The sequence below is a fragment of the Schistocerca serialis genome, chromosome 2 (genome assembly GCF_023864345.2).
Source record: "Schistocerca serialis cubense isolate TAMUIC-IGC-003099 chromosome 2, iqSchSeri2.2, whole genome shotgun sequence".
Taxonomy (NCBI): domain Eukaryota; kingdom Metazoa; phylum Arthropoda; class Insecta; order Orthoptera; family Acrididae; genus Schistocerca; species Schistocerca serialis.
The window spans coordinates 907,650,220-907,794,398 of NC_064639.1; the positions used below are offsets into that span (position 1 = coordinate 907,650,220).

At 39.8% G+C, this 144,179-nt stretch overlaps 1 protein-coding gene across 1 annotated transcript; it reads right to left on the reverse strand.

Annotated features, from left to right (window-relative positions):
- Nucleotides 1–1,807: 1,807 nt before the first annotated feature.
- Nucleotides 1,808–110,489, reverse strand: LOC126458261 (esterase E4-like). Its single transcript, XM_050095186.1, has 10 exons — nucleotides 110,207–110,489; nucleotides 103,486–103,614; nucleotides 100,968–101,127; nucleotides 87,299–87,484; nucleotides 52,851–53,035; nucleotides 44,561–44,735; nucleotides 38,214–38,389; nucleotides 34,171–34,318; nucleotides 22,691–22,823; nucleotides 1,808–2,571 (listed from the first exon to the last, which is right to left on the reverse strand). The coding sequence occupies exons 1-10, from the start codon at nucleotides 110,462–110,464 to the stop codon at nucleotides 2,376–2,378; spliced, it is 1,746 nt and encodes a 581-aa protein (XP_049951143.1). The 5' UTR covers nucleotides 110,465–110,489; the 3' UTR covers nucleotides 1,808–2,375.
- Between the last annotated feature and the right edge of the window lie 33,690 nt (nucleotides 110,490–144,179).

Consider the following 144,179-nt stretch of genomic DNA (forward strand, 5'->3'; position numbering starts at 1 on the left):
CTGTGCATCTGTCATCTGCATTATTTACGGTAGTCAGTGTCCAAATTACAAACCCCATTTTTCAGCCAGTATAGCAACGCAGTACATTGACACTGAGGACAATAAACAAAATAAATAAAGCATGTGAACTGCTACAAGTGGTTTCTTCTTCTGGCAGAAGAGCTGAAGGGGAAGGAAGAGGCATGAAGGAAAAGGACTGCAGAGCTTTAGGGAAAGGGATACAGTTCACTTACAAATCTGTGAAGGTTCTACTTCAGCCCCAAGTACAACATAATTTTAGATGCAGGAACATATATCCTGTAGCTTTGATCACTGCTGTGAAAATTAATTTTCTAACTTTTTTGTAGCGATGGTTAAACTGTCATGTAGCTGATACGAAAGATATATAATTAAGGTGAGGCTGGCCAACAATCCCTTCAGAGCAGATGCTCATTACATTCGAACTCTTGCAGTAATCAGTGTAATGTCATGAGTAATGAGAATAATGGGCAGGGGTACTACATCAGTAATGTGTGGATAAGTTGAGAATTTCTAGAGCAGTCCATTGCAGTTGCGATGACCACTGTGTTTGGATGGCTTAGTGGTTAGAGGATCTGCCTAGTGAGCAGGAGACCTGGGTTTGAATCCGAGTCCGGCAAAAATTTTCAACTTTTCCCATTGATGCAAATCAATGCCCACTAGCAGCTAAATGTCTTGATATGAAAGAGAATGTATAAAGTTGATATACTTTACTACAAGAGATGATGGGGTAAACTGGACTGAGATGGTGAAATCAGTGACACAACCATTTGAAGTGTGAAAGGTAATGGGCCTTGCAACAATGAAGTTTACCAAATAATGGACTATCGAATTTGTCAAAAAATTACAAATTAACTTTTCACATTTTCGCCAGAAATACAGGTTGACACAGAATAATGTGAGTGTTTGAAATGAGTAGTGGCAGCCACGGGCAGGTTGCAGCACTCCAGGTTTGTGTCACTTAGTGAGTAAACAGTTTGCCATTTCAGTAATCATGGATCAGTGGAACAGACAACAGTGTGCATTAGCCATAAAAATGTTTTATAAAAACATTGATAGTTTAGTAGCATCGCAGAGGGAGTTTTGATGTTTTTATAATTCAGGACATCATGATGCCATTCTGTCAAAACACGTGATAAAATATTGGATTAATAACTTTGCAGAGACTGGATCTGCCCTCAAGAAGAAACCAGCAGGATGACCAAGAAGTGTGCGTTCTCCAGTGAACATTGATGTATGCGAGTCTGTCTTATGGAGTCAACGGCGTTCAACTCATAAGCAAGCAGCAGGGATTGGAATTGTCCCGGGAGAGTGTCCGCAAAGTTTGGGATGTAATTCACGGTGTCCCAGCTGAGATGTTGCAGCATTCAATGAGGAATCTCAACAGCAGATTTCACGAATGTATTCGTACAGCAGGACGCCATCTAAAGGACATAATTTTTAAAAATGATAAATGCTATCAATGTTTCGTAAATGGCAAAGTTGTAAGGTTTCAATAACTATGAATGCAATTTCTTTCCATCATCACTTCTAGTTTTATTGGATTGTGGAAATGTGCCCATTTTTCTGTGTCACCCTGTAGGTGATTAAATTCAAATAATTGTGTAGATGTTCTGAAATTTTGTTAATGCAATGTGATAATGATAGATTTAAAGAATTTAAAAATCCTATGGTAGATAAGAATGAAATATTTCACTAACTGTGCAATTTTGCATTAGTTAAATATTATTGGATCACACACACACACACACACACAAACACAAACACAAACAAACACTGAAAAACAGTATTTGCAAGTAGAAATAATTTATTTCAGAAAAACATTTTATCATTTATTCCAAATGAAACATTGGTTGTTCCATTATGTTGATGTCAGAATTTTGCTCACATTTCATGCATGCAAAATTCTTAGGGGGTTGTTGCAAAGGAAATGGTTGCTGTTACATTTTCATTTACTAGTAAAGAACGTAATAAAAGTAAGAAAAGGCCTGTAACTTTTCATTTACAAGCATACATGTCACAAAACTGAATCCTTGAATCATGCCTTCTATCAACTGTGCCAACTAAGAGAATGTCAAGTAATTATTCCCCCTCCCCCCCCCCCCCCTCAAGGTGTAGACAAACATTTGCATCAACCAGTTTACTCTTCAAGCTAGGTTTTCTGAACAGTATTGTAATTATGTTAACATTGTGTTAATTATGCAGTACCTTAGTAGGTACAGGCAGAATTAAATTATTACATCTCTTTCAAATTAAAGTGTGAATTATGTTCTAGTAAATTTCTGGCTTCATTCTAGAATCCTGCAATTTCTAAATCAACAGTAATCTTCATTGTGATGATCGTAGTGAAGATAGTCTTATCCAGCCCTGCGCGTAGTCCATGATGAAATGTTTGTCACTGGAAAGAGCCTCTCCAGCAGCTGCATGCGGTCTTTCTGGTAGAAGCCTTGCCTCATAGCCAACTGTGAGCCTATCTCTAAGTACCGTGGGGTGCGGGGCTTAAGGGCCTGCCAGTCGACATTAAGCAGATCTGTCTTCTCTGATGTAGGATTCCTGCAACAATAAAAAGAACAGATTAATGACCTACAGTGCATTCTGTGCTTTGTTTGTTTACAATAAAAGTGGAATTCACTCTTCCCAGCTCATATTTATCAAAACTTTCCTGATTGTGATCAGTCCTGCAGGACTGGAAAAAGAGCACAGGTCACTCTTGTTTACAAAAAAGATAAAAGAACAGATACAGAAAATTATACAAACATCACCGTTGCCCATCTGTCAGCATATGCCAAACTCAAACATTATGATAGTCCTAGAGGCAAACCAACTTTTCCCAAAAACCCAACATGAATTTTCAGGAAGAACCACTTGTGTGAAACACAGCTTGCCGATATCTCATTAACAGTAGATGTGAGTGAACACTTAGATACCATATCCCTACCATATTCCTAGATTTTGATACTGTTCTACAGCATTGACGATAAACAAAGACATGATCATACGTATCTTCACATATAGTGACTGGCATAATGAATATTTGACTAATAGCAACCTATACATTATACTGGGAAGTAATAGTTCAACAGAAAGTGTAATAAAGCGTCAAATGCACTTAATATCCATGAAAAATTTGTCACATATGATCAGTTGCACAGTAAAATTTTTCCCCGTTGATGATGTTGTGGTAGCCATACCACAGAATCATAAGGAGGGCAGCACACCATGTTTTGCCCGAGAGCACCAATTTAGTGTTAAGCCTTGGAAATGGTGCAGTCCCCAAAGCAAAAACCAGTGCAAGGCAGACCTCTGTGCCTTGTGAATGTTTACAGTGACCCTGATTTTGTCAGCAGTGACCCACGTAGGTCAAGTACAACACACGCTCTTCACTGATCCATCTGCAAGTTTAAACACGTGTTAATCATTCGCTCCATCCCGTCATGTCCACAAATTAAATGGTGGCCCATGAGACTAGAGGTAATTTGCAAGTTTGGCCAGACACACATCCTTTCTCCTTCTGCAGCTGCGAGACCACACTATGCGCTCGATCACTGAGGAGTGTGCGCCCTCCAGGATCAGTGGTCAGGCTATTAACTGCAGTCACGTGACTGCACATTGTGAACATTTCAGACAATATTTCTGCAAGTTTTCTAGTATACCAACTGTTGTCAATAAATATGTTATTATGTAATCATGTCTCTGATCAATTACTGTCGCCTGAGCCTGCAGCCTGAACTTAATGCATGGGTGTGGCAGTAAAAGCTGGCTCACAGCACGATGGACTTGAAAGCAGTAAAAACGACCAGTTACCTACTTCACTGGTCAGCCTGACATTATTTGTGGACAAAACAAATGGTGAAGGACATGATCAGTGGAAGTGATATGGAACTGCAAGTGGACTCCTCGACAAATGTTTATGTGGTTTCTCCTAAATGTGTACGTATGTGTTTGAATACTGAACATTAATTTTTTTGTGTGTGCATGTTTTCTTCATGTGTGTCAAGTTACCATAAGTATGTGTTTTACCCTGTGTGTGAATACTTAGCTATTGCATTATGATGACTATGGATGAACTCCAATAGACAATAGAAGAATTACAGCATGCATTAGGTTCCTGGAGAGCAAGCTACAGACATGGCCCACACGCATGGCATCAGCTCACCGGAAGCCAACTCATGAAAATTTGCACAAGCAAAACAGCACCACACCAATGCCACTCGCTATTGCTGGGACAACAGCTAGCACAGGATGCATGTCGATTAGTCTACCCCCCTTTTGGCCCGGCGAACCATTCATGTGGTTTAGCCAAGTGGAAACGGTTTTTCTAAGTAACAAGATTACTTGCAGGCTCACCAAATTTAGACAAATCATGAGCCAGCTCAATCAAAACTATGTGGCCAAAATGCAGGTCATAATCACTGCGCCACCGATGCAGTCCTCGTATAAACAGATGAAGGAGGAATTTATCCAATGGATTTCGTCATCCAAAGAGCAACAGATGCACCAATTGATGCATCATGAGGTATGCATCCTGTGACACCTGCACAGCCTCGCACAGCCAGACATTGTGCTGAATTCACTGTTGCACATTATCTGGTCACGCAGCCTCCCTACACAGGTGCAAGTGGTAATAGCCATGCAGACAGATATGCATCTGGATGCCACTGCAAACTTGGCCAATTGAGTACACGAAGTACTGGCAACAGTGCTTAGTACCATGGCTGCGGCAGCCTACAACACGATACACTGCAGCAACAGCCATTTTAACAGTTCCCTCTTGATAGTGGAACCACCTCCGAGCAGTTACTGTTGGTACCCTGCCCATTTTGGTAACAAAGTGACCAAATGTTATTCACCATGCTCACACTCAAATGCCATCTGCGATCAGTCCTGGACACACCCATCTGCAGTGCAGTATCAAAGCATCTGTTTGTAGTGGAGGCCGTTCAAATGGCTCTGAGCACTATGGGACTTAACATCTGAGGTCATCAGTCCCCAGTGGAGGCCACAGGTACCTGGTTGACACTGATTCAGATTTATCCATTTTCCCTTGGCCAATGCTAAGAGACTGTAGGAAGGCTAAAATTCTGATTCTCATGGCAGCAAACAATTCTGCCACAAAACATACAGTGTTCATCACTGGAATGTGGACCTTGGACTGCACTGCACATTTGTGTGGAGATTCACTATGACTGGTGTCAGCAAGCTGATCCTGGGTGTTCCTAGCCACTACAAGATGCTTACTGACATCACAAATGCACAACGAAGCAAAGACTGAGTTTGAGGCCATGCTTCAAGTGTCAAGCAGTCCGTGGTCTTCTGCTGTAAATTTCTTACCAAAAAAGGAAAATTCTTGGCTCTCATGTGACTACTGTGCACTGAATTCAGATTCCTGTTGCACTGGAAGACGTACAAAAAATGGTGACCATCATCCCATTTGAGCTTTTCAAGAACATTTATACAATGATCAGCCTTTGGAGTGCTGCCCAGACTTAGCAGCATTTCCTGTGGGAGGAGGGGGGGGGGATTTGCAAGGCCTCCCATGATGTTTTGCATACCTTGATGACATCCTCATGTTCTCACATTTGCCTCAGCTCCACCACAGCCACCTAATGACCATCTTTCAGCACTTTAGTGAGGCTGGCATTGTTATAAACCTGTTGAAATGCGTATTCAGGATAATGGAGATTGAAATGGGCATCTAATCACCCCTAGCAGATTCAAGCCTCTACTGTAGAAGATACAGGCAATCCTGAATATGCCACATCCACAGACGCACAAAAGTATCCGCCAGTACCTCAGTGTGATCAACTTTTACTGGCACCATTTGCATAACTGCTGAGGTGCTGGAATGCCTGAGTGCAGAACTATGTTTGTGGCCCCATTGCTAAAGGAAGGGTTCTCATTACCTGGACAGACGCAATGGAACAAAGCTTTGCCGAGTCCAAATGGAGCCTCACTGGACGATGCTGCTTGCCGCCCCCCCCCCCCCCCCTCCCCCCCCAAAAAAAACACAATGCACAGTTAGTTGCAGTTAAAGATGCCAGCCAGACTGCTGTGGGTGCAGCACTCCCCAACAGTGCACCGGCTGCAGTTGGCAGCCACTTTGTTTCTTTTCATGCAAGTTATCAGCATCACAGTGCTCATGGAGTGTGTACGTTCATCAGAAGACACCCGCCCTTTCATTACTTTCATCAGCCACAAGCTGTTGTTATCATCTGTTCACCACACTAACTATAATAGCTAGAGTACATGCTGCAGTTCACCAAGGACATTTGCCACATTTCTGGGGTGGAAAATGTCGTTGCTGACTGCTTGTCTGTGATTGTGCTGTTATCTCCTCTCCTGTGATCTTGCAGGATATCACCCAAAAACAGGAGAGTGGTGAACAATTGGACAGTGGTTTTCAACTGGATATATTTAATGCTGTGTTACATGCACATACACTGAGTGATAATGCGAGATGACAGCTTTATAGGCACATTTAACTTGGACAGCACCGGCTAGCCAGTGGTTCCAACTAACCTGCAATGACGTAAACATTTTCCTGAAACACCAACATTCAAGGACAAACTGAAAGAATAGCTAATACAAAAGTCATTCTATTCAGTTAATGCATTTTTTGTGCATAGGAACAAATTTTTATTATACAACTGAGTTAGCATTTCAATGTAAACTATTTGTTGCTGTAGTGTTATATTGTTGCTCAAATACTTTGATACTGTTAATCTGAATGTGAACACATAATATTAATTATCATGTATGTTATATGTTTTTATTTCTGCTAGTGTTCCATGTTGTTACTATGAATCTTGTCATGAATTAACCACACTGTGCTCTGCTGTATTGTTAATGTTGCAAAAATACTGACTAGTTCCATATCCTTGCAATCCATTGCTATCAGGATCAACAGAACTCACAATAAAATAAATAAGTAATAAATAAATAGAGATGAGCAGAGAAACAATATAGCTTCAAATGTCATTTAATTTTTAAAGAGAATGAAAGAATATTCAGCAAAACTCCAGCACTACGACATGCTTCTTGGGTGACCAAAAGCATAAAATGATCTCATTCTCCAACTTAACATAGTATTCTAATTACAAATAAGAGGGATCACAATTTCCTAACTTAAATACAGAGATGTGCAAAAGCATACTGGACAGATTTCACCATATTCTTGAATAATGAAGCCACTGAAGGTATTGAATACAGTCAGTCATCTGGTAATCTCATGGCTCCTTCCTTATCTCAGAGAAATACATTTCATTTCAGGAACTGTCATCTGCTATGCTGATAACAAGTCAGTCAACAACAGAATCCATGGAACCACTCAGGCAACACATTTTCTCCTCTTCTTTTATGATGTGCCATTCTATACTCTGTCAGCAATCAGCAGTGACATGTGAAAAAGCTGCCTGGTTTAGTACCAGTATGTCTGACAGCTTAACAGTGTTGTTATTTCTTGTGACAAATCCCATAACTTGGCTCCAGAATCAGTTCTGTTTGGTTCATATTGTAATGGTACAGTGGCAAATATAAAAATGAAGCATTTGTAAGGTGTGCTCGATGCTAGGAAAATGATTGTTTTTCATGTTTCTATGACACTTATCACTGTGGTTTGTGTGAGACTACATCTGTCGTATAAAACAATGGACATAGTTCAAATACAGTGTGTGTTGTTTTACATTTTTGTCTTAAAAATTAAATTGTTATGTTTTCTTAATTTAAGCAACCTTTAATTATAATCTTTCATAAAATATTGACAGTTAAGAATTTATATTTGAAACGAAAACAAGAATTTTGTGCGCACTATGTAATTAGAAACAAGAAGATGTGCATTATTCATAAAAAAATGATGATGAATTTTACGATTTCAAGATATAGGTATTTCAAATTGAATGAAAAGAAAAAGGATGACAAAGGTGAGCCTTGCAGCTGTGATCCATGAACTGCACCAGATTACCAATCTACTACACTACCAATTCCACTATATGTCCAGTGTGTATTTCTATCTCAACTGTATCAAAGACAGTTCCTTGGAAAATTGCAAAGCCAATTTTTTCTGTAAATTTATGAAAAACATTGAGAACTACCTATTTCTCAGCACTTTTGAACAATGTCCCACACATGTATTTCACTACAGAGCAGGGAGCAGGTTCATCTGTTTTCATACTGCATATTAACAGTGTGTCAGAGCACAACAGTACAGAAACTGTAATTGTAAATGAGTTTTGCAATATAAACGACATAGCTAAAGCATGATTAAGAAAAACATTCATGGAAGTTAATACATTAGAATATCTTAAAGTTTCATTTAATGTAACTTAGTAATAAGATATCTAATGCATAAGTAGGATCTACTTTCAAGAGCGTAACACCACCAGTGTACGTGTGCTATGGCTTCTGACAGATCATCATGTTTGTGTTTGTTTACATCAGATTTATTCTTATGATGAACAGAGTATAATGCCCATTCCCACTTCCTCCTGCAAAATTTTGTGCAAAGTTTTGACAGGCGCACATTGCCCATTCCTCCCATGGAAATTCCAGTGTAATGCAGTCAACTGCATCCAAGGCAAAAGGTTTCTACTGAAAACAGTGTGCGCTGTTTATGCACATTGCCAGACTGTGTGGTGTGAGGATACTTCAAACAGCAAGCTACCCCTCAGCATCTAAAGACATGGTCAACTAGCTCCAGCAGGCATTGCCTGAATGCAGGCACTTCTGCTTGTACTCCTCAGCCTGTGATTAACACTAAAGTTCGAGATCGACGTTTCATCAGCAGACCTAATCTATTGTCAATATATTGCCATCCCTGGTAAATTCATGGAGGAGGCACTACCACAGGATGCCTTGGTCTCACAACTGGCAGAACATCTGTGCAGTCACACAGACAGTCTGTGACAGCATGCACTGATGTGCCATGGCCAGTGGCGAAGCATGAGGGGAGACTTTGAGACTTAGCCTCCCCTGTTTTCATGTTCAAAAAAAATGCAATAGTAAGTCGCAACAAAAATATAAAAAACTTTTTGCTAAGAGCCCTAAATGCGAGAAGACATCGGTTTTGTAGTCCGCGCCGCACCCTGAGTATTGGTGTATTTGCCTGCTTGAGACTCGACTGCTCTTGGTCTCTGCCTCCCTACCCTTACCTGGCTGTGTTAGTGGCATTCTCGGCTCCCCTCCACTTTCCCTCTTCCACGAAGGCTGGGGCCTTGCACTTGCTAGCAGGTATCGAGACTAGTCTCTGCCACTTCTATGCTGGCTTTTAATATGGAAGTGAACAGTCGCGCGGTTTTTGTTCTTAGCCATTCTTGTGGGATTTTAGTGCATGTTTTCATTGTGTCACCACCATGAGTGAGCCAGCAACTGAACATCTTGTAGAATTTTTATTAAAGACACCTTTTTCTACATTAATGCACCGTACGAAAAAAAGTGCGAATTGAAGGACAAATGACCTACTCCTATACTCAGTGTAGTTTTAAGTGAAGCCACACGAAAACGCACTTTTCAGACAGCCTGGTATGAAAAGTTACTTGGCTGACAGCGAATGCAGGTAATAACAGATTACATTGTTATATCTGTCTTCTGTTTGGTGGTGAAAACGAATGGTGCAATAAGGACATTTATACAATAAGGAACTTTGACAGGAAAGCACCAAAGCATCAGATATCAAAACGTCACCGGCAGAACAACGAATCATTTCAGTTATTGGACAAAAGTAGAATTGAGCATGCCCATTCTGAAGCCGCTCGTCTGACAGCAACAAAATACAACAAACAAGTTGCATCCAACAGGACAGAATTGGCTTGTCTTACTCAGGCAATTGTATTTCTTTGTAAACAAGAACTAGCCTTTCGCGGCCATCGAGAGGACAAATCCTCTAGCTTCAAAGGTAACTATCTGGAATTGTTAGATTTACTAGCTCAAGGAGAGCAGTTAATCCGAGACCATCTGTCATCATCTTCAACCTTTAAAGGAACTTCTCCAGATATACAGAATGATTTAATAGAAATGATAACGCTGGCAGTTAATGAGAAAATAAAATCTGAAATTCAGAACTGCGATTTCATTTCAATTCAGGCTGATGAAACATTAGACGTGTCATGCAAGAGTCAAATGAGTGTAGTACTCAGATACTGTATTGCAGACAAAATTGAGGAAAGATTCGTTGAATCTTATGATGTTTCTGGAGATAAAACTGCTGCAGGTTTGTCAAACATTATTCATGCAGTATTGAAGGAATGGAATGTGGAAACAAAAGTGGTTAGTCAAACATATGATGGTGCTTCAGTAATGGCGGGCAGAGAAAGAGGACTACAACAATTGGTGAAGCAGTTCTCTCCCTATGCGGTGTTTACGCATTGTTACGCACACCAACTGAATTTGTTACTCTTACATGCTTCCAAAATCATACGAGAAGTATGCATGTTTGTAAGTGATCTTACTGCATTCCATTCGTTTTTCAGCAAATCATAAAAATGAACAGTATTGCTAACTGAGAAAGGATTTAAACTGCCACATGCAAGCAACACTCGGTGAAACTTTCGTTCCAGGGCAGTTTCAAAAATATCTAGTGATTTCTCAGAGCTATATAGTGTTTTTAATTATATAATTGATGATTCAGACTCTCAGTGGGACCAGAATCTTTGAGCTGTGCTGTGGGAATGAAACGACGGACGGATGATCCTATGTTTGTCTACTTGCTTCATTTCTACCGAGGGTACTTTGTTTATGTTGATCATTTCTTTAATGTTCTTCAATCAAAATCTGTCAGTATAACTGCTTGCCACGATGAAATAAGAACTGTTTGAGAAACTTACGACAGTTAAGAACGGAAACATTCGTTCATGAATGCATTAAATGCAGCTTGTGTTTGAATGGCAACTTATCATTTTGTAACAGTCAAAAGACATCTCTCAGGGCACTAACTTACGAGATACTGGATTTGCAAATTGTTCAGATGGAAAGAAGATTTCAAGGCTTTCCCCAAATTAATTTTGTTGAACTTTTGAACGAAAAGTGTTTCTCGAACTATCAAAAAGAATGCCAAAGTTGAAACTGCATCAGTTATTAGAACAATACCCTTTTCTTTTTTTTTTTTAACAAGAACAACTTGAAAATGAACTGTGTAACATGTATGCTGATGAGAAAAAACACTTATCTCCAAGAATCCTCTTAAAGTACATTGTCAACAATGATTTAGACTCTGTTTATGAAGAAACAACAAAGTTCCTGCTTTTGGTTTTGACCCTACCTGCAACTACAGCAAGCAGTGAATGAAGTATGAGTACTCTTAAAGGAGTGAAGAATTATTTAAGGAATTCCATGTCCAACACCCAGCTGTCGTGTTTGAGCACATTATCAATAGAAAAGACACTACTTGGAGAGCTATCCAGTGATCAGATCTTTGTAGACCGAGTTGTAGACTTCTTCATGGAAAGAAAAGACAGGCGCAATGCACTTGTGTACAAGAAAATATAAGTGCTTCTTCTCTTGCTGCTGGAGTTCTACAAATGTGTCATCGTTTCTTGAACAAATTAGTTATTATTATTTCTTTCCTTTCTCACACTTTATGTCTGGTTAAAAATGGAAAGTGACACAGACCTTGATCAAGCGTGACTTCCTTTTAACTGTACGGTATATGTTACATAGCATTTAGGAACTTTTGGGTAATTTAACATGTATCAATAATTACAGATTTCCAAGTTGTGTATATACGTTTGGGTGTAGCTGTATTGCGTTGATGTACTGGTGGATATTGTGTGGTATGACTCCTGTCGTTGATAGTATAAATGCTATGATGTCAAATTTATCCTGATGCCACATGTCCTTGACTTCCTCAGCCAGTTGGATGTATTTTTCAATTTTTTCTCCTGTTTTCTTCTGTATATTTGTTGTTTTGGGTATGGATATTTCGATTAGTTGTGTTAATCTCTTCTTTTTATTGGTGAGTATTATGTCAGGTTTGTTATGTGGTGATGTTTTATCTGTTATAATGATTCTGTTCCAGTATAATTTGTATTCATCATTCTCCAGTACATTTTGTGGTGCATACTTGTATGTGGGAATGTGTTGTTTTATTAGTTTATGTCATATGGCAATTTTGTTGATGTATTATTTTTGCTACATTGTCATGTCTTCTGGTGTATTCTGTATTTGCTAGTATTGTACATCCGCTTGTGATGTGATCTACTGTTTCTATTTGTTATTTGCAAAGTCTGCATTTATCTGTTGTGGTACTGGGATCTTTAATAATATGCTTGCTGTAATATCTGGTGTTTATTGTTTGATCCTGTATTACAATCATAAATCCTTCCATCTCACTGTATATATTGCCTTTTCTTAGCCATGTGTTGGATGCGTCTTGATCGATGTGTAGTTGTGTTAGATGATACCGGTGCTTGCCATGTAGTGTTTTCTTTTTCCAATTTACTTTCTTCATATCTGTTGATGTTATGTGATCTAAAGGGTTGTAGAAGTGGTTATGAAATTGCAGTGGTGTAGCCGATGTATGAGGGCTATCCACAAAGTACATTACGTTTTGGAATTAAAAATAAATAAATTATTGGAAATTTTTTTTATTATATACAGATGAAAGCCACACTTAAATACTACTTTTCTACATAGTTGCCATTTAAAGTAAGGCACTTATCGTAGCGATGGACGAGCTTGGAAATTCCTTCATCGTAAAATTCGGCCGCCTGTGCCTCCAACCACGTGGTTACCTCTTCTTGAAGCTGTGCATCGTCATCAAAACGCTGCATAGCCAACCACTTCTTCATTGCTGGGAATAAGTGGAAGTCGCTCGGTGCCAGGTCGGGACTGTACGGCGGATGAGGAAACAACTCCCACTTAAAAGATTCGAGAACTTCACAAGTGGCATTTGCCATGTGGGCCCGGGCATTTGTATTGCTCTTCTGAGGTTGTGCAGATTTTGGCAATACCTTTGAGAGTTTATTGTAGTGCCTCTTTCCGGGAAATCCACAAAAATCACACCTTTTCTGTCCCAAAAGACAGTCGCCACGTGGTTGAAGGCGCAGGCGGCCGAATTTTACGACGAAGGAATTTCCAAGCTCGTCCATCACTATGATAAGTGCCTTAATTTAAATGGCAACTATGTAGAAAAGTAGTATTTAAGTGTGGCTTTCATCTGTATATAATAAAAAAAAATTCCAATACTTTATTTATTTTTAATTCCAAAACGTAATGTACTTTGTGGATAGCCCTCGTATTTATACGAATGATTGCTTTGTGTATTTTGCTAGTTTCTGCTCATTCTATAAAGAATTTTCTTAAATTGCCTACCTGTCCATAATGTAGGTTTTTTTATGTCGATAAATCCCCTTCCTCCTTCCTTTCTGCTTAATGTGAATCTTTCTGTTGCTGAATGTATGTGATGTATTCTATATTTGTGGCATTGTGATCGTGTAAGTGTATTGAGTGCTTCTAGGTCTGTGTTACTCCATTTCACTACTCCAAATGAGTCGGTCAATACTGGTATAGCATAAGTATTTATAGATTTTCTCTTGTTTCTTGCTGTCAATTCTGTTTTCAGTATTTTTGTTAATCTTTGTCTATATTTTTCTTTTAGTTCTTCTTTAATATTTGTATTATCTATTCCTATTTTTGTACATATTCTAGATATTTATAGGCATCTGTTTTTTCCATCACTTCTATGCAGTCGCTGTGGTTATCCAATATGTAATCTTCTTGATTAGTGTGTTTTCCCTTGATATGCTATTTTTCTTACATATGTCTGTTCCATACGCCATATTTATATCATTGCTGAATACTTCTGTTATCTTTAGTAATTGGTTGAGTTGTTGATTTGTTGCTGCCAGTAGTTTTAGATCATCCATGTATAGCAAATGTGTGATTTTGTGTTGGTATGTTCCAGTAATATTATATCCATAATTTGTATTATTTAGCATGTTGGATAGTGGGTTCAGAGCAAGGCAGAACCAGAAAGGTCTTAATGAGTCTCCTTGGTATATTCCACGCTTAGTCTGTCTTGGCTGTGATATGATATTATTTGAATTTGTTTGGATATTAAGTGTGGTTTTCCAATGTTTCATTACTATGTTTAGGAACTGTATCAATTTAGGATCTACTTTGTATATTTCCAATATTTGTAGTAACCATGAGTGGGGTACGCTATCAAAAGCTTTTTGGTAATCAATGTATGCAGAGTGTAGCGACCTTTGTTTAGTTTTAGCTTGATATGTCACCTCTGCGTCTATTATCAGTTGCTCTTTACTTCCTCATGCTCCTTTGCAACAGCCTTTTTGTTCTTCATTTATAATTTTGTTCTGTGTTGTATGTGTCATTAATTGAAGTTAATATTTTGTATATTGTTGGTAGGCATGTTATGGGGCAATATTTTGCTGGGTTTGCTGTGTCTGCTCGATCTTTAGGTTTCAGGTAAGTTATTCCTTGTGTAAGTGTATCAGGGACTGTGAATGGGTCTGCAATGTAACTGTTAAATATTTATATCTAAAAACAAAGATGATGTGACTTACCAAACGAAAGCGCTGGCAGGTCGATAGACACACAAACAAACACAAACAAATACAAACATACACACAAAATTCAAGCTTTCGCAACCAACGGTTGCTTCATCAGGAAAGAGGGAAGGAGAGGGAAAGACGAAAGGATGTGGGTTTTAAGGGAGTGGGTAAGGAGTCATTCCAATCCCGGGAGCGAAAAGACTTACCTTGGGGGGGGGGCAAAAAAGGACAGGTATACACACGCACACACACCCATATCCAACAGAACATACACAGACACAAGCAGACATTTGTAAAGGCAAAGAGTTTCAGCAGAGATGTCAGTCGAGGCAGAAGTTCAGAGGCAAAGATGTTGTTCAAAGACAGGTGAGGTATGAGCAAGGGCAACTTGAAATTAGCGGAGGTTGAGGCCTGGCAGATAATGAGAAGAGAGGATATACTGATGGGCAAGTTCCCATCTCCGGAGTTCTGACAGGTTGGTGTTAGTGGGAAGTATCCAGATAACCCAGATGGTGTAACACTGTGCCAAGATGTGCTGGCCGTGCACCAAGGCATGTTTAGCCACAGGGTGATCCTCATTACCAACAAACACTGTCTGCCTGTGTCCATTCATGCAAATGGACAGTTTGTTGCTGGTCATTCCCACATAGAAAGCTTCACAGTGCAGTCAGGTCAGTTGGTAAATCACATGGGTGCTTTCACACGTGGCTCTGCCTTTGATCGTGTACACCTTCCGGCTTACAGGACTGGAGTAGGTGGTGGTGGGAGGGTGCATGGGACAGGTTTTACACCGGGGGTGGTTACAAGGGTAGGAGCCAGAGGGTAGGGAAGGTGGTTTGGGGATTTCATAGGGATGAACTAAGAAGTTACGAAGGTTAGGTGGACGGCGGAAAGACACTCTTGGTGGAGTGGGGAGGATTTCATGAAGGATGGATCTCATTTCAGTGCAGGATTTGAGGAAGTCGTATCCCTGCTGGAGAGCCACATTCAGAGTCTGATCCAGTCCCGGAAAGTATCCTGTCACAAGTGGGGCACTTTTGTGGTTCTTCTGTGGGAGGTTCTTGGTTTGAGGGGATGAGGAAGTGGCTCTGGTTATTTGCTTCTGTACCAGGTCAGGAGGTAGTTGCGGGATGCGAAAGCTGTTTTCAGATTGTTGGTGTAATGGTTCAGGGATTCCGGACTGGAGCAGATTCGTTTGCCACGAAGACCTAGGCTGTAGGGAAGGGATGTGGAATGGGTGGCAGCTGTCAGTGGCAGCTGTCATAATGGAGGTACTGTTGCTTGTTGGTGGGTTTGATGTGGACAGACGTGTGAAGCTGGCCATTGGACAGATGGAGGTCAACGTCAAGGAAAGTGGCATGGGATTTGGAGTAGGAGCAGGTGAATCTCATGGAACCAAAGGAGTTGAGGTTGGAGAGGAAATTCTGGAGTTCTTCTTCACTGTGAGTCCAGATCATGAAGATGTCATCAATAAATCTGTACCAAACTTTGGGTTGGCAGGCCTGGGTAACCAAGAAGGCTTCCTCTAAGCAACCCATGAATAGGTTGGTGTACGAGGGGCCCATCCTGGTACCCATGGCTGTTCCCTTTAATTGTTGGTATGTCTGGCCTTCAAAAGTGAAGAAGTTGTGGGTCAGGATGAAGCTGGCTAAGGTAATGAGGAAAGAGGTTTTAGGTAGGGTGGCAGGTGATCGGCGTGAAAGGAAGTGCTCCATTGTAGCGAGGCCCTGGACTTGCGGAATATTTGTGTATAAGGAAGTGGCATCAATGGTTACAAGGATGGTTTCCGGGGGTAACAGATTGGGTAAGGTTTCCAGGTGTTCGAGAAAGTGGTTGGTGTCTTTGATGAAGGATGGGAGACTGCATGTAATGGGTTGAAGGTGTTGATCTACATAGGCAGAGATATGTTCTGTGGGGGCTTGGTAACCAGCTACAATGGGACGGCTGGGACAATTGGGTTTGTGAATTTTAGGAAGAAGGTAGAAGGTAGGGGTGTGGGGTGTCAGTGGGGTCAGGAGGTTGATGGAGTCAGGTGAAAGGTTTTGTAGGGGGCCTAAGGTTCTGAGGATTCCTTGAAGCTCCGCCTGGACATCAGAAATGGGATTGTGGCTAAACATGCCTTGGTGCACGGCCAGCACATCTTGGCACAGTGTTACACCGTCCGGGTTATCTGGATACTTCCCACTAACACCAACCTGTCAGAACTCCAGAGATGAGAACTTGCCCTTCAGTATATCCTCTCTTCTCATTATCCGCCAGGCTTCAACCTCCGCTAATTTCAAGTTGCCGCCGCTCATACCTCACCTGTCTTTGAACAACATCTTTGCCTCTGAACTTCTGCCTCAACTGACATCTCTGCCGAAACTCTTTGCCTTTACAAATGTCTGCTTGTGTCTGTGTATGTGCGGTTTGATATGGGTGTGTGTGCGAGTGTATACCCGTCCTTTTTTCCCTCTAAGGTAAGTCTTTCCGCTCCCGGGATTGGAATGACTCCTTACCCTCTCCCTTAAAACCCACATCCTTTCGTCTTTCCCTCTCCTTCCCTCTTTCCTGATGAAGCAACCGTTGGTTGCGAAAGCTTGAATTTTGTGTGTATGTTTGTGTTTCTTTGTGTGTCTATCGACCTGCCAGTGCTTTCGTTTGGTAAGTCACATCATCATTGTTTTTAGATATATTTTTCCCACGTGGAATGTTTCCCTGTATTATATCCATATTGTTAAATAATTTAGTTAGATGTGAATGTGTTGAGGTGAACTTCTTTAGCCAGAAATTTGCTATTTTATCTTTTCCAGGGGCTTTCCAATTGTGCATAGAATTAATTGCTCGGGTGACTTCATGTTGCAAAATTATCACTTCAGGCATTTGCGGTATCATCTCATATGTGTCTGTTTCTGCTTGTATTCACCATGCATGTCTGTTATGTTGAGCCGGGTTTGACCATATGTTGCTCCAGAAGTGTTCCATGTCTGTTATGTTTGGTGGATTGTCTATTTTAATGTGTGTGTTATCTATTGTCTGGTAAAATTTCTTTTGGTTTGTGTTGAATGTTTGGTATTATTATTAGTGGTAGTGGTAGTAGTAGTAGCAGTAGTAGTAGTAGTGGTGGTAATAGTAGTTGTTGTTGTTTTTGTTGTTTTATTTGATGCATTTTGCTTCACTTGTTTAAATTAATGTTTATTGTACTATTTTGTCTCCCTATAATAAATGTAGAGTCTCCCCAACCTTTAAAACCACACTACGCCACTGGCCATGGCACTGGCTGTGTATATGTTCATGCTAATTTTTGAGTGCAGCATGCATGTTGTGCATAGACATCGTACATCCAACACCTAGGGCACCCTACTTGGGACCGCACATTTCCAGCCACACATCATCACCTACCACTCCCAGACAGTGGTGCCTGTCACTGCTGTCATTAGTGGGCTCCACGTGGACACACCCACTGCACACCCAGCCAGCCACATGTGACATCACTCATTGCCGCCCTATCACTGCTGACCGGCGCAATGACAATGCACTCATGCTGACATCAGCACGAAACATGGGAGGCCCAAACTTATACTGGCCACAGATGGATCACTTTTGCTTTTTGCAGCTACAGAGCTCCACTCTCCGAGGGGGAATCCATGTGGCAGCTGTACCACAGAAATCACGTCAACCATGGAGCTCCAGTGTTCACACACAAGATTAGATTTCCCTGTTAGGCCAACCTTTGGCAGTGGTGCAGCGTCCATGGGTGCAGAGAAGACAAAAGTGAAAGACAGTGTGAGCTAGACCTCCATGCCCTGTGTATGTTTATGCCGATTGCAGATTCTGTCAGCCACAGAACACATGGGCTGAGTGGAATGCATGCTCCCTAGTGATGCATTTTCAAATCTGAACAGCTGCCAATTATTTGCCCCATCCCATTATGTCAGCAAATTAAACAGGCCTCACGAGTTGAGATGTAATTTGCATGTTCAGCTGGACACACATCCTTTGTCTCCCCACAATTGCCAGACCACGTAAGGCTCAATCACTGAGGAGTGTACATCCTTCAGGATCAATAGTTGAACATTTCAGACAATACCTCTGTGAGTTTTTTATTGTAGCAACTGTTGTCCATAAATATATTATCATGTAATCATGTGTTTGATTAATTACCATTGTCTGAGCTAGCTACCTGATCTTAGTGCATGGGTGCAGCATTAAAAGCCAGCTCACCACACGACAGCAGTTGAAATCAGTAGAAACCACCCGTTTCGTACTTCAACATTGCCTGCAGGAAAGTAGCATCACTAGGTGAGTGCAAGAAAAGGCAGAAAGACTAACAAATTTTCTGCTTGGTGTAATGAATGCAGCTCTCATTAAATGTGCAAAATACAAGATAATGCCTGTAACAAAAACGAAAAGGAAATGGAACCTGATAGTATCCAATACCAAGACTGGTGGTGACCATCTTGAGCAAGTCACGTGGTATGTGTTAAGGGTAATAATAAGAAACAGTACAAAATGGCTTGGTTACTTAAAATCAGTAGTAAAGATGTCAAATGGAAGTTACATTTCTTGGGAAGGTTCTGTAGATGTGCAGTTTGTATGAAATTGCATGCAAGACACTAGTGTGACAAATTGTAGATTGTTGTTATAGCATCTGGAGGTCTTATGATGTAGGCATGAAAATAGACATGTAATGATTTCAGAAATGAACTGATAAGTTAGTCGTACAATGGTATATCCCATATGGAAGTGTAACATAACTTGACTGGAAATCGTCGGAAAAAATGCGACATAGCTCTTGCGAAACCCTGTTTTGTAAATTTAGAGAACCTGTGTTCAAAGAATGTTGTGTGACCATTCTATTGCCCCCCTGCATAAATCATGTATGGATCACGAGAATAAGATTAGAGAGATACGGGCACATACAGAGGCATACAGACAGTCATTTTTTCCGTCAACCAATGTACAAATGGCAAAGGGCAGGGAATCCCTAACATTGGTTCAATGTACCCTCCAATATGCACTGTGGAGGATATAAGGATATACATATGCAAATTTACACTCAGGAGATAACTGAAAAATAGCCTCACATGCTAGTGTCAGTGCAGTTGCTACTTCGGAAATATGGAAGAGTTGGAGTTTAAAAATGGAAGTTCAATGGAATCAACTGGAAATATCTCGAATATTTCAAAAGTTGTATACAAAGCCCAGTGTTAAGGAAATTATTCAGCAAGTATTATTTATTTATACATTACACAGTACTCCCAAGAATTCTTGTTGTTTAAGAAAACAGAAATTCTTGGTATGTAAGGAAACATTATGTTCATGAGCTATTATGAAATTTATTTCTGTATTCAGAGTGCAAGGCACATAGCCTCTTAGATGTTTTGCTTAACTGACTGATTTTGAACCAGATTCAACTTATCATTGGCACAATATTTGTTTACTAAAACTTTTTAATCAGTGCTGCAGTCATTGTTATATTTATTTTTTCTGTACCTATTTAATATATATGTGTAAGACTTTGACTAAACTATCTTTTATTTCGTATATTTGAACTGCACAAATCAAACAGAAAAATCCACAGCCGGCCGGAATGGCCCTGCGGTTCTAGGCGCTACAGTCTGGAACCGAGCGACCGCTACGGTTGCAGGTTCGAATCCTGCCTCGGGCATGGATGTGTGTGATGTCCTTAGGTTAGTTAGGTTTAATTAGTTCTAAGTTCTAGGCAACTGATGACTCAAAAGTTAAGTCGCATAGTGCTCAGAGCCAAAAATCCACACATTGCAGGCTTTCATGGCCAATATTTGAGTAGTAACTGAGAATGGTGGAACCATTCACTTGTTTTAGGTTAATATTAAAAACATAATAACCAATTTTGAGTTTTACCCTTATGCTCATTTATAAAATTTTGCAGATGCTGTGATGGAATATTGCACTGTGTACAAATGTGTTATTTTACGTATACACCCAACCACAGCAAGGGTTTGTTTTTCTCCCTTATGCGATAACACATCGGAGCTCCATCTGAAACTCACATCTTGTTTGGTTTGTGTTGATCATGTAAACACAATTAAAACTGCTAATAAATGATGCCATCTGCATGCTGGACAGTGCTGCCAATGTCTGCATATCTTCGATATTTGCTGCCTCCTTGTGTGAGACATATCTCGTTACATACTTTTGACAAATGTTACCCTGCTTTGAAATTCCTTGCCGAAGATATTCATGGAGCAAGAATAAAATCCATGTTGGTCATATACTGAAGTGCTGCACCTCCCGTTGAGGGAGGGGGCATACAAGTAACCTGCCAAATATGAACCTAATCAGTTGGCCAAGTTGAGACCTTCCTGTTTATGTAAGGCTAGACTTTCTCAGCCTGAAATGTAGTGGAGCAATTGTTTTCTTGTTTTGGAGGCTGCTTGAAATGTATCAGGGAGTAGGCAGTGCCATTGGATAAGAAGGTGATCTACATTTTCTAATATACTTTGCTATACAGTTTTGTAATTTATTGTTGGTTATGACTAACAAAAGTATTCTATTTGGTTTTTTGTCAAGCAAAACACATAAGTATAATATTTTCCAATGAAGATTCATTGCTGTATTACTCATTTTCAAATAAAGAAAGATAAAAAGACAACATTATGAAAGACTGCTACTCACCATATAGAGGAAATGTTGAGTCACAGACAGGCCAACAAAAAGACTGCTATACATGTGAACATTTGGTCAAATGGCATTGCTCCAACACAGGAAACACAAACACATTCATGCAAACACAACTCATACACACATAACCACTATCTCTGGCCACTGAGGCAGACTGTGAGGACTGATGGGAGAAACAATCTGGGTTATGTGGGTGAGGAGTAGGTTGGAACAGGGAAGGGAGAGGTAGTGTTGGTGGCCATTCAGCCTGTTGGTTGTCATGTCTATGTAGAATGCAGCTGATGCTTGTGACTGGACTGGAGTAGGTGGTGGGAGGATGTAGGGGACAGGTCTCACCTTTAGTTCTATTGCAGGAATATGACACATGAGGCAAGGGGTTGGGAGCAGTGGTGGAGTAGGGATGGACAAGGATATTGTGTAGGCCAGTGGGCATCAGAATACCACTAGTACATTTAGATAAGTTTGATTTTCGAGAATATTCTGACACCAAACACAGAACTATAAATAAATCAGAAGTATGCCTACTGTAGGTACAGTTAATCACTTGTTGTCCAAATGTATACATAAGTTCAATCTTTCACATATTATAAGTGTTTTTTTTTTTAATTTCTTTTATTACAATGTATATTTTCAAGCTGTGGTTGTGAAGATGTCAACTTGGAGTTTTGCAAACATGATTTTGGAAGAAAATAAATGACAACTACAAATTTGAAATTTGCAATGGAGTGTTTCAGTTGTAAATATGAAAATGTGCCTCACAAAGACACTGAAGCCAATGTTTGTCTATAACGCTTGTACCACACCATGGTGATAAAAATAAGTAGCTTCATTAGAGTTTTTAAGTATTTCTTTCCAATGACCACTATATTGTGCAAGAATGAGTTTATCAAACAAGAAATGCACAAGTGGCGATTCATCTTCTTCTTCTGTCTAACAATATTCAGCTACATTTTGGAGATTACTGGAGAATAAAATAATAATCTTTTATGTGGGAAGTATACTTCCATGCTCAAGTAGCTTACACCTAAACAAACAACTACTTCACATGAAGATGTGTGTGTGTGTGTGGGGGGGGGGGGGGGGGGAGAAAGAGAGAGAGAGAGGGAGAGAGAGATTTGGGGGGGGGGGGGATAGTCTCACTATTCAAAGCACTTTTACAATTTTCTATGAATCTGATGATTTTAAAATTTTTCATCTTTTACTTTTTTTCCCTCCTGCATCCCTTAGGATTCTCCTCATGTAGGAGTCATGTTTAAATAAATGAATCAGTTTTGTTATAATCTTTTACTTGGTTTAATGATTTTTAGTTGACTCTTGGTCTTGGCATAAGATGATTTAAAATTTTGCAGAAAACTCATAAATAGAAAAATGGGTGTTGGTTCAAGGTAATTGTACTAAATAGAAAAATGGGTGTTGGTTCAAGGTAATTGCACAAAAATAGTCTGATCAAATTTATTTGTACATAAAAAATTTCTAATTTAATTAAGGCTATCACCCATTAACAATACTGACATGAAACTTACCCTGTTTTTACAAAATTTGCCCACATCTTTGTCATTCTTTTCACTGTTGTATATTCTGGATCAGCTTCAACAAATTCCGGGAAAATTGTTGAAGTGTAGAATAAGTACAAGAGGTCATCAGTATGTGAAACACCTTTACAAAAAAAAAAAAAAAAAACAGAACATAAATAATAAATGTATTTTGCAAGAAGAAATGCACAATTATTTTTGTATTACTATAAGATAAAAATTATATGCCTGAATAAAGTCATGCCTGGTAGAAAACGAATTTCCATTAACAACATTTATGACACTTCATACATTTTCTGCTTCAGGCACTTTCACGAAAGCTGTGAAATCATTGAGGTGTTCAGTTCAAAGACTGTGTGATGCATTCTCTCATCTTTGCATAAGTACTGCAACGTACATCCCTCAATCCTATTTATTGTATTCAGGTCTTGGCCTCCCTCTAAAACTTTTGATCCACTTTCCCCTAAACACTCACACATGCCCTTCCCTCCATTAGCAAATAATTGTCCCTTGGTGCTTCAGGATCTATAGTGTCAATATATTACTTCTTTTAGTCAAGTTGTGCCAAAGATCTATTTACTCTCCAATTGGATAAAGTACATCTTCATTAGTTACCCACTCTACCCTTTGATGGTTATCATTCCTCTAGAATGTCTAATTTCAAAATCTTCAGCTCTTCTCTCCTCTGTGGTGCTTATCATCCACATTTCATTTCCATATAAGGAGGAGTTATTCTCTCCGCAACAGTGTGTTATCTCATGAAATAAAACAAAACATCAATAACTTAAGGTACGTAACCAGAAACTTTATGTATTTCTCTTTGGCCATGCTCTCTATAAATAGCCATAGATAATTTTAGGAGACTGCATAACACCATTACTACACAAATAGGTGCGTTGCTTGTCCATCAGTTACCAGCACTGTAGAGTATGTACTGCATCAGCAATCAGTCTCCACTGTATTCTGACTGTTGGTGTTTCCTCTCAGCTGATTACATTCAAAGCTTCCACATCCATCCTTATGTTACCTTACCATCTGTTTCTTGGTCTAACATGTGGTCTTTCTGTTGTAATGTGGGCAATGAAAGCTTGCTTAGGAAGTTGGATCTCCAGCATACAGATTATGTGAGCTGCCCACTGGAGTTGTGTCCTCTTTTGATACTGTAAAACTTTGGGGTGGTTCATGAGCTCATACATTTCATTATTCTTTCTTGCTTACCAAGTATATCTCTCTCTTACTGGGGCCCAGTTTCTTCTCATTGCTTTCTTTCAAGTGTCACAAACTTGTATATCTCCCTTTTAGTTACTGTCCAGCTTCCTGAACTACAGAGGGCAAGTTGGCAAATGGTGGGATTGTAGATCTTCATTTTCACAGAAAGTGATGTGGCTTCTGATCTAAACATATCTCTGAGAGCACATTGACATCTGGAGCCAGCAGAAATTCTTTCATTTACCTTTATGCGTATCTGATCATAACAACTATACTTTCCCAGGTACATGAACTGATCAACAGACATGAACTTGTTTTCATCAACTGTGAAGTGCTCCTGTGCGTATTTAGTTCTGGTTAACAGCAATATTAGGAGAAGGACAAATTGCTACTCACCATAAAGATGACACACTGAGTTGCAGACAGGCACAACAAAGCTTTCGGCAAAGTCTCCTTTAGAAAAGAAAACACACATGAACACTGACATATATTTTCTTTTGTGAAGAAGGCTTTGGCCAAAATCAAAATATGTAACAGTTTTTTTGTTTTGTCCCTCTGCATCTTAACATGTCATCATTTATGATGAGTAGCACTGTATCTTTTTCCTAACACTGTTGATATTCCAAGCTAGAATTTACATTATTTGATTTAGTTCTGCTTACTTGCACATTATTTGTTTTAGTTCTGCCTACCTGATATATTCTTTTTTTTTAAATTGTTGATGGGTAGTCCTGCCTTGCTTACTGCTATGGTAACTCTTTTGTAAATCTCCCCAAGATCATGTTCACTCTCACTAATGCCACGGTGTAGGCATCAGAAAATGTCTGAAACATGCCACTTTCCATTCATAGCCCATTACACTCTTCAGCTTTGCTGGCTTACGGTTTCCCCATGGTAAGATAAATCAGTGGCAGTGCATCTTCCTGTCTCAATCCATTTGGGAAAGGATGTGAGTTTTCTCCTCCTGTTCATACTGCAATGAATCAGACAATGCCTCTAACCACAGTGACACATTCTGGGCACTGGATGCCAAGCTCTATGACGTATGTTGACACAGTGCTCTCAGCTGTGAGTCACTTCTGTGCTCTGACTTAATTCTGCAAGACAATAACCAAGTTCTTGGAGACTGACTACCCTTTGAGATGCTCCCACATGATGGAAGAATGTGGCCCCACATGATGGAAGAATGTGGTTGGGCTACCTCTTACACATAATCCGCTTCCTGCAGCAGTATTTATCATCCCTTCCTCCCCCTCCCCCTCTCCTGCTCCTTTAAGGAGCCATCCAGTCGTCATTGGATAGTCGGTCTATGTTTGACACCCACTCTGTGTCAAACTCTGCCATGGAAACAACAATGTACTACCTATGATGTGGCTGCCAACACTCTCTCAGGCCTCAAACGCTCAACTGCTGCCCTGATGCTGCCAAACATAGCCATCCTGTGGTGCAGAGTTTGGGGCTTTGCGTCTCTTGGCCGCCTTCACCACGATAACAACAGTTGTCATGCCTGAGTCTGTTACAGACTCAGTTACACGAGTTGTCCATGATGGACCTGAAGGAGGATTAGCGGGCACTTGCTATACATTGCCTCTAATATGGACAGTGCTGTGGGGACAACTGCACAGGAGACACTTGCCAGAATCTCAGATATCAAGAACTACGGATAAGAAGGGTGAATGACTGTAAATAATAATAAATGGTATTTTTATCTATGGGGCTTCTTCTGCTGCATCCACGTCCTTCTTTTTATTTTATATTTTGTTTCACACGTCTAGTTCCATAGGACCAAAGTGAGCAGCAAATCTCCATAGTCATGGAACATTTCAGTACATGAAATTACAACAGAAACGTAATTCTAAATAAAATAAAAATGTTTATGAATTCTGAAAAGACCACAAGCTACAATTTGACATAAACACAATCAATAATGTAACACAGGAACAGCTTAATTTTTCAAGGAACTCATAGAAAGAATGAGGAAAATCTTCAGCTTAGGTATGAAAGTGCATGGATTGCTGATAATATTTTTTTGAAATCTTGTGGTAGCTTATTGAAAATGGATACAGCAGCATACTGCATGCCTTTCTGCACAAGAGTCAAGGAGGTGTGATCCAAATGCAGACTGGACTTCTGCCTAGTATTAACGAGTGAGAGCAGCTAATTCTTGGGAATAAGCTGATATTGTTAACAAGAAATGACATTAAAGAATATATATATTGAGAGGCCAATGTATATTGTTAATGGATGAATAAAGAGATTGATTGATTGATAGTGTCAGAATACCCAAAGTAATGAACAGGAGTTGACAAGAGGTTCGCAGTCTTATACCACTTACTGCCTGAAGTGCCCATTTCTGAGCCAAAAATACACCTTGAGAATGGGAAGAGTTACCCCAAAATATAATACCATGCATCATAAACAAATGAAAATAAGCAAAGTAGACTACTTTTTGTATCGAACGATCACTTACTTCAGATATTGTTCTAATAGTAAAAATGGCAGCATTAAGTCTTTGAATAAGACCCTGAACATGGGTTTTCCATGACAATTTACTATCTATCTGAACACCTAGAAATTTTAACTGTTCATTCTCATTAATCATATGCCCATTCTGTGTAATTAAAACATCAGGTTTTGTTGAATTGTGTGTTAGACACTGTAAAAGCTGATTCTTATTGTGATTTTGCATTAGTTTATTTTTACAAGCCATGAACTTATGTCTTGAATTGCACTATTTAAAACAGTGCCAATGTTGCACACAACACTCTCTACTACCAAACTAGTGTCGTCATCAAACAGAAATATTTTTGAATGACTAGGCATATTATTTATATAAATAGGGAACAGCAGTGGCCCCAACACTGATCCCTCAGGCAACCCCCATTTAATTATGCCCCACCCAGAACTCATATCACAGCCATTCTCAATACTGCGGGTTTGCTGTCTGTTCTTAAAATAAGAGGTGAACCAATTGTGAGCTACTCCCTGTATTCCATAATGCTCCAACTTCTGCAGCAATATTTTGTGATCTGCTAGACAATCACTCATCCACTTCAAGCCATCCTAACACTTTTGGTATCAGAAGAAACTAGTGAAGATTCAGATGGGTTATCAATGAAAGAGAGCAATGGAACAGGTTCTGCAGCAGGGATGTTCTATGCAGCAGTATAAGTAAGTGCCGACTGAATTTTGCTTTTGGCATTTATGGTTGTTTTTTCTTATCCTTTTTTCTTCCTTCTTATTTTAGGTACACTGTGTACTTGTAGTGGTGGTAAGTGGGCAAAATGTCTAAAGAGGTTTTTGCTTGGGTTGTGATTAAGCATGTGCTGGATAATGTAGCTCAGGTGTGGGAAGCTACATAGAAATGCACACAGTATTGGGAAGCCTAAGTGAGGAAAGGAGGAAAAGGTCACATACCAGTGTACTCATACCTGTCCTTGATGCTAATGGCTTCATTGGTAGTGGAACTAAACCTTGTATACGTGCAGACATGACCGAAGGCACCTGACAGTACTAAACGATACCTGGATGACCCAGGCTGCTTGGCGCTGTACAGTCAAGTCATACCGATACGGCATTATATTACAACTGATGCTTATTCTTGGTGTCTGCTGAAATGTATAGTTATTGCAGAAATATATGTTATCGGAGAGAATTCTCAGATGAAAAAGTGTTAATAAATAATCTCAGTTCTGTCAATAAATATGTAAAAGCTTTGCTAATACCATTAGAAAGAGCTATGGTGAGAGCAGTAGCTCCAGTACAAAACTGTTCAGCCCTTACATGGATTACAGGTGTGGTGTACACTTATTATGCAGCATATAGCTACACAGACCCTAATGCTTTACACATTAACTATTAGATTATAAAACAAATTTGATTTTTCCCCACTTGTCTGTAAAATTATGCAATAGCAAATCCAGTTCTGTGTTTGTTTGTCCATATTTAGCTGTTAGTTTGTGCACTGAAATCTCTATTTCATTTTCATTTCTTAGACTTTCCTATAGATTCATGTATTAATACCGAATGTGTTTTTTTTTATGTGCCACACATTCAAATTATTTGATCGTAAAATGACAGTTTAATTTTCCATTTGAATGCATCTCTGTAAAAGCATATATTAATTTCTAAATTATGACACATTTGCTTCAATTTTTAGATCATAACACAACTTTTTTATTTTCATTTTCAATGGTTTCATGTAAAGGACATATTATTAAAGGTGAATGTATAACAAAAATCCATTGTCTCCTACATGCTGTGCTGAATATTTAGGCCATAAAAGAAAAGTTATTTTCCTTGTGTTCATTTCTGTTGACTTTTGACAGAAGAATGTGTAAACACAATGCAGTTTTAAGTTTGTTTTATCCACTGCTGTGCACCAAGTACAGTTCAGGAACCATATTACATTTTGATTGAGTGCGACTAGACCACTGACGCCTCCTTCAGAACAATGAATAGCAGAGTACGGAAACAGTTCACAGCACTCCCACGCAAAACAGCAATTGTGAAGTGATCGCGTAATAGTTATTATTTAAAACCAGTTTTTTTTTGGGGGGGGGGGGGGGGGGGAGGAGGGGCATATAATTTGATGCGCCTTGTGGTGCAAAAATTTTTAAATCTGCCTAAGCATCAAACACCTTTGTGCAGAATCACTGGTTGACTCTCTGACCAACTATGTGAGAGGAAAATTGCACAAGTTTATATTAGATAAGAGGGTCACAAGTATCTATGGCAAATAGAGGTATACCAGGTAAAGCAAAATTGAATCCAGCACATTGGAGGTTAAGTGGTGTAGGTGGAGTTGACATTCATTATTTGGTTTGACAATCTTCTGGGATTCTGATTGTAAGTAAATAACTTCCAAGTTTATGCAGAAGTACTCCCTATAGTTGATAATAGATACAATGTCATACTTGGTTTAGATTTCCTGACTGAACATCTTGCCAAAGTTGACTTAGAAAAGCAGCCGGCAGAGCTAGATAGAACATTGTTTCATCTTGGTTTTATGGCTGAAAAATCCACATTGTCACAAGAATTGCCCCTAGGCCAGGGATGGCCACCTAACTTACATACTTTGTCCCTTAAATTCAAATTACAGGATCTTGTACCAGGTTGTACAGGGATACTGATGTGTGTGAACATAGAAGAAGATGAACATACAGAGACTAGGAGCAGATTTGCTGGTTAATTCTCTACATATCATTTAGCCCTTGCCAGAGCACAAGGAGTTGGATCAAGCACAACATTTTGTAAGTAGTTGTCCTATGTACAAGAAGTCAGTGGAAGCCAGGCTGTACCTGTAAGTATACATACGTTTAGTTTCAAAGAAGTAATGTTATTTCATGGTGCTTTGACAGCCAGCTTAGAAGCACTGGGTGAGGATGAAGTGAATACAGATTCCACAACAATCTATATGACACTGGAACAGTATCAGTTCAGCCACACTGATGGGAAGGTACCACATTGAGAGGGACATGATACAGTAGATAAGGAGAGGTTGTTAGAAAAATACACTGAATTATTTGATTGTCTTGGACCACGGCCTGCCATGCCACTAACTGAACGTAGTATTTCCACTGGGAATGAATCACTGTGTATAAGGAATCTTATCAAGATGTGTACCATTTACAGCCTGTTGTGGAAGAGTTTATATATCAACAACTTTGTGATGGGTTCGCAGAAAAGAGTACAAGCAATCGGGGTGTATCTATTGTAATAATACGAAAGAGATCATCACACGGCAAAGTGTACAGGTTTTGTTCTGACTAACAGTAATTGAACCAACAGACAGTCACAGATATCTCCCCCAGGTCTAATATAACAAAGATCTCAGATAATTTGGGTCAATGTCATTATTTTAGAACTATGGATTTATGAAGTGGTTACCATCAGTTACAATTAACACCATTACCAAAAATGACATTCACAGTTCCCTCTGATCACCACCAGCACTGTCAATGCCATTTGATTAAAAAATGCACCAACAATATTCCAACATCTTGTAGATGGGGTTTCACAAGCAGTAAAACAAAAAGCAAACATGGTATATTTAGACATCATCATTCTGTTCTCCAAGGATATCCATGAGCACTTGATATCTTTATGCAGTGTCTTAGATTCACGACAAACATTCAGCCTGCAAAAGTCCATTTTGTATAACAGGATATCCATTACTTGGGTCATATTATAGGTCAGGATGTAGTGTGTACCAATCTGCAAATGGTTAAAGCTGTGAGAAATAGCTCAACACCCACTATAGAAAAATAATTGCAGTCTTTTTAGACATAGCTAATTCTCATAGAAAATTCGTTCTGAAATTCACTGAAGTCATAAAACTCCTCACACAATTACTAAAACATGGAAAGAAATTTCAGTGTTCTCTGGACTGCAAAATAGCAATTGGAATCATGCCTTGGATTGCGTCCTAAGTCAAGTATTACATGGGAAAAAAAAGAAAAACATTCAATAGCAAATTAATAAAGACAACTCAATAAGGCTGAAAAAAATATTCAACTAAATAAAAGGAAATATATGGAGTCACTTATTTCCACTGTTGGTTGTACAGACTGTACTGTAAGACAATAAATGATCACTCGACATTAAAATGGCTAATGGGAATTACAGATCCAACCAGATGGGCATTAAGACTAAGGCAATTTTATTTTGAAGTATCAACTAGGTAAATCACATGGAATGCAGACAGACTAAATTGGAAAATACTCACCATGGAATGTGATAATGTAAACACAGGTGAATGACAGAAAGAACAATTTGCTAACATAGATTGTTAGCACTTCGTGAAGAAACCAAAATTCAGCAATTCAGGTGATTTGCTGTCTAGAAAGAAAAGATGTGTTCAGTGCCTTGTGGCACCAGCAAAATTATGAAACAAACTGCTGAGTCAGCACATGATTCCGTTTTAGGCAGACACAGTGGCCACTGAGCCACAGAGTGATGGGTTGCAGAAAACTATTGGTGGAAGACATATAAGCAAGATGTAGAACAATACGTAAAAAATTGTATCCCATGGGCACAAAGAGCACAGCTTAGAAAGCAAAAAATTGTATTACAGATATCACCAGAGGCAGATAAACTATTTCAGATAATTGGCATGGACATAATCGAACCATTTGCTCAAACACCAGCGCGGAACCATTATGCACTAACAATAATTGATCATTTTTCACATTTTGTGTCATGATCACAATACCAGACCAGCAACCAGAAACAATGGCACAAGCAATGGTTAAGGGGGAGAAACCACATTAGGAAGCTGTTTGACACTGATTTTTTGGGTGGGAAGAATTAATTAGGATTTAATCAAATTCTGTGATTTCCGCTCAAGGTTGTGAGTATAATTCTCAAATTGCGTGCAGTGCAGACATTCCGATTTTCATCTGAAATCAAAAAGGTTTTGATTTTACATTAATAATTTATTTTCTAAGAATATGAACCTCAATGCAGGTGAATTTTTTTCTCTAGTCATGCAAAGAAAAATACCCTTAAAATCATGATATCATCTCACAAGTTGGTTCATATAATTTGTAATTTTACCGTTTTTTTCACAATGATCAGTAGAATACTTTTCGAGTTAGACTGCACGCAAATGTGAAACTAGAAATTCAAGGAAGTTAACAATAATGTAAAATGCTTACCGATTAATAAAGGATTCCAGCACCATATACTAATCCTTCTCCTTCCCCATAAGCTTCGTTTCGCACTTGTGGTAGTGCTTTACAAGCTTTCCAATCTTCCTTTGATTCCAATGAACTATGTTGATTCTGCCAGCTCACATGCTGGTTATCCATTTGTTCACCATAATTGAAGCTTTGCATGCCTACTACAATTCCTAACTCATTCATGACCATCAGAAGGGATGACTTTCCCTCATTGAATAATCTCGCTGCTAAATACAAAGCCAATTCAATGACTTTTAGTCTGGAGTGCAAGTGTTTAGGAGCCAATGGCCTAATAGTGGAATTAAAACATTCATTTGCATCTTGTGTGTGGCTACCGAAACATCTCTCGGTATCTCATCGCTTGATAAATCTTCATATGTTAGAAGATGCGCATGCAGTTTTATGCTCATAAAATCTAAACGAATGAGAATTTTGCTTTGAAATTTTGACAGCATATTTATTCTTGGATAGTTAAGCTAATGATTTATGCAATAAAAAAAATCAGAGTTTTTGAACCTTCTAATTTGGTTTCCCCCCATAATTAGTGGATAACAAAGTTTGGGACACCTGAGGCAGTAGCAACAAACCAAGCCATGAATTTTTGTCAGACTTAATAAGGTAGGTGTGTCAGCTATTGTGCATTAAGAATCACAGGACTAGTGTGTTAGTGCCACAAGCAAATGGATGAACTAGGACAATAGGAAAAATATTGAGTTACTATGTCAATAGTCACCATAACGACTGTGACAGCCTACTTCTTTCGATGATATTGGCATATAACTAAGGTTCATGACAATATCAGCATGTCCCCATATGAGGTTATTTTGGTTAAACAATGTCACCTTCTTCTGAGCTATGCAAAGCCCCTCCAGGAGAAGATATGTAATCAGTTCAACAATTCTCAAAAAGATTAAGGGCACCAAGTTAAAATGATGAAATGGAAGGGGAAGGCAAAAAAGTTTCTTTCACATCACCAAGGAACCTACCAAGTAGTAGAAATGACAGTCACCTGTTAATGTTAAATTACAACTCCCAATAAACCCCACAGCACTCCACATAGGGCATACTCGTCCATTTCAAGTAACCCCAGAGAGGCTGCTTCCATAACTGGTAATACCTACTAAAGGGGGACATCGAGCAGCAGAGAGAAAAGTATATAAATGTACACAGTACAAATCTAATTTAGGATGAGGGGTAGCAGTTCCTGTTCCAGCCCTCTAGTGCAGAACAAAGGAAAAGATAATTCTAGCCATAACAGGTACTGCTTTTTATGACGTGAAAAGGTACTGTACAGAACACCACCACCAACTGAAAACATTGGGAACTGAAATCTCAGCTGCTACATAATTCTAGTCATAATATGTTTTGCTTACTACCAGCTCAAGTGTAAAGTTGCCCAAATTCCATTCCTAACAAGAGTGCTAGCAGAACTCAAAACAGGACACAAAATGTATATAAACATAAATATTCTAGTGCTTCTGCTGCAGTTCACTTTCAAACTGGTATTTGAAAGGACAAATTCAACTAAGAAGGCTAGAACATAATGAATCAAATGGTGCCTGTAGCTGCAGTGCCATGCTCTGGGCACTGGCCATTGATGTCAATGACCTATGCACACAACACCCTCTGCTGCAAGCCACTTCTGTGCTCTGATCTATTTCCAAAAGGCAATGACCAACTTCTCAGACATTGATTGCCCTTCAAGAATCCTCCACACCTCAGAAAAATGTGACAGTGCTACCTCTTCTGAGTAACCAGCCTCCTGACAGTGGCTAGTCACCATTAGACAGCTGGACTGAATTATGACACCCAGCCTGTGACAGATGCTGCTACGGAGACAACGACATACCAATGACTCAACTATCAACATCAACATTGGGCCTCAAACTGTCAACTGCCTTTTGAAAACCCAGGCTCTTGACAGCCCCACTACCATGGGTCTACTTACTGGGATCCAGCCAGCTTCTCATGTTCCGGGACTTGAAGTAAGATTATCCCCATCCTGCACTGACACAGCCAGCCACAGCTGATTCAGGAACCTACCATCACATGGCTACTTTCACTGCAACAACAGCAGGCACCTAGGCCATGTCTGCTACAGGACGGATTACATGAGACATCCACTGGGCCTGACGTAGCACAGTAGGTGATTGGTATATACAGCCACTGACAAGGATGGTGCTGTGATGACAGCTGTGCTGCGAGATGCTGTGGCAGCATATTTATGATACTTGCTGAGGTTCTAGAGATCAAGACATATGGCCAAGAAGACAAAAACTGGACATAATAAACACTAAAGGGCATTTGTATTGACAGACTACCTTCTTCTACTGCAACTGCATCCATCTCTGGTACGGAATCACTCACCCCCTCCAAGCCATCCTGCCACTGTATCACAGTACCACTGCTCTTAAAAAGATTTTCTACTCTGACAGTAGTAAAAGCAAGGTACTGAAGGTCTAAGCCATCAGTTTAAACAGCAAATTATATTTTAACAATACTGTGCAGCCCTGCATATTTTAACTAATCAGAGTAACTGTTTGAAATGGGACATTGTAACACCATGGAGAAGACACTTACCATCAGGAGTCTGTGTTCCTGGTATGTACGTCCAGCTATATCTGCCCTGGTAAGTAAAGTGGTAATAATAGACAGGTGCTGTGTTCAGCTGTGACATTATTTTGACTGTACTATACACAGGATAGTTTATAATAATGTCAGAATAAAACTGCAAAAAAGAAAACAAATTTAATACATGAAGCAGAGAGTAGAGAATATATGATTCACTAGGTATTTATGATATTTATTTCTGAAGAAATACTGGAGGCTATAAACGTGTTCCCTGCTCTCAGTGGTATCAGATGTATAAAATCTACTATAAGCAAACATTGGATATACACTTATTGTTTATAATGCTTATTTAGGATGTAAAAAGTTTTACAAAATTAAACATCTACATGCCAAAAAAGTAGTTTCTTACAAGTACTTAGAAGGGAAACTAGTAATACACATTCTTCTAATGATACTCATAAAATTTATCTGCAGCAATTGGATGCTACCTTCGTCAATTCAGTTAGAGACATTAAAACAGGATTAAAGCAACAAAACACCAGAAAGAGATCTGGTTGGTGCTTCAACAGTTAGCAGAACAAGCATTCTTCAGCCAGCAAATACTGTGACTCAAGAACATATAAAATAAACTATAACAATTGTGTTAAGTTTTATATAAGACGGAGTGGGAGGAAATACATTACAAGATCAAAGCAATTCTATGATGGGAATGGTGGACCGTGATGACACACCTAAAAAAAGTGTAAGTATAGGTTAGTTCACACCAGTGCAAGTGTGAAAGTGCTGCATAGAGCCTACAGGACAAGATTAAAAATACTGGAAGACTTTGAAATTTTTATCCTCAACTCAAGAAATTCACAAGCAATTTGGAACAAACAGAATGACATTACTCATAATTGTATAGATTAAAAAAAAATTCTGCTCACCAAGTGGTAGCAGGAGAAAACACACCTAAAGGTTACAGAAATATGCAAGCTTTGAGAACCAGTGGCTCCTTCATCTGGCAGAAGCACTGAAGGGGAAGGAAGATATATGAAGGAAAAGAACTGGTGAGGATTATAAAATGGGAAGAGTTTGGAAAAGTCATCCAGAAACCTGGGTCAAAGGAGACTTATAAGTAAGTCTCCCATGACCTGATTTCTGGACAACTTATCAGTAAGTATCCCCAGACCTGGGTTCTGGGAAACTTTTCCAAGCTTTTCCCATTTCCTAAACCTCACCAGTCCTTTTCCTTCATCCCTACTCACTGGATCTAGCCCCCTGTGATTTCTTTTTGTTTCCCCAGATTCAAAAGGGACATGAAGGGAAAGTGCTTTGCCACTGTGGAAGACATAAAACAAAAATCATTGGAAGGAATAAGGAACATCCGAATAAGTGAATTTAAAAACTGTTTTGAACAATGGAAGGATTGTTTGAAGAAGTTTGTTGTGGTCAATGGAGAATTTTCTAAGGTGATTAAATTTGGTGTAAAAATATGAAGAAATAAAGATGTTAAGATGAATTTCCCCCTTTTTTTTGGGGGGGGGGGGGGGGTGTCCCTCACTCATCTGCACCTCCTAGGTACAACAAACCAATAAATGCTCTTCATTCAATTACATCTGCAAAACTGATGTCTCTCTATCTGGATTAATGATCCCTGATAGTGTCGGCGTATTGATTTGTGTATTTGACAATGGTGTCAAGGAAATCATCAGTGAATAAATAATTTCCAACATTCAATTGCACTTTTAACATTTGTAGCATTTCCTATGATTGCAGGGAGGTGAGTGCCGATGTCTTTTCCCAGTTGGCTTTTTGGCCCACATTGTCTTCTTATCTCTTCCCAAATAGAAGTTTCTTGCTTTGTTGTCTCTTCCTTCTTCATCCTCAGCAATATCCTCACCATCTTGCTCTGTTACAGAATCGCCTTCACGTTCTTCCACCTCATCTTGTGAAACAATGTCACCCTCATCATCAAGACCCTCTGACAGCATGGGGGTCTTCCTAGTCAGTGCACATCAGCAAATCCTGAATTTCTTCATGATGACAGGTGTGAGACAAGTCGTAATTATTCTGAGCCATATCTGTGAAGACTCTGGAGTTTAAAATAGAGAACACCTGGATAATTTCATATTCAGACACAATGTACCTGAAATGCCAAGCTCATGGTACTATATATTTTCACAAAATATTCACAAAATTGGAGATGCCACTATCATCACATCTGCTCTCCACAAAGGTCACACGTAAACTAGTGGAGGGGACTGTAAACAACACCTGAAGATAGGAGGTTCTAATAGTGGGGAAATCCCGCCAACTAACTGTGGAGAGGGGAACAAAATCGTTTCAGTTGAGCCTGTCAGGCCAATTGGGCTCAACAGAGTTCTAAACATGGCTGACAGCAGCAACTGTAAATAAACTTTCAATATATAAATTATTTACGAATAAAGGAGATGACTCACCGAAAGGCAGAAACACTGCATCGTTGATAGGTATACAAACAAAAGGTATAGAGCTTTGCTAGTTTTCAGAATGAAATTCCTTTTCCAAGCTTGTAGGAGAAACATGTAGGAGAAACATGCACACTAATAAATACACACTCATTTACATGCAAATGTCTGTCTCGCTACATTGTGCTCAGTCGACTGCCAGCTCTTACCTGGCCCACGGTGAATGTACTAGTACTGGGGTGAGGTGGGGGTGCAGGGTGGGGTGGGGTGAGGGATGGAGGGAGGCGGGATGCAGGGAAGGGGTTGGAAGTAAAAGTGTCTAGTGACTCATGGGAGAGAGGGGAGCTGCCTGTGATCTAGCTGGGGTAGCAGTTAGGGGGGGCAGAGGGCAGACGGCTGGGCATGCAATTTCACAAACTAGGGCATGAGATAGCAGTACACAACTAGCTGACACAAATTGGGCAGGGTTACTGGGACAGGGGATGGTACATGCACACACACGCATACACACACTCTCTCTCTCTATTGGGTGGAGGGTGTTGGGTCAGCAAGTTACCTTAGGCTTATGCCACAGAGGTTATGTGAGTGAAGGATGTACTGTAAGGAAAGCTCCCATCTGTGCAGATCAGAAAAGCTGGAGGTGGTGGGGTGGATCTAGATGGCATTGGTTTCATGTGAGATTTCAATGGCTGCTTCACAACCCATGCCATCTGGATCCCCCCAACCACCAACAAGAACACATTCTCAGCACCTGAAATTATCATGGCCACAACCTCCAGCCAACAGTCCCCTCCCCCCCCCCCCCCTCTGTCCTATCACCTCCTCCCTATTCTCATCCCCTCACCCTCTTCGTGTGCCACCCTCTGCCAACCCACCCGTCCACCTTTCCCCTTCCCCCTCCTACCCATTTTCGCTCCCTCCATCTCCCTCCCCATCTCCTTCCCCCACAGCCTCCTGACGCAGAGTGCGGTGATCCTGTCATGCCGCCACATAGTCCCTTGCATACTCCACCGGACAGTGTTCTCCTCTCTCCCAACCTATACCCTGATATCCCTCCCCCTTGCCCGCCCCAGACTGTTGCCTTTGTTCAATGTGACAGTTCCATTCGGGTCCAACCTGCCGGTGATTGCGGTCATGTGTGCATGAGGTGTACTTGCTTTGTGTGTGTGTGTGTGTGTGTGTGTGTGTGTGTGTGTGTGTGTGTGTGTTTGTTTATTTTTCTTTTATGGAGCAAGCTTTGACAGAAAGTTAAATGTTTAAGTCTTTTTGTTGTGTCTGCCTGCAGCTCAACATGTCATCTTTAGGGCGAGTAGTGATATATCCTTTTCTGAATATGTTAGCTGCATAGTTTGTGTCTCTAGCTGCACAGCATTAAGTGTGTTGAGCTTTTTTGCCAGATAGTGAAGTTTTGAGATGGAAACGCTAGTCACTGACATTTTCAAATTTGAAAGACAGCAATGATTAAAAAGAAAAGATGCTGTATGAAATAGCTATATAAACATACCATTTCTGATACAACACTGGTTGATTATACAAAGAAAACAAAACAATATAAAGTTTCATACCTTCCTACAATCACTGTTCATAAATTATAGCTTTAAATATGTCTACTTTCTCACTTACTTTACCGAGAGCATCCCCTGAAGCATTTGTTATTGGTTCATCATTGAGGTAAAATTTCGTCAGCTCTGCAGCAATTTCATTTGATCCTGGAGCATTGATCTCTTGGAGGACATAGTTTAAAACTATTGACACAAAATTCTCTTTCAAATTCTGTGATACATTACTGCGGAGAAATTCTGGAAGACAATTTTAAAATATACAGTTACAATCAAACAGTTGAACAGTTGATATAGTAGCTATAATAGAAGATCACTCTGAATTGGTATCTGTTGCCTTCTAACCATATCACTAGCCCTACCTTGTGTACATACCAGCATGTGTTCCAAACTATTCAGTCATTAAATCCTTCTGTATGCTTTCCTCCTCCTCCCCCCCCCCCCCCTCCCCCAGCCCATCTGTGTGTGTGTGTGTGTGTGTGTGTGTGAGAGAGAGAGAGAGAGAGAGAGAGAGAGAGAGAGAGAGAGTGAGAACATAAGGGAAGACCACATAATGATACTACATCTTCAGATTACAAATTTCCCTCTCCACTGAAATTCTTACAAATTTAAATTAATTATAGTAAAGTATGTCTGGTATGCTGCCTTCTGTAATCTGTTATAAGATGTCACAATAATGATATGTCACTGCATTGTTTCTGATATATTAAGCAGGTACAGAATGGAATGCGTCATACATCCAATCATTCATTGTATACTATGAGCCCCACAATGAAGAGAGACATTAAGGATTGTGCAACAATGTGAAGCAAAAACTGCTTTGATAGTTTATAATCAATACACTACTCTAAACAAATTGTGTACAAACAAGGTAAATCTGATGGTGTGAAGTTAACAGTAAGTCTGAGAAGAAGTTAACAGTAAGACTGAGAACAAGCTGCCGCTTTCTCAGTTACATTACATTTTGTTGCTTATCCCCAAATGCTTAATATCCATGTAATCATATTGATATTCATCTTGGGAAAAAAATATGTTAGGGTAGTAATATGTAAACATATACGCTGTTTGCCAAGAATGTGGTGTACGGTTGAAAACAATAATGTGCTGTTGTGCTAGTAATGTATTTCAACTTTCACATACTTATTTTTTGTTTGCCCGTGACACAGTTGTATTTATTTCATTACCTTTATCACGTATTTGAGTAAGCTGTACTTTCATTACAACATTGGCATAAGCAAGTGTGTGTGACAGTAACCTGGCATAAAACAGTGATGTAAGTCAATAATTTTAAAGAATTATTGACATGGCAGAAAAAAATAGGAGAATCTGTTATGGATTAATGACAGTATTCTGGAAAGGATAGATTGCTACTCACCATATAGCAGAGATGTTGACACAGGCACAACAAAAAGAATACTAAACATGTAAGCTTTCAGCCAGATGGCCATATTCTGAAACAGACAACATGCAGATGAGCAGTCCGTCTCAAAATATAGCAAAGGTCTCACTGAGGCTTTCACATACTGTACTTACCTTCCCAACCATGTACAGAAACAGATCTCCTGTGCCTTATCTCTTCAGTCACCAACCACTTCTCAAAGTCCCACTATCCAGCCACAGAGGAGAATTTCTCCCATGACTCAGCACCACCCAGGACTGGAGCAACTGAATCACATTCAACACCAAGGTTTTGGCTACCTCTAGCAGGGCCCTGAAATGTAGAATGGCCTACCAATTATCCTCTCTACCCCTCCCACAGTGATATTCCCCTACCCACTGAACCTACACAATATCCTTGTCATTCCCTACATAGCCTCTGCTCCAAACCTCTTGCCTCATGATTCACATCCCTGTAACAGACCTACCGTATTTACTCAAATCTAAGCCGCACTTTTTTTCCGGTTTTTGTAATCCAAAAAACCACCTGCGGCTTAGAATCGACTGCGAAGCAAGCGGAAGTTCTGAAAAATGTTGGTAGGTGCCGCCATAACTAACTTCTGCCGTCGAATATATGTAGCGCTACACAGGCATCCTTTGTAGGCACAAAGATAAATACTGGCGCCAAAACCTCTGCGTCAGTAAATAAAATTTAAAAAAAAATTGGAAGACGAGCTTTTTTTTCTCCGCCCGAGTTTCGACCACTGCATTTTCATACATTATCCAACGAAGTAAATACAAATTCCGTATTGTTCATCTTCGAATGTAGCAGAATTTCAATGTACTACGAAAATCCGACTGGCAAGACTGGGATTTTTGTCAATATGGCCAACTCTACGTTCTGAATTTTTTCCTACCTGTGAGAAGAGATGGTTGCTAATAGGAACTTGATGAAATGTGAATCACATGCAGTATTCTCTTCACCATAAGAATAATACGAATATAAACATTTTGCCATGTATTCTTTCGTGTTTGCTTCTATCTCATTTAAATCCTGTCTGCCTAATAAACTACGAAACTAGCGTGAGACAACAGCAAACGCGGAAGAATATACATACCTTGTCATGTTCATATTCGTATTACTCTTATGCCTAATAGTGATACAGTCAGAAATGAAGCACGGCAACTGACTAGATTTTTAAATCTAAGATGACTAATTTCTGTGCGGAATTTGATGTACTAAAGAAGATTTTCAAACAGAGAAAAATTTTCGCCAAACTCTCGTTCAGAACATGTTCTATCATACGCAGTCTATTATTTGGTTCTTGTTGATCATTATCAAAGAAAGCAGCAGTGTAAGTAACAACAAATAGCAGTCTCTTGCCATTGTTTCGCTAATGAGATGATTCCTTTCTTTTTTTAATTGTAGGCGGCGGTAGCGCCCACAAAAGCAAGCCATGCCGCGAGCAGCGACAGGCCGTAAACACGCACTATCAGAATGCGACAAACAATGCATGACACAGTATAGTAATGCATTTTCAGCTTAGAGTGACTGACGTAAACACCTATAACATAGAAAACGGCACTTATCAGATCAAAGCAAAATAAGCAATCGATTCAAACCAGACGAAGCACGTGAAAAAGGAAGGGTATCCGTATAAATACGGACGGAGCGCCTGACGCATAGCAATGGCTACCTGGTAAAGCTTAACTGCTAAGCTTACAACTCGAACCAAACTACTGTAGCTGTATCGTCATTCATTCGACCTAAATTGTGTCTCATATTAGAATGGACCAACTTTGTTTCGATTTGGAGGTTCGGCCTAAAACTTTTCTCTCCCCTTGAATTTCGAGGCTCAAATTTCAGGTGCGGCTTAGATTTGGGAATTTTTTTTTCCTTTATTTTGAGGCTCATTTTTCAGGTGCGGCTTAGATTTGAGTGCGGCTTAGATTCGAGTAAATACGGTAGATGCAAGACCCCTCCCATGCATCCTCCCACCACCTACTACTCCAGTCTGATCACAAGCATCACCTGTCCCATTAAAGTCAGGGCTACCTGTGAAACCAGTCATGTGATTCACAAGCTAAGCCTGAACCAATGTGCTTTGTCCTACATGGGCATGACAATCAACAAGCTGTGTGCCCGCAAGAATGGCCACTGAAACTGTAGCCACGAAACAATTGGACCACACATTTGCTGAGCACGCCGCCCAACACATTGTTCTTTTTAATTACTGCTTCACAACCTGTGCCATCTGGATCCTTTCTACCAACACCAAGATTTTCTCTGTTGTGCAGGTGTGCACTCGTGTGCAATATATCGCATGTTCCTGTAGCCATCCTGGCCTCAACCTCCATTAGTCATTGTCCTTCACCTACCGATACCCTTCCCTGTTCCCTGTTCACCCTCCACTGCCACACAGCCTTCAATCCCACAAGCGCACACACAGTGTTTTTACTTCTCTCCTTCCACCTCCCCCCCCCCCCCTCCCCCACATTCCATCTTAGCTCCCAACTCTGCACCTAGCTGCCCTACTTTTTCTCCACCTCATCCCTGTATCCTCCTGCAAACATTACTTTACTGTCCCCCAACGCATACCCTGCTCTCCCCCTCACTTACTGCTCCAACTTCTTGTAGTCTAACATTGGCATCCAGAGACAGTGGTCATGTGTGTGTCAGCTGTGTTTGCAGGAATTTTAGTAGGCCTTTTGTTGCCCTGTCTGCGACTCAATATCTCTGCTGTATGGTGAGCAGCAATCTATTCTTTTCCTAATATTGTCAAAAAAATATTTCTTTGGACTTAATCAATAAAAATGAGGAAAGGCAACCACATAAATGTGATGCTTAGGCACACGTAACAGAAGAGCAAGTTTCCTATATTTTGAAGTACCACTCCCTTTTAGTTTAAGTGCAAACACTGTGTGATGACATACTGAAATGGCTGTGGGTGAGTGTATTTCAGTTTCTGTATGACTTTGTGTGGAAGAGTGTGTATTTAAATTAGATAAGGGTCAACATATTGAAGTCTAGACAAATCTTTATAGCATTATGTGAGTATAACTGCTGTGCATCACTCAGCTAGAGGTGGATGATTACCTGTCCATTTTATGTTTGTTACTTCCATGATGGAGTATCTGTTACTGCAAATACTTCATTGGGTCTGATATTGACTAAATGGCATTAAAATATTTGCTAATAAAGAAAGCATTTTTTTAAATATTGTAAATGAATGAAAATGCAAGGTAATATGATCACACATAAAACAATAAACCACTAGATGATTTTGTGTCATAGATGAGGAAAAACAAGTCAAGCTAAACAGACTAAAACACATTATGCAACCATACTGTCTCACAGCCTTACAATGGTGACAAACACAGAACTTTAATTTAGCATTTTATGACAATCATTCCCACAGCAGAAATAATTGGATAGTGGCATAAAAAATGTAGTGGGTGAAGGTAGCTACAATATGCAGCCATTTATTACAACAAATTCATCATTTCATCCAATGTAGCCCATGGTTCAATATAACCTGAAATTTTTCCTCCTGAATAGAAATACTTGCCAGAGATTCTGTCCTGTAATTTTATAGTTTTCTTGTGTGAATTTTTTTATACAGTTGACAGCCTATTTTATAAATGTTTCATAAAAAATCTGTGATTGCAAATTTGAAAGTTTAACACATTATGGTGTGTGTCACTCACTTAGGAAACTATTTTCTTCCAGAATGAAACTACAAGGACAGTTGAAACAGACTGAGATATAAACCACAACAATAGTATCAGAAATGGCAAAATCATTTGGAAAGAATTGATGGTGCTCAGTAAGCTAAAAAAGTGGTTGTGACTGATTCAGTAGGCTAGATAAATGCAGAAATATAACATAAATAATGAACTGAACAGCAATGCTTGTCGTGTAACACTTCGCTTTTGGTGAAGTCTACCATGCCTAAGAATGATGATCATCACAGTGAAAGTATCTGTTATTAGCTAGTTGGTATACAATTGTACACTGATGGAAAGTTGTTATTCTTTGTGCATGTACACTAACCTGGATGAATGCAACACATCACCAAGGCGGGACAATGATGGCAGCTTTTGCTACGTGCTATGGTGCTTGCTGGCCAGGAAATTATTCTGTATTATAGGGTTCCAGCTCAGAGAAGCAACGTGCACTATCAAGAAAAAGAGTGTGCCATGACAATGGTGTTTAGGTTCTGGAAGAAAAAGAAGATTCTTTCTCCTTTCTTCCAGGAGTGCTAGTGCTGCAAGTTAGGTAGGAGAACTTCTGTGAAGTTTAGAATGCAGCAGATGAGGTACTGGCAAAAGTAGAGCTGTGAGGACTGTTCATAAGTAACACTCAATTGTTCAGTTGGTAGAGCACTTGCAGACGAAGGGCACAGGTCCTGGGTCCCAGTCTCAGTATTGCACACAGTTTTAATCTGTCAGATAGTTTTATATCAGCACACTCTCTGTAGCAGAGTGAAAATTTCATCCTGGAAAATTTATTCTGTCAGATTTGTACAGAACTGTCATCATTATTGTCAGATGGAATTTATGTAATGTGCGATCAAATATATCAAAATTTATTTTAAATGTTGTGTTCCCTTATATCATCAGTTATAACAGAAGATATAATATAACTGTTGTGAGAAAAAATACTTTGTATCATTTAGTATAAAGTACGGATATGATAACAGTTCACAAATTCCAACACAATAACAACTGCAGAGGTGAAGAAGTCCTAACAACTGCAGAAGTGAAGATGTCCACATCAGGAAATAACTATGCAGTTTACCCAAACAGTATTTCAAGAGGCAGAAGTTCAGAGTCAAAAAGGAACAGCACTTGCAGTCTGAACGTACATACTATTTCAGATGCATTGAACACTTCAAGCTAGAACAGGCACCCAACTAATTCATACTGTGAAGGCAGTGACAATTGTATTTATATCCCATCCACTAACCTTTAGACTTGCATTTCAGTATTGCATTAAGAAAATGAGTATTTTATTAAATGCTAGTAATTTACCCTTGGGTATGTAAGCGAGTTCATCTTTGGTTGTTCCTGTCATTACAGGAACATGGGCAAAATTTCCTTGCAGGAATTGTTCTGCAACGTCAGCTGGTAAGAATTTTTCAACTCCATCTCCTGAATCTCGCTCAATAAAAAAAGCAAATGAGCTGGTTAAATTCCTTGTCAGGTCCTGCAAAAACAAGGCATTAAGTAATAAATAACATGTGAACAATTGTAATTGTGTGCCAGGTTTTACTTTAAAACTTTTCTTAAAAATAGATCTAAATTAATTAATTTCTACATAAATAAATAAACAATGACAGCATGCACTCAAAATAATAACATACGTTTTGACTGATAAATTAATAAAGAAGCCTGAAGTTCTTTTATCAAATTGAGGAAAAGTTAATCAACATGGAGTAATGCCACCACTGTGCAGACACTTATTTTGTACATTATGTTATACGAATTATGTCCAATGGATCAACTATGAACAAGAAACTTCCAGGCTGTCAAACCAATTCACATCTACATCTACATTTATACTCCGCAAGCCACCCAACGGTGTGTGGCGGAGGGCACTTTACATGCCACTGTCATTACCTCCCTTTCCTGTTCCAGTCGCGTATGGTTCGCGGGAAGAACGACTGTCTGAAAGCCTCCGTGCGTGCTCTAATCTCTCTAATTTTACATTCGCGATCTCCTCAGGAGGTATAAGTAGGGGGAAGCAATATATTCGATACCTCATCCAGAAACGCACCCTCTCAAAACCTGGCGAGCAAGCTACATCGCGATGCCGAGTGCCTCTCTTGCAGAGTCTGCCACTTGAGTTTGTTAAACATCTCCGCAACGCTATCACGGTTACCAAATAACCCTGTGATGAAACGCGCCACTCTTCTTTGGATCTTCTCTATCTCCTCCGTCAACCCAATCTGGTACGGATCCCACACTGATGAGCAATACTCAAGTATAGGTCGAACGAGTGTTTTGTAAGCCACCTCCTTTGTTGATGGACTACACTTTCTAAGGACTCTCCCAATGAATCTCAACCTGGTACCCGCCTCACCAACAATTAATTTTATATGATCATTCCACTTCAAATTGTTCCGCACGCATACTCCCAGATATTTTACAGAAGTAACTGCTACCAGTGTTTGTTCCGCTATCATATAATCATACAATAAAGGATCCTTCTTTCTATGTATTCACAATACATTACATTTGTCTATGTTAAGGGTCAGTTGCCACTCCCTGCACCAAGTGCCTATCCACTGCAGATCTTCCTGCATTTCGCTACAATTTTCTAATGCTTCAACTTCTCTGTATACTACAGCATCATCCGCAAAAAGCCGCATGGAACTTCCGACACTATCTACTAGGTCATTTATATATATTGTGAAAAGCAATGGTCCCATAACACTCCCCTGTGGCACGCCAGAGGTTACTTTAATGTCTGTAGACGTCTCTCCATTGAGAACAACATGCTGTGTTCTGTTTGCTAAAAACTCTTCAATCCAGCCACACAGCTGGTCTGATATTCCGTAGGCTCTTACTTTGTTTATCAGGCGACAGTGCAGAACTGTATCGAACACCTTCCGGAAGTCAAGAAAAATAGCATCTACCTGGGAGCCTGTTTCTAATATTTTCTGGGTCTCATGAACAACTAAAGTGAGTTGGGTCTCACACAATCGCTGTTTCCGAAATCCATGTTGATTCCTACATAGTAGATTCTGGGTTTCCAAAAACGACATGATACTCAAGCAAAAAACATGTTCTAAAATTCTACAACAAATTGACGTCAGAGATATAGGTCTATAGTTTTGCACATCTGCTCGACAACCCTTCTTGAAGACTGGGACTACCTGTGCTCTTTTCCAATCATTTGGAACCTTCCGTTCCTCTAGAGACTTGCGGTACAGGGCTGTTAGAAGGGGGGCAAGTTCTTTCGCGTACTCTGTGTAGAATCGAATTGGTATCCCGTCAGGTCCAGTGGACTTTCCTCTGTTGAGTGATTCCAGTTGCTTTTCTATTCCTTGGACACTTATTTCGATATCAGCCATTTTTTCATTTGTGTGAGGATTAAGAGAAGGAACTGCAGTGCGGTCTTCCTCTGTGAAAGAGCTTTGGAAAAAGGTGTTTAGTATTTCAGCTTAACGCGTGTCATCCTCTGTTTCAATGCCATCATCATCCCAGAGTGTCTGGATATGCTGTTTCGAGCCACTTACTGATTTAACATAGGACCAGAAATTCCTAGGATTTTCTGTCAAGTCGGTACATAGAATTTTACTTTCGAATTCATTGAATGCTTCACACATAGCCCTCCTTATGCTAACTTTGACATCGTTTAGCTTTGTTTGTCTGAGAGGTTTTGGCTGCGTTTAAACTTGGAGTGAAGCTCTCTTTGCTTTCGCAGTAGTTTCCTAACTTTGTTGTTGTACCACAGTGGATTTTTCCTGTCCCTCACAGTTTTACTCAACACGTACCTGTCTAAAACACATTTTACGATTGCCTTGAACTTTTTCCATAAACACTCAACATTTTTGTTTTGATCTGTTAGGTAGTCTCAAATCTGCCTTCTATTACTCTTGCTAAACAGATAAACCTTGCCCCCTTTTTTTATATTCCTATTAACTTCCATATTCAGGGATGCTGCAATGGCCTTACGATCACTGATTCCCTGTTCTGCACATACAGAGTCGAAAAGTTCGGGTCTGTTTGTTATCAGTAGGTCCAAGATGTTATCTCCACGAGTCATTTTCTCTGTTTAATTGCTCGAGGTAATTTTCGGATAGTGCACTCAGTATAATGTCACTCGATGCTCTGTCCCTACCACCCGTCCTAAACATCTGAGTGTCCCAGTCTATATCTGGTAAATTGAAATCTCCACCTAAGATTATAACATGCTGAGAAAATTTATGTGAAATGTATTCCAAATTTTCTCTCAGTTGTTCTGCCACTAATGCTGCTGAGTCGGGAGGTCGGTAAAAGGAGCCAATTATTAACCTAGCTCGGCTGTTGAGTGTAACCTCCACCCATAATAATTCACAGGAACTAACCACTTCTACTTCACTACAGGATAAACTACTACTAACAGCGATAAACACGCCACCACCGGTTGCATGCAATCTATCCTTTCTAAACACCATCTGTGCCTTTGTAAAAATTTCAGCAAAATTTATCTCTGGCTTCAGCCAGCTTTCTGTACCTATAACGATTTCAGCTTCGGTGCTTTCTATCAGCGCTTGAAGTTCCGGTACTTTACCAACGCAGCTTCGACAATTTACAATTACAATACCGATTGCTGCTTGGTCCCTGCATGTCCTGACTTTGCCCCGCACCCGTTGAGGCTGTTGCCCTTTCTGTACTTGCCCAAGGCCATCTAACCTAAAAAACCGCCCAGCCCACACCACACAGTCCCTGCTACCCGTGTAGCCGCTTGTTGCGTGTAGTGGACTCCTGACCTATCCAGCGGAACCCGAAACCCTACCACCCTATGGTGCAAGTCAAGGAATCTGCAGCCCACACAGTCGCAGAACCATCTCAGCCTCTGATTCAGACCCTTCACTCGCCTCTGTACCAAAGGTCCGCAGTCAGTCCTGTCGACGATGCTGCAGATGGTGAGCTCTGCTTTCATCCCGCTAGCAAGACTGGCAGTCTTCACCAAATCAGACAGCCGCCAGAAGCCAGAGAGGATTTCCTCCGATCCATAGCACACATCATTGGTGCCGACATGAGCGACCACCTGCAGATGGGTGCACCCTGTACCCTTCATGGCATCCAGAAGGACCCTTTCCACATCTGGAATGACTCCCCCCGGTATGCACACGGAGTGCACATTGGTTTTCTTCCCCTCTCTTGCTGCCATATCCCTAAGGGGCCCCATTACGCGCCTGACATTGGAGCTCCCAACTACCAGTAAGCCCACCCTCTGCAACTGCCCAGATCTTGCAGACTGAGGGGCAACCTCTGGAACAGCACAAGCAGCCTTGTCAGGCCGAAGATCAGTATCAGCCTGAGACAGAGCCTGAAACCGGTTCGTCAGACAAACTGGAGAGGCCTTCCGTTCAGCCCTCCGGAATGTCTTTTGCCCCCTGCCACACCTTGAGATGACCTCCCACTCTACCACAGGTGAGGGATCAGCCTCAATGTGGGCAGTATCCCGGGCAACCACAGTCTTACAAATGAAGAAGGACATAAGCAGAGAAATGCAATAATTATGAACTCTACCTACATTAAAGTAGGATATTTCAGAGATTGACAGCCAATAACTAACCTTGTGTGTAATTTTAGGTGCATTATCACCAGTATGTGATAGCCTTTGGAGTCCATGTAGAGAGCGCATTTTAGATTAAGGTGACAATGTCAGCTATTGGAATATTTTGGTGAACAATAAATTTTCTCTCTCTCTGTCTGTCTCTCTCTCTCTCTCTCTCTCTCTCTCACACACACACACACACACACACACACACACATACAGCACTGTTAGCTGCAGGGAAGTACATTGTCTGAAATCTTAGCACAACTTGCATGTTGTTAATATGTATCCAGTCCATGTTGTTAATATGTATTTCGTAGACTATCCAGTCCATCTCCGTGCCACTCTTGACCTCTATTCTGCATTCACTAATGTCCCCTCAGGATAAGCTAACATATCAGAATCAGAATTTTATTGTCTCTCAACATACATGTCAAATCATTGCTTTATTGTACAGGAGACTCATCAAGCTTATAACTATAATAGGTTCTACATGGAATACAACATTTACTAGAACTATATAAACTATTAATTTTTATCCTGCTCAACTGGTGAGATCATCATTAAAAAATTCATCAGTACAGTAGAAGCATTTTTGAGCCAGAGTGCTATATAATTTCCTTTTTACTGAATCAGTTTCAATCTTTTGAAAATTTATCTTTTTTAACTTGTTGAATATTTTCATCCTCATATATTGTGGGGTCTGCTCACAAAGATTGAGTCTATGTGTAAGAAGCATGAAACTTTCTATGTTTCTAATTCCACATCTGTGTTTGAAGTTTTTGGAGCAAACAGTTCTGGAGTATTATTTGTGAAAAGAATTGTTTCATATAAATACAATGAGGGAACACTTAGTATGTTTAGGTCTCTTAATAGTGGCTGAAAAAATTCTCTTGACTTTGCACAACACATGTTACTTATAATCTTTTTCTGTAAAGTCAATATTTTTGTCAAACTGCTAACATTTCCCCAAAAGATAAAGCCGTATCTCACTGTCACCTCGAAGTAGCTATGGTACACTACCTTTTTCATGTCTATGGCAGTGTCTCTGGCTAAGATTAACATAGCAAATGCCAGGCTGTTCAGTTTACTTTTTAAATAGTCTATATGTGAGGACCACGACAGATTTCTGTCCAACTGCATTCCTAAGAATTTAACACATTCTGCTTGATTTAGTTCCAGACTTCCTTGCATAGTTTGAATATCATTTATTTTTGACTGATTTCTCTTACACTGCATAACCTGTGTTTTTGAAATATCTGGTTTTAGTCTACATAGATGAAACCACACATCTTGATTTTCTAGAGTTTTTATGACATTTTTGGGAATTTCTTCTGCATTTTTATTTTCTATCGGTACTGATTTGTCATCAGTGGATAAAACTGAATGATGATTTATATTTATGGTGAAGTCATCTGTGTAAAAAAGAAAAAAATATAGGGTCTAGAATTGATCCTTGTGGTCACCCTGTGAAATCGTTCTCCATTTTGAAGAGTATTTTTCTTTGTCTGATGTTATGGCTGCCCTTTGCTGTTACTTTGTCAAATATGACTTGCACTACTGTAAGGCACTGCCTGTAATTCTGTATTTTTACATTTTATATTATAATAGTGAGTGGTTCACACAGTTGAATGCTTTGTATAAGTCACAGAAGGTTCCTGTAGCTTTTTGTGGTTTATCTATGGTGGAATTAACTTGAGTTATGAATTAATTAACTGCATAAATTGTACTTTTGCTTTTTTGGAAGCCAAATTATATTGAAGTTGTGACAAAAATTTTGAATCTGGATTGCAACAATCGTTTCAAATATTTTAGAACATACAGGAAGAAGGGAAGTTGGACAGTATTTTCCCCTATCTTCTTTAGAGTCTTTTTTTTAAATAATGGTTTCACTTCTGCATATTTTAGAATGTCTGGAAAGTAACATTATTAAAGTGATTTATTAATTGTTTCAGACAGTAGATGTGCAATTATATTTGAAGCTGCTTTGATGACTTTGACAGGTATTTCATCCCATCCCACATAATTTTTGTTTATTTGGCTTAATATAAATCTTTTACTGTTACTTTGTCAAATTTGACTCTGATTCTTGCTCAAAAGTGACCCAAATAAATGTACATTATCTTGATAGGAGTTTAATCTACATTACCTTCAGATTTTGCTACCATTATAATAAAATTTGTTAAAATTATCTGATATCTGAGCAGGATTTACAATTATTTTGTCTTGTACCTTTATTACCTTTATTTTAGAAATTTCCTGGTGGCTAGGATTGATTCCAAAGTCAGATTTGACAACTGTCCATAATGCCTTGGATTTATTTCTGTACTTGTTGATAAATTTAGTATTTGCCATTTTATTTGCTGCTTTTACAACCTTCCTAAATATTTTTATATGATTTAACATAACTATCATAAAACAGTTAAGCCTTTTATTGCCACTTGTTGACAAATTGCCTGTTGGCATCCATCTCAGGTTCTTGGGTTGAAGAACCCAATATGGAAGTCAACAGGCAATTTGTCACACCATCTATTATAACAATCCTGTCACAAGCCATTCCTACTTTATCTGAGATAGTGTTTACTGAGACAACACCGAGCGAGGTGGCTCAGTGGCTAGCACACTGGACTCGCATTCGGGAGGACGACGGTTCAATCCCGCGTCCGGCCATCCTGATTTAGGTTTTCCGTGATTTCCCTAAATCGCTCCAGGTAAATGCCAGGATGGTTCCTTTGAAAGGGCACGGCCGACTTCCTTCCCTAATCCGATGAGACCGATGACCTCGCTGTCTGGTCTCCCCCCCCCCCCCCCCCCCAAAAACAACAACAACAACAACTGAGACAACAGCCATATCATGTGCCAACAGGTTTACAACTATTGCACTGTTAAAAATTTCCTCATTTCTGATGCAACAACCATTGCCATATTCTGAATTTAAGCAATTTTATGGGAAGAAAACACTAAGGCTGGCTGTTACTCCTTTATTTTCTTTTATGTTCACTAGTAGTTTTGACACCTTATCCATTTTTAGGTGACAATGTCCTCTTAATATTTTCATGGAGTTACTTTGAAATGGACAGTCATCCAAACTAGCAATGCTGACATTAAATAAATAAATATTTTACAGATGATCTTTGTGGTTTCTGCTCTTTAAGGGTTATCAGTAACAAAATATTTTACAGTTTTATGTGGATAAGGCAAACAACCACCTGTACACCCTCATGAACAGTCACTTCCAAAATGTGGCTAATCATGAAACTGCACCCCCTCCCTCCTACCTGTTGTAGAACCCCACAGCTCTGATGACTTTAATAGCGGCTCTGAAACCCATGCCAACTGGATCCAGCAACAAATCTTCTTAAGAGCACAAGTGTGAATTGTCTCTCCCATCCTTGGACATCCACTTGTCTTGCAGATTAAAACTATGTAGTGGACTGAGGCTTGAACATGGAATCTCATCTTTTCATAATGTATGTTCTTACCACCTGAGGTATCAAGGCCCAACACTCAGCACACCCTCACAGCTGTACTTCTGTCACTACCTCTCTCCTGAGTTGTGCCTAGATAGGTCAGGCAGTAAGAGCATTCCTCATAAAGAGCTATGTTCCACTTTCAAGTCTTAGTCAGGTGCACAGTCTTAATTGCCAGGAATTTTTGTAACAGTGTACACTCCTCTTCAGAGTGAAAAATTTATCCTTGTGTCCTACATATACTCAGACTATGCAGTGTACAAAATACATGTCTTGTTGACAACATGCATACAAGACAAAAAGAGAACTTGAAAGATAAAAGTTTGTATCAAAAGGCAACATACACTACAGTTAGTTGCTGTACTGATTGTTCCCACAAGAGTATAGGCCATGAAAAGTAAAGTTCTAGGTTGAAGTATGGTCAGTCATAATTTTAATATGCCAGGAAGTTTCCTAACAGTTCACACTCCCTCCAGAGTGAAAGATTTATTCTAGAAGGAATGTGATATTTTAACAGATCATAATGTTCACTAATGTGCAGCACATCATAAATTTAGGCAATTAATAATACAATGCTTACATAAAAGTATTCTCCTGTTTTGGCAATTTCCAAAGCATCTTTTCCTTTCAGGCAATTAACTATCTCTTCTGATGTTGTATCTGGGCAGTTCACCAGCCTTGCTTGCTCTCTTGCTTGTTGCAGTGGGTTTCTAACACCGTTTGTTAGATCAGCTCCACTCATTGCAATTATTTTATGGAACAAGCCTAAAACAAAAGTTAAATTTTTTTAATTGATGGTTGGTACCTTAATGAAACACATTTAATATCATGAAACACATTTTTTTGTAATTGTATACATTATATCCTCAAAGACTGAAAAATTAGATCAGTACAATCATGAAAGGCCTCAGATATCAAAGTGCGAGGACTTTGCCTACAAGTGACAATCATTGTGCATAAACTCAGCATGCAATTACCATTGTCAGACATTTTCTTTGAGTTATATCTTTGGATTGTTGCACGAGTTAGTTTTGTTTTATGATTCTCTATAGTGTCAATGTATTGTACATGTGCTCAACAATATTATAATAAATACCATTCTTCTTATTCTGCAATCAGATCAAGTGATATTCCTGTGATCCACTTTCCTGGAATTCTCACAGTCATAACCCAACAAAAGCATGCAGATCATCTTCAGCAAAATTCAATATATGTAATGGATTGCTTCACAATGACAGTGACTTGTTGCAATGAGCAATGTTTATCTGGACAGTTTTCCCAGCATGATAATGTCAACTGTGGTTCTTGAAGTCTTTTTAATGTATCTGTACAGACAATGAATGCTGTGAAAACAGAAAATGGTGTACTTCCATGACCCTCTCATAGGGTGAACAATATGGAACATTTACATAGACAATGTTTGGCACAGTATGACCTTTTCAGTGACTTTAAAAATGATTGAGGTCAAGTACTAAATCTATATGGCGTTTTTTTTACAGAACATTCTGTGTTTCCCGGAAATTCAAACCTGTACAAAATTGTTCCATGTAATTTTATTAGTGCATCCACAGTTGAACCCATTAGCACAGAAATGTGGAGCCCACCCAACTGTGTTACACAAGAAGATTTTGGTGGTTTCTTCCATGTTGCATACAATAGCTGGGATTTCCATTACAACAGCACTTGCACAGGCAGTATGAGTGCCAAACAAAATTGATTTTCACTAAGTGCACATAAGACAGTACTTACAGCCTAAACAACCGCCTTTCCAGCCTGATCATCCAATGATGTTGTTCACCATTGCATAAATCACACTTGGCAACTGAGGTGTACTGAATAATGATTTGAAGTTTTCCATATACTCAGCAATATCAGTGAATAGCCTTATGTTATTAGTGATGTGATACAGTCACCACCTACATCTAGCAAATTTTATATGGTGAAAGGAACCCTGCACTGATGATTAGCTATGTTGCTGGAACAGCTGATACAGCAAGTGGTACAGTCAGAGAAACTGGGCAGCAGAATGCATTCACAGTTTTGGAGACACTTACATACACTGACAGATCTAACATACATGCCAGACAGCATACTTTGGACATGTTGGTTATCTAAGTTACCATTGTACACTGAAGAACCAAAGAAACTGGTACACCTGCCTAATATTGTGTAGGGCCCTCACAAGCATGTAGAAGCATTGCAACACGGCACGGCATGGACTTGATTAATGTCTGACATAGTGCTGGAGGTAACTGACACCATGAAACATGCAGGGCTGTCCATAAATACATAAGAGTACAAGAGCATGGAGATCTCTTGATCTCTTCTGAACAGCATGTTACAAGGCATCCCAGATATGCTCAATAATGTTCATGTCTGGGGGAGAGGGTGGGGAGGTGGGGGGGGGGGGGGGGGGAGAGTGTTCCTGGAGCCACTCTGTAGCAGTTCTGGACATGTGGAGTGTCCCATTGTATTGCTAAAATTGCCAAAGTCCATTGGAATGCACAATGGACATGAATGGCTGGAGGTGATCAGACTGGATGCTGACGTACATGTCACCTGTCAGGGTCATACCTAGACGTGTCAGGGGTCCCATATCACTCCAAATGCACACACCCCACACCATTACAGAGCCTCCACAAGCTTGAACAGTTCCCTGCTGACATGCAGGTTCCATGGATTCATGAGGTTGCCTCCATACTCATAAAAGTCCATCTGCTTGATACAATTTGAAATGAGACTCGGTCGACCAGTCAACATGTTTCCAGTCATCAACACTCCAATGTCAGTGCTGACGGGCCCAGGCAAAGCATAAAGCTTTGTGTTGTGCAGTCATGAATGGTACACAAGTGGGCCTTTGGTTCCAAAAGCTCATATCGATGACGTTTCATTGAATGGTTCACATGCTCACACTTGTTGATGACCAAGCATTGAAATCTGCAACAATCTGCAGAAGGTTTGCACTTCTGTCATGTTGACGATTCTCTTCAGTTGTCGTTTGTCCCAGTCTTGTAGGAGCTTTTTTCGGCCGCAGCGATGTCAGATATTTGATGTTTCATCAGATTCCTGACATTCACGGTACACTCATTACATGGTCATACGGAAAAATCCCCGCTTCATCCCTACCTTGGAGATGCTCCGCCAACTAAAACACCATGTTCAAACTCACTTAAATATCGATAACTTGCCATTGTAGCAACAGTAACCGATCTAACAACTGCACCAGGCACTTCTTGATGATGTTGGCCTGCTTTCTTTATTTGTTCATTTGTTGTCCTTGGCGTCGACGTACTGGCTGAAAAAATAGAGGCTGGATGTGCAACTACTATCTACTGTAAATGATGTAGCCGACAGATGCACCATTGTGTTTCACAGTACTTTAATTTCACTGTTCACAACCCCCCAATAATACTCAGTTATATGGCCAGTTCACTATTGTTTAACTTTAGATAAGCCTCATTAATAGTTTTGCAGGCGAACATCCACATACTGCTACAATAGTTTACTGTTGAACATCTATGAGCAGTAAAGAACATAACCACATAATTCACAGTTCTTTCAGTATAATCAGGTACATATGGAACAGACACTATCACTGTTTTAACACATGGCCTATTTGTGTTACACTTAATTCACAGTTACATTGATGCATTGTTGTTGTTCTAACCAACACAAGTTTCTCATCTGAAACTCAGCTGTGGACTCAATGTCTGATGACCAAAAATTGGGCCCTTATATATCCTCACAATAATAGGTGCTGAAACTACACATTGTTCAAAATTAAATGTACAGAAATTACAATTAAAACTTAACTCATTAAATGAACTGAATACATTGAAAAATTGGTTCTTTTTAACAGTTTCTTCTACTACAAGATTTAGGCTGAATTATTTGTTTAAATGATGAAATTAACATATATCATTATGCAAACAATACTTTTGATAAAACTGATAATTACTTTGGAATTAATTAAGGGCTGGCTTTGCTGACATGTTTTCAAATAGAGCCAAATAGATCCTTTAAAAATACAATTAATTGTTCCTCCAAATGTTTATAATTAGTACAGAACTTATATTTGTTTATACATCAACAACAGAATTTAAGTTATGAAACAATTACTGGTTTCACCCTATAACAAAAGATACTAACTATGCACAATTGAAATAAATTAGAAAATCAAAAACTAAGCACAAAATTAGATCTGGTGTTAAATACTTTGAAACTGAGGGCCAACCTTTCTCTTTTATGAAAATGCAAATTATGGTCATGTATGTTAATGATACTTAGTTGAAAGTGAAAAAATAAAGGCTAAGGAGACAGATGGCAAAACAAGAGGGGCAGTAAAAATATCCCAGCTTGCTTCATCGCAACTGTTGTCTTATATAGGCACTGCTGGCCGCAGCGCTGTATTCTGCCTGTTTACATATCTCTGCATTTGAATATGCATGCCTATACTAGTTTCTTTGGAGCTTCAGTGTATATTCAATGAGTGATGGTTCCACATGATGATGTTACATGGAAATTTAAATTATATATGTTGGATAGAAGTTTTGGGTTTCAGCAACTATGACGATACTATTATGGAAAGGACAACGGTTAATGGCAGTAGCAGTTCACAGTCCCACAACTGAGGCAATAAATTGCCAAAGGCCACCAAGCACTCATGGAAACATGACAATGATGTCACAAGTCAACTCGAGATTGCCGCAGTTAGCATGAGAACTAGACATCAGCTTTTTACATCAGACACATCCCTATCTAACAGGGCCAGGAATACTAGTTACGACAAACACTGTTGTCTTGGTTTCATGCACATTTTGGGAATCAAGCATGTAAATGTTCCTCACTGTGTAGTTACTCAAATGCTAGGCACAACACTGAAATAGGCAGATGGTCATGAAACACAAAAAATTTGTCACTAATACAGTTGGATTGACCAAATAAGTTTAGCCTGACCTACGCAGGAACCCTCTAGACTGTACATCCTAGATAAGATATGAAACCAGGATTTTCTTATTGACAGTGACACTGAGGTGAGTACCCTCCCCAACACAGCATCTCAACCAGAGAATTTGGATGCCACCATCAATAACACACACTTCAAAGTATATGGAATAGTTCCAAATAGTGGACCTCGCATTGCACGAAGCTATCATCCAACATTTCACAACTGTGGGCATAAATGAGCCGATATTCAGTACTGATTTTTTAAGACCATTCCACTTCATTCCTGACCTAGCAAATGGCAAATTTCAGTACACTAGCAGCGGGGTTTAAGTGACAGGCAACATCTGCAGACCATTTACACACACATGTATATGGTACACAGATTCTGGAATAACATCTGAGAAACAATTCAAGAATACTTACTGTTCTTTGAAATAGAATTTAGATGCCATAAATAAGAAGTATGATGATGAAAACCAAGAAAAAGAAAATTATGCAATGAAAATCAAGCTGCAGCATCCATCCTGCCCACCTGCAATATTGGCATCCTGCATGACAGAACAGACATGCAGGAGGCCTTCATCACAGTGAGTGAAACCAAAGCAGATGTTTACGGTATGACTGAGGCCACTGCCAGAGATGAAAGCACAGCCTCATCTCTCAGCCAACAACTGATAGGGCACACTACCTGAACACCACGGATTGAAGGGGTGCCATCACGATCCACAAGTGGACTATTTTCCTACGCCACTCACGTGATCAAAAATAGTCCCAGAAGATCCATCTACCAACTGGAATTATAAGCCGGAGCATTGCCAACCAGAAGGCAGTTCGACATGTGCCATGGACTTGTAGGGATCTACCATCCCAACTCAACACCCTCGTGCCTTGTCTGCAGATAGTCCCGGATCGTCAGGAATGGTAGCTTCAGACTGTGACTCAAGAGTGTCATGCAGCAGTGGTCTCCCTGGACAGCTTTGTTGTAATGCTGTGCCAACCACTCTCTAGTAATTTTGTTTCTGTCTTTTCTTTGGTGGACTTACTCGAGTGAGAGACTTGTGAGGAAAACATTTTATTTTGTTATCCTTCTGTTATAAGATCCAAAGTGGGATCCATACTTAGTTTCTTGCCTAAATTGTGTTTTGTTTTGACTACTTTGTTGACATCAGCAACGTTCTTATTTATTGGTTTTTCCTCATAAAAACAAATTGAGGAATATCATTAACTTTTTCTCTCTGCTACCACAGATACAGCAGTCGCGAGGGGTAGGTTTTGTTCGATATTCACATGTTTTCCCAGTCGTTTTTCTCTATGGCAGACAGTATTCCAGGTTTAGATGAATCTTCAGCATGAGTCATAGCACTGTTAAGAACACATGCAACAAACAAATGAGCTTATTATGCAGTGATTACAGGCAATGTTCTCCCCACCCTCAGAGGTTCCAGTTCATAGGTCGCAGTCAGACTCCTCTCTGATACAGTTCTGTGCCACAGACCCACATTTTCCAAGTTCAACAAAACTCCTGAGCTATGGGAAAACTATGTGACCATGTGGAACAACATTTCCTTGCACATACTGTCATTAGTGACATACAACGTCGCATGTTTTTTCTTGTCAATTTAGGTCCTGACATTTAACATCTGTTGAAGCAATTACATCCAAACGAGGAGCCTCATACCCTCTCCTATGAGGCACTGATGTCTAGCTTGTTGGATTCTTTTGACTCCTAGGTACACAATCTTCTGTTGCCAAAAACTCCCAACACAGTCTAACAGGGAATGGATTGAAACTTCCTGGCAGATTAAAACTGTGTGCCGGTCTGAGACTCGAACTCGGGATCTTTGCCTTTCGTGGGCAAGTGCTCTACCAACTAAGCTACCCAAGCATGACTCATGCCCCATCATAACAGCTTTACTTCTGCCAGTACCTCATCTCCTACCCTCCAAACTTGCCCCTGAAAGGCAAAGGTCCTGAGTTTGAGTCTCGGTCTGGCACACAGTTTTAATCTGCCAGGAAGTTTCATATCAGCACACACTCCGCTGCAGAGTGAAAATCTCATTCAGGGAATGGATTGTTACTCTTCAAGGTCTTTCTCGTGACTGTCAGTTCTTCTGTGGGAACCCTCACCTGCGGGCAGTCATATGGTTTGGCACTCATGTGGGATATGATTCTTGTCCAAGCTCCAGACAACTTCCTGCAAGCAGATCTTTGAAACTGAAACATCTCTCCTTGGAAACTTTATCAATTATTTGCACACATGAACAGTCAATTTGCTCATCTGCCACACTCCAATCGCCATCATAACTCTTTCCTGCCTGCCCACCATGCAGCCATACTTCACAATGACAGTGTCTGTGCCAGGGATATTCCACGAAAGATGTAGCCACCCCCTTGAGCCATGTTGTTAGTCCCCACCTTCAGCCACATAAGCAACATTTGCACCCATGTAGTCAATGTTTTGTTATGCATCGATGACGAGACAATCATTCCCAGAGGGTGACCTGCTCAGTCTCTGGGATGCAGGGTCATAAGGCCGAAGTCTGCCAGTTGTTAATGTTTATGGATGTGGACCACACTACATTAAACCCTACAAAATTTGTAGGGGATGAGTCAGACCAAACTCCACCAGTTTTTCCACACATGACAGCAGCTATCACTCTGACCGCACAGGTAAACAGCGCCCCTTACCCACCATCATTGACTGGGACTGGCACCGCCAGTTAATTTCACCATCGCTTTGTTCATTCACAATTGCTCTGAAGAGTTACAGCAACTACATCATCCAACTACAGGGGAGGTTCTTAACAAGGATCCAACATCTAACAAATGATGTCACAGCAGGCATTTTGGTCCTTACCGCCTATGAGGCCACCAACTTGTTAGGGATGGACCTCTTCCACTCCTGGGCATCGAGCTACACTATTCTGCACCAGCTATCAAGTCCTTCTCTTTGGACACTCAGTTGCAAGAGCTTCTGGACTCATTCTCAGACATCTTTTCCGATGCCTCCCTAGGGGTCTCTGGGTTCCACATCCAAATCCTTCCCTCAGTGGTTCCGAAGTTCCACAAAGCCCATCTAGTACCGTTTGCACTCTGCGATAAGCTGCAGCTGGTGCTTCATCACCTGGAAGATGAAAGAGTCCTGATGCCAGTGCACTATAGTCACTGGGCTTCACTTATCATCATCATCATCATCATCATCATCATCATCAAAAAGCCGAACTGGTCTCTTTGAGTTTGTAGGGATTTTTAAGCCACTGTCAATCGCAATCCGTTATTGGCACCTAACCCATGTCAAAGGTTGAGGATATTCTGTCAAAACTGGTGGGCAGAAAAGTATTTGCCAAGACTGATCTTCGTTATGCCTACCTCCAGTTGCCTTCAGACAAGACATCGAGTCTATCCTGGTCATCAATATGCCTTTTGGACTTTCTTGTTACAACCGGCTTCCATTCAGGGTCACAGGTGCCCTTGCCACTTTTCAGTGCAATTGGGAGATGCTGACCAGAGACATTCTTGGGACAGCAAACTACCTTGATGACATCTTAGACGCTGGTGGTACCAACCACGAACTTGCACAGAACCTATGTGCACTCTTCAGCATTCTGCAGGATGCTCACTTAGTTGCAAACAAACACAAATGTCTTTTTTTTTGTGCCTCACATAACCTGCCTCATCACATCTTCAGCGACACAGGTATTTGTCCAATGCTGCAATACATCATGACACTTCACAGCTCACGTCCATACATGGACAGCTGAATTACTATAGGCATTTTATTCCCCACTCTGCAGCTCTGGCAGAACCGCTTCACCACCTCCTTTGTAAAATTACTTCATGGTAATGGTCTCTGGCTTGCGATCAGGTTTTCGAATGTCTGAAATCAGCCCTCCTTAAGCCAGTGTGCCTTCTCCCATATGACCCCTACAAACCTCTCACCTGGGCTGTGGATGCATTGGATTATGTATTGGGGGCCATCTTGTCTCACATTGTTGATGGCACTGAATGGCTGATTGCCTTTGTCTCCAAAACTCTCTCACCCACACAGAACAATTATAGCCCAATCGAGAAGGCAGCCTTAGCCATGGTTTTTGGGTTAAAAATGCTCCACAACTTCATCTACAGTAGCCACTCCACATTGTTCACAGATCACAAGCTGTTGGTCTCCCTGCTTGATGCCACTTCAGCCATTCCTATGAGGACTTCTCACCACCTCCAGTGGGATAACGATCACTGGCAGATTGTGCTGCTGCCCTCCCTGCACCTGCAGGAATTGAAGCTCCTGCATGTCGGACACTGGGGTATTGTCCTCACGAAACACCTCACCTGCCAACATGTTTATTGGAGAGGGATGGATCCCACCAACACTCATATGGTGACATAATGTACCATGAGTCAAAGTCAACAATTGGCACCCCCTCACCCCCTTGGCATCTGACCGCTTCTCCTTGGTTCTGCTTATACCTGGATTTCGTGGGCCCGTTCCTTGGTCCCTCCTGGCTCATCCTCAAGGATACCGGCAATGGATTCCCATATGTCTCCCGCATGTCCTCCACATCAGCCACAAGTACCACCCACAATCTCTCCCATATCTTTGACATTGAAGGACTTCTGGAAACAACTGTGACCAACAATGGTTCCCAGTTTGTCTACTGAATTCACTTGCTTCTGTGCTACTTCCAGCATCCAGTTGCTCCATACGGTGCTGTTTCATCCATCATCAAATCGTCCGGCAGAAAGATTTGTCCACACATTTAAGACATGGAGGGCCAAACTGCATCAGCAGCACACGCTGGATGACACTCTCATATTTTTCTTTTGACCTACTGGTCCACAGTCCAGTATGTGACACCCCCAGTGGAAAAACTTAACAGACACCCTCACCAATCACCCCTGTCCACCCTGTTCTCACTTTCTGCCCTGTCCACCTCAGCAATGTTCTAACCACTCTTGTTTTTCACTGCAGGATCCAGATTGGGCAATAGTGTTCACCAGGAACCGTCATCAGTGGGGCCCGACCACGATCTCCAACCTCCTCAGCTGTGCCACGGCAACTGTCACCCTCGAAGATGGCATGGTGTGCCAGAAGCACAGCAACCAGCTCCACCTCTGGCATGCTTTGGGGGCAGCTCCTACACCACCTTGTCTTCCATTGGATCTCAGGGATGATCGCTTCCTGCCTTCCAGTCCAGTGCTGCTGCTATTTTCACCACCTGCGGCAAGGCCAGTGGATCCTCCTGCTCCTGGCACTATGCCTATTGCGGTGGATCCAGTACCTGTTGCCACCTGAAATTGTGGTCACTGGCTGATCTGAGGCCCGAGGTTGAGATGAGCCTTCACCTTACCCCAGGAGGGGGGGGGGGAGGGGGGGGAGGAGGGAGGAGAGGACTGCAGAGTCCATCCCAACTGCATGCAACATCAGTATCCCATATGACAGAACAGATATGTGGGATGTCTTCATCACAGTGAGTGAAACGAAAGAAGATGTTTACAGTATGGTTGAGGCCACAGCCAGAGACAAAAACACAGCCTAGTCTTTCAGTCAACTGCCACCAGGGACCATTACCCATGCTACACGAATTGACAGCAGCACCACAGGTTGCAATCAACAAGCCAACTATTTTCCTACACCACTCACATGATCCAAAATAGTCCTACAAGATTCATCCACCGAACAGCCTTATAAGCCAGTGCACTGCTGGCCAGAAGGCAGTTCGACATGCCACCTGGATTTGTAGGGATCTGTAATCCTGGCCACAATATCCTTGTACCTTGTCTGCTTCTTCTTCTTCTTTCTTGGCTCTACAGCTCATGATGAGCCTTGGCCTCTTCTACAATTTCCTTCCATCTCTCTTGGTCCTTTGCCAATACTCTCCCGTTTCTATAGCCCATCTTCCTAAGATCTTTGATTACTCCATCTTCCCATCTGGCTCTTGTTCAACCACGTCCTCTCTGCCCTCCTGGCTTTCCTTGTAATATTCTTTTTGGTACTTCTGCATCATTCATGCAAGCCACGTGTCCCGCCCACCTCAGTCTGGATGATTTCACTATCCTTCTGATGGGTTAGTCTTTGTATATGGTATACAGCTCATGGTTGTATCTCCTCCTCCATCTTCCTCTTTCACAGATTGGGCTGATAATTCATCTAAGTACTTTTCTTTCAAATGCATCCAGTGTTTCAATATCTTTAGTTGTTAATGCTCAGGCTTCAGAGGCATATGTAAGCAATGGTCGTATAAGTGATTTATACATAGTTAATTTCATGGTACAAGTCAGGAGCCTTGAGGATAGAAGTCTTGATAGGGCAAAATAGGCTCTGTTGGCCAGTATTAATCTCTGCTTAATTTCAAAGGAGGTATCATTTAGATGTGTAACTGTCGAGCCCAGATACTTGAAATGTTCAACTCTCTCAAATATATAATTGCCCATTGTTACTGCATTTGGCATATTTTCTCTATGTGCTTTTCCAGCTGCCATATATTTTGTTTTTTGTTCATTAATAATTAACCCCGTGTTCCTACTGGCCTGTTCAAGGGCTATAAATGTCTCTTCCATTGCTTTTTGGGTTCTTGCTATTATATCTATGTCATCTGCGTAGGCCAGTATCTCCACCGATTTATAGAAGATCGTTCCTCTGTTCAGAAGGTTGTTTCTCATCACCTTCTCCAGGGCAGCATTAAAGAGAAGGCATGCCAATGCATCCCCTCGTCACACTCCATTTTTAATACTCAATGTGTTGGACTTCTTTCCTCCTATTCTTACACTACCTTGTGTTTTGCTCATTGTCATTCTCACCAGCCTTACCAACTTTCTAGAGATTCCCAGTTCATCTAGAGCTTGATATAACTGCTCTCTATTTATGCTATCATAAGCTGCTTTGAAATCTATAAAGACTGGATGCATGCCAACTCCGTATTCATTTGTTTTTTCCAGGATTTATCTTAAGGTGAATATTTGATCTATGGTTGACTTCCCAGGAAGGAATCCGCATTGGTACGGCTCCGTCTCCCTCTGTATGATTGGGAGTATTCTGTCGAATAGTATATTAGAGAGTATTTTATATCCCAAATTAGGTAGTGTGATCCCTCTGTAATTGCCAAACTCCATCTTATCTCGTTTCTTATATATAGAACATATGATACCCTTTTCCATTGTTGGGGCATTTTCTCCTCTTCCCATATTCTGATGACCATTTTCAGAAGGCTTTGTTCCAGCTCTCTGCCTCCTTGCTTAAACAGTTCTGCTGGAATACCATCTGTCCCTGCCGCCTTGTTGTTTTTCAATTTCTTCATGGCAGTTTTCACTTCTTCTATATTTGGTGGGGCAGTGTTGTTGTCTGGGTCCTCTACCCCTTTGTGTCTATTGGGCTCTCTGGTATAGTTATTCTAGGGTTGAGGAGACTATCAAAATACCTGCACCATCTTTTGCATATTCCCTTCCCTTCACTTATTATATTCCCTGTCTCATCTTTTATTAAGCTTGTTTTGCTACCAAAAGGCTTCTGTGCCGCATTCACCTCTCTGTAGAATTTTCTTATTTCATTTTTGCTTCTCAAGAGCTTCATTTCTTTGACACTTCCTTTCATCCATTCTCTCTTTTTTCTTTGGTGAATCCTCTTTTCAATCCACCGTTTTTATTTGTATTCTTCTACTATCCTCCTCGTACAGTGTGATCACAGTGTCCTTCTATATGCTTTGTTCTTTTCTTCAGTTACTATTTCACATTCAGTATCAAACCATGCCCCCCATGAACCATGGACCTTGCCGTTGGTGGGGAGGCTTGCGTGCCTCAGCGATACAGATGGCCATACCGTAGGTGCAACCACAACGGAGGGGTATCTGTTGAGAGGCCAGACAAACATGTGGTTCCTGAAGAGGGGCAGCAGCCTTTTCAGTAGTTGCAGGGGCAACAGTCTGGATGATTGACTGATCTGGCCTTGTAACATTAACCAAAACAGCCTTGCTGTGCTGGTACTGCGAACGGCTGAAAGCAAGGGGAAACTACAGCCGTAATTTTTCCCGAGGACATGCAGCTTTACTGTATGATTAAATGATGATGGCGTCCTCTTGGGTAAAATATTCCGGAGGTAAAATAGTCCCCCATTCGGATCTCCGGGCAGGGACTACTCAGGAGGACGTCGTTATCAGGAGAAAGAAAACTGGCGTTCTACGGATTGGAGCGTGGAATGTCAGATCCCTTAATCGGGCAGGTAGGTTAGAAAATTTAAAAAGGGAAATGGATAGGTTAAAGTTAGATATAGTGGGAATTAGTGAAGTTTGGTGGCAGGAGGAACAAGACTTTTGGTCAGGTGATTACAGGGTTATAAATACAAAATCAATAGGGGTAATGCAGGAGTAGGTTTAATAATGAATAAAAAAATAGGAGTGCGGGTTAGCTACTACAAACAGCATAGTGAACGCATTATTGTGGCCAAGATAGACACAAAGCCCATGCCTACTACAGTAGTACAAGTTTATATGCCAACTAGCTCTGCAGATGATGAAGAAATAGATGAAATGTATGACGAGATAAAAGAAATTATTCAGGTAGTGAAGGGAGACGAAAATTTAATAGTCATGGATGACTGGAATTCGTCAGTAGGAAAAGGGAGAGAAGGAAACATAGTAGGTAAATATGGATTGGGGGGAAGGAATGAAAGAGGAAGCCGCCTTGTAGAATTTTGCACAGAGCATAACTTAATCATAGCTAACACTTGGTTCAAGAATCATAAAAGAAGGTTGTATACCTGGAAGAATCCTCGAGATACTAAAAGGTATCAGATAGATTATATAATGGTAAGACAGAGATTTAGGAACCAGGTTTTAAATTGTAAGACATTTCCTGGGGCAGATGTGGATTCTGACCACAATCTTGTGGAAGAATCCTCGAGATACTAAAAGGTATCAGATAGATTATATAATGGTAAGACAGAGATTTAGGAACCAGGTTTTAAATTGTAAGACATTTCCTGGGGCAGATGTGGATTCTGACCACAATCTATTGGTTATGAATTGCAGATTGAAACTGAAGAAACTGCAAAAAGGTGGGAATTTAAGGAGATGGGACCTGGATAAACTGAAAGAACCAGATGTTGTAGAGAGTTTCAGGGAGAGCATAAGGGAACAATTGACAGGAATGGGGGAAGGAAATACAGTAGAAGAAGAATGGGTAGCTCTGAGGGATGAAGTAGTGAAGGCAGCAGACGATCAAGTAGGTAAAAAGACGAGGGCTAATAGAAATCCTTGGGTAACAGAAGAAATATTGAATTTAATTGATGAAAGGAGAAAATATAAAAATGCAGTAAATGAAGCAGGCAAAAAGGAATACAAACGTCTCAAAAATGACATCGACAGGAAGTGCAAAATGGCTAAGCAGGGATGGCTAGAGGACAAATGTAAGGATGTAGAGACTTGTCTCACTTGGGGTAAGATAGATACTGCCTACAGGAAAATTAAAGAGACCTTTGGAGAGAAGAGAACCACTTGTATGATTATCAAGAGCTCAGATGGCAACCCAGTTCTAAGCAAAGAAGGGAAGGCAGAAAGGTGGAAGGAGTATATAGAGGGTTTATACAAGGGCAATGTACTTGAGGACAATATTATGGAAATGGAAGAGGATGTAGATGAAGACAAAATGGGAGAGAAGATACTGCGTGAAGAGTTTGACAGAGCACTGAAAGACCTGAGTCGAAACAAGGCCCCGGGAGTAGACAACATTCCATTAGAACTACTGATGGCCTCGGGAGAGCCAGTCCTGACAAAACTCTACCATCTGGTGAGCACGATGTATGAGACAGGCGAAATACCCTCAGACTTCAAGAAGAATATAATAATTCCAATCCCAAAGAAAGCAGGCGTTGACAGATGTGAAAATTACCGAACTATCAGTTTAATAAGTCACAGCTGCAAAATACTAACGTGAATTCTTTACAGACGAATGGAAAAACTGGTAGAAGCCGACCTCAGGGAAGATCAGTTTGGATTCTGTAGAAATGTTGGAACACGTGAGGCAATACTGACCTTACGACTTATCTTAGAAGAAAGATTAAGAAAAGGCAAACCTACTTTTCTAGCATTTGTAGACCTAGAGAAAGCTTTTGACAATGTTAACTGGAATACTCTCTTTCAAATTCTGAAGGTGGCAGGGGTAAAATACAGGGAGCGAAAGGCTATTTACAATTTGTACAGAAACCAGATGGCAGTTATAAGAGTCGAGGGGCATGAAAGGGAAGCAGTGGTTGGAAAAGGAGTGAGACAGGGTTGTAGCCTCTCCCCGATGTTATTCAATCTGTATATTGAGCAAGCAGTAAAGGAAACAAAAGAAAAATTCGGAGTAGGTATTAAAACTCATGGAGAAGAAGTAAAAACTTTGAGGTTCACCGATGACATTGTAATTCTGTCAGAGACAGCAAAGGACTTGGAAGAGCAGTTGAACGGAATGGACAGTGTCTTGAAAGGAGGATATAAGATGAACATCAACAAAAGCAAAACGAGGATAATGGAATGTAGTCAAATTAAGTTGGGTGATGCTGCTGGAATTAGATTAGGAAATGAGACACTTAAAGTAGTAAAGGAGTTTTGCTATTTAGGGAGTAAAATAACTGATGATGGTCGAAGTAGAGAGGATATAAAATGTAGACTGGCAATGGCAAGGAAAGCGTTTCTCAAGAAGAGAAATTTGTTAACATCGAGTATAGATTTAAATGTCAGGAAGTCGTTTCTGAAAGTATTTGTATGGAGTGTAGCCACGTATGGAAGTGAAACATGGACGATAAATCGTTTGGACAAGAAGCATTCGGAATGTGGTGCTACAGAAGAATGCTGAAGATTAGATGGGTAGATCACATAACTAATGGCGAAGTATTGAATAGAATTGGGGATAAGTGGAGTTTGTGGCACAACTTGACAAAAAGAAGGGAGCGGTTAGTAGGACATGTTCTGAGGCATCAAGGGATCACAAATTTAGCATTGGAGGGCACCGTGGAGGGTAAAAATCGTAGAGGGAGACCAAGAGATGAATACACTAAGCAGATTCAGAAGGATGTAGGTTGCAGTAGGTACTGGGAGATGAAGAAGCTTGCACAGGATAGAGTAGCATGGAGAGCTGCATCAAACCAGTCTCAGGACTGAAGACCACAACAACAACATCAAACCATGATGGTCTTACTTGTCTTGTCCCAATTCCAAGTATCTCTCTTGCCGATGTCTCCACCATTGTTTTTATCGCTTCCCACTTCTCCAGCATTTTCCAGAATCTGAGTTATCTTCTCCTTATACTGTTCTCTTACTTCCACTGATTTTAAAGTTGTTATATTATATTTCTGTGCCCTGGGTCGGTCTCCTTTCGCTGCGTTAGATATCCTTGCCCTCACCTGTGCCCATACCAGAAAATGATCTGTATCTATGTTTTGGCCTCTGAGACTTCTCACGTCCAATAGGTCCGATTTGTGTCTCAGATCTATCAACACATGGTCGATCTGGTTTACTGTGTTTCCATCCGATGAGTACCATGTTCCCTTATGAATTTCTTTATGTGGGAACAGTGTTGATCCTATTACCATATTTCTAGATGCTGCGAACAGTATAAGCCTTGTTCCGTTATCATTACTTGTTGCGTGTATGCTGTGGGGGCCAATTACTGGTCTATAAATCTGTTCTTTCCCCACCTGAGCATTTAGGTCTCCAGCTATTATTTTAATATCATACCCTGGGCACTCATAATATACTCTTTCCAAAGATTCATAGAATACTTCTTTCTCTTTTTCTGCGGATTCTTCTGTTGGTGCATGGGCATTAATTATGGAGTAGGTAAAGAATTTCCCCTTTATCCTGAATGTTGATAATCTTGGACTAATGGGTGTAAACTCTATTACCAAATGCTTTAATTGATGATGTACAACAAATCCTGTCCCCAGCTGGTGATTTCTTTCACTGCAGCTATAAAATATTTTCGCCTCTTTCTTTCCTAAAACTCCACTCCCTGTCCATCTAATTTCTTGAAGTGCTATTATACTTTGCTTCAGACTCATTATTTGATCCAGCATTACTTTCAGTGCTCCTGGTTGATATAGGGATCTCACATTCCAAGTACCAATATATAGACCTGATCTATGCCTTATATTTCTCTTCTTTCTAATTTTTCCTCCTTCATTTACTTGTATTCCATCCTCTTTGTCCTTTTCCATGCCAGGTTCTTCTTCCTTCATCCGTCCGACTTTACTTTGTAGAAGTTTTCCAACAGTTGTTTTTTACAGAGCGGGCTGTCAACCCTGCGTCCAACCCCTACCAGGGGATGGGTGATTTCTAATCAGGGTTTTCTTCCCTTAACCTTTGGAGACCCAACTCCCAACTGCAAGGCAGCAGTTATTGTTTTGCTAGTTTTGGTCTGCCCTGGGTATTTTATTTCCCCAGTGTCCACCGTATCTGGTGAACATTCCCCAATCCGTCACCTGGGAAGCCTCCCGATGGGAGACTAGCAACTCCACCTTGTCTGTTGGTAGTCCTGAATCGTCAGGAGTGATGATGATGATGATGATGATGATGATGATGATGATGATGTTTGGTTTGTGGAGTGCTCAATTGCGTGGTTATCAGCACCTGTACAAATTCCCAACCTTTGCTCAGTCCAAACTCGTCACTTGCATGAATGATGATGAAACGAGGAGGACAACACAAACACCCAGTCATCTCGAGACAGGTGAAAATCCCTGACCCCACTGGGAATCGAACCTGGGACCCCGTGCTCAGGAAGTGAGAATGCGACTGCGAGACCACGAGCTGCAGACTCATCAGGATAGGTAGCTTTGGACTGTGACTCAAGAGTGTCTAGTAACAGAGATATGGCCTCCCTGGACAGCTTTGTGGTAATGCTGTGTCTACCACATTCTAGTAGTTTTGTTTCCATCTTTTCTTTGGTGGACTTTCTCGGGTGAGAGACTTGTAAGGAAAACATTTTATTTTGTTATTCTTCTGTTATAAGACCCAAAGTGGGACCCGTACTTAGTTTCTTCCTTAAATTGTGTTTTGTTTTAACTGTTTTGTCAACAATAACAATTTTCTTGTTTATTGGTTTTTCCTAATATAAAACAAATCGAGGAATGTCGTTTGTGTCTCTGGTACCACAGACACAGCACAAGGTTCACAGTAAAAATTGTTTTCCAAGGCAAGGGAACTGGGTTCTGCTAAAATAAAATAGAACTGAAGAAGGAAAGGTCTCATCACAGAAAATCATTGGTGGATCACATGCAAACTGAAGTTGTAACAATTGAGAGTGGTGTGTGTGAACAACCAAAGCAAAAAGCATTAGGCAAAATCACATGTGAAGAGAGGGAACATAGCTGGGTCCAGCATAAGGCACGAATAACCCACAAGGAACCTTACAACATAACACAGATTAGCACTGCAAATGCAAATATCAGTGTACACGTTACTGCACCTGGTGCCATCTGTGATCCCAATGTTACAAGTGTTACTAGAACTAAGAGTCAGAAGACACCACACTCCAGTGTCAGTCACAGTTATCAGCAGAGGCCATAGAAGTTCCACAGCCTCTGTGACAATAAGACGCCAACTACAACCATTGTTCATGGTAGGGGCAGGTCTGTAAGGCTCCCTGCTACCTCTTTCAGTGCAGGTGGGCTAGCAGGACACCAAACTGACATCTTACCAGAGAGAAATGGGCCCATTGTTCTACAATGGGAGCCTATTGTTGCTTTGCACTGAAGGGAAGTACCTCTCTGGGAGCCTTTGCCTTTGTGTAAGAATTATCATATAAACTCAGCTTGCAGTTATCTTTGTCAGACGTTTTCTTTGAGTTGAGTTATCTCTTTGGAGGATTGCATGAGCTAGTTTGATTCTACACTTTTTATGCTGCAAATATTCTCAGCAGTATTAGAAATAAACATTGTCGATCTTATTTTGCAATTAGCTCAGGTGCCATTTCCGTTATCCACCTACCTGGAATTCCCACAAATGTCGCATTGATGTTTTGTTACAGTGCTACATTGTGATATTATTAAAATGCAACTAAAATAATTTTTCATTTATTTAAGGATAGTTGTGTACAACTGTTCTGAAAAATGTCATGAAGAATAATTATGTGAAAAGAATGATTAATATTCTTCAAAAAAGATCCTTTTCAATTTTCATCATCAGTTTTGATTTAATTCTGTGTTAAATTTTATATAAGATTAAAAGGAGAAGCCAAACAAATAATAGCATCCAGTAGTAACATTGCATATTATGTTATGCAGGGTGACGGATCATCTTTAAGCAAAAATCCCAACTTGGAAATGAAAGGTTTACATGTTGTGACATAAAAGTTTGAGAATCGCAAGTAGTTTGTGTTGTCTGCCAGTGAATAACACCACCATGTTTTTGATTTACCTCACTTTCTCTCAATCTTTAGCATTAATTTCTCTTCAATTACACCAACCATCTTTTTCCTACTTCTCAGTAGCTCCTCTACTCAAATTAACTTTTAGTCTCATCAAATACTAATCAAATTACCAGTACTTTACTTACTTCAGTGGACAAAGTTCAAAACCATCGTACAATATGCGTTAAATGAGTATGTGCCAAGCAAGATCGTAAGAGATGGAAAAGAGCCACCGTGGTACAACAACAGAGTTAGAAAACTGCTGCGGAAGCAAAGGGAACTTCACAGCAAACATAAACATAAAAGCCTTGCAGATAAACAAAAATTACGCGAAGCGAAATGTAGTGTGAGGAGGGCTATGCGAGAGGCGTTCAATGAATTTGAAAGTAAAGTTCTATGTACTGACTTGGCAGAAAATCCTAAGAAATTTTTGCCTTATGTCAAAGCAGTAGGTGGATCAAAACAAAATGTCCAGACACTCTGTAACCAAAATGGTACTGAAACAGAGGATGACAGACTAAAGGCAGAAATACTAAATGTCGTTTTCCAAAGCTGTTTCACAGAGGAAGACTGCACTGTAGTTCCTTCTCTAGATTGTCGCACAGATGACAAAATGGTAGATATCAAAATAGATGACAGAGGGATAGAGAAACAATTAAAATCGCTCAAAAGAGGAACGGCTGCTGGACCTGATGGGATACCAGTTCGGTTTTACACAGAGTACGTGAAGGAATTTGCCCCCCTTCTTGCAGCGGTGTACCGTAGGTCTCTGGAAGAGCGTAGCATTCCAAAGGATTGGAAAAGGGCACAGGTCATCCCCGTTTTCAAGAAGGGACGTCGAACAGATGTGCAGAACTATAGACCTATATCTCTAACGTCGATCAGTTGTAGAATTTTGGAATATGTATTATGTTTGAGTATAATGACTTTTCTGGAGACTAGAAATCTACTCTGTAGGAATCAGCATGGGTTTCAAAAAAGACGGTTGTGTGAAACCCAGCTCACACTATTCGTCCACGAGACTCAGAGGGCCATAGACACGGGTTCACAGGTAGATGCCGTGTTCCTTGACTTCTGCAAGGCATTCGATACAGTTCCCCACAGTCGTTTAATGAGCAAAGTAAGAGCATATGGACTATCAGACCAATTGTGTGATTGGATTGAAGAGTTCCTAAATAACAGAGTGCAGCATGTCATTCTCAATGGAGAGAAGTCTTCCAAACTAAGAGTGATTTCAGGTGTGCCCCAGGGGAGTGTCGTAGGACCGTTGCTATTCACAATATACATAAATGACCTTGATGATGGCATCGGAAGTTCACTGAGGCTTTTTGTGGATGATGCTGTGGTTCATCGAGAGGTTGAAACAATGGAAAATTGTACTGAAATGCAGGAGGATCTGCAGCGAATTGACGCATGGTGCAGCGAATGGCAATTGAATCTCAATGTAGACAAGTGTAATGTGTTGCGAATACATAGAAAGATAGATCCCTTATCATTTAGCTACAAAATAGCAGGTCAGCAACTGGAAGCAGTTAATTCCATAAATTATCTGGGAGTACACATTAGGAGTGATTTAAAATGGAATGATCATATAAAGTTGATCGTTGGTAAGGCAGATGCCAGACTGATATTCATTGGAAGAATCCTAAGGAAATGCAATCCGAAAACAAAGGAAGTAGATTACAGTATGCTTGTTCGCCCACTGCTTGAATACTGCTCAGCAGTGTGGGATCCGTACCAGGTAGGGTTTATAGTAGAGATAGAGAAGATCCAATGGAGAGCAGCGCGCTTCATTACAGGATCATTTAGTAATCACGAAAGCATAAACTGCATTGGAAGACTCTGCAGGAGAGACGCTCAGTAGCTCGGTACGGGCTTTTGTTGAAGTTTCGAGAACATACCTTCACCGAAGAGTCAAGCAGTATATTGCTCCCTCCTATGTATATCTCACAAAGAGACCATGAGGATAAAATCAGAGAGATTGGAGCCCACACAGAAGCATACCGATAATCCTTTTTTCCACTAACAATACGAGACTGGAATAGAAGGGAGAACCAATAGAGGTACTCAAGGTACCCTCCGCCACACACCGTCAGGTGGCTTGCGGAGTATGGATGTAGATGTAGACATATCAAAAAATGCAGTCAGTTTATAATTTCATTTAATATAATTTGATGGGCAAAAATTTAAAGCAGCAGCAGAAGAAAGTGTCTTTAAAAGATTTGGAAGTATGCAAGCTTTCTGAGCCTGTGGTTCCTTCTATGGCAGAAGGGTTGAAGGGAAAGGAAGAGGTACGAAGGAAAAGGACTAGGAATGTTTAATGTGAAAAAGTCCCTCAGAACCCTGGGTCAGGGGAAACTTACCAGATGGGATGAAAAGGAAAGACTGATTACTTGAATCTGCACGGAATGAGATTTGAAAACCTGAGAACGGAGTTGGAAGAAAGGGAGACAAGAAAGACAGAGATTACTGAAAAAAACATTGTGCAAGAGTCATGGAAGGCAGAAAACTAAGTGCATTATACATGGCAGACAGGATTTTGGGCAGGAGGGGGGGGGATAGACAGGTTGTAAAATGAAAGATATAGTAAAATAAAGGGAAGTAGAATAAAAGAATAGTTACTGAAAAGAAATGCTGAGACCACAGAAATAACAGTAACTTTAGGCCAGGTGGGTGATGAGAGCCAAGCACATGTTTTAATGCCAGTTTCCATCTGCAGGGTTCTGAGAAATTGTTCATGAGGAAGAATCGAGACGGCGCATGTCATGAAATGAGCACAGAACTCACGACTGTCATGTTTTAAGGGATGCTCTGCAACACGATATTGTGTGTTTCCAGTATACACCCACTGTCCATGTCAATTAATTCTAACAGATAACTTGTACCAGCCTCTGTCTTGGTTATCACTTTATCTTTCACCTTCAAGTCCTCAGGTTTTCCAGTCTTGTCTGGAGAAGGCACCAACACTCAGTCTTCCCTTCTCATCCCATCCAGTAGGTCTTCCTTAACCTGGTGTTCTGGTTGGCTTTTCTGTATTCTCCACATTTCCTGAACCACATCAGTCCTTTTTCCTTCATCTCTCTGCTCCTTTCCCTTCACCTGTTCTGCCAGAAAAAGGAGCCACTGGCTTCAAATGCTTGCATAATTACAAATCTTTTATACGTTTTCCCCTGCTGCCACTTCGTGAGTAGATTTTTATCTGTCGAATTAAATCATATTTTCAGGTACTGATTATTTTTGATGATACAAGATGGTGGCTAGTGACAAAAGTAAATCGTGTCTTAAGTGCAATAAACTAATAAAAACCACAGAAATATTTGTGATCTGTGGATTATGGTGTAGAAAACAGTTTCACAGTGATTGTGATGGTCTAAGCAACAGTGAAAAATGTGGTGTCACCGCCAGACACCACACTTGCTAGGTGGTAGCCTTTAAATCGGCCGCGGTCCATTAGTATACGTCGGACCCGCGTGTCGCCACTGTCAGTGATAGCAGACCGAGCGCCACCACACGGCAGGTCTAGAGAGACGTACTGGCGCTCGCCCCAGTTGTACAGCCGACGTTCATAGCAGTGGTTCACTGACAAATATGCCCTCATTTGCCGAGACGATAGTTAGCATAGCCTTCAGCTACATTTGCTATGACCTAGCAAGGCGCCGTATTCAATTGATAATTAATATTATGAAGCATGTACCGTAACGAGAGATGTTCTACAATTGTGGATTAAAGTTAAGTATTCTACCAGTTACCTCCTGTTTTGCTAGTCTTATTTCTCTGACCTGTTCCAGACCTAACGCCAGTCAGCGTGTAATTAAACGCTTGCATTTCGGCCTCCTCTAGAAAAACAGTGTTGGCTCTTCTGCCAACACTACAAAATACGTCTCGTGAGAAATTCGAAAGAGCGAATTAAGTTTTGTTGTGAAGCATGTGAGTCTGCCTTACATGTTAAGCTGACGAAAGAGGTAGGAACTACAATGGATTGGGAAGCTGTACAATATTTAAGTGAAAGCGCGTCAAGTGCAGAAGTGAGTAATATTAAGGAGACAAAAAGCTACAGCCATGTTGTAAAAAATAGTGTTTGTAATAACGGTAACAGAGAAATCGAAAAGTTAAATGAATGATTAAAAAGTCTTCAGCTAATTGCTGATATACTGAGACGAGATATCACTAAACTTGAGAACGAAAACCGTGAGTTAAAAACATTGGTTGCAAGCAGTAAACACCAAAAGAGCATAAACAACTTAAACACACATTCCAGTGAAAGTAATGGTCAAAACTGCATAAATAGGCCGAACTCAAATGCCAATGAAAGTAACGATAAAAACTGCATAAATAGGCCTAACTCAAATGCCCTTCAAAGTGAAAACAGTGGCCTAAAGTGTGTAAACAATTCAAAAACTATTTCTCGTGTAATGCCAAACAAAGTGACTAAAAAAGTGCCTTGCTCACAATGAAATACATGGAATAAACCTAATCTCGTGTGCACAAACATGTTCAGTGTGTTATCAGAAAGCAGCAGCAACTCCATAAACATTGAAAGTGAACAAGCCACCTAACGTGAAGATAAAAACATTGTAAGGAGCTGCAAAAACATCGCCAACAGCCAGAAACAGCGAACAAAGAAACACAATGTGTTTTTTCTTGTGGACAGTCATGGAAGAAAGCTACCAAATATTCTACAGGATGTGAATATGGATCTTCATGCAACTGGCATCGTAAAACCTGGTGCAAGGACAGAAAATATTGTTGAAGGCATCTCAGAACACAAGAATACAACAAGGGGCAGTGACTTCACTGTTTGTGTGACTGGTGCAAATGATGTAGCACATAATGAAGCCAAAAAGTGTACAACAGGTTTGAAAATTTTTTTAGATGTAAGTAAGGTGGAAAACACTATTGTTGTGATGATACCTCATAGACATGACTTGATCTATAATTCATGTGTTAACAAAGAGATTCACAAAACAAATATTAAAATCAAACAACTATGTTCCATTTATGCTAAATGCAATGTAGTGGATATTAGCAGACTTGAAAGAAATTTCCACACTGAACATGGTGAGCATCTAAATTACCATCGGAAAACATCATTGTGTCAGGAGATAAACAAAGTTGTAAATGAAATACGAGCATGCAGCAGCCTTGTCTTAAAAGACAGTCCCACAGAGCATGACTGTACACCTCCTTTTTTAGAGAAAACGACATTATAGACGAAGGAAAGTTAGAAACCACATTAAGTGGAAACTGCAGCAGTCTAATTCATTCAGATAATTGTGCAACCCTAGATCATGTAGCAAAAATAAATGAATACAGATTGTTCTGTGAAAGTAGAATACCATTATGTAGCAGTGACAGTTTCCTCCTCCTTCATATAAATGTACAATCTCTTAGGTGTAAAATCAATGAATTACAATACTGGCTCGATAAAATCAACTGCAGTGTTCTATGCATCAATGAACACTGGATGAAAGACACTGAAATAGACTTGTGTGTTCCTCTTGGATATTCGTTAGTTACAAGCTACTGCAGAAAAAGTATTACACATGGTGGGGTCTCAATATATGTCAAAAGTAACCTTGAATTGCATTACTCAGTTATAGACCTTAGTAGAATATGCCTTGAAGCTACAATAGAAGTAGCCGATGTGGTAATGCACGAACAGAAAACTGTAATTGTCTCAATCTATCAAATCCCAGGCTCTGATGAGATAGTATTTATAGAAAAAATTAATACTTTAATACTGTTGTTGTCAAAATATAAACAGCATAGAATTGTAATTGTAGATGATATTAACATAGATATAAGGGCAATGAGAAAAAATGTAATTCATATGATAAACATTCTGAAGTCATTAAACTATTACTGTCTCAATGAAAAACCCACTAGACTGAACGCATGCTTAATAACATAATTAGCAATGTACAAAGAGACTCCATACAATGTGATGTAATAGAATTAGGAATATCAGATCATGCAGGGCTGTGGCTTCAAATAGAAAAGTCAGCCTTCAGTTCTACAGAGAGAGAAGTGACATATAGAATTCTAGGTGAATCCAATGTAAACAAAATGATAAACCAGTTAAAAGAAATGGATTGGACTCATGTAATGGATAACAAGAAAACGATTAATAAATGTTTTTCCATTTTCCTGACAGAGATCAAGCATACAGTAGAAATGACATGCCCCTTGGTAACTAAAAGGTGCCAGAGTAATATTACTCATAAGCAACAAAATACTAACAAGTGGTACACCCCACAACTTAACAAACTCAGAATACTACTGATGATTATGAAAGACAAATCTCATAACAGTGATAGGGACAAGGAAAATTACACTAAAATGAGAAACCTTTACAGATTAGAAATAAAAAATGCTAAGTGCTGTGCAAATGATGAATATATTTTAAATTCTAAAAATAAATGTAAAGCTGCCTGGACTGTCATTAAAAGGGAAATCAATAATACCAATAAAGAAAGGAGTATCTCTATTGACTGCAATATTCTCAATGAATATTTTGTAAACAGCGTCACCACCCCACCCATCAATTCTGCCTCTGATGCAGAAGCATTGCTCACTTGTGCAAAACAGACAAGAAGTGAGAAGTTCACTTGGACCCGAATCACATTAAATGATATTCGTAAGTCAATAAACAAATTAAGTAATTCCAAAACAGAAGATTATTATGGACTCAGTAATCTCATCATTAAATGTATAGCAAAAGAATTTGAAATGCCACTTCTCTCACTTTCAAACAGAGTACTTGATAAAGGAATATTTCCCGACTGTCTTAAGCTCACAGTTACATTGCCTGTGTATAAAAAAAGGTGAAAGAAACCTCCCAAATAACTACAGACCCATTTAAATAGTGCCAATCATATCCAAGTTAGTAGAAAATTGTGTGCATAAGCAGATATACAGGTATTTTGAAACCAACAAAATTTTAAATGAACAACAGTTTGACTTCAGGTCACACCTATCAACTGTAAAAGCAGTAGAAGCTATGGTAAGCAATGTTTATGAAGGGTATGAAAAAAGGGTATCAATGTCTGGAACACTTATTGACCTAAGTAAAGCTTTTGACTCGGTGTCACATGACATACTCATCAAAAAGTTAAAATACTATGGCATTGAAGATGACACACTCCAACTATTCAGATCTTATCTAAGCAATAGGTTACAACTTGTATATGCAAATAAGCAGAGGTCAGAAATACTCCCTATAGAAAGAGGCTCTGTTCTTGGACCTTTTCTGTTCATTGTCTATGTTAAAGACTTCTCAAATTACATACCGTGTAAGAACATACTATATGCTGACGATATGACATTAATAATTACAGGAGAGAACTTACAGAGTGTACTGGACAAAAACAGAGAAATGATGCAAATGGATAATTACTGGTGTCAGGCTAACCAGCTGTGCATAAATCAAACAAAAACAGAAGAAATAATATTTAATCTCAAAGTAACTAAAAATGAAAACAAAACAGTGAAATTACCTGGACTAAACATAGAACAAAAGCTCTCATGGGAAGGACACACAAATTATCTATGTAGTAAACTACCATGAGTACTTTTCTTATTGTATAAATTAAGAAACAGTGTGAGCAAGCAATTGCTACTCCAGTCATACTATGCTTTTTTTCATTCCCAACTGCAATATGGAATATTGCTTTGGGGTAACTCCCCAGGGGCTGAATGTATTTTCAGATGGCAGAAGAAAGCAATCAGGTGCATGGAGGGGTTAGCACCCAGAGAGTCCTGCAGAAATTATTTTAAATCTCTTGACGTAATGACAGTGCCAAGAATGTACATATATAACTGTCTAATATATGCCAGAGAAAATCTGAAAAAATTGAACATGAGATGTGATGTGCATGCACACAGTACAAGAAACAGTCACCTGCTGGACTTGCCTTCCACAAGACTTGCTGTAGTCCATAATAACTATAAGTACTCAAGCATAAAATTTTTCAATAAGTTACCAAGCTCAGCTCGTACAGTACCACTAAATAAATATAAGAATACATTGCAAGCCTGGCTAAAAAACAACAAATTCTATACAACTGAAGAATTCTTAGAAACTAATCATCAAAATATATGTTTTACCTAAGTTATGATGAAAATGTTTTGATATTATATAAGCTAGTTATTTACTGTGATTCTTTTCTTATGTGTATATTTAATTTTTGTATAAAACATTGTTTTACATAATGCTGAAGAAAAGGTCTTTAATTCCTTTTCTCCCCTTTTTGTAACTATTAATATCGTACTGAAACTAAAACCCTCTGTAAACTTTGACAAAGCCAATTGTATGAAAAATACTGAAAGGTTAATAAAAATATTCTATTCTATTCTATTCTATTCTATAATTTTATGAGCAAGAGAGGAATAAATTTGCAGCTAGCCCTCTTATTTTCTCTGTAACACTAGCAGATATAGTACTTTTGGGATCCAGCTGCTTTTGACATACCTGGGTGAGGTTTTCACATACAATCACGGAATTCGATTGCAATCTTAGCTGGTTTCAGTTGTACATTGGCTATCTTCAGGCTCTAGATATTTCAGTAGCATAAGGTAAATATAGCACTTACACATGCTGTGAATGCTTTGTTCACCACATGCTCTCTATGGCTTGTGGAGTCCAAATACGGGCAACATATCTGACTAAAAACTGTTATGAATTGTTATGATTGTAATCATGTTCTATGACTGTATCTAAAATAAAAGGAAGTAAAAGGTCAGTCACTCTTTTTTAATAGTGCTGGTAATTCATTGTACAGAAGTAGGTGATAAACAGCTTCTGTTAATTTGTCCAATACACCAGTACACGTATATGGGTGAGCCACATTCTCCCCCCCCCCCCCCCCCCCCCCCCTTATGATACCCAGATTCCTGCCTGCATGTTGTGCTACTAAGGCAAATATGACATGTAACTTCTATGAACCCTTGAGGATTTGCATCTGCTCACATGTGGTTATTGTGGTAACTTATTGTCGCATTATGTGTGAATCTCACCTCATCTGTAAATAAAATGCAGGCTCTAAATTGTGGATCTTTAACAATCTTTCTTAGAAACCATTGGCAGAACTGTAAACTGACATGGTGGTCTTGTGACACCGGAGCCTGTATACGCAATAAGTGATACACATAAAGTAGCTTCTCATGCAGAACTGACCACACAAGAGTATGGTTCAGTTCTTAGCACATTGTTTCAAGATCTCCCTCTAGTTATCACAACACTCATTCCTCCACATCATGAAAGTTCTACCAGAGGACCTTGTTCATGTTACACGTGATCCCAAATCTGTAAGTTACTGGAACAACCTAATGGACATTTTTATAGATGGAATGCAATTTTGAGGATGCCATTCAATGTGCATGACAAACACCTTCTGGTTAATGCCATTGGCTAAGCCTTAGCACAATACCAAGTCTGCCATTTCCCACCTGGAATAATGGGACTGTTTGGATTACAATTATAAGGATGAAATTACAGAACAGAATGAACACATAACGAGCTTACAGTTCGTAATCGGTAGTTTGAAAATGGATATTTTGAAAATACAACAAGAAAATAGCAAGCTGAACATGCTAAAACTTGCGCAAGATAATTTGTTTGTTATGGAAAAGTGGTCAAACGTGAAGTGCAATAGCAGCAAGACCAAAGTGCAAAACCGTAAAACCTGTGAAAGTAATGCTAGCCCTGTGCACAAAAACACATTTCAAGTACTTTCCACCACCAATAGTGAAAACTCAACATATAGTCTGCATGAACTATGGGAAAAGCAAAAATGCACTGTGAATAAGATAGGAGAAGAAAATTTATTGACGAAAACAAGCGTGAATGAGGTCAGTGTAAATGTGCAGACCAAAAATTGAGCCAAAGTGTTTAGTAAAACAATACAAAATGATTCCCACATTGTGAACTCCAATAATAGTAAACTGTTTGTGCTTTCAGACAGCCATGGTCTTGGACTTGTGAGTAAGCTAAAAGAAACAACTAATACATATTTGTGTGGTACAGTGAAACTGGGAGCCCCACTTCGTGAAATTAAAAAAAAATTACTGCATCTGCAGAGGTCAAAAATTCTGCATGATAAAGACTTTGTTGTACTTCTGGGAGGCACAAACAACATCTCCAAAAATGAAACAGCGAGTGCCATGCGCGATCTTAAACAGTGCCTGAGAACCCTCACTCACACAAATGTAGTAATGGTCAATATTCCGAATCACTGTGATCTTGTAATATGGTCATGTGTTAATATGGAAATAAAAAGTCGCAACAATCAGTTAGCCAAAATTTGCAGACATTTTAGAAATGTGAAATGTGTTGATCTAATCAATATTGGACATAGATTCCAGACACAACATGGACTTCACCCAGATGGCTTGGGGAAAGAATATCTGACAAACCTGATAACCAAGGAAATAAAAAAAACACCAAAATAAATTAAAATCCAAAATAATAATTGCATTGCCATCACCAGACTCCATAATGAAAGCACTGCAAAAATAAGTAAAAGCATTAGAACCATCATCAGCACCAGCAAAGCATGTAAATAAAAAGAAAGTGTATACAGAAAGAACAGTGGACAGTGATTTGAACAACAAGAGAACTGCAGTTCTGCACCATCCAAATATTATTTTAGATGAAAACAAGAAAGAAAAGACTCCAAGTTCACAAGAAAGCACAACAGTAGTGGCAAAACTAACATGGAAGCGTCAGAAACAGCATCACTGTCAACAACAACAACATTAGCAGCAGCACGAATAGCAGCAACAAGCAACTCACCGCAACCCAATGTACAGTGCACGAAATTTGTCCTTCTCAAGCATTTTTGGTATCTCACCTGGACACGGGAAGGAATATGACAGCACAAATGTAAATAAAACTTTAACCAGTTCTCACCCCAGTCACCTGCAGATTTTAAGCCTAAATATTCAGTGCATTATAAATAAATCACTAGGACTTGATGTAGCAATGAATGGTGCAAACATTCACGGCATGTGCACCATGGAGCATTGGTGCAGAAGTTTTGAACTAAGTATCATTAACATTCATTCATATAAGTTGACAAGTCAGTATTGTAGCAAAAATGCCAAAAACGGAGGTGTATGTATCTTTACTAAATCAGGTATCAGGTACAAAAGAAGGTGTGAAGGTGAATCATTGAGTGTGGAAAATAATTTTGAAGCAGCAGCTATACAGTTGTATGAAATACAGGGAAAAGTCATAGTCATAGCAATATACAGACTGCCTACTAGGGATGCAGACATATTCATTAATCAGTTAGAAACACTGCTTAACATTCTTTTTACTGAAAGAGTCACTGTAGTTGTCTGTGGGGATTTCAATTATGTAGTTTCAATCTGTTTCCACACATACACGAACCCATAAGAATAACATACAATACAAACAGTCTTATAGATAATATATTTTCAAATATATGATCCACAGAAGTAGAAGTAACAAATACTGATTTGGGATTATCAGACCATGATGCTCTTGTCCTCAGAATTCTTCAATACCACTGCAAGGAAAAAAGTGTACTTCACATATAAAAGAAAATTTTCCACTGAAAACTGTGTAGAATTTACAAATATCCTAACTAGTGAGTCCTGGGCAGAAGTGCTGTCCCTATCAAATACGAATGATGCATATAACACTTTTTCTTCAATTTTCATGGAAGATTTCAAAATGTACTTTCCAAAGAAGCTGTCAAGAATCACATCACATCACAATACAAAGTCAAGTTCTTGGATCACAGCTGGTATCAAAACTTCTTATGGAACTCTAAAGAGACTAAATTCAAAATTGAAGACTTCTACAGATCCACAGTACATAGAATATGTTAAGAATTTATGAGTGGGGGTATTGTGAAAACTGAAATAGGAAAGAGATGTGAAGACCAGGATATCATTCTCAAAAACACAGAAAATGTCAGTATTAAAAAACAAGATTTGCCAAATTACATCAACAATTATTTCATAAATGCAACAACTTTATTATGCTCAAAATTTACAAACCAAGAAAAACCTGAATTTCCAAAAGATGCTTGTAGCATGAGGATAGAGCCAACAGATGAACATGAAGTGTTCAAAGTAATAAAAAGCTTGAAACCTAAAATGTCAACAGGAGTTGATGAGGTGTCTGTTTATACCATAACAATGACAGCTGCACAAATCGCATGGCCCTTGGCATACATAGTCAACTCATCATTTAGTGAAGGAGTGTTTCTGGAAAGGATGAAAATGTCAAAAGTGAAGCCATTATTCAAAAACAGAAGCATAAGGTAGATAATTATTGGTCAATATCCCTCCTTCCAGCATTTTCCAAAATAACAGAAAATTAATTAAGCACAGAATCAACAAATATCTAAATGACCATAAGTTACTAAATAGAAATCAGCATAGCTTCCAGGCAGGTAAAAATACAAAAATAGCACTAAAGTGCTACACTGAACAAATAATCAAAAATCTAGAAAAAGACAACAGCATAGTAAGAATAAATTTAGATTTCTCCCAAGCATTTGACACTGTCAATCTTGGCATTCTTTTAGAAAAACTGGAAGCATTAGGTATACATGGGACAGGGAAAAAGTGGTCTGAATCATACCTACAAAACAATACACAGATTGTAGGACTGATGTCAGATTACTCCAACCACAAAATTAATTTAGTATTAGATGCAAAAAAAAAGTGGAAATAGAAGTGCCGCAGGCAGTATTCTAGGTCCCTTATTGTTGCTTGTCAACATAAATGTCTTTCACACCTCAGATGGAGCAGCAAAGGCCATACTATTCACAGATAACACTAGTGTGAGAATAGGTGCACCAAAGAAAATGCTGCAAATAACTACTGATCAAGTAATAAATAATGTCCAAAATTGGTTCAATGCAAACCAGCTGACATTAAATGCAAGTAAAACAAATTATATACAGTTTGAGAAAATATGTCAAAATGTAAATATTGATCTGTTGTTGGGTGACAAGGCCATAGACAGAGTGGCATCAACAAAATTGTGGGGGATTGACATAGATGAAAATCTTAATTTTAATGATCATGTAATGAAACTTGTGCAGAAACGTAACTTAGCCTGTTTTGCTCTTAGAATTATTGCAAATGTCTGTACTCCAGAGGGTGCCATGATGGCATATTTTAGCTATTTTCAGTCTCTTGCAATGTACGGAATAATGTTTTGGGGTTCGACCACTTGCCGTCTCAAACAAATCTTCCTGTTACAGAAGAGGGCTATCCAAATAACAACACACAGTCATTCACAGACACAATGCAAACCCTTATTCAACAAGCTTAAAGTTCTAACAATACCTTTCTTATATATGTAGAAATGTGTTTTATAGGTTAGGGCCCACCTTGCAGATTTTCAGACAAATGCCGACTTGCATAACTACAATACTCGAAATAGCACAGCACTCCATACTGAGCGAACAAAACGAACACACCCACAAAGGCATGTGAGCCATATTGGTACAAAACTCTACAACATACTGCCAGGCAACATCAGAAAGTTAGAAGATGAAAACTGATTTAGAGAAAGAATTTCTACTTGAACAATGTTTTTACTCAGTAAGTGACTATTTAGGCCAATAAATAATTCTGATAATGTTTATATTAAGGCAAAACTGAGAACACTGTCTTTCATCCCCTAAACTTTCTGTTAATTTTGTATATCTGATGGACAGCTGCTGAGTGTGCTAAAATCTGTACTGAATTATTGCAGTGAATATAAGGGCTTCCTGTTTAGGGAAGACAAATGTAAAGCCTTAGGGCAAATAGACTATGCAGTTACAATATTGTTAGTATACATCTATAAAAAGTTGTAGTACTCTATCTTGTATGACCAAGTATTTTTCTTTGTACATTTTTTGTACAATTTTGTATGTATCATTCCTTGTACTACTTAATGTAAAATTTTGTATGTTCCTTTTGCACAAATTGTTTCCCATAAATTTACATGTACTTTTGGACGACATCCCTACAGTATTTATTGTCTACAGATGGATAAATAAATAAATAAAAATAAAATAAAATGAGGTGACAAGTCATGGTATACCTCCTAATACCATGTCCGATATTCTTTTGCCAAACATAGTGCAACAACTTGATGTGGTATGGACTTAACAAGCTGTTGGAAGTACCATGCACAAGTATTGAGCCATGCTGCCTCTACAGCCATCCATAATTATGAAAGTGTTGCTGGTCCATGAATTTGTGCATCAACTGACCTCTTGATTATGTTCCACATACGTTTGATAGGATTCATGTCGGATGAACTGGGTGGCCAAATCATTTGGTTGAATTGTCCAGAATGTTCTTCGAGCAAATCACAAACAATTTTAGCCCACTGACATGGCACACTGTAAAAATTCCATTGTTGTTTGGGAACATGATGTCCATGAATGGATGCAAATTGTCTCCAAGTATCCAGACATAGCCATTTCCAGCCAATGATCAGTTCTGTTGGACCAGAGGACCCAGTCCATTCCATGTAAACACAGTCCACACTATTATGGAGCACCCGCCAGGTTACACAGTGCCTTGTTCTCAACTTGTGTCCATGGCTTCACGGAATCTGTGCCCCACTCGAACCTACCATCAGCCCTTACCAACTGAAACAGCATTCCATCTGATTTCCAGTCACCAGGGTCCAACTGATATGGTCATGAGACCAGGAGAGGCACTGCAGGTGATGCTGCGCTGTTAGCTGCCATATCTCATTAACAACCAATTTTGCTGCACTGTCCTAATGGATACATTTCTCATATGTCCCACATTGATTACTGTAGTTTGTTTCATGCAGTGTTGCTTCTCTGTTTGCACTGACAACTCTGCACAAACACCATCAGTCTCGGTTGTTAAGTGAAGACCATCAGCCACTGCATTGTCTGTGCTGAGGTAATGCCTGAAATTGGTATTCTCAGCACACTCTCGACACTGTGGATCTCTGAATGTTGAATTTCCTAGCAATTTCCAAAATGGAATGTCCCATGCACCTAGCTCCAATTACCACTCCATGCTGAAAGTCTTTTTATTCCCATCATGTAGCCATAATCACATTAAAAAGCTTTTCACATGAATCGTCTGAGTACAAATGAGAAGTCTACCAAAGCATTGCCCACTTATACCTTGTGTACACGATACTACCACCACCTGCATATCACATTACCATGAATTTTGTCACCTCAATGTATTGACACTTGACAGAATCACAAGTCTTGTCTTGGTGCCAGTACAACACCAAAATGATAACTACAGTAGTAGTGGCATGGGAGGCAATTGTAAGTGCTGTGTCTAGCAACAGCCTTGCTGCCAGAGCACTAAGCACCAAGACAAACATGACCAGTAAGGAAAGAGCAATGAGCTGTCAACAGAAAGACAGTCTTTTCAACTGAGTGCTGACCAGTCCCAACACAAGCAAAAATGGTCTGTATCTCAACATGTATTATTCAGAAAATGCTGCACTCTTTTTAATGCCATGTATAATGATGAGGGAATCTTTAACACTGTTCACCAGAGTTCCAATTTTTTTCTGGCAAGCAGAGATAATTCCATTTTCCACAACTTTAATTTTGTATTATTGTTATTATTAACCTAATGTGGCACAAAATGATATTTGACATTAATTTAGTCAAGAGAGCTCAATCTGTTATCTAACTGCCATTTTTATACACAGTTATGACATACCTCTAGACATAGGAGACAGCATGTGCAGATACGCACTGACAGCACCAGTACTGTCACCGGCAATTGTGACACTACCAGGATTCCCGCCGAATGAGGCAATATTCTGCTGCACCCATCTGAGAGCCATTACTTGGTCCTTCAATCCATTATTCCCAGGAAGAACTGAATCACCAGTACTCAGAAAACCTGAAATATGATCATAAAATTAGATTTTAATTAGCAATACATTAAATAGCTTAGGCTTGATTTTATAGAATCACACTCTAAAGAATCATGGTGTACTGATACATTATAAACAGTTATAGGTCAAATTTATTGATCCATCATTAGACTATAAAAGCCAAGATTTCTTCAATATTTGAATACATTTTCTTAAAGCACTATGACTGCACACAAACACACACACACACACACACACACACACACACACACACACACAAATGCAGATTGTCCCTGGAGCAATGGTCAATATTCAGAGATGTAACAGGAACAATCATTCAAAGCAAAAAAGTCTAGTAAACATGATCTCTAAAATTCATACCTTAAGAGCTAAGAGCACATCATCTTCAATACTGTGCAACACATCTTTTCTACTGTAAGCCCTTTGCTCTCCATATTTTGGGAGGAGGCAGTATCAACCAAAAGAAGAAAAAAATTGTCTAGTACACTTGGACTCTAAAATGCATACTTTATCAGCTATGAGCACTTGTTCATTTGAAGAGATGTGTTTCACAGTAGCAAAGATGAGCAAGTACTCATTGCTCTTAAGGTATGCACTTAGAACCCATGTATACTGGGAATTCTTCTTCTTTTGGTCCACACTACTACCTCTCCAAATATGGAAAACAGAGAGCTTGCAGTAGAAGAGATTTGTTTTACAGTATTCAAGATGAAGACGTACTCACAGCCCTTAAGACATGCATTTTGGAACCCATGTTTGCTAGACTTTTTTGCTTTGAATGATCATTCCTGTCATATCCCTGAATACTGTCCATTCTGCCTGGTACATCCTATATACGAAATGCGTGCAGAGAGAAGGCTGCTTAAAAAGTGACAATATACAATTTCCCAATTAACCTCCATAATTCATAACAAATAAAATTATGAAATAAAAACAATGTTAGCATGCTTTACTCAGTTGTTTAAATAGATAACTCATTTAATCATTGATGTGAGACATTGCACAATGGTCTTACAGTCCATGTTTACTTACAGAGTCCAGTGCCTTCTCTTCAGATTCTTCCATAAAAAAGTAAGTTGCCAAGAAAGACAAGGGACTGCCTTGTCAACCTCATCAATTTGTTCATAAAATCTGTTATTTAGTAAAACATAAAATACTGGAAACTCCGCCATAGCCAGTCACAAGCCCCATTGAGAAAGAAGGCAGGGGAAGAGTAACACCTTGTTAAAAACCTTGGTTCACCTGGCCCAGTTGATAGTATCTTGTGAGGGCCCATTGCCAGGGATATGGTGAAGACCTCAACAGAAGTAAAGGTGGAGAAGATGGACTTCGGTATGGTGGAGCTGGCGGAAGAGGCAGCCTCTTGTCCAAGGCCAAAGTGGACAGAGGGCACGACGGATCCAAATGTTAGTGGCGGCACCCCAACAGCACTTGTTCCACATATTAGTGACAGCTGAGTAAATAATATTCCAGGCTAACAACCTAGTCTTACTTTGGAATTCAAGGATGATTTTGGATTCCCTACTCTTCACAATTTACAGCTTCAAGTCACAAAATGGAAAGTTCGCACAATGGATGCTCTACCCCAGGTGGTAACTCTGATGAGGAATCCACCATTACATCATGTAATGCAATGGGACCTAGGATTCTGGGGAGTCCCAACATTTGCGATGAACGAGAGATGGAATATATTGAAATGCATTCCACGTTTCAGTTCAAGAAGAAATACTACTTTGGAACATTAAATGTAAATTCTCTTCTAAAAATTGGGAAACAAAAGGAATTAGAATTGTTCCTGCAGAAGAATGATATACAAATTATAGCAGTCCAGGAAACATGATTCTTAGATGAGAATATACACTACTGGCCATTAAAATTGCTACACCATGAAGATGACATGCTACAGATGCGAGATTTAACCTACAGGAAGAAGATGCTGTGATATGCAAATTATTAGCTTTTCAGAGTATTCACACAAGATTAGTGCCAGTGGCGACACCTACAATGTGCTGACATGAGGAAAGTTTCCAACCGATTTCTCATACTCAAACAGCAGTTGACCGGCGTTGCCTGGTGAAACGTTGTTGTGATGCCTCATGTAAGGAGGAGAAATGCATACCATCACATTTCCGACTTTGTTAAAGGTCGGATTGTAGCCTATCACAATTGCGGTTTATCGTATCGTGACACTGCTACTCACGTAGGTAGAGATCCAATGACTGTTAGCAGAATATGGAATCAGTGGGTTCAGGAGAGTAATTCGGAATGCTGTGCTGGATCCCAATGGCCTCGTATCACTAGAAGTCAAGATAACAGGCATCTTATCCACATGGCTGTAACGGATTGTGCAGCCACGTCTTGATCCCTGAGTCAGCAGATGGGGATGTTTGCAAGACAAAAAGCATCTGCACAAACAGTTCGACAACATTTGCAGCAGCATGGACTATCAGCTCGGAGACCATGGCTGCGGTTACCCTTGATGCTGCATCACAGACAGTAGCACCTGTGATGGTGTACTCAACGACAAACCTGGGTGTACGAATGGCAAAACGTCATTTTTTCAGATGAATCCAGGTTCTGTTTACAGCATCTGTATTTGGTGAACATCGTCGTGAACGCTCATTAGAAGTGTGTAGTCATCAATGTCATACTGGCGTATCACCCAGCGTGATGGTATGGGGTGCCATTGGTTAAACGTCATGGTCACCTCTTGTTCACATTGACAGCACTTTGAACAGTGGACGTTACATTTCATATATGTTATGACCCATGGCTCTACCCTTCATTTGATCCCGGTGAAACCCCACATTTCAGTAGGATAATGCACAAACACATGTTGCAGGTCCTGTACGGGCCTTTCTGGATACAGAAAATGTTTGACTGCTGCCCTGGCCAGCACATTCTCCAGATCTCTCACCAATTGAAAACGTCTGGTCAATGGTGGCTGAGCAACTGGCTCGTCACAATGTGCCAGTCACTACTCATGATGAACTGTGGTATCGTGTTGAAGCTGCATGGGCAGCTGTACCTGCACACGCCATCCAAGCTCTGTTTGACTCAATGCCCAGGCATATCAAGGCCGTTCTTACAGCCAGAGGTGGTTGTTCTGGGGACTGATTTCTCAGAATCTATGCACCCAAATTGCATGAAAATGTAATCAGTTCTAGTATAATATATTTGTCCAATGAATACCCGTTTATCATCTGCATTTCTTCCTGGTGTAGCAATTTTAATGGCCAGTAGTGTAGTTGATACACAACATCCTAGAATTTATAAAGGGAAACCAGAAGTGAGAATAATGGAAAACATACCAATGTTTGGAACAGCATTTTATGTACACAAAATAATCATAGACAGTGTAACAGTATTTAGATCAAATTCAGAAAGAATATCAAATGGCTCTCATCACTATGCGACTTATCTTCTGAGGTCATCAGTCACCTAGAACTTAGAACTAATTAAACCTAACCAACCTAAGGACTTCACACACATCCATGCCCGACGCAGGATTCGAACCTGCGACCGTAGCAGTCGCCCGGTTCCAGACTGTAGCGCCTAGAACCGCATGGCCACTCCGGCCGGCTGAAAGAATATCCATGTTAACAATAAAGTGCAAGAATAAAAGTTACACTCTCATAAACTGTCATGCACCTATAAATGCAGACAACAGAAGAAATCTGGAGAAAGTAAATCAATTCTGGGATATTTTAGAATCCGGAATTTCCATCATACCTAAAAAGATTTTTAAAATACTTCTTGGTGACTTCAATGCGCAAATTTGGAGGGAAAAGAAATTTAGGACCATTATAGGTGAATATCCAGCACACTCAAGAAGAAACATAAATGGTGAAAGACTGATCAACATGTGTAAAATGTTCTAGTTAAAACTCATGTCCACAAATTTCCGTAAACTACCAAGAAAAGCCAAAACTTGGAGATATCGAAATCCAAACCTAGAGGAATTTCAACCGGATCACGTAGCCATATCTAAAAGATATATCACGGAAATTATGAATGTTACAATAGTCAGAAATGAGGAATTTGACTCAATCTCTCTAAGATTAAAATAAAATTTCTCCCATTTAAAACAAAAAAGGTGACCAAGAAAGTGATAAGATACAACACCACTACAGCTAATATTACAAAAGAAAATATAGACAAATTTAGAGAAGAAATTGAGACAAGTAAAGAAGGCGATTGGCTTGAACTCCAGATGCAAATAACTCAAGCAGCAGAGAAAACTTTAGGTTTGGCCAAGAATAAAAAGAAGACATGGTGGAATGAGGAGTGAGAGGAACCACAAATACAAAGAGCTCAAAAATGGAGAAAATGGAGATGTTCAAAAAAAGAGGAAGACCTTGAACAATTCAGACAACAAAGAAAAGTAACATAAAAAATAATCTGTAAAATCAAAAGAAACTTTGAAAATTCTCAGCTTATTGAAATAGAAGAAAATTTCATCAAAAATAATACTAAAAACTTTTACCAAACTTTTAAACACATACTTAAAGGATACCAGGCACCAAGTATTTGTTTCAAAGATGAAAATGGGATTAAATAACTAATAAAATAGTGAAATTTTAGCAAATAGTTTTGAAAAGCTGTTAAACTGACCAGTTTTAGATAAATTAGAATTTCCAGTGACAAGTCAAAATCTCGAGGAAGATTTCCCACCAACAGAGTTAGAAGCCATCAAAACACTCAAGAACAATAAAGCAAGTGGTGAAGACTCCATTACAGAAGAATTATTGAAGTGGGCAGAACCAAAAACCATAAAGGATCTTCAACTGCTTCTTGAGAATATTTGGAAAACTGAAAAGATTCCAGCTGAATGGAAAACAGCATTAATCCACTCAGTACATAAAAAGGGAGACAAACAAAATGTCAATAATTACAGAGGAGTGTCACTTCTGCCAGTGGCATACAAAATATTATCAAAAATTCTCCTGAACAGAGTGGCAGATACTTTAGACAAACAACTGGGAGAATATCAGGGTGGTTTTTGAAAGGGAAGATCCTGTGCAGAACAAATTTTTAACTTACAGTCAATAATTCGCCATAGAATGTTAACCAGCAAAGCATTTATAGCGTTCATTTATTTATTTCAAGAAAGCATTTGATTGTATAGACAAAGAAACAATAGATAAGGTCATTAGAGAATTTGGCATTAAATCAAGATTAGCAAATATAATTCGTGAAACACTAACAGGTACAATATCTAGAGTAAAATTTATAGGAGAAGTATCTCAGCCATTTGAAATAAAAACTGGTGTTATACAAGGTGATGGTTTATCACCTTCACTTTTTAATTGTGCTCTAGAAAAAATTGTATGCAGCTAAAAATCACAAAATTGAACCAGTAACTCTGGGAAGGAAAACAAATGGAATCAAGGTAAACTGCTTGGCTTCTGCAGATGATTTTTCAATACTTTCAGAAAACCTGACAGAAGTTATTCAGATAAACCTTCTGTAAAAAATAGCAAACAGAACTGGTCTTAAAATTTCAGCTGAAAAAACAAAATTCATGAAAAATATAAAAAATGTGCCGAGATTCATAGAAACACAAATAGGTAAAATAAAGTGAGTAAATAAATTTAAATATCTTGGAGAGACTATACAATAGAATGGACCACAAAAATCTGCAATAGATGTAAGAATTAACAAAATGGTTTGACCAAAAATATTTACAAGAAGTTTATATCTAGAAAAACAAAACTAAAACACTACACCACAGTGGTATGACCAGAATGTTTATATGGATCTCAATGCCTAATGGTGAACTATAAAATAGACAGACTACAGATACTGGAAAGAAGGATTATTAAAAAAATAATGGGTGCAATAAAAACTGCAGATGGTTGGAAAATAAGAAGTAATGAGATCTACAAAAACATAGAGAAAATATCTGAAGTAATGGTCAAATTAAGATTAACCTTTTTTGGACGCCTCTACCGAATAGATGGAAATATACTAACAAAACAAATACTCCTATATTTCTGGAAGAAGAAATCAACAATAGCATGGATTACAGAAGTAAGGAAAGATCTAAAAAGAAACAACATCAAAGAATCAGAAATAGCAGAAAGAAACTGTTTCAAAAATAAAATACTAAATTTGGAAGCCTTTCAAAGCAGAAGAACTAAAAAATTGGGTACAACATGGGCAGAAGAAAGGAAGAGACTTCAGAGGGAGAAAATGAGGGATACTGGAAAAATAGGAAACAACAACAAAGGAAGAAGAGTAACTGAAGTTTTTAATGTGATCCTAGTTGGCCAATATGATTTAAACAATAAAAATATATATATGGGAAAGGGCAGCCAGTCACCTATAGCAGACTGATGTGTAGAGCATAAAAATAAATAACAGTAAAAATTGATCACACTAGCTTTTGAGCTCTTCCTCTTTTCCTAGAAAAAATACACACATTCACATACAAAAGCCACAAAGGCACTCTGATGACACAGGCTGCCCTTTTCCTTTTCTTTCAACTAAAAGAGTGTGTATCCTCTCTACAGACAAAGTTAAAGCACCAAAGATAGCCACACTTGTTGACTGTGTAAAGGATTACTTGATTTCACAGAAGACAGATATATGTAACATAGCCTGTAAGTGTGGTTTGTTGTACATCAAATGTACTTTCCATACAATTTTAAGACATTACATGGAACAGTGACTTCATATCCGCCTGCTACAGCTAGATAGCTCTGCCATGTCCAAGAACTGTAAACAAGGTGGCCATGCTACAGACTATAACAACATTCAGATTTTAGCATCTGTTTCATGTTTTGGGATTCAGTTTTCAGGGAAGCCACTAAAATAAAATTTATGAATGTTTTAATGAGTTGTGATGATGGGTTTAAATCTGAAAAAAATGTGGACTGTAGCACTGGCAATACTTAACTCTCATAGACAATGGTACTGTCCCTCTATGATAAGAATTTGTTACACAATATGTGCTGGCAGAAGCTGTTGCCAGCACACTGGTTGGCAAAGATGTAGCAAGAAGATCGACAGTAGGCTCTGGATAAGCACGCCTATCAGGAGAGTGACCAAAGACTGACGCACAAGCAACACGCAGCCAGCGTCCTCTTGACAGCAAGTATTTAGATTGCCACCACAGACTGGAGGGCTCAGTCTCAGGCACTAGATCAGTCAGTCTCAGTCTTTCAGTTACTAGTTCTTGTCACTAGGTCAGCTACTAGGTCAGTCACTATTTTAGTTGGTGTCTGTCAGTACATTGCGACACGACTCGAGCACATAGCAGGATTTGCACTTCACCATCAGTGAGGCTAACGTGGTCTATTCTGGAAAATCTTGTACTACAACAAATGGATGCTGTAAAGTTAAGTAGCAGCTATCTGTTTAAGTAAATAAAGAATCATGTTAATACATGTGTGCAGTTGTGTTGTAAAGAGAGGATACCGGTCACCAAATAACATCCTCTCACTTCATTCCTATGGTACAAGACGCTACAGTGTCGACAAGGACACAAAACAATATCCCTCACAGATGACATCAAAATAGCATATATTTCTGCTACTCAAGTAGTATTTATCACACTGTAATTTTCTGTGTACTCATATGAGCTCTTGGTTGGTATAAAACGTGGGTGACAGCACTTCACTGAGAGTCTTCCCCACTTCCTCCAGAGATGGCTGAATGGCTTACAACCAAAACAACAGGAAGCAAAGACTAGTTACAGCTGAAGTCAAACAATTTTCTATATCTGTACAGTATGTCCTTGATTTCCAACACGCAACAGGCCTTAAACTCGAATTATTCACGTCTCTTGTTGTCTGGTTTTATTCCAGTCCCCTCCTTGTTTTTGTTATTGCCTTACCATTTTTTTCAAATACTGTATTATTTTATTTTTTTCCTTTTTAGAGTGCCATACATCAATCACTAAAAATGGAACCATTGTAAGATCACTTTCTTGTTGGTTTGTCTACCTGCCTGTCTGTCTGTCTGTCCAACTGTTAAAAACCCCTTTTTCTCAGGAATGGAAAAACATATCAAGTTGAGATTTATGTCACATACTAAGGTCTATGGTATCTTGGCGTTGTAAAAAGATTGAACCTTCTTAGTCAATTCAATCAAAACATACAGCCATTTATGTCACAAATTTTGATACTCTCAAACACATGCATCAAAACCTGTTGAGCTAAAGCATGAAATCTGACATGAAGCAAAGTTTCACAGTAAAACTGAAGAAAAAAATCCAAAATTGTGAATTTGCAATTACATCAAGAAAAATAAAAATTTGTCATTTGTTTTCCCAAAGCCTGCCTGTCCATCTGTCTGTTGAGATCCCTTTTACTCAGGAACAGGTAGGCATACCAAGTTGAAATATCTCACATATTAATGTCTTTGGTCCCTTGATGGTTAAAAAACTTAAGCTTCTAAGTCAGTGCAAGTGAAAGACATGACTATTTATGTCAAATATTTTGATAGACTACAAACTCACTCATTACAACATATAGGGTACTACCTGTTCATCTTGAATCATGAAATTTGGCAAGAAGCAAGGTTTCACAGTACAAGTAAAGGAAAAAAGTCATAACATTGTTTATTTGTAATTATATCACACGAAAAAATATTTTAATCCAGTCAGGAATATTGACAATGTAGAAAAAGACAAGATTCCTACTTACTGTAAAGAAGACATGTCAAGTTGCAGAAGGGCACAATTAAAATGCACTTACATAAAGCTTTTGGCCACAGCATTCATCAGTAAAAGAGAGACACACACCATTCACACACACAACCAAGCATACCTCACACATGCACAATCGCAAACTCCAGCATCTAGAGCCAGAATGCAACTATCACATGGGATGCAAGCAGCAATCCAGAGGGGCAGGGAAGGGGATGGGACAGTAGTGTACTGGTGGCAAGAGAGATGAATACTGTCTGGTGGATTGTGGATTGTGCAGGGACTAGAATGCCAACAGGCACAGCATTATGAAGTTGTGGGGAAGGGAGGTGGGGAAGAAAAGGAGTAAAATTTGAGAAGAGTGTGGAAAAACAGGCAGATGTGTTGGCAGAGGGCCACAAATAAACAGGGTGGGAGATGAAAATGGGGAGGAGATAACAGGATAGAGGGGGTGGAAACTGTCATATCATCTTCTCTCCAATTTTATTTCCCACTCTGTTTATTTTCTGCCCTCTGCCAATGCATCCAGCTATCTTTCCCGATTCCCCTTAGCAAGAAGTTTGTCAGGACATGGCATGGGATATGAGTCAATGACAGACTGAGCATTGACAGAAATGTTGAAATCAGCATGAAGGCATAACCATCCTGATGGTTTCTTTACAATGACTAAAGGGTAACCCATTCACTGGATGCGATCAGTTGGACAACCCCAGAGGCCGGGAGGTGGTCAAGCTCCAACTTGACTTGGTCACAGAGTGCCATCGGCACCAGGCGATCCCAAAAGAAACGGGGTCTCACTGAAGGTTTCATGGTAATGTGAGCTTTGAAATTATTGGCACAAACCAAACCTTTAGAAAAGATGGTGGAAATTCACAGCATAAAGAGATGAGTTGTGTATAAGGCACTTGATCAGAGACGAGATTAACTTCATCGGAAATAGTAAACCTGAAAAGGTTAAAGGTGCCCAAACCAAACAAATTTTTGGTGTATGCATTGTTCACCACCAGAAAAGTCAGCAGATGAACCACAGATTTACATGTGACTGGGACTGAGAAACTACCTAATTCTGGAATGCCTTGTTTATTGTACGTGACTAATGTACGTGACACTGGTGCTGAAGGGTGAGAATCAAGTACGTATACGTATGCAAGATGAATAATGACACAGCAGCACCAGTGTTGACTTTCATGTGCAAAACATTCCGACAAACCTTGACATCAATAAAAAGCTTACCAATAAAAAGACCTTGGAACTTTGCGTTACAAAGAGGAGCAATGCGGTCCGTTTTGTTGCACTGGCAGCAAATGGCACACTGCTTAGGACAATCCAACCTATCATGAGTGACACAACACAATGGACAAGAGGGAAGTGTGCAGCACTTGCATTGTTCATTACTGGGCTTGCTGTGCTGCTGCTGATCCTGTGGATGAGGCTGCTGCAATAAGGTGTGCCGGCCGCCTTGATGTTTTGCTAGCACATGAACCGCTCCTACCATATCGTCCTACAAATAGCGGGGGGAAGCGAGCTGAACTTCTGTAACCTTATACCATAAGTCAGTTTGAATACCCTTAGCCTTCAAAACCTCAAAGGATAGTGAAATAGTCAGAACATTGGAGAGGAGGGGTTTTCAGAGTGAAAGGTCCGCCATGACCCTCGCGATCGGGAACCAACCAGATGATTGCATCAGGAACCATTTGATTAGCATATGACTCCTTATATAGATCAGCAACAAAATGATGACATCTTAAACAGTGAAACTCAGTAGTCAAAGTCTTATAGGAATGTTCCGGTTTCTTGCGATACCAATAGAACTCAACTCGAGCAGCAATGGCATGTGTCCATTTACAGCAGTACTTTGAAAGAAGGTCACACATATTATCAAAAGAGAGTGAAGATGGATCCTACAGGGGAAGCCAAAGGAGTTGATGCACACAAGGCAATAACCAAGACAAAACCAAAGGATGGCACAAGAAAACATCAGTCAATCCAAATGCATGAAAATTCATCAGTCAATCCAAATGCATGAAAATTCTGCTGCAACTGTTTTTCATAGGCTTCCCATTCCTCAACAGACTCAGTGTACACTGGAAACAGCAGGGGATGAATGACCGGGGTAGAAACTGGCATGTCAGATGACTTAGATTGAGACAGATCCGAACTGGCCAAAACAGAGGCAAGCATTTGCAAAACATGGAATGTGTTGTGCTGTGGCAAACATCTTATACTGTCGACTGAGACACTGAAACACTGCAGTACAAACCCTTTGCTGCCAGTGTAAAAACTCATCAGTAGCACTGTCAGACATCGTAGACGAAATGTAGGACTAACCACAGAATTAAAACTGCATGGAGAACAATGCCTCATTCATCATCACTTGTATTGCAACATGGGTACAACTTTATTAGTCTGTGGCATGTACACCAACCACCATAATATACATTGAACATAATAAGATAAGGCAAACGTATGCAAGCAGTAATAACTTGGTAACTGAGCATGAGCGCAGTTTGGCAGGATTTAAATAGGCAGTCGTCCATGGCAGGCTTTATAGGAGTCCACACGGTATTGATCTTTCACACCATATTCTTGCAGATGATGCACACTACTAATGTGTGCGGCTTTCAAATGTGCAAGCTTTACTTCATAAAATACTTCATTGCTACATTTTCCAGTATCCCTTGTCAATGTATTTTTTTGCAGTTTTTAGTGTAACTTTCCTATGTCATTCCTGAATAACAACGTTTTCTTAAAAACTTCCTTCTCTTTTGCAATAAAATTAAACCTCTGTATATAAAATTTGATGGAGCTTTATTTGAGCCCACATTTGTTGCCATAGGTACAACTTATATTTGAATGTAAGCCACTGAAACTAATTATGATTTACTGAATGAATCAGTTCCCATCTGAGTAAAAAGTAACAATGTATTATGATTATAACATGTAATATGATTGTCACATACTACATTCACACCACTGCAAGTATAATGTAAATCAGTGATGCCCTAGAATTGAACTTGTGAGCAGGGTTCTGGCTCGCTGCCAATAGCTCTTTCATTTGGATGTATACTTCCCCCACCACCATGCCATGCTATCAGAGTGTGAGGAGGGGGAAGGGTGGGAAACTGTGAAGCCTCTGTGTTTAAATGACAATACAGTTGCATTTGCATATGACTTGATTTAATATTTCTCAACACAGATCACAAACAAAATTTAATTATTGTTGGCACACTGAAGACATAATTTTTATCTGGTAACAACTGTCACGATATGGACAGATGAAGACAACTTCACACACTTTCACGCTCAGGTTACCACATATTCATGACTTATTTAGTTTCATAATTGAAAAAAAAGCCTCTCATATACATTTGTTGATTGAAATATTTTATCATGTTTGCAACCTCATTATTGAGATGTTGAAACTCTTCCCTAGGAAAATAATGTAGATCTCCTAGACAGTTGCAATGTCAATGAATTTGTCTTTTAAATAGGAATTACATGCAGATCAATCAGATACATCTGCAAATGCACGGGGGTGCTTTCAACTAAAATGGCAAACACACTTAAAAACAGCTCGAAAACAGATGTAAGATTGGCAGTGTCCTTGGGTAACTATTCTTGTATATCTTTCATAGGCCACAATGGATTTTTCAAACCTTGCATTTTCTTTAATGCCAGTGAGCTTATGGGAAATTGAAGTGTTTTTTGTCAGAATTTGTCCCTTCCACAAGATGATTTTCTTTTTAAATCCATCCCCATAAAATCACAAATAAGTTGTTTCTTATCTTGCAGTGCTTTTCTGTAAGCTGTGTGCAGTCAAGTTCACTTAAAATGCAAGGTTTGCAATCTATTCTGGATGTTCTGATTTTCACTCTTTATAGAGGTTTTAAATCAAAAAAATGTTCCAGGCTTGCCCCTTGACTTGAAAAACATACTTTTCAGTAATATTTAAAAGTCGCCATACTCTCTGTTGAGTTCTACTGACCGTGGAATAATGCAAGTGACTTCACAAAATTTTCATGTTCATATCACCAATTTCATCACGTGTTCCATGCTCACAAATTTAGTGTAAAATGCTCCTTGATGTACAGAACAATGAATTCCATATGTCAATGGGTGTAATATTTTCCTCTTTCATAGTCAACTAAACCTTTAAATTCTTTCTGCATGGTGTTGTCATGTCGTTCCATAGCAAATTTGTGGTACCCGATGATTATGCGACTATCACACACATCAGATACTGAGAATTCCCATTCTTCTTCTCTAACATTCCCATTCATGTTTTAAGCTTGTGACAATACACTGACAGACTGTCTTTTTTTGCACCAACACCCACTGGACCTGTGAACTTTTTTTATACCAGGAACAAATGGCAAAGGGTAAACTGGGCTGACACCATGATCCTGCCAAACCAAAGAAAGACATTCCAACCAAAAAATGTCGCAAAGCCAAGCCTCAGTCTGCATGCAGCCCACACTGCTCATGTGCAGTTTGGCACACCGTGGCTGGTCCGGGTGTAAAAAAACTAATGAATGGTAACTTAACAATAATAATGAATTTATGCAGATAAAATGATAATGTTTCCCAAATCATCAACTGTAGTTATGTACAGAATACACAGTATAACAATAATACTTTTTACTTCTCCTGTTTCTTAAAGTATCACCCTTATACAGTAATGGTCTAAAATACAACAGTTTCACTATGGACTTACAAGGTGAGGTATAAACCACAACAAAAACTTACACGCACCCACCCACCCACACACACACACACACACACACACACACACACACACACACACACACTCCTATTGCTACATTTGCTCAACATACCCAAAGCTCCAAGCCTGTAGTTGATTGTTACCAGAACAATGTCCTCATCCATCAAATACTGTGGACCATACAAGTCACTGGTACCACTGAAGACGTAATAAGCACTAGGGTGAAGAAACACTATCACCGGTCTCTGAGGATTTCTAGTGTTATGTGGCAGCTGTCATGACAGAGAACATGTTATGATTCATACTCATAGTGATAGGTACACAAATGTAATGGTCTTAAATAACTTGTACACAAGGTTTGTCATACATATCAGACTAATATGTACATCAGACTAATAAACAATTGAGTGCCAATACTAATAATATAACCAAATGAAAGACAGCAAATACAAACTCTTAAATCACACCCATTATTATCCCCTACACTTTCCAGGTACTTGTAGGGTCTGCTTGAAACACGTACATCTTCATCTGCTCTGGCCTTACTGCCACCTTTCTTTTGTTACTTTGGCCCAGTCTTCTCCTTCAATTCCTTTCTTCTGCTCCTTTCAACCACCTTGTCCCTTGACCATCCCCTTGGCCTCTTGCATTCCATCGTCATATTGTCCATCTTCCTCTGCACCTTCTTATCATCCACTCTCCCTGCATTCCCATACCATTCTAATCTTCGCATCTCAATCTTATCTTTCAGAGGTTCCTCTTGTGTTTTGTTTCCCAACTTTTCCATTTTTGTTACAACTGTCCAACTTCTCAGAAAATTTATTTTACTGTCTTGTACTTAATTTTTCTTGTATTCATGGCACAGGCTTCTACAGATTGAAATTGTAATTGGTACTTTTCTATGAGACTTCACTGTTCATATTGTGACTTTCACATTCCTTATTTCCTTCGCATTTTTTATTTTTATTTTTTTATTTTACTTTTTTTAATTTTTTTTATACAATCCCCAGTAGTTGAAACTTTCACTGTTTTAGCTACTCCATACCCAGTGTTATTTTGGTTGTAGATATCTTTTTTTTTTTTTGTTGTGTACACCAGCTCACACTTCTTTGCATTAAATTTTAGACTATTTATTACATAATGTCTATAAGTTTGTGCTAGTAGTTGTGTATCTCAATAATACGAGGGCAGTTCAATAAGTAATGCAACACATTTTTTTTCTCGGCCAATTTTGGTTGAAAAAACCGAAAATTTCTTGTGGAATATTTTCAAACATTCCCGCTTCGTCTCGTATAGTTTCATTGACTTCCGACAGGTGGCAGCGCTGTACGGAGCTGTTAAAATGGCGTCTGTAACGGATGTGCGTTGCAAACAACGGGCAGTGATCGAGTTTCTTTTGGCGGAAAACCAGGGCGTCTCAGATATTCATAGGCGCTTGCAGAATGTCTACGGTGATCTGGCAGTGGACAAAAGCACGGTGAGTCGTTGGGCAAAGCGTGTGTCATCATCGCCGCAAGGTCAAGCAAGACTGTCTGATCTCCCGCGTGCGGGCCGGCCGTGCACAGCTGTGACTCCTGCAATGGCGGAGCGTGCAAACACACTCGTTCGAGATGATCGACGGATCACCATCAAACAACTCAGTGCTCAACTTGACATCTCTGTTGGTAGTGCTATCACAATTGTTCACCAGTTGGGATATTCAAAGGTTTGTTCCCGCTGGGTCCCTCGTTGTCTAACCGAACACCATAAAGAGCAAAGGAGAACCATCTGTGCGGAATTGCTTGCTCGTCATGTGGCTGAGGGTGACAATTTCTTGTCAAAGATTGTTACAGGCGATGAAACATGGGTTCATCACTTCGAACCTGAAACAAAACGGCAATCAGACAGACCCACTCCCCTACCAAGAAAAAGTTTAAAGCCATACCCTCAGCTGGTAAAGTCATGGTTACTGTCTTCTGGGACGCTGAAGGGGTTATTCTGTTCGATGTCCTTCCCCATGGTCAAACGATCAACTCTGAAGTGTATTGTGCTACTCTTCAGAAATTGAAGAAACGACTTCAGCGTGTTCGTAGGCACAAAAATCTGAACGAATTTCTCCTTCTTCATGACAACGCAAGACCTCATACAAGTCTTCGCACCCGAGAGGAGCTCACAAAACTTCAGTGGACTGTTCTTCCTCATGCACCCTACAGCCCTGATCTCGCACCGTCGGATTTCCATATGTTTGGCCCAATGAAGGACGCAATCCGTGGGAGGCACTACGCGGATGATGAAGAAGTTATTGATGCAGTACGACGTTGGCTCCGACATCGAACAGTGGAATGGTACCGTGCAGGCATACAGGCCCTCATTTCAAGGTGGTGTAAGGCCATAGCATTGAATGGAGATTACGTTGAAAAATAGTGTTGTGTAGCTAAAAGATTTGGGAATAACCTGGTGTATTTCAATGCTGAATAAAACAACCCCTGTTTCAGAAAAAAAAAATGTGTTGCATTACTTATTGAACTGCCCTCGTACAATAATTAATATGAAATACAGCAAAAAGAAGCATAGGCTGAATGCAGTAAATGGAATTTACATGAATAATTTATAGCATACCAATTCTCTACCACTGGAGTCTTCCTACTCACTTTTGTTGTATACACATTGAGAAACAAACAGTCTTCTGATGTATCATTAGTGTTTTGTGTTGAAGGACACCTTGAACCATCCTTTGTTGCATTCTTTACACCATCCCATGGCCCAACTGGCACTGGTGACTGTAAAATTCAAAGCTTAGAGTGAAAAACTATGTTATCTGCTTACTTATGTATAAATGATGTATAATTTATTATTTCATCAAGTGTAATTTGATGTATGAATAGCATTAAGTAGTATAGTAAAGAAAATAATTAATGTTTGAAAACATAATATGCATGATAAAAAAATCTACTCACCAAGAAGCAGCAGGAGAAAAAAACATAAAAGATATTTAACATGCAGGATTTTAGAGCCAGTAACTCCTTCTACTGGAAGGAGGGTCGAAAGGAAAGGAAGAGGGATGAAGGAGAAGGACTGGTGAGGTTCAGGAAAAGGGGAGAATACAAGAAAGTCACCCAGAACACTGGTCATGGAAGACATACTAGATGGCATGTGAAGGAAAGACTAATTGCTGGTCTCTGCAAAAGCTCATATTTGAAAACTTGTGAACTTAAAGATGGAAGAAAGGGTAATAAGCAAGACAGAGATTACTGAACAAACACCAGGAAAGAGTCAATAAGAACAGAAAGTGAAGTGCATTGTTAAGTGGCAGACAGACTGGGTGGGGTAATAAGACAGGATGGACATAATTTTAGGAGGTAGCAAAGTTTTTGAGAACTTCACAGGCAGTAACTGGTATTACAACTTGTGCATGGTTCTTACCATCCACCTGGCCTAAATGTACATTAATTTCTATAGTCACAATTTCTTTTTAGTAGATATTCCTTTTATTCCCCCACTTTATTTTCTGACCTGTCTATTTTTCCCCAACACCTTTACCTGCCTCTCATGTATAATGCACTTAGCTTTCCACTCTTATTGACACTTGTGTGATGTTCATTCAGTACTATCTGACTTGCTTATTACCATGTCTTCCATCTTTAAGTGCTCAGGTTTTCGAATTTCATCTGGCACAGGCACTAAAATCAGTCTTTATTTCTCATCCCATTCAGTAAGTCCATATTCTCACCATTTTGCTGAACCTCACTAGTGCTTTTCTTTCATCCCTCTTCCTTTCCCTTCAAACTTCTGCCAGAAGGAGCTACTGGCTTCAAAAGCTTCTCCATTTCCATATCTTTTATGTGTGTTTTCTCCTGTTGCCACTTGGCGAGTAAATTTTTATCCGTCTACTATATTTTATTTTTGCTACAGTGTACAAATCAAGATTCTAAGATTTCCCATCTTTTGTAAGGTACACTTTGACTTGCACTCTTTCTTCATAAGATCTAAGGTACATAATGAGTGCGTAAATGAATCAGATCAGACATTTCATTGGGCATACATGCTTTCATATCATGCTCCATAGCCATAATTATAGAAAGTTAGAGCATATATAAAAAAAAATCTTTTTAAAAGTCAATCTAAAGCAATTTACCTAGCTTTCAAAGCCAAATAAAGTGAGATGTTTAATGTATATAATAAATTAAATAATGAGGCAATAAAAGAAGTAAGCGGCACAAAACGTTTAGGGACTATTAACATACCTAGATTGGGAATTGAAGTAGCTTAAAATGAATGGGCAAATCTGTTGGGATCATTGGTATATACAGTGTACAAGAGAGAGCTCTTCTCATGCAGGATATGTGAACCAAATCAGGTAACACAATGGTTAGCACATTGGACTCGCATTTGGGAGCACAGTGGTTCAAATACACATCTGGCTGCCCCAGGCAAATGCAGGGATCGTTCCTTTGAGAAGGGCATGGAAGATTTCCTTCTACATCCTTGAAACATTGTGAGCTTGTGTTTTGTCAGTAACATCCTCAATCTCAATGTGATGTTAAATCTTAACCTTGCTTGGTTGGATATGTGAGGATAGTATTTTTCAAATTTACAATCTGTAAGCAGATAGAATTACAATGTTTCAGATGATTCAGATTCCGCAATGTGATTAGTAATCCAGTTAAAAACCAATAAGCCATAAACACAACGTTCTAGCTTTATGTCAAAACTAACTGTGAGGAAGAAAACAAAAAAGCACATAGTTGTGTAATCAATTTTTGTTTAAAATTATATATAAGAAGAAATAATATGTAAGGGAGAAACAATATGCTTAATGTTTAAATGTCGTGCTATTGTAGTTAAAATTAAGGGGAAAATATGAAGCCACACATTTTCATAGCACAGCACATGCTTTCTCAGTTTGTTTTAACAGAAGATCTGCACATTGTTGTTTAAGAAAATATATAGCAGGGTGTCCCATTTATCTTAACCAGCCTAAATAACTGTTTGTGCAGATGAAAATTACAAAATGTCTAAAGCAAATGTTCTTTTGCCGTCAGGGAGACATCAGTCAGTATGATTGCCTTCATTGTAGATTTGTTTTTTACAAACATATGAACAGCGGTATGACTTTTTTAAATAGCACCCTGTATTTTTTATTCGGTAAGACATTTCCTCTCCTCAAGACCTATTCAAAACTGTATCACAGTGCACCTTTCACTGAAACACAACATTCCATTGTAGCTTTGTTTTTTACAGTGATATGAACAGTGGTATGACTTTTTTAAATAGCACCCTGTATTTTTTATTCAGTAATACATTTCCTCTCCTAAAGACCTATTCAAAAATGTATCACAGTGTACCATTCACTGAAATACAACATTATTAATTACATAACACAACACTGATGTTACTGCTCCCAGCACTTAGTGCAGGTACTCGGGGTAAATGGAACACATCCAACTGCTGATGTTGACAGAGGACAAATATGAACATAAGTAGAATGCACACTTGTCATTCTGTCAACCATCATCAGTCGAAGAGTTGTGTGAAGAGAATGTACACCAACGAAGAGAAGGTAGAAATGCTACTCATCTATGGGGAATGTACGTAATTACAGAACAGTAATTGCAATACTGATTTCTTATGTATAGGTACATTTAGTACAGTAGTTAAGTCATCTTAAATACTGTTGTGCATAGTAGGCATACAGTAAAGGCTGTCCTTCCTACAAACTGCATTGACATAACATTTCTTTTGTTGTGGTTGTTGTTGTTGTTGTTGCTGATGAAGGAAGGCGAAATGCTACGCAGGCAGTGGAACTGTGCAGAGAGCGATATCCTGACAAGAACCCATATTCCTGAGATGTTTTCTCATCTTGTTGCGACACTTCAGGAAACGGGAAGTTTCAACTCACGACAACGCAATCATTGTAGCACTCGCATAGACAAAGCTGCCGAAGTTACTGTTCTTGCTTCCATTGCTATGAATCCACATGTGAGCACACGACAGCTTGAACGTAAGATTGGCATTCCTAAAACCAGTGTACATCATATTGTTACACATCACTGGTTCCACCCTTACCATGTACACCTACATCACGAATTGCATGGGAATGATTTCCAGAATCATGTACAGTTCAGTCAGTGGGCACAGCAGCAAATCCTCACCAACCCGAACTTCTTCTCCGATGTTCTATTTACTGATGAATGTTCCTTCTCAAAAAAAGGACAGGTAAATACAAGGAACATGCATTACTGGTCCAGTGACAACCCACGATGACTTAGACAGGTGGTACATCAGCGTCAATGGAAGTGCAAACGGCACAGCATATGTCAACCTCCTCAGACGAATTATTCCTCCTCTTCCTGATGAAGTGCCGCTAAGAACCAGAAAGCTTATGTGGTAATAACACAATGGATGTCCAGCACATAATGCCTTGTGTGCACATCGTGTTCTGAACTGAAGTTAACCTACCAGATGGATTGGTCAAGGAGGAACAGTTACTTGGCCTGCTAGGTCTCCTGATTTAAGTCCTCTGGACTTTATTCTTTGGGGATGCATTAAAGATGTTGTCTATCGTGATATTCCAACAACTCTAGAGGACATTCAGGAACGTATCTTGCTTGCTGGTAATTCTCTTCAGCAGACAACACTGGAAGCAGTAAATAATTCTTTCACTCAATGAGTGCACCAGTGTATCAGAGACCAGGGTCACCACTTTGACCACCTTTGAATGTTCTACTCCTGGGCAATGGTATAGGAAAGTCAAAGTCAATTTTGTGTTGTATCTTTACTTGGCTTTCAGTTGTTTTCTGTCAACTCCAGCAAGTGGATGAGTTTGTGATCCAGGGCTAAAAGTCTATGTTGTGTTATGTAAGTAATGACGTTGTGTTTCAGTGAATGGTACACTGTGATACATATTTGAAAAGGTCTTTAGGAGTGGAAATGTATTACTGAAAAAAATACAGGGTGCTATTTAAAAAAGTCATACCACTGTTCATATCTTTGTAAAAAACAAAGTTACAACAAAGGCAATCATGCTGATTGATGTCCCCCTGATGGCTAAAGAACATTTGCTCGAAACATTTTATAATTTGCATCTGGACAAACAGTTATTTAGGGTGGTCAAGATAAATGGGACACCCTGTATAGTACCAGTTTGCTCGAAACATTTTATAATTTGCATCTGGACAAACAGTTATTTAGGGTGGTCAAGATAAATGGGACACCCTGTATAGTACCAGTGTGTATATATATTTTGCTCCATATTTTATTAGAATATTGTGTAAAAATTTTAAGTAAATCATTCAGGAACTTTTTGAGAAATTTGGTAACATCATTAAACAACATCTTGTCTTTATGTATTAGTATAGATTAGTGAGCATTAAATATCAAATTAACCAGAGTCCTTGGGCAAAGAATACATAAACAAATAAATACATACACTTGCTAGGTATGTGTGTGAACATTCTTTCATTCGTTAACACAGTATGGGACAGAACCCTAAGTTATGTGGAAGAGGTGACATTATAAATCAATTGGCAGATGCAGCCGGCAACAAATTACAGTTAGTGCTGGTATGTTTACTGGGATTAAGATTAGTCTAGATTACTTTGTTATATGCAGTATCTACACCAACAGAAAAAAAAAAAAAAAACAGCTCGTGTAATTTGAAAGAGAGTCACTGCTCTTCTTCTTACACCACATAGCTGCTATTTTTATGTAATAATTCAAATTAAGTATTTATATAACTTTGCTCAAAACATTATCAGCTACTATATACCAGGGAAGTTAAAGTCTTTTTACTGTGAAAACCAGAGTTAATTGGAATTTACATCTCTGAATCCAAATATTCTGATAACTTATGGAAGGAATGGCTAATGAGGTACTCTTTAATTTCAAATATTTGGGGATTTTTAATTTTTTGCCTGGTATCTGCCTGTAGATAATTAGGGAAATTTGTATCAGAACATTTAACTTTTCTTCAAAATTTGGCATTTATTTTACTGTTTCAGTTGCACAGTTATTTTTATGATTGCTGGTTTCAGTGTAGTAGTGGTGTAAGAAACCTGCTGTAACCCCATGGACATGGAACTATACATCAGAATGTTAGTCAACATACAAATCAATGTGCAACAGGGATGGTGAAATAAAGGATACATTTTGAATCTCAACACAGTTGCAGAATCTCTCAAGACGAGTAAGTTAGCAATAATAAGACTTCTACGAACTTCCTACATGCTGAAATAATTGTAGAACAGCAACTTCTATTTATCATTACAACGAAAAACTGGCCAAAGTTGCAAATTTCACTTATTTTATTCACTCGATAACTAGTTTTGGGCGCTGTTACTGTTCGTTTGCACATTTTTGACATGGTTTTTGCATTCTCGGAAATAACAGTTTGACTGTCTGTTATGATGTTTCGAAAACGGATCCCGGCCCAATATTAGTCACCGAGGGAATAAAAAATGTGAAATTTGCAACTTTGGCTGGTTTTTTGTTGTACTGAATAAAACTTATGTCAGAACCACAGACTTAAACACATACGCTATGTGGAAATTATTTGTACTTCCAGTTTTGTGGCTGTGAATTGCATGTGCCTACCTACATTTACTCCCGTTATTAATCAGAAATATCATTTGGTAGTGTGGCAAATAAGTGCAAGTGAAGAATGTTGTAATACGTCTACTGCTTGCACAGCTCTTTTAAGTCTTGATTAAAACCGCCCAAATTCTAAGCTGGGTGGGGTGGCGACATCTCACAGTTTTCATAGTTCACAAGAAACTGCTCTGGGTACACTAACTTGTTCTGGCTTTAGTCTAACTGTTACTGGATTGATACATGTCTGTTTGACAGCTAGGATGTGAGTTCGGTTTGTGAAGTTTTTATTAAGGGGGCAACTACCCTCCCTTCCCCCAAGCAGGGGACACCCTCGAGAGCTGGCCTTCTGTATAAAATAAATCTATCTCGCCCTGCAAAAGATCCCACCATCCCTTTCCTGTCGACTTCTTTTTCTCTCTTTTACGTGTTGTAGACGAAAACGAATTCGTAGTATGCGCTCCTATTCTCTTGCAATGCTGCCAGCCTAAACTATGAAAAGATAACTGGACAATGTTAATTCATCTCTGCCATGCAGAAGAGCAACTATAATTTTAAAATTGGCCAGCAGAGGTAATGGACACTTAAATATTTTTTGTAAACTGGAAGTACAACATACCATAACTGAACAAAACGAGACAAGAATCAACATTCAATGTTAATTAAAAAATACTTCTAGGTTGGCTACGCCCAACACTCTTACACTGTTTGCCCGGCAACATTTTGACTTTCGTCGATCCTGATTTAGTGAACCAAAGATAAAATGAATAAGCACCGTAGTAGTACCTTGAAGCGTAGTTCGCCGACGGGCGGCTGTGCGTAACGCACTCCACGGAAGGAAAATATCGATTTGCCATCTAGGGACTGCAGTATGCTTCCCCGCAGACGGCCTAAGGACGTCTGAACCTCGGGAAATTCCGACGCTGACGTCGACGTCGTCTTGTTCCTACAGTTAGAAGGCGATCTGCCCCTGCCCGTGTTCCTACCGCAGGCGACGAGGCCCACAGCACATAGCAGAACAGCGAACAGAGCTTCTCTCCTCATGTCTACTGCAATACTGAGCTGCGCCCGCTGTCGCCAGCTGCTGCCCGTGTTGCCGACGCAATAGTTCCAGGAACCGCGCGCAACACTTCCAAGAGTTCCCTTCTGGCGTAGCTAAAGTCGTACTTGGCCATAGATTTCAGACAAGCGCTGAAAAAACACCACCTTGCTTCCAGTTTTCAAGTAAGACAAACGGAATGCGATTGCTGTATGTCTTACTGGAAACGTTCACCATTGGCTGAAATTTATGATGTATCATTTCACACAATACATTTTCGGTTGAACACTTAATCAAGAGACGTATAAAGCATTTAGACAACCATATGGTCCCCAGTCATGACGAAAGCGAAGATCTTGGGACTTTTTTAATGTAAGAACTCTACCTATATCAGCCACACGAGTTCATTACAGTACAAACAAAACCGGAATCCACTGATCGTTATGAGGTAATTACGTTTTACAATAGACGCCTCCACATTTGTTTCCTTGTGATGCACTCCACTCCTACAGATGCCATGATAATAAAAGCAGTGAAAATGCCTTTAAGAATCGGACGAAAGCTTTTAGCTCGAAAGTTCCTCCTAACAAAACTGCAAGAACAGCAACTCAAGATATATTTTATTTATTTCTTTATCCCTTCTTAGACAATAAATATTGTATGGATGTTTGAAACATCGCAACACTTACATTTTATACAACCAACTGCCAGTACAAATATATATCGGTGTATAGAATATTCACTGCAGATGGTGGAAGAATCTATAAGTGTACCGGTACTGTTCTTATATACCCCGTCTGAGCACAGCTACTGGAATTCCTTTCTGGCTGGCGTAACGTCTCAATTAAACTATAAGTACGTTATTGCAACTTGGTACTGGAAGACAATTCGAACTTGTCATTAACCTTGTAACATACTGGATCACACGTATGTCTCCGGATTCTGTGTAAATTTGCACAGATGTATCTAAAACACATCTCGAGATGTCATTAGTTGAGGAATTCTTTATCTCAAATTAATGCACATGAAATCAGAGTCGCCAGTTTCTTTCCTTCTCACTTAAACATCCAAACTTTTAGCAAATTCTATCGCTATCAAACGAATACTGTTAACGGTATTTGGTAGAAATTCAACGTGGAATAGCAAAATTATTTGCTAGACAGTGCGTATTCAGCACGACAAAAACGAAAATAATTATTGAGGAATAACGTCGTCCTTTTTCTGAATTTTAGCTCGTGCTAGAGTAGTTCTTAATGAGTAAGCGGACCATTTAAGGACAGATCAGCGACGTTGCTTGCCTTAGACGGACCCTGTATCAAAATTTGTCTCGGGGCCCTTTTACCTGAGTGTGGCAAAGCTCAAATGGAGGGTAAGGATTTTTCACAAAAGAAACAAAAACTCTCGTTTTGAAAAAATTAAATAAATACTTATTGATTAAGTATAGGTTACGTAGGTAAGTAATTATTTACAATTAGTGCTCCTAGGAGCCAAGTTAGCCAAACATTTCAAATATATACTTTTTTTGCCTTTTTTCGCCACATTTATTAAATCATCCATAGCTGAAGACGATTTTAGTTTTTCGAGATGTTCTGCCTCTATAGACAGCGCTGACAAGTCTGAAAGCCGTCCTTGACTCGTAGAAGTTCTAAGATAGTTTTTAATCAGTTTTAATTTCGAAAAACTTCTTTCTGCTGTTGCGGTTTTTACAGGAAGGGTAAAAAATAGGAAACATTCTTTTGTTACCGCCGGAAAACTGCATGTAAGGCTACCGAATTTAGTCAGTAATAATTTCATGAGTTCCTTAATGGAATTGATTTTCTGAATTTCAGTTTTGAAGCACATTTCCAAAGATTAATTGTTCATGTAGATCAAATGACATGTCTTTACTGCATATAGCAGTCAGTTTTCCCACTTCCTTTTTTCATTTGAAAATGGTAAGAGTTCCTCTGCTTGTAACACTTCGAATGTATTACTATGGTCACAGAGGCTTTTAAATATTTGTTTAGTTTGAGAAATTAGAAACAGCAATTGCACACATTGACTTTTAAATACGATTCCGGATCTGAAATTCTCTTCTGATAACTCATCAAACACATGGAAGAATCCTGGAGATACTAGAAGGAATCAGATAGATTATATAATGGTAAGACAGAGATTTAGGAACCAGGTTTTAAACTGTAAGACATTTCCAGGGGCAGATGTGGACTCTGACCACAATCTATTGGTTATGGACTGTAGATTAAAACTGAAGAAACTGCAAAAAGGTGGGAATTTAAGGAAATGGTACCTGGATAAACTGACTAAACCAGAGGTTGTACAGAGTTTCAGGGAGAGCATAAGGGAACAATTGACAGGAATGGGGGAAAGAAGTACAGTAGAAGAAGAATGGGTAGCTCTGAGGGATGTAGTAGTGAAAGCAGCAGAGGATCAAGTAGATAAAAAGACGAAAGCTAGTAAAAATCCTTGGGCACAGAAGAAATATTGAATTTAGTTGATGAAAGGAGAAAATATAAAAATGCAGTAAATGAAGCAGGCACAAAGGAATACAAACGTCTCAAAAATGAGATCGACAGGAAGTGCAAAATGGCTAAGCAGGAATGGCTAGAGGACAAATGTAAGGATGTAGAGGCTTATCTCACTAGGGGTAAGATAGATACTAAAAAATGGTTCAAATGGCTCTCAGCACTATGGGACTTAACATCTGTGGTCATCAGTCCCCTAGAACTTAGAACTACTTAAACCTAACAAACCTAAGGACATCACACACATCCATGCCCGAGGCAGGATTCGAACCTGCGACCGTAGCAGTCGCGCGGTTCCGGACTGAGCGCCTGAACCGCTAGACCACCGCGGCCGGCAAGATAGATACTGCCTACAGGAAAATTAAAGAGACCTTTGGAGCAAAGAGAACCACTTGTATTAATATCAAGAGCTCAGATGGAAACCCAGTTCTAAGCAAAGAAGGGAAGGCAGAAAGGTGGAAGGGGTACATAGAGAGTCTATACAAGGACGATGTACTTGAGGACAATATTATGGAAATGGAAGAGGATGTAGATGAAGATGAAATGGGAGATATGATACTGCGGGAAGAGTTTGACAGAGCACTGAAAGACCTGAGTCGAAACAAGGCCCCGGGAGTAGACAACATTCCATTAGAACTGCTGACGGCCTTGGGAGAGCCAGTCCTGACAAAACTCTACCATCTGGTGAGCAAGATGTACGAGACAGGCGAAATACCCTCAGACTTCAAGAAGAATATAATAATTCCATTCCCAAAGAAAGCAGGTATTGACAGATGTGAAAATTACCGAACTATCAGCTTAATAAGTCACAGCTGCAAAATACTAACACGAATTATTTACAGACGAATGGAAAAACTGGTAGAAGCCGACCTCGGGGAAGATCAGTTTGGATTCCGTAGAAATATTGGAACACGTGAGGCGATACTGACCTTACGACTTATCTTAGAAGAAAGATTAAGGAAAGGCAAACCTACGTTTCTAGCATTTGTAGACTTAGAGAAGGCTTTTGACAATGTTGACTGGAATACTCTGCTTCGAATTCTAAAGGTGGCAGGGGTAAAATTCAGGGAGCGGAAGGCTATTTACAATTTGTACAGAAAGCAAATGGCAGTTATAAGAGTCGAGGGGCATGAAAGGGAAGCAGTGGTTGGGAAGGGAGTGAGACAGGGTTGTAGCCTATCCACGATGTTATTAAATCTGTATATTGAGCAAGCAGTAAAGGAAACAAAAGAAAAATTCGGAGTAGGTATTAAAATCCATGGAGAAGAAATAAAAACGTTGAGGTTCGCCGATGACATTGTAATGCTATCAGAGACAGCAAAGGACTTGGAAGAGCAGTTGAACGGAATGGACAGTATCTTGAAAGGAGGATATAAGATGAACATCAACAAAAGCAAAACGAGGATAATGGAATGTACTCGAATTAAGTCGGGTGATGCTGAGGGAATTAGATTAGGAAATGAGACACTTAAAGTAGTAACGGAGTTTTGCTATTTGGGGAGCAAAATAACTGATGATGGTCGCAGTAGAGAGGATATAAAATGTAGACTGGTAATGGCAAGGAAAGCGTTTCTGAAGAAGAGAAATTTGTTAACATCGAGTATAGATTTAAGTGTCAGTAAGTCGTTTCTGAAAGTATTTGTACGGAGTGTAGCCACGTATGGAAGTGAAACATGGACGATAAATCGTTTGGACAAGAAGCATTCGGAATGTGGTGCTACAGAAGAATGCTGAAGATTAGATGGGTAGATCACATAACTAATGGCGAAGTATTGAATAGAATTGGGGATAAGTGGAGTTTGTGGCACAACTTGACAAAAAGAAGGGAGCGGTTAGTAGGACATGTTCTGAGGCATCAAGGGATCACAAATTTAGCACTGGAGGGCAGCGTGGAGGGTAAAAATCATAGAGGGAGACCAAGAGATGAATACACTAAGCAGATTCAGAAGGATGTAGGTTGCAGTAAGTACTGGGAGATGAAGAAGCTTGCACAGGATAGGGTAGCATGGAGAGCTGCATCAAACCAGTCTCAGGACTGAAGACCACAACAACAACTCATCAAAATATTGCTTCGTCACCTTCCGTCTTTGATTTTTCAAAACAATCGTTACGCCCCCACTCTTTTGCTAAGTCTCTGAACTCGTTTAGCAAACCATGGAATGAATTTTGATTTCTTATTTCGCTCAGTCTATTCAAAGTTCGCGTCATGTACGAAGGCGGCCCAATTTTCAGCCGTTCTGCGCATCCTCCTGCACTAGCCACTGACAGCCAATAAACTTCATTCTCTTTCCGAGCATCTAGCAGCGAGTTACAGTAGACAGCGAGAATCTGGCTCCTACATGCTGCACTGTTGCCGTACTTCGCAACAACCGAATTATTCATTCAACTGTCTTTTTTTTCCCCTTGAAGAAGTATAGCTGTGAATGTATATCTGTAATTGCTTAAGTGCGATTAAAAATAGTCAGGTGACGGCAATAAATCGGAAGTGCTTCACAAGCAGGCGAGGCGGATTATTTACCGCATTCATAACTTTTTCAAACGTGAATTTGAAAACAGGTCTCCTCCTACTGTTGACATATGAAAACACAAGAACGGACTCCAGAACGATGTGGTACCGCCAAGAGAACTGCAAAGAGCATTGTAAACGAATGTGTAAGAGCTGTAGGAACCGCAGAAACGGTTTCGTGTCGCCGGAAAAGCATCGAAATCGCAAGGAATCTGTAAAAATAATGGATGGTTTTAACAACGATGTTTTAAAGTGCTCCATGTGAATGATGAACGCCCGAAATCACAAAAACGTGTTACAGTTTTGCAGGCTTCAATGGTTAAGCACTTCGTCAATGTAAATAATTTTAAAAGACGTTGGTCCGAGATATGTTAAGAAGAAAGTTTTTAGTTCAAAGAAGTGACATAGGTGCAGTACGATACAAGAGAAGGAGGTAACTCAACAGTGTATTACTTTGATAAAACGTGGGTCACTTAGAATCATTCTAAGAAGATCTGCCTGAAAATGAGTGATGGTACCGGCGGCTTTAAAGTTCTCATAGGAATAGGTTCTCAGATAATTATTCTGCATGTTGACTGTTCTTCCGGTTTTGTTCCTGAGAATAAACTTGTATTTACGTGTAAGATAAACAGCAGTGATTACCATTCGGAAATGTGTCAGCTCGTGACGTGATTCACAATTCTTGTCATATCTTGCTTCGAATTTTAATTATGCAGACTATAATGTTCAACATATAGCCCAAGGAGAAGTTAAGCTTCTCCCACCATGTAGTATGCTCTAATAACTCGCGAGAATGTAGCTGGATAAATTCGTCAGAAGTCCGATAATTCCACATGTAAGCCTCTGTTATTTTCAAGGCACGAATTGGATAAGGCCCTAAAATGACAGTAACTGTTACTTGTCGAGATAGCGATGGTTCTCTATGTTACCGGTCTGTATTTCCTGAAGTTATTAGCAGATGAAGGTTAATTGTTTGCTTGTTGAACGTTATAAATGCGGCCTCTCACTGTAATATCGGGCGTGTTACTTCACATTCATAATGCCCGATAGCAGCGAAATATATGGCAACTTACGGACCATTTCTACAATAGTCTTTTACATTAGTCTTTTCAACCACTAACTCGTTTTTACACGCAGTGATTAAACTTAACTACAGTCAAACACGTCCGCGCGCACACACACACACACACACACACACACACACACACACACATTACACATTTTTAAAAATTCTATTGACGAGAAGCAGCTGTCGCGCAAATATAATGATTTCGGGTTTTGATTGACTGTTAATTTTGTTGTGTATTAAATTTTTATTTATAATGTAATTCAAATTTGCAATAAATGGTAATTATTGCAAGCAGTCTCAATGACCTTGTCGTTAGACGATTGTCATTTTGAGAAAAATTATACTTCACGTCTTCACAGAGCTGTGTCAGCTGATCTCGCCTCCCGACGTCACGCAGAGTAAATCTGTGGAGCAGTGGACGCAAAGTCGTCAAGACGTGTACTAACTGTTCTCTCATGATGATTGATCGAAATTGGTTTTAATGTTTATTATTCCCTTCATAGATTTGAACGTATAATACAATGTACAGTAGGCAAACAATCTTGACCATGTCCGCAGCAACGCAGTTCGGCATGTCGAACAACCGCACTTCTCATCCCCCCCCCCCTCCCCCCCCCCTGCTCCGTTCCGTTCCGAATCTGCGCGGAAGCGTCGTCCTAGGTGACGCTGGCTTATAGGAAAACACTAGCTTTCTGTAAGTCATTATTTTCATGCTGTAGAGCCTTAAAAACTGGATTAATGATTTCAAATAATGAATTACAAAAAGGCGACAAGCAGAATAAAAAAAGTAGTTCATTAAAATATTAATTATACTTTTACATTCATCACGCTCGTCTCTGTTAGTGGAAATTAAATTTATCTGGTGCAAAGATTTCATTATTGGTTCAAATGGCTCTGAGCACTATGGGACTTAACTGCTGAGGTCATCAGTCCCCTAGAACTTAGAACTACTTAAACCTAACTAACCTAATGACATCACACACATCCATGCCCGAGGCAGGATTCGAACCTGCGACCGTAGCGGTCGCGCGGATTCAGACTGTAGCGCCTATAACCGCTCGGCCCCACCGGTCGTCATTTCAATATTAATGAGCAATTTTTCTTTATAGCCGATAAAGCATATGAGGCGTCGCAGCTAGGGCACGATCGCCAATTTGTCTATTAAAGCTTTCTTGTATGAATGTATGTGGGCTCCAGTGTAAGCAGTCAGAATCTTATACGATCTGCAACGGGCGAGCTGTGTCCTGCAGACGTGTATCATGACCATATAGTGTGACTGCAGTGTGTGAAAGTAGCGGCGAAGTGCTTACAGAGTAGTTACATTCTCTGGAACTATAAAAGTTAATAACTGATCTAGAAATAGCCTGAGGGACTTCATGTTAGGTACTTAACCTTCTGTTGTGTAAAGGAACAATCTGTCAAAATCTGAAATCAATAACTCTCATAATTTGAAAGTTAAAAAAAAGAAAAGTCAGTAAAAAACGTAATTATCTGACACTTAAAAAACTAAATCGACTGTGACTATTTGAAAAGATATGATGACACCTTCAGTGTTTAGATTCAAATTTGGAAAGTTCTCATTTTAGAAAACCTTTCGTAATTTTGCTGTAGTAATAACTAAGAATTTCAAGTAGATATTTATGTTTCGTGTTAGGGTGAGTGTGAAAGAGAGTACTTGGTGAGTGTATGTGGGACATTCGCCAATATTAAATTTTCTGTTTGTAATTCTGTATAGGAACTTGCAAGTGTCCCAGCTTTGTATCGTGGGAACGAATCCACCAGTGGTTCCCCTACTAGTGGATGACGATGTCCAAGCATGTTTGAATATATAAGAGACAGCTAGAACGTTCGCGACTATATAGTTAAATTCCAGATGTCAAGCACAGCTTAAAGTTTATTTCATTTTATTTATTTAACAAGAGAGTTTTGAGTTGCTTATTTTAATGACGTCAATGAGCTGAGAGTAGTGGTTGGTTCTTGCTGGATTTTGGCGCGAGCAGTACCCTGAAAGTCAGTTCTGATTGGCCGTAATTCTAAATGGCTCTGAGCACTATGGGACTTAACATCTATGGTCATCAGTCCCCTAGAACTTAGAACTACTTAAACCTAACTAACCTAATGACAGGCCGTAATTCTGTACAGCCAATAAGAAGTGGGACGGTTTGGCATCTAACGCATGAGATAGAGGTGCTTGCAGAGGCAGAGAGAAGAAAGAAGTGGTGGACTAGCTTTCGAAGGAGCCGGTCATGCTGAAAGTGTCCGAACGCATTATGTGTAAAATGAAGTGATATTGTGACTTCCGCGTTTCAGTACAGTGATAAAGGTGGCTGGTGTTTACCATTAACTATTTGTGAAATTTTAAGAGTCGAGAGATATTTTGTTCTGGAGAAAATCGCGTGTGTAAACTTTGAACTAAAAGCGTGGCGGTAGTAAGTAAATTTTTTTCACTGAGTATTTATGGCGAGCAAAAACTTTATTTAAAGACAACCACTGAATGCCGAGTGCAAAAGTAAATAGCAGTTTATTGACTGTGTTACTCTCGTAAATGATTTCGGAATTGGATAGGAAAAGTTCTGGCTGTTTGAGTGTGACGAGGACTGTGAACAGGAACTTTAATGATTTGAACACATGTGGGCTGATGATCTTGCTTAATAGCAATTTAAAAAATCCTAATGCAAGTTTAAAAGGACCTTTGAACTTAGAAATTTGAAGAGCAACCCTTTTCCGATTTATTCTTTAGAGTACACAAGACTATTTTCAGATTTTTGTACTTACAGCGGTCTCCGACGTGTAGTTACGTAATCTCAGTTTCTTCAACACTGCTTTTCTGAGATGAGATCTCTTAAGTAGCTGCAGTCAGGAGTTACGTGTGCAGATCTGCAGCATTATCGAGGTAGGTGGACAATTTATGTTGCAGAACCGCAGTCGATGTGCGAAAGAGTCGCACGTCGTGTCTTGAAGACCATCTAATAGGGCATAGGTTCTTAACAGTAATTTTACATTTTAAACATTTATCGTCACTGAGTATGGGGCAGAATTTAATGTTATTGCCAAAATATGTATATATTTTTCCCAAATTATAGAAAACGTTGACGTCTCAAGAACACTTTTCGCAGCATCATTTAAAATTAATATTAATGTGTGTGCCGCACAATAAATACAATCGGCATTTGGCGCATGTTCTTTCATATGGGCCTGTAATCCTCCATACACATCCGACATAACATTTGCTCCATCGTAGCCCTGCCCTCTACATTTGGACAAATCAGTTGCATATTCTTTTGTAGTATTAAAACTTTCAATTTTAAACGCTTCTACACTGCAATCAACTACTGATATAAATCCCCTAGGACTAGCAGATTTTTATTTCTTTAGGCACACTATCATCATTTTCTGCTATCGAGACGTATCAAAAAACTACAGAAAGTTGGTCAGTTTTTGACAGGTCTAGAGTTGTATCAAAAATAATCGCTAGAGATTTAACTTTTTTAATTTGTAAAACAATATTTTCTCTAACTGCGGTAGCAAGTAAACTAATAACCTCATTTTGAATCGAGGACTTAAGTAATTCATTTCATCTTTTGGCATTAAAAGAAGTTCTTTTGAAATAGGGTCATAATTCGATAGTAAACATAACATTGACATGAAATTTCCAGATTCCTAATTGTGACCTCTTAAAGGCAAACTGTATGAAGCTACAGTATTATGGCATTAATAATACGAATAACACGATGTAATACATCTCATCAGAAAGTAATTTTACTATTTATTCCTCTTTGCAGTGAAGTATAGATGTAACCAATTATCTTGTACCAATTACCTTGTAACAAAATATTAAAAGATAAAGCCACGTTAATATGTTCCTGTGAGTTTTCATGGTCAGATATACATCATGTAAAATTGCTTCTAACTAAAACACCGTTAACCCATTGCGGAGGAGTTTGATTTGCTTTGACCATCTGCAAACAACCAAACGGTTTGTTTAAAATATCAGAATAACATAGCCATGGCTTTGAAATTTTTTTACCAGCCTTATTGAAATATGAGTAATGATAGGCTGAAAAGCGTCGCTTTGTTCCTGGATCACTTGGAAACGGTCCTTGTGGTTTAAATGGGGCCATTTAAAAAATTATTTTTCGTTCGCATTTAGTAAGGCTGTCACCATAATTTCCTCTATCTGACAAAGACATATTATGAAATTCCTCAGACTTATTACGAGTTTCGGTATGGGTTTCTTCTATTACCAGAATCTCTGGCAGACAATATGTTCCAGACGAATCTCAAAATAAAATGAAGTAAAATTAATATTTAACTGCAACGTCAAAGCCAGTCATATTTTATAGGCTGTTCAGTCTAAAGATCGCTGCCGTGCGGAGGGTGCGAGGTGCAGAAGCTGGGCAACAACGGTGCGGTGGAAGAAGTGAAATAAATGGCCTAATTTTCGCCATCTCATTCAGCGGAAGCAAAACACACACACACACACACACTCATACTTACATACACTATTTTCCTGTCGTGCTGCACGACTGCTATGATGGAGATTCGACGAATACAACTGATATTTCGTGGAAGCACTTTCTTTGCAGAGTCATCGATGTTCGTAAGTGGTAGATTTTTCTACCAAAAAATATTACATTAAAGTAAGCCAGTTCTGATACAAATATTTCATGAGTAAGAGAAGGCTGACATTTAAAATACGGTACTTATTAATCTTATACGACCCTGTTACGTGCCCCTGAGGCGATGTAAAAGTAATGGATAGTGTGCCAGGAAAACTTTCCTCGCCCATCTACTAATGTTAGAGATTCAACTTAGCGCTGAACAAAGCAACAATAATAAAAGCAGTACGAAAAGTTCTAATCATCAGGGGCCAGATTCCTTCAGAACATAGGGGGATCGTCAAAATGTGAATAAAATAGTGGAGTATAGGACTTAATTTGGGCTGGAACGGCGGTTCGGCACCTTCGAGGGAAGATTTTTTGGAACCGAGTGGACCAAGTCCGCACCGGAGACTGAAAGTAGTACACTTATTTTTAAACGTAATGTAAAATAGAATTAACCGATAACAGTGATTGGCCTGTGCTACGATAGAAGATTAGCGATTTGCTTGCAAAAAACGTTCCACACCAATATCAATTTGCAATAGCTGCAAAACTGCAATGTGCGTTGACTGACGTCTCTGTAGATGTGCGCGTGGAATTTATAATCCTCTGCGAGTTTGGCGTATATCGAAAGTTATTTCTGTTCGTTCATGTTACACTTTCGCAAAGTGTTACTTCTGTACATATACTGTAATATTCCTGTTCTTTTTCGATATAAAATGTGCCTTTCCTTCCTTTGGTGAGCTATTTTTTCATACTCTCCATTCGTGGCAAACGAATGTTGTAATAAATATGTAAGCATATTGACCTACGATGTTTCCCAAGGCGCATTAAAATTAGAGGCAAATATTTGTAGCAGCTCCAAGACGAAATTAATGGACACATCGAACATACATACCATCCTGGCATTTGTGTCGCTGATTCTGACGTTTTCGTCTAACCTATAACCCCAAATTCATCTATCTCACTCTTAAAATTCGATTATCTTTCTTACTTATAAAAAAACTAATAATCCATCGGGTCTGTTCTCCCAAGAAATATATTTTTGCTATTGGAGATATCAGCTCTTAATTTGTTTTCATTGCGCTTGACAAAACGCTAATATCTATAAAACATACTTTCATAATATTTGGTTAAATGTACCGTACACGTAGCTAATCGCGGCTCCCGATCTACAATACATTAGAAACGAGTCAGAAATGGGTAGTTAGCTCTGTAGTTACATTTCTTGCATTCATTTCGCAAAAAAAAAAGCTGTAACATTGGAAATTTGTGTTAAAATGGGGACGGGAAAAGAGTTCGTAATTCGCCTTAAGCGAAATTCATGTTAACCGATAAACTGTACTATTAGAACACTGCCTGGACCAAATTTTATTCGCGTTAACCATGAGTTCGCCTTGAGCGATTTCGCGCTAACGAGGTTAAATAGTTACGCCGTACAATATTTAAATTTTATTTTATTAAATGTGTACTTAATAAAAACTACAAACCAGTTGTGTTGTCTGGAAGAGGCCTCTTGATGATATAAGCTCACTGTTGAAAACAAATTTAATCTATCACCATCTTGTTAATTGTGTACACCAAAAAATTTATTTAATTAATACGTTCTGCACGAAGCGCGTAAAATTAAACATCCATGTACATACACCTTATGTGGGAAAACTTGTGTGTATAAAATTATGGAATGCATTTTCTTATAAAAGTGGGAACTGCGTGTGTACAAATCTAGCGAACGCGCTGCTTGCATATACAGTATTTACCTATGCAATTTGTTCGACTAGACGATGGACCTATATGCAACTTTTCACACGTCGCTTCTCTCGAGGGATATGGATAGCATCCTCAACCACAAGTAACCCTATGGTTTCTTACCATAATTCAAATAAAATTATGTATGTTGAACATTGCCGTGACGACACGTAATGATACTTACGAGTCCTACGTTACTCAGTGTAGAACGCTACATAACGTGACCTACATTATCAACAAGAATTATTTTTTCAGTGGTAATAGATAAGTTTTTAGTACTTGCCATTGCCAAGTATATCACTCACAGAATCTGATTGTTGAAAAAAATTGAAGAAATTTTGGGCAATTTCTTTATATCTTCCTCCTTCTTCTGTTTATTTTTTCTTCTCATAGCTCCAATGGCGTAATCTGTCTTTCTTTCACTCATTTCTTTCACAATTAAACTTATTAACGAACAATAATCACTAGATTTACAACGTTTCAACGTCATAAGCCGCGTGCACAGGTTGAAATAAACGCGTATAGATTTTTCTCATTCAATTAAAAAGGAGAAATATCTTAATCATTGTTGTCTGCTGACGTGCACCGTGGAAAATCTGCCAAAATTTGAACTCCCAGTTAATTAAGCGTTTAGGGTACAGCCTGAGACTTAAGCGTTCACCTTGAGTGAGATTCTGGAAAACATTTTACGAATTTTTGCTAACACTTGTTGGGGCCCCTGTAGTGCAGGGGCCCCATATCATTGATATGGCGGTAGCTACACCCCTGTAACAGAGAATTCAATTTGATGAATCCGGTCATGTACCATGGCTGAAAACTTAACTCGAGATTGTTAGAAAGAAAACTGAAAGTCATTTAATGCAATAAGAAGCAAGTGGTAAGTAGTGGAACGACATGGGCGCCATCCCACTCTCCATAGTTGCCAAATTTATTCAAGATGGCGGCGATAGATATGGTAACATCGCAATGATGTCATGATGGAAAGTTCAAATTTTGGCAGGAAAATAGTTCAATTGGGCTACCTCCATTAACCTAACCCCCTAACCTCCCCTCAATCAGAAAATGACGGAAGTTCAAATTCCATCAGGACAGTGCAACACACCACAGCTACCTCCATTAACCTAATAAAATGGCGGGAAAAAGGGCACTTGGGCTACCTCCGCTAACCTGTCATCCGACCACCACCTCTTCCTAGGAAGTGGCAGGAAAAGGACTCAGCCTGTGCTGGACAGGATGGATGCAAGTATTTTGCAGGCAGTCTTTATTTAAACAATTAGAGGCAGTACCTCCATCTGGTGTGTTCACCACGAGATCTGTAGTCCAACTGACCTAGTACACAGTACTGCCACCAGAGGGAATCATCGTCCCTCCCATGACGTAATCCAAGATGGCAGTCAAGGGGGGAGGGGACAATGGCGGGAAAAGGACTCAGCCTGCACTGGGCTGCTGGGGAGAGGAAGGAGCGTACTTTATTTGTTTTGGAACAATTTATTTAGGGAAGTATTTCAAGTAGTTCATTTATTACACTGACACAAAACACTCACTCTGATGTGCTTGGGGTCACAATACACAGTTTACAGATCTGCAAATTAATGCAGTACACAGCACACGGACCTGCAAACTACAGGTAAATCACCGAAATAATGCAATACGCTGATGTACAGACACACAAACGACTTCTAAATTGTCGAAATAATGCAATGCACAGCCTAAAGACACGCAAGCAACTAGTAAAATGGCTCTGAGCACTATGGGACTCAACTGCTGTGGTCATCAGTCCCCTAGAACTTAGAACTACTTAAACCTAACTAACCTAAGGACATCACACACATCCATGCCCGAGGCAGGATTCGAACCTGCGACCGTAGCAGTCGTGCGGTTCCGGACTGCGCGCCTAGAACCGCAAGACCACCGCGGCCGGCAAGCAACTAGTAAATTGTGAAAATAATACATGTGAAACGTTCTGCAGATATACTTGCACTGCTTAAACAGCCTAAAATAATGCTGTGCACAAATACTCAGTGCACGTAAAAAACGCTTTCGAGCTGTTGTCAACCACGAACCGTCCAACGCGTCGACGCTGCCGCGAGCCATTGCTCTCGCGCCGCTGCAGACAGCAGGTGAAAGTCACGTCTACAGTTAAAGAGTTCTTCGAGTGTTATACTGACATCACATGCCTATGTAAATAAGCACCAAGTCACCCTCTGGATCACATGCGCGAGTTTACCATTGCTGACATGAAACTTCTCGACCTGTGGGTACTGACGTCGCAGGTCGCACTACAGAAATCTGTTCCAGAATAACATCGACTGCTTTCTCCCTCGCGATCCTAATGGGACACTCGAGACACATCTAGCTGCACACATGTTTTCTGTGGCTGACGCATCGCCGCGAAATGTTCGGGTAGCGACTCTCCATCTAAAAGGCTTGCAGCGTTATACTGATGTCACATGTCTATGTAAATAAGAGGCAAGTCACCCTCTAGGCATCATGTGCGTGTTTACTGTTGCTGGCGCGAAACCTCTCTACCTATGGATACTGATGTCACAGGTCACACTTTAGAAATCTGTTCCGATGCTTCCCAGAATAGCACGGGGCGTATTGTTCCTAGTGATTCTAGTGGGACACCCCATCCAATACTTACCAGCCCCTTCCAGGAATTGGTAAACTTTCACAGAAACAGTTAACCGTCGCTTTTGTTGTAGCTTTCGTGACGTCTCAGCTTGTCTGAATGGAAATTCCTGTCCTGACAGGACTTGTTAACGAAAATAGCCCATAATAACACAGATTTTATTCTTCCTGATGGTCCAAACTAGGCATCATGTGAAACTTTCTGGCAGATTAAAACTGTGTGCCAGACCGAGACTCGAAATCGGGACCTTTGCCTTTCGCGGGCAAGTGTTCTACCAACTGAGCTACCCAAGCACAACTGACGCCCCGTCCTCACAGCTTTACTTCCGCCAGTACCTCGTCTCCTACCTTCCAAACTTTACAGAAGCCCTCCTGCGAACCTTGCAGAACTAGCTTGGAAGGTAGGAGACGAGTTACTGGCGGAAGTACAGCTGTGAGGACGGGGCGTCAGTCGTGCTTGGGTAGCTCAGTTGGTAGAGCAATTGCCTGCGAAAGGCGAAGGTCCCGAGTTCGAGTCTCGTTCTGGCACACAGTTTTAATCTGCCGGTAAGTTTCATATCAGCGCACACTCCGCTGCAGAGTGAAAATCTCATTCTGGAAACGTCATCCAGGCTGTGGCTAAGCCATATCTCCGCAATACCTTTCTTTCGGGGAGTGCTAGTTCTGCAAGGTTCGCAGGAGAGCTTCTGTAATGTTTGGAAGGTAGGAGACGAGGTACTGGCGGAAGTAAAGCTGTGAGGACGTGGCGTGACTCGTGCTTGGGTAGCTTAGTTGGTAGAGCACTTGCCCGCGAAAGGCAAAGGTCCCGAGTTTGAGTCTCAGTCCAGTACACAGTTTTAATCTGCCAGGAAGTTTCATATCAGCGCACACTCTGCTGCAGGGTGAGAATCTCATTCTGGAAACATCATCCAGGCTGTGGCTAAGCTATGTCTCCGCAATATCCTTTCTTTTGGGGAGTGCTAGTTCTGCAAGGTTCGCAGGAGAGCTTCTGTAAAGTTTGGAAGGTGGGAGACGACGTACTGGCGGAAGTAAAGCTGTGAGGACGGGGTGTGAGTCGTGCTTGGGTAGAGCACTTGGCCGCGAAAGGCAAGGTTCCGATTTCGAGTCTCGGTCCGGTACACAATTTTAATCTGCCAGGAAGTTTCATATCAGCGCACACTCTGCTGCAGAGTGAAAATCTCATTCTGCTAGGCATCATGTTTTACTCTTGTCGGAAAACGTAATATCCTGCTTTCAACATATGTCTCAGAAACGGTAAACTTCTCTGCGCTAAAAGCCTTCATCATGTATGTGCACACTTGCGGAAGCACCCTTAATCATAAAAGCATTCTTGTTGGTTGGAGAGAGAGAGACGATGGTCGCATCAAGCCCTTCCAGAAATAGTGACGTTGGATAAAAGCTTCTCATTAGCTGCACATTCAAATGAAGCACTCTCATTGGTCGCCTCGGTCTATATATATACCCACAACCAGCCTCCATTGTCCTCAGTCCGTTGCTGTCTTCCTTGCTCCACGTTCCATCATATCTGTGTATTATTTGTCTTTTTCTCTCTGCAATATGAAGAGAAGTAGCTGCAGCAGCACGTGTAGCTGCAAGAGGCTTAGCGTTCTGGAGCCAGGATTACCAAGTGAGTAAATAGTTTCTATTTTCAGTGAAAATTTTCGTGTGTATGTTAAATTCGTCCTATTAATTCCATCTTCTTGTTATAGTACAACTCCAGAATTTTGTCTGGGCCCCTCCCGCCGGAGGTTTGAGTCCTCCTTCGGGCATGGGTGTGTGTTGTACATACCATAAGTTAGTTTAACTAGTGTGTAAGTCTAGGGACCGATGATCTAAGCAGTTTGGTCCCTTAGGAATCCACACACATCTGACCATTTGATTTTGTCTTGGACTGTGAGGAGAGACAGGAGGGGTCCAGCCTCCTGTGTAGGGTTCACAGCCAGAATTGCCTTGTGAGTATAATTTTCATTGTAATTTGTTCTTGTATAGTAGCGGCTCAGAATTTTCTTATTTCATACTTCTCTTTTTTTTATTGGTCCTCTAGCTCACTTGAAGCAAATGCAAACTGAGCTGGAGGCAGAGATGGGGTCTGAAACAAATATCTACTGCAGCTGCAGCAACTCTACGTGGAACAGCCTCCAGCTGTGGATAGCCAACAACAACACTCACGTAAGTATGGGAAAAATATACATGTGTGATCTTTCTGTGTAACTCAACATTCGAAATAAATAAAATTATGTCTCGTCCTGTTACAGGAACAGCTCTAGAGGAATTCGATTTGTTGGACAGGCAGCTGGAGGCTGTTATGCAGACGCAGGAACAGCCTCCAGCAAATAATGAGATGCCCAAGCAACATACTTGTAAGTTTAAAAAAAAATATTACATTTGTACATGCCTCTAGTACTAGTGGTAGTAGTATAGGAGGTTTTTTCTCTGTAACAAATCGGTTTGTATATCTTGTTTGTTGTTGTTGTATGAAACGTCCCCTTAGAAAAATTTCTGAATTACTGTGATGATAAACCTCTTACATTATTTGCTTTTCAAACAGCTGAGCAAAACTGAACGTACTTAAACATTCACTAAAGTGACACACAATACTTTTAGCGCAACGCAATCTGACTTTCAAAACTCCCTACAAAAGAATGGCCCTGACTAACATTAACCTGTACCTTTCACAAATCACTTACCTCACCAAAAATCTTCGTTACTCGAACTACTGCAATACAGGGAGCGCCACTACTGCCAGCTAAATAAAAGATTCAAACTACTGAAGGCACTAACTACTAATAGGCATAGTTAGCAAATGAAAGATTTTTATAGAGAACAAACAATGTATTTACGTCAATAGTGTTTAAAAGTCATAATGTATATAGTAGTTCATGACATCCAGTCTTACAAATTTCAAAACTCCGCCATCTCTCTCCCCACATCCACCACTGCTGGCGGCTCACCTCCAATTGCGCAACGCTATGCGCTGTTCACATCCAGCTACCCAACACTACAATGGCAGACAACAATGCAAACTAGCCACAGACTGCACACAGCACAGCCAGTGATTTTCATACAGAGCGCTATGTGGCGTTACCAATAAAAAAACCTATACAGTCTACTTACATAGCCCCCATGCTCCCCACAAAAAATTTTACAAATTGTTTTGGGCAGTGGCCAATACAGATTTGAAAAAATTTTTCATAATTACAGTAACAAAGAAACCAAATGCACACACTTATTGATACAATGTTGGTCAAAAGCTAAAATTTTCTCACAGTCCATAAAGACAGTCCTGATCGTTCATCACAGTAAAATTGCAGTGTTTTTCTCAAAGTCTGAGCAGTAAAAGAAAATGCGCACGGAAGTAGTGGATTTCCATGCTGTCTTGAAGAAGTAGTGTTGTCGTTCCAACAGAAAGACAGTGCTGGCTCTTGACATGCAGACAGGTAATGGGCCACAACAGAGCAAACCCACAGCAGAGTCAGTCGAAGTTTTGAAGAATATTGGTAGGTAGGTCATCACAGAGCAGACCCACTGCAGTCCTGGTAGAGATTATGGTTTTGGTGGGCCACCAAAGATGCAGACCCACTATGGCCCTTGTAGAGATAATGGTATTGGTGGGCCATCAAAGATGCAGACCCACTGTAGTCCATGTAGAGACGGCCAGCAGCCATCTGTTGCGACTGTGCAGGTGCACAATCACCATAGTTCAGAAAAACTGTGCAGATATAAAGCAGATACAGCGCAAAAGCAATAATATAAATTGTGTCACTCATTAGTAGCGACGTGATATAATCGTGTAGCTGTCAAATAAACTAACCACTGTCATCTGATATCTCTCAGAAAGTACTTTAAATCCAGAATGTATTTTCAAGTAAACCAAAATGTTGCATTAAAATCTCATTAGCAGTACTGGTATATGTTATAAGTATGTGAGCCTTATAGCCGTTACGTAATCGTGCAACTACCAAGCAAGAACGTACACACACAATAACACTGTGTCATCTGTTCACTATAACAATGCATTCGTCATTTCTGTTTCAATAAGTTCTCTTGGTTCTTGACTGGATATTTAACTTCAAACATTGTTGCATGTTAACAGATTCTAAGTCTGACAAGCACACTAGTAATGTAAAGTGAAAAGTTTTATGGCAATGACAAAGTTAAAAAGCAGATTATCTTTCAATAAACGGTTTTACATGTGAAATGTGGTGTAAACCTTTACTCTTCCTAGTACGCAGAGTTTCAACTTCAACGCAATTATCATGTGGTATACGTTGGATTCTGTAAGGTCCATTGTAAACTAGAAAGAATTTGTGACTCAAGTGTTTCTTCTTATGTGACAATGAATGAGCTTTAATGAGAACTTTCTGACCAATATATAATTTCTTTGCATTTGCTTTACCTTGTAGTTCTCTCCTTTTGTCTGCTGCAGATTTTATATTTTTAAGAGCCAAATCAATTATGTCTTTGTTTCGAAGTTTACGTGTATTCGGGCAAGGTACAAACTCTCTGATTCTGTTCGGTGGTTCTTCATTCTTCAGTACAAGAGTAGGTGGTAAAGCAGTGGAATCATGAGGCATTTCATTCAGCACATTTTGAAATAAGTGTAAATATCTGTCCCAATGCTGATGCTTTCTGTGACAATAAAGTCTACAAAGCCTACTGATTTCTTTGATAATCCGTTCAGACGGGTTACAATGTGGTGAGTACAATGAAATAAAAACAGGTTTGATTTCATGATTCCGAAGCATGCGTGACCAAATAGCAGATCTGAATTGCGGTCCATTATTTGAAATGACTTTAGCAACGTGGCCAACTTCACGTAAGAAATTTTTAACAAAGGCGTTGGATACAGACCGTCCAGTGGCTTTACGTAACGGAGTGAAAGAAACAAATTTTGAAGTAAGTTCAACAGCGACTAGAACGTACGAAGATCCATTCGATGTTCTGACAAGGGGTCCCAAGAGATCAACAGCAGCAAATTCTTTTAATTTAGAAGGAATAATAGGAAACAACGGAGCACGATGTGAGATAGTAGATGGTTTCGCCTTTTGACAAAGTTTACAAATAGACAAGACTCTTCGAATTCTCTTTACCATATTGTTAAAATAACAAGTCGTTCGAAGAATATGATAACATTTTCGTGGACCAAAATGTGCGTAGCTGAAATGAATGTACCACATGAGCTTATTAACAAAATCGTCTGGAATGCAAAGTACCCATAGCTTGTCATCAACAGTGCAGCGTTTGAAGAGTATGTTGCTTCTAACCAGGTAATAATGCCGAATCTGAGTGTGTGTCTTTTCATGCCATTTACTTTTGATGTCTTTCCAAATTGGATCTTTATCTTGTTCGTAAGCAATGTCCTTTAAAGATGTGGTGATGAAGTTTTCAAAGGCGACTTTCTGAATCTAAAGAATACTGAAATTTTTCTCGAGGTTGCCTTCTGTGTTACTTTTCTCAAGCCCAGCCGGTGCGCGTGACAGTGCGTCCGCAACAATGTTGTCCTTGCCGGGAATGTAGACTACTGTGAAGTGGAATTCTTGCAGAAACAATGCCCAACGTTTTAACCTGTCATGATTTAATTTTGAAGACATAAGAAATTGTAATGCACGATGTTCACTGTATACTTTTACGTGTTTACCAGAAAGAAAGAAACGGAATTTGTTAAGTGCCCAAACGATAGCTAAAGCTTCTAATTCAGTAACGGAATAATTTTTTTCAGATTTTGTTAGCACTCGGCTAGCAAAAGCAATGGTTTTCTGAACAGTAGTGTCATTTTCTGTGGCTTCTTGAAATAAATGGGCACCAAGACCGACTTTAGAAGAATCCGTGCTAAGGCAGAAATCTTGTGACAGATCTGGATGAGCTAGTATTGGCGCGTTAAGTAGCGACTCTTTCAAAGAATTGAATTCCAACTGTGCTTGTTCGTCCCAGTTCCAAATAGTATTTTTTCCAGTGAGAGAACAAAGTTTTGGTGTAACTAGAATTTGCAAATTCAGAAAACGACGGTAAAAATTTACGAGACCTAGAAAACTGCGGACTTGTTTTATTGTGGATGGAACTGGAATGGCTCTGATTGCTTCTAACTTTTCAGGATCCGGCTGAATGCCTTCAGAAGAAATAATATGTCCCAAAAACTTCACCTTTGTCCTACCGAATTCAGACTTTTCCAAGTTAACTGTAATTCCAGATTCTGCAAAAATATGTAACACGCTGTTGAGGATGCGATTGTGTTGTTCCCATGAGGCTTCTGCTGTCAGAATATCGTCCACATATAAGGTGATGTGACGTTTTAAGAACTCAGGTAATATGGAATTTAGCCCGCGAATGAATGCTGCCGAAGAAATGTTCAAACCAAAAGGAAGTTTCCGAAACTGATAACAAACGCCGAAACAAAGGAAAGCTGTGTATTTTCTACATTCTGGATGAAGTTCGATCTGATAAAAGCTGAATCTGAGATCAACAGAAGACAACACTTTTACGCCATTAAAATTTTGAAGAAGTTCTTCTAACGTTTGCGGCCTGTCTGTTTCAGGAATGATGATAGTATTGATTTGTCTCGAATCTAAGACAAGCCTGATCGATCCATTTTTCTTCTCAACAACATGTAATGGATTGTTGTATGAGCTTACTGCAGGCTCAATAATGCCCTCGTCAAGCATAGATTGTATTTCTGTTCTAACACGGTCCCTATAATGTGCTGGAATTACGTATGGTCTAACACAAAATTTAGTATGCTCACGAACACGAAATTGGTATTGAAATCCCTTGATTGTTCCTGTTTTGTGAGTAAAAACTGTGGAATGTGCTTGTAAAATCTCAAAAAGGTCTTGCCTATCACTGTCATTACAATTCTCAATTGTTTGAATTTTATTCTGAATTAACTCATTAGTATCAAATGCGCTGTCGATATCATCCCTGTCAGTACTTGCAGAGTGATTGTTAGTGTCAAGTTCCGTCGAAAATTCCGAACTGTTGTCTAACAGGAGGTAAAGCCGATTAATTTCTTCGTCATGGTTTGAGAGCCAATCTTCAAATTTCAAAGCTATTGACCTACCTTCTTTCTCTAAACGTATTTCAGCATCGTGAAAGTTTAAGATTACTTTGTATTCATTCAAAAAGTCTACTCCCAATATAATTTCCGTCGACAATAATGGAACAATAAGAAAGTTCATAGAGAAGCTGTGGCTTTGACAAAAGGATTCTAAGTTGGTTTGTTGGCGTACATCTACACTTTTTCCAAAGATTGCACCTTGTAATTTAATCTTACGTAACGGAAGTGTGGGACAATCGTTCGATTTGTTGCATTTGCTAAAGGCTGTTGCACTAATTACTGAAATGGGACTGCCAGAGTCAAGTACTGCCGTAAATTTTACGTCACTTACTGTAATGTGAATCACAGGATATGCAATGTTGTTATGTTTTACGTCGTGCTCCTGGAGTAAGATGTCCCTAATGCCTTCCATTTTTACGTAATTACTAGCTACGGCAGCTGCGTCGTCAGTTTCATAAGTACGTTTTGTGGCTGCCACCGGTATGAGTCATTGCCTATTGTGTCTTTGTTGGCGCGTGGTTATTGGGGTTTGGAGACCTAACTTCTACAAATTCACCTTGTCGAGAGGGCCCTGCTCTGTTTGAATCCCGCCAGTTCTGATGCAATTCAGGTCTGTCATTACGGTCATATCGTCTGTCGTCATGTCGGTAGATTCCGTAGTTTCTTTCTTGTCGGTCACGTGGTGGAGAATTTCTCCCTGAATCGTAACTGCGCGCTGGACCGTTGCGTCGAAAGTTATTCTGTCTCCCTTGATAATAATTATTTTGGTTCTCATATTGTCTGTTTCTCTGAGTGTCTCTGTGATAGTCACTACCGCAGAGAGGTGACCTTTCCCTGTAATTATTACTACTCTGCCAATGGTTGTCATACGGGTGGTGTCTGTTTTGGTCACGATTTGTGTTGTGAGAATAGCCTTGTCGTGTCCAGTTATTATTTCTTTCATCGCGGAATTGCGACGGATGTGACCTGTAATTGTTGTGTTCCTGTTTTCGCATTCCGCGATTGTCAGTGTCAATTTGTAATTCTTGTAAGAGTCCCTGAGAAGCTTCAATGTCGTCTTTGCAACCTCCTGCCAAAATAATATGTCGTAAATGTTCAGGTAATTTGATTAAGCAAATGCGGATGAGTTCTGAGGGGCTGTATGGGTTTGACAGGTACTGATTCTTGTGCAACATGTCTTCAAAATATTTCACAAGACTGGAAAATTCAGATTGTTCGAAATGTTTCATCATTATGATGTTATGTTTTATTCGGTCTTGTGTAGTTTGAGACCAATATGCTGAGAGGAAGGCATGGTAAAATTCTTCTTCAATGTGACAATCGTGAATGACCGATCGCATATTTACAGCTGGTTCATTCTCTAAATAGCCACACATAAATTCTAATCTGTGCTCTAATGACCAGTTGGGAGGAAAACAATGAGCGAATTGATGGAGCCACGCTTGTGGATGAATGTCGTTGCCAGAATTCTTAAACGTTTTAAATTTACGTGTGGTAATGAACAGCTTACAGTCAAAATCATCATGTCGGCGAGTCGCATATCGGTCATTGTTACGTCGTTTCGGCGGTTCCATTTCAAAATTCGGTGTACCTTGCCAATTTCTTTCATAATCTCCGAAATGCGCTGTGTTATTATTTTGTGGCTGTTCCGTATTTCTATGTCCCTCTTCCCGTATTGGAGCGCGAGTGTCCTCTGAAATACGTAATTCTTGTATTACCTGTGTCAGCTGATCTTGTACTTCCCGGATTTCTCTTTGGTGCTGCGTATTAATTTGATTCTGATTTTGTTTGAATTTCCTAATTTGTTAGCCTCTTCTGTGTCATTAAAGACTACCGGTTTTGTGTCATTCAGACTATCATCTACCTTCGTAGATAAATTATTAAGCTGATCCGAAAGTTCAACTACTTTCTCTGATAATGAACTAATTTCCTCCATGTGTCCTTCTGAACCAATTTTCAGAGTATCTACGGTGTCCTTTAAGTTTTCCTAAGTTTTTGCAATTTGCGTAACCGAATCGGTTGATGCAACTGAGTCAATTTTAGCTTGCAAGGTCTCATGATTTTCATGAACAATGGTTTGCAGTTCTTTTATGGCTGCTTCGTGATTCTGTAATGCATTTTCATGCCGCGAAAAAATATGTTGAAAATGCTCACAAATTTGTGTTTTTACGTCATTACAGACTTTTTGACATTTCAATTCAATGTTATGTAACTCAGTAGTTAAATCTTCACGTGTTTGTTCAAGCTTATGTTCCACTGAGTCTAACTTTTGAAGTTTTTGTTCCATTGCGTCTAACTGTTGCTGTGTTTGTCTCTGGTGTTGTTCCATTGTGTCTAATTTCTGAAGATTATCTTCCCTTGTGTCTAACTTTTGAAGATTTTGTTCCATTATGTCTAACTTTTGAAGATTTTGTTCCATTGTGTCTAACTTTTGTAGCCTTTGTCCCATTTGTTGCATTAACTGTAATAACAATGCACTGGGGTCTAAAACATGTTCCTCAGTGCTTTTCGGCAGTGAATTTGCACCGGCAACATTCAAATTTTGACAAGCAGAAAATGTGTCTTGACTTATTTGAGAAAACTGTGAGGACCCAAAACCTGAATCTACAGTATTTGCAAGATTGTGTCCTGTCATTTCGGATTCCTGGGGCGAGCTGTTGCCGACCAATCGATCGATAATGCTTCCCTGTTCACTAATTGTTTCACTGCCTACACCATTATTTGCAGCCCGCTCCATTTCCCTATGCACAATTACCAAATTACTATGTTGAACATTAGTTAATTCATTACACGGTGGCGCTAACACACTGCTTTCGTCTTCACTGTCATTTCTCAGTTTACTTTGGAGCCTAGTATTACGTTTTACACACCCCATTATTGTCACAATATTTCACACGACAACACAGAAAAGCACAATTTGAAGAGCAAAATAAGAAGACACATTAACAGAGCACTGAAAATAATATCTAGTTAATTGCAAACGCAGCTGCGAAATACTTGGTGCAAATCTACATGCATGCCACAACTATTTTACTGTACAACAGTGAAAGACTGCAACTACAAAGGAGATTCTCTCTACAATTACGCGCTAGCAATAAACAATAGCTACACTAATTACACAAACTACAAGAAAAAAATCAGAAGATTCCAGTGAGGTCAGTGAGGTATCCTCGGCTAAGGGTCGACATATGAAACGTCCCCATAGAAAAATTTCTGAATTACTGTGCTGATAAACCTCTTACAATATTTGCTTTTCAAACAGCTGAGCAAAACTGAACGTACTCAAACATTCACTAAAGTGACACACAATACTTTTAGCGCAACGCAATCTGACTTTCAAAAATCCCTACAAAAGAATGGCCCTGACTAACATTAACCTATACCTTTCACAAATCACTCACCTCACCAAAAATCTTCGTCACTCGAACTACTACAATACAGCGAGCACCACTACTGCCAGCTAAATAAAAGATTCAAACTACTGAAGGCACTAACTACTAATAGGCATAGTTAGCAAATGAAAGATTTTTATAGAGAACAAACAATGTATTTACGTCAATAGTGTTCAAAAGTCATAATGTATATAGCAGTTCATGACATCCAGTCTTACAAATTTCAAAACTCCGCCATCTCTCTCCCCACATCCACCACTGCTGGCGGCTCACCTCCAACTGCGCAACGCTACGCGCTGTTCACATCCAGCTGCCCAACACTACAATGACAGACAACAATGCAAACTAGCCACAGACTGCACACAGCACAGCCAGTGATTTTCATACAGAGCGCTATGTGGCGTTACCAACAAAAAAACCTATACAGTCTACTTACAGTTGTTGTAGGTGAGACAGACCAATTGCCAGATTCTGACGAGGACAGACAAGAAGGGCGCACAGATCTGGTCCTTTTACATGATGATGATGGTGACTTTTTTGAGCGTGCGGTGGAGTCGCCCAATCAAGTGTTAATTCCCCGGAGCCAGAGCAAAAAAGGTAATTACTTACTCTGATTATAATCATGTGGTCATCAGAATTCTTTCTTTCACCACACCAGCAGCAGTATTTATTTTATCTCTTCTTCTTCTACAGCGGTCGCGTCTCAGCAAACTCAACAAGGTGTGGCTTACATACTGGTGGCGGCTTAACCGTCTTCCTCACCAAAGAGGCGCCCAGTAAGGCACACCTCGCCTATAAGGGCGCCACTATTCGCTGCGTGGGAAGCTGCCGACGCCGGCGCCACCCCGCTCTGGCGTCCATGGACTGAGCAATGAACCACGACCCCTGAAGTTACCGGGTCGGGCCTATAACAGCATTGTGAGCCATCGCCGCAGCCTGACCTGGTAACACCGCAACGTCCTCCTCCATTATCATCATCATCATCATCGTATGAGCCTTGTCGGAACCGGAGTAAGTGCAAGGTATGTGCGCCTCACCACATATTGACTTTCCCCTCCCTAGCAACATCATCAACGGGGTGGACGCAAAATAGTATTAATAGTAATACAGATGATCCTGTGGCTAGTGGCAGTTCTCACTCCCATCCTTTTAGTAAAGGTCATCAGGACAGTGATACTACACCGCAGATAGAATACTCGGTGATTGCAGACGCTTTTGAGGAGCGAATTTCGTTCACAAGGATTGAGAACTTGGCCAGAGGGTACCACGACCCTGTTGGTTTTCTAAGGGCGTGCCTTTCTGTCATGGAAATGGAGCTCCTCAAGGTAGTCAATGATTCGTGGTATCCCGCCATTAAATGCAGTGCGGTGCTTTGCATCAAATTATCGCACACCCCCCCCCCCCCCACCCCCCACACCCCAAAAATTGAGTCTTGTGTTGAAGAGACAACTCTTCATTATCTTTGGGGGGAAAATGGCGTGCAAATGCAGAGCACGTCAATCGCCGAGTGGTTTCGTAAATCCACCTTGAGTGCTATACTGGCCCGGTTTTCTGAGATGGAAGTCAGAGGGTCAGCTAAAGCACTCAGCTGAATACTACACCTGGACATCCATACACATATCTGTGAGCCAGTAAATGGAGGTTCTAACTGTATCAAGCTCCATAAAGATATAGCTAATAACCAGGCATGTATTAATGTAGAAAATGGAAATGATCAGGCTTGTGTTGTATAGTCAATCCTGGCTTGCAAAAGAAATTACAATTACAGAGATCATCCTAAGCGTCCCAGTACATACCACGTAGGTGATAATATTCGTTTGTGTTATAACTTTGATAGTATCGATTTCCCCGTCAAGATCCAGGAAATACCCAAATTTGAGGCAAAGAATACATTGGCTCATGTTTATGGCCGGGAGAAGGAAAGCAAGTCAGATCAGCATGACAAGCATACTGTTATCGGCCCCCTCCATTTCTCAAAATTGTGAGTCGCATGTAAACATGCTGCTCTTCCCTGAAGGTTATAATTATCTCTATGTTTGGATCAAAGACATGTTCCGACTCCTTTACAGCCGATTGAATATCTATAAGTGTAAAAAGCATATTTGCTTAAGGTGCCTGAATTATTTCTCCTCAGACAAGTTATTAGCAGCGCATCTAGTAGACTGTGCATGCAAGGATCCAGTACACGTTATTACGCCTACTGAGGAAAACAAATTCATGAAGTTCAAGAATACTCACCACCAAGAGCGATGCCTGTTTGTAGTGTACGCCGAGTTTGAATGCCTCCTCGCTCCCGTGACCCACTGTGGAGGTGACCCTACAGGCTCACACACCACCTTTAAGAAAAACACGTTCCATATGCAGCAGCGTACCAAATTGTATATCGTCCTATGATTCCAGTCTTAACCGCTACAAATCTTATGTGGGGGATAATCGTGCGGTTTGGCTGCTCACTGAGCTCGAAAAATTTTAATGAGAGGTTGATAAGCTTTGCAGCAACAATGTGCCCTTGACCAAATAGAAGGAGAATGAAGATTTGTATAATAATGCGGCTGACTGCCATATCTGTGGGCTGCCATTAGACAGAAAAGCGGAAACACCTCCTAGGGGCCACTCTCATCGTACTGGGAAGTTCTCTGGCGCCGCTCACAACATGTGCAATTTAAAGTACCAGCTACCAAGAAATTTACCCGTTTTCTTCCACAATTTCAGTGGGTTTGACACTCACTTTCTAGTTGAACACTTAGCTGATTTTGAATTGGAGAAAGATCAGGTCAGTGTCTTATCTGAGAGCGTTGAGAAATACATTTCATTCTCCAAATGTATGATGTCAAGAATTAAGCTCCGCTCCATTGATATGCTGCATTTTATGCAGGTGTCACTCCAGAAACTCGTTGAAACTCTACATCGAGAGGATAAGCATATCACTAGAGCTGCATTTCCCAACGGGAAGTTTCAGCTTGTGACTAGGAAGTGGGTTTTCCCATATGAGTATGTGGATAGTATGGCGAAACTCAATGGAACCAGGCTACCCGGCATAACTTCATTCTCCAACAACCTAACAGGCAATGGCATAACGGATGCAGAGTATGAGCATGCCATGAATGTCTGGTGGGGATTCAATATTTCCACTTTAGGAGAGTATGCACGGCTTTATATGGACACGCCTTTTATTACACAGCACCTGGGTTGTCTTGGAATGCAATGCTCAAGAAAACGAAGTACAGCATTGAATAATTGACCGATGCTGACATGCTTCTTTTCTTTGAGCGAGGGATCTGTGGAGGACTTCGCCAATGTGTCCATAGGCATGCGAAGACAAATAACCTGCAGATGGGTGACAGGTTAAATGCATCCCTTGATTCGAGTCACCTAATATACCTGCATGTAAATAACTTATATGGGCATACCATGCAGCGATCACTGCCGATTGGTGAGTTTCGATGGGTGCCTGAAGACGAATGCAAAGGATTAGGTGGAAAAGTCATGGGGGGGTGGGGGGTGGGGGTGGCAGCTGATTCTGATGTAGGGTATGTGGTGGAGGCAGAACTCACATACCCTATTAGTTTGCATGATGCACACGCTGATTTGTCACTGTGTCCAGAGCAACTAGTTTCACAAGAAGGCTTCATGTCAAAACTGATGACAACGCCAGGGGATAAGTGGAGATACATCATTCATTATCGTAATCTCCAGCAGTGTCTCAGCTTGGATATAGAGCTGGTTAGAGTCACCCGGGCTGTCTCCTTCAAGCAGGCCCCCTGGTTAAAGGAGTATATGGATTTGAATACGAGGCAGAGCTTCTGCGACATGTGACTTTGAAAAAGATTTTTATAAATTAATGAATAATTCAATTTTTGGTAAAACAATGGAGAGTTTGAGGGAGCGGCGAGAAATTTTGATTAGAACCGAATGGGATGGACGTTATGGCGTAAAAACATGCATTGCCAGACCAAATTTTAAGCGGGTCACCATATTCAATAACAACTTTGTTGCTGTGGACATGGCGAAGACTGCAGTAGAGTTTACAAAACCTATTTATGTGGGGATGTGCATTCTAGACCTGTCCAAACTCAACATGAGTAGGGGGTAAGGCGCCTTGTGGCGCATTTTGTTAGTGCGGTTTGCAAACCTATTGTTGTGTTACGTGGTTTTCCATGTCACCCCCACTTCCTTTTGATTGACAGGCATTTATTCTATTGTCCCCCTCCCCCTCCCCCAACCCCTCTCCCTCCCTCCCTTGCTGCTACAGGTACACTTTCAGGTCTGAGTTATTGGAATAGCTCCTCTCACTCTTATCAATTTGATTGACTACTTAATTAAATTGATCAATTAATTAATCTCTCACCCACTGGTAAATCCCCTCACCTGCCCCATTCCTCCCTCAGAAAATGGCGGGAAGTTCAAGTTTCATCAGGACAATGCAACATACCATGGCTACCTCGGAAAAAAGGGCACTTGGGCTACCTCCACTAACCTACATCTTCCTAGGAATTGTCTGGAAAAGGATTAAGCCTGTGCTGGATAGGACAGACAATAAGTCTTAAAAATGGTTCAAATGGCTCTGAGCACTATGCGACTTCTGAGGTCATCAGTCGCCTAGAACTTAGAACTAATTAAGCCTAACTAACCTAAGGACATCACACACGTACATGCCCGAGGCAGGATTCGAACCTGCGACTGGAGCAGTCGCGCGGTTCCAGACTGTAGCGCCCAGAACCGCAGGGCCACTCCGGCTGGCCCAATAAGTCTTACTTAACCTGTTGTTCTGTTAAGCGGTTTTTCATGTCACTCCCGTTACCTTAAACTATTGTACCGCCTTTGATACCAAATTAAGTAATTAGTTACGTCCTCCCACCATTTTCTGATACCCTTTTCATATTTCACATACTTTTAACGCCATTTCTGGTGCATTCTTCTTTGTCACCCACCCCTATTGTACTGCGTTTTACATAAAAATTATGCAAATTAACCTAGTGTTATGCACTTAAAGTGCTGTTCTGCTCCATGTCACCCACTCACGCACTCCCCCTTAACTACTGTACAGCTAACTCCATCTTGATATGCAAAATTTATGTAAATCAATTAAATCGATATTTTGCACATGTGTGGTTAGTTTTTTTTTTTTTTTAATTCGCAGCCTCCTATTGGTCGGTGAAATCTAAGGAATACAGTTTAAAAAAAGATTGCTAGTAAAAAACACATCCCCCCGCCCCTCATTTGACGCCCGACCCCACTACCGCCGCCGTCAGCTGCCAAGCAACGCGTAGGTGTCAGTTCAGATCCCGCAAGGATGAGGTGGCGACATCTGTTTCATACATGACATCCGAAAAATTACTGTCAAAACACGTGTTCACCTAGGTACCATTGCTGGCGCGATGACGCATAGCTGTGGTGCGGGACTAGCGCAAAAGATAGATGCCCCAATGCTTCCCAGAATAGCATAGGGTGCATTCTTCCTAGCGATTGTCACTGAATTTACCCGTCAATCTGCTGCTGCTGCTGGTGTGAGAGCACTGTCTCAAATGACATTAGTTTTTGCTGAAGACGAGTGCTGTTAAGGAGGTGAAGTTTAAGATGGAAGGTAACAAAATACATATAATGGTTGCATGGAATTATGCCTATCATTCAGCATGAATTGGGTTATGGGAGCAGGAGGCACATGACTGTGTCCGCTTCTAAAGATATATGGCAGACATGTCTAAAATTATATCTCCTGTACTTGAAGAAAACCACAGACATAGCATGTGGTTAAAAAACTGTTCACTCTGACAGCGGGAGCAGGGTTGTGAAAAACGAAGACAGAGGTTGTGAGGTAAAAATTCATTTATTTCTGGTCCAACTTAAAAGTAATTTTACACTTTTATAAGCAGACACAGCAACACCTTTTTCATACATGTTCTTCAGTCTCTGGAGAGTAGGTCACCTGTAGAATTCTAGGTCTTGAATAGCAGTAAACTTAAAGATTCGACGCACCCATGAGATCTTCTCCTTCCCTTCACGTAGACAATAGTATCCGTTTGATCGAATAATTTATGCGCCATCACCATATCTTTATAGTGTGTGCCAGGATCATCTCAGTGAATTCCACGATAGAAATCTGTTAATCACTTTGAACTCTTCCGTGTCTTAGCACACTTCACGTACTTGAAAGACCTCGGTGATGCAATGTTTACTGAGGATGTCTATTATTCCAGCATCTTGTGTGTACGCTACAAACGCAACATCTTTAAATATGAACTGTCTACACCCACCATCATAGATACCCTGAGCGTCTACAATGATGTTCACACCTTGAGATGCCACTGTGAAATGCACTAGGTATGGTGCAGCACCTATTCATTTTTACAGCTCGTTGCACAACACCAGTGAGCAGGCAGTAGTTGGTTACACAGTCATGTAGAACTAGAGCATACGTGGCAGAGTGTTCTGGGAAATATGTCGAAGATTCAAATTCAAGTTGCACATCTATAGGTCCAGACATAATTATCTCGTTCTGTTTCGAGCAGTCTATTACAATGATCAGTGAAAGCTCTTTGAACTTACATGGACTGAGTAAGACACTCTCCTCCCTCTCCTTCGGCAATTTCATAGTAAGAAGCACGAAACCTTGCATACATAATAATCTGTCTCATGTCCTCAAAGAACCCTATAATCATTATAAGAGGTATACATGCAGTAAATCGCTTGTACTCTGCAAATGTTCTATCTTCTGGATGGTCTATGAACCATCCCGCATTTTTTAAACTATGAAAATCTGCGGGTGATGCAGAGAGTATGTTTTAAGGGTCGATGTTATGGCGACATTGCGTGTACGGTGGATCTCAGACCCATTGAGCTCATAGTGTATCTCTTGGAACAGGAACACTAAAGCATTATGTGTGAGCTTGGATCCCACTGTATCATTGCCATTGGTTTTCTTGAATGACCCCTCTACATGTATGAAACTCTCGCGTGGAAGCGTGAGTGCATCTTGGTGCTGGATGACAATCCTAATTTCATTGTTCTTGTTAAATGTGGTTGAAGTGTAAGGTTTATGAGAGAAGTATTCCTGATGTATAATTCTCTCATCATTCTCTACCGGACTGGTTATATTGAGTGAGGACATCATTGCGCAGTTTCAAGCCAAGTGATTTAAGAAACTCGTAGTTCGCACGTTATCACTTTGCTGTTCAGTAGCAAAGTGACATTGCGTGCACTTGTTTTATACCGTACGCCCATCCTGTCTTAGATGTTATCGGTTGGTTAGTTTTGTCCACAATACGCAACTCCAAATAATCCAGTTTCTGAGCTGCCACTGGAAGGTATATTACATTGCCAGGGGTCTCAACAATCTTATACCCCATTGCAACTGAGAGGAAGACTCTGTAAATAGTATGAATCATATTATCGTTGAGATAGGAGTTCGCTGCAATGTTACACTAGACTCGGATTGTGCTGACAGGAAGCATGTCCACAGTCTGATCTGATTTGTAAAATTTACTTGGATCCTTCTTCAAAACCTGCCCTTTTGTGAAACCCAGCAGGCGCCCTATTGAACCTTTTTAGTTAAAGTCAGTCGCTACATTTACAGTCCTTACTGATGTTTGCACTAAGTTCAATACCTTTTCCAGACTGTTTTAAGACTTCGTCTGAATCGTCGATATCGTATGCACACGGTTCTATTTCCACAGTATCTTTTTCACCATTAATATTCAGATGCTTTGCTTTTTCACGTGGAGGGATATCACCATTTCCACCCAATGTCGTTTATGTAACACCATCTACATCGTGCAATATCTCCTGTAATAGCTGATACTTGGGTAGAAACAGTGTTTTTGAGAATACACAAACATGTTCAAATCGGACTCCATCTAGATGTGTTAGCAGCACCATGAGGACATTAGTCTTCCCACAGTTGGATGGACCTACAATAATTCCTCGTATATTATCAGGAAGGAGAATTCTGTTCTTCTTCTTCTTTTTCAGGTGTTCTTTTGCATCTTCACAGGACCAGTCACCGACAACAAAGTACTTGTGATGAGGATGTTTCACCCACCATGCCATGATACTAACTACGCCAGGTACTGACAAGTAGGTGGCATATAGAAATATACACTTGAAGGGACAGTAATAGTATGTGTAGCCAATATAGCTCAGTCCAAATGCACTGATTGGAAGGTGTAGTATAGCACTGACTCTATTGTATCCAGTCACCTC

Coding starts and splice junctions, on each gene's coding strand:
- LOC126458261 (XM_050095186.1), bottom strand. CDS start 110,464: ATGAGGAGAGAAGCTCTGTTCGCTGTTCTGCTATGTGCTGTGGGCCTC. Junction 103,615..110,206: donor TCGGCGAACTACGCTTCAAG/GTACTACTACGG, acceptor TGAATTTTACAG/TCACCAGTGCCAGTTGGGCC. Junction 34,319..38,213: donor CAGGGGATGCTCTCGGTAAA/GTAAGTGAGAAA, acceptor TCTTTTTTGCAG/TTTTATTCTGACATTATTAT.